General features: G+C 35.9%; 13 protein-coding genes, 1 long non-coding RNA gene and 1 other non-coding gene across 38 annotated transcripts in view; 6 read left to right on the top strand and 9 right to left on the bottom strand.

Annotated features, from left to right (window-relative positions):
* Positions 1 to 19129: 19129 nt before the first annotated feature.
* LOC139810420 (uncharacterized) lies at positions 19130 to 22130 on the bottom strand. The gene is made up of 3 exons (XR_011731330.1): positions 21873 to 22130; positions 20180 to 20406; positions 19130 to 19827 (listed from the first exon to the last, which is right to left on the bottom strand). It is a non-coding gene; the product is annotated as an uncharacterized lncRNA (long non-coding RNA).
* Positions 22131 to 28976: 6846 nt separating this feature from the next.
* On the bottom strand, positions 28977 to 59400 carry LOC139810662 (phospholipid phosphatase 1). Of its 3 annotated transcripts, none has more exons than XM_071774414.1 (6): positions 59132 to 59400; positions 47332 to 47494; positions 34697 to 34851; positions 33920 to 34140; positions 33076 to 33196; positions 28977 to 32524 (listed from the first exon to the last, which is right to left on the bottom strand). In XM_071774414.1, exons 1-6 carry the CDS (start codon positions 59135 to 59137, stop codon positions 32144 to 32146), a joined length of 1047 nt encoding a protein of 348 aa, XP_071630515.1. In that variant the 5' UTR covers positions 59138 to 59400; the 3' UTR covers positions 28977 to 32143. The 3 variants fall into 3 exon arrangements, with proteins under 3 accessions (XP_071630515.1, XP_071630517.1, XP_071630516.1); XM_071774416.1 differs by lacking the exon at positions 59132 to 59400 and adding an exon at positions 52646 to 53003; XM_071774415.1 differs by lacking the exons at positions 47332 to 47494; positions 59132 to 59400 and adding an exon at positions 37850 to 38109.
* Positions 59401 to 61751: 2351 nt separating this feature from the next.
* Snx1 (sorting nexin 1) lies at positions 61752 to 64903 on the top strand. Its single transcript, XM_071774406.1, has 7 exons — positions 61752 to 62080; positions 62309 to 62560; positions 62636 to 62882; positions 62963 to 63127; positions 63223 to 63344; positions 63684 to 63983; positions 64065 to 64903. The coding sequence occupies exons 1-7, from the start codon at positions 61979 to 61981 to the stop codon at positions 64410 to 64412; spliced, it is 1536 nt and encodes a 511-aa protein (XP_071630507.1). The 5' UTR covers positions 61752 to 61978; the 3' UTR covers positions 64413 to 64903.
* A 281-nt stretch (positions 64904 to 65184) lies between these two features.
* On the bottom strand, positions 65185 to 69492 carry LOC139810657 (F-box/LRR-repeat protein 4-like). Of its 4 annotated transcripts, none has more exons than XM_071774403.1 (8): positions 69351 to 69492; positions 67994 to 68242; positions 67758 to 67881; positions 67208 to 67664; positions 66962 to 67118; positions 66498 to 66846; positions 66044 to 66419; positions 65185 to 65892 (listed from the first exon to the last, which is right to left on the bottom strand). In XM_071774403.1, the coding sequence occupies exons 2-8, from the start codon at positions 68231 to 68233 to the stop codon at positions 65574 to 65576; spliced, it is 2022 nt and encodes a 673-aa protein (XP_071630504.1). In that variant the 5' UTR covers positions 68234 to 68242; positions 69351 to 69492; the 3' UTR covers positions 65185 to 65573. The 4 variants fall into 4 exon arrangements, with proteins under 4 accessions (XP_071630504.1, XP_071630503.1, XP_071630505.1 ...); XM_071774402.1 differs by having other exon boundaries at positions 69341 to 69474; XM_071774404.1 differs by having other exon boundaries at positions 69257 to 69411.
* Positions 69493 to 69602: 110 nt separating this feature from the next.
* Positions 69603 to 73851, top strand: Hpf1 (Histone PARylation factor 1). Of its 2 annotated transcripts, none has more exons than XM_071774407.1 (5): positions 69603 to 69904; positions 70291 to 70833; positions 70922 to 71070; positions 71177 to 71415; positions 72430 to 73851. In XM_071774407.1, exons 1-5 carry the CDS (start codon positions 69758 to 69760, stop codon positions 72729 to 72731), a joined length of 1380 nt encoding a protein of 459 aa, XP_071630508.1. In that variant the 5' UTR covers positions 69603 to 69757; the 3' UTR covers positions 72732 to 73851. The 2 variants fall into 2 exon arrangements, with proteins under 2 accessions (XP_071630508.1, XP_071630509.1); XM_071774408.1 differs by having other exon boundaries at positions 69608 to 69939.
* Positions 73715 to 80354, top strand: LOC139810661 (uncharacterized). 3 transcript variants are annotated; one of them, XM_071774412.1, is made up of 9 exons: positions 73715 to 73851; positions 75853 to 76299; positions 76368 to 76517; positions 76788 to 77102; positions 77450 to 78534; positions 78797 to 78900; positions 79099 to 79125; positions 79290 to 79466; positions 79955 to 80354. In XM_071774412.1, the coding sequence occupies exons 2-5, from the start codon at positions 75871 to 75873 to the stop codon at positions 77672 to 77674; spliced, it is 1119 nt and encodes a 372-aa protein (XP_071630513.1). In that variant the 5' UTR covers positions 73715 to 73851; positions 75853 to 75870; the 3' UTR covers positions 77675 to 78534; positions 78797 to 78900; positions 79099 to 79125; positions 79290 to 79466; positions 79955 to 80354. The 3 variants fall into 3 exon arrangements, with proteins under 3 accessions (XP_071630513.1, XP_071630512.1, XP_071630514.1); XM_071774411.1 differs by lacking the exon at positions 73715 to 73851 and adding an exon at positions 75297 to 75453; XM_071774413.1 differs by lacking the exon at positions 73715 to 73851 and adding an exon at positions 75298 to 75453 and having other exon boundaries at positions 76368 to 76439.
* Positions 80355 to 80420: 66 nt separating this feature from the next.
* On the top strand, positions 80421 to 80493 carry Trnav-aac (transfer RNA valine (anticodon AAC)). Its single transcript has one exon. It is a non-coding gene; the product is annotated as a tRNA-Val (tRNA).
* Positions 80494 to 80862: 369 nt separating this feature from the next.
* Positions 80863 to 82750, bottom strand: LOC139810660 (protein AAR2 homolog). Its single transcript, XM_071774410.1, has 5 exons — positions 82230 to 82750; positions 81990 to 82105; positions 81764 to 81917; positions 81415 to 81690; positions 80863 to 81302 (listed from the first exon to the last, which is right to left on the bottom strand). Exons 1-5 carry the CDS (start codon positions 82400 to 82402, stop codon positions 80894 to 80896), a joined length of 1128 nt encoding a protein of 375 aa, XP_071630511.1. The 5' UTR covers positions 82403 to 82750; the 3' UTR covers positions 80863 to 80893.
* Positions 82751 to 83067: 317 nt separating this feature from the next.
* On the bottom strand, positions 83068 to 85236 carry LOC139809483 (putative malate dehydrogenase 1B). The gene is made up of 7 exons (XM_071772393.1): positions 85093 to 85236; positions 84812 to 85015; positions 84430 to 84743; positions 84018 to 84307; positions 83743 to 83933; positions 83496 to 83628; positions 83068 to 83258 (listed from the first exon to the last, which is right to left on the bottom strand). The coding sequence occupies exons 1-7, from the start codon at positions 85234 to 85236 to the stop codon at positions 83068 to 83070; spliced, it is 1467 nt and encodes a 488-aa protein (XP_071628494.1).
* Positions 85237 to 85330: 94 nt separating this feature from the next.
* LOC139809499 (uncharacterized) lies at positions 85331 to 87220 on the bottom strand. The gene is made up of 5 exons (XM_071772441.1): positions 86943 to 87220; positions 86466 to 86710; positions 86109 to 86289; positions 85914 to 86012; positions 85331 to 85844 (listed from the first exon to the last, which is right to left on the bottom strand). The coding sequence occupies exons 1-5, from the start codon at positions 86989 to 86991 to the stop codon at positions 85723 to 85725; spliced, it is 696 nt and encodes a 231-aa protein (XP_071628542.1). The 5' UTR covers positions 86992 to 87220; the 3' UTR covers positions 85331 to 85722.
* A 621-nt stretch (positions 87221 to 87841) lies between these two features.
* LOC139809500 (stress-associated endoplasmic reticulum protein 2) lies at positions 87842 to 90492 on the bottom strand. The gene is made up of 3 exons (XM_071772442.1): positions 90175 to 90492; positions 89381 to 89453; positions 87842 to 88692 (listed from the first exon to the last, which is right to left on the bottom strand). The coding sequence occupies exons 1-3, from the start codon at positions 90256 to 90258 to the stop codon at positions 88655 to 88657; spliced, it is 195 nt and encodes a 64-aa protein (XP_071628543.1). The 5' UTR covers positions 90259 to 90492; the 3' UTR covers positions 87842 to 88654.
* An 835-nt stretch (positions 90493 to 91327) lies between these two features.
* On the bottom strand, positions 91328 to 96339 carry Tm9sf3 (transmembrane 9 superfamily protein member 3). Its single transcript, XM_071772440.1, has 10 exons — positions 95965 to 96339; positions 95390 to 95585; positions 95138 to 95260; positions 94809 to 95062; positions 94210 to 94449; positions 93846 to 94130; positions 93540 to 93748; positions 93320 to 93466; positions 93173 to 93256; positions 91328 to 93081 (listed from the first exon to the last, which is right to left on the bottom strand). Exons 1-10 carry the CDS (start codon positions 96049 to 96051, stop codon positions 92937 to 92939), a joined length of 1770 nt encoding a protein of 589 aa, XP_071628541.1. The 5' UTR covers positions 96052 to 96339; the 3' UTR covers positions 91328 to 92936.
* Positions 96340 to 105284: 8945 nt separating this feature from the next.
* LOC139809604 (uncharacterized) lies at positions 105285 to 128094 on the top strand. 11 transcript variants are annotated; one of them, XM_071772598.1, is made up of 26 exons: positions 105287 to 105569; positions 107285 to 107877; positions 110482 to 110826; positions 111192 to 111698; positions 112067 to 112411; positions 112880 to 113386; positions 113756 to 114262; positions 114632 to 114976; positions 115346 to 115687; positions 116056 to 116397; positions 116771 to 117115; positions 117588 to 117929; positions 118296 to 118640; positions 119893 to 120021; positions 120165 to 120287; positions 120426 to 120551; positions 120966 to 121094; positions 121241 to 121366; positions 121632 to 121973; positions 122340 to 122472; positions 122563 to 122681; positions 123051 to 123392; positions 124768 to 124896; positions 125028 to 125174; positions 127606 to 127752; positions 127874 to 128094. In XM_071772598.1, exons 2-26 carry the CDS (start codon positions 107441 to 107443, stop codon positions 127947 to 127949), a joined length of 6777 nt encoding a protein of 2258 aa, XP_071628699.1. In that variant the 5' UTR covers positions 105287 to 105569; positions 107285 to 107440; the 3' UTR covers positions 127950 to 128094. The 11 variants fall into 11 exon arrangements, with proteins under 11 accessions (XP_071628698.1, XP_071628699.1, XP_071628697.1 ...); XM_071772597.1 differs by having other exon boundaries at positions 105285 to 105569; positions 122340 to 122681; positions 127606 to 127797; XM_071772596.1 differs by having other exon boundaries at positions 105288 to 105569; positions 122340 to 122681.
* Positions 128095 to 133043: 4949 nt separating this feature from the next.
* LOC139810565 (S-formylglutathione hydrolase) lies at positions 133044 to 141854 on the top strand. 6 transcript variants are annotated; one of them, XM_071774218.1, is made up of 12 exons: positions 133044 to 133311; positions 134581 to 135006; positions 135563 to 135784; positions 135844 to 136035; positions 136220 to 136435; positions 136609 to 136992; positions 137131 to 137385; positions 137575 to 138057; positions 138405 to 138617; positions 138693 to 138984; positions 139173 to 139348; positions 140320 to 140396. In XM_071774218.1, exons 1-11 carry the CDS (start codon positions 133210 to 133212, stop codon positions 139286 to 139288), a joined length of 2901 nt encoding a protein of 966 aa, XP_071630319.1. In that variant the 5' UTR covers positions 133044 to 133209; the 3' UTR covers positions 139289 to 139348; positions 140320 to 140396. The 6 variants fall into 6 exon arrangements, with proteins under 6 accessions (XP_071630319.1, XP_071630318.1, XP_071630321.1 ...); XM_071774217.1 differs by having other exon boundaries at positions 133045 to 133311; positions 139170 to 139348; XM_071774220.1 differs by having other exon boundaries at positions 133046 to 133311; positions 134558 to 135006; positions 139170 to 139348.
* Positions 141754 to 142733, bottom strand: part of Rho-7 (rhomboid family intramembrane serine protease rho-7) — a 2960-nt gene continuing 1980 nt past the window's right edge. The window contains exons 5-8 of the mRNA XM_071774227.1: positions 142676 to 142733; positions 142387 to 142488; positions 142192 to 142289; positions 141754 to 141951 (exon numbers count right to left, since the gene is read on the bottom strand). The exon at positions 142676 to 142733 is cut by the window's right edge and continues 163 nt beyond it. Coding sequence (XP_071630328.1) covers positions 141855 to 141951; positions 142192 to 142289; positions 142387 to 142488; positions 142676 to 142733 — 355 coding nt within the window. The 3' untranslated portion in view covers positions 141754 to 141854. The remainder of the gene's footprint in view (positions 141952 to 142191; positions 142290 to 142386; positions 142489 to 142675) is intronic.

Below are 142733 nucleotides of genomic sequence, written 5' to 3'. Positions count from 1 at the left end.
TCTTGATCCGACGCGAGGTAAGGCGCCAGTGACACGAAGTACTGCGGCTCGCGAGAAGGGACGAGACAAGGGCGTATCGATAAGGCTAAAGAGAGATAGGGACGAAGGGAAATAGGAAGAGATAAATAAAGGCAGAAGAGGAGATATGGAGCGAGACGACTAGAACGGAAATAGGGAAGAGATAAGAAAAGATAGAATGATAGAGAAGCGGGGAGAAGGAGGAGATAAAAAGTGAGACAAAGAGGAGTAGGGCGAGACAGGAGGCGATAGAGAGAGCAGGAGGAGGAGGAGGAGGAAGAGAGGAAGGGAGAAAGACGGAGAGAACAAATAGAAAGAGAAGAAAAGAAGGGAGAAAGAAACAGGAAACGAGACTCTCTCTATTCCTCTTTTTCGGTTCTTACCTTCTTATTTCTCTGGACATGCGAAGCGGTTTTATAGAAACAAATGTATATAGCTGTACGATTATAAAAAGATGATTACTGTTTCGGGCTGCGAAGAGCCGAGACATTAATCTTCGGCGGCTCTCGGCGCCGAGTCGATAGTACCGCTCGCAATTATCGATCACGCTAAGGGCACCCGTAAAATCGGTCATTTTATATATGGAACGGTAGCGGCATCAGGAATTCGCGATATCGAAAGATTCGCGCTTACATTTCGCTCGCACAAGCGCGCGAGCGCTTGCGCGAGCGTTCCGCCCCGTTTTATTAAAGTAACGTAATCCACCGCTACGCGGCGAGTAAAAATTATAGCCATTACCTGCATTATCGCGTATCGGGTTCCACGGGCCACGCCCGACCGCTTATTAACTTCATTAACTAATCAGGATTTCGAAAGGTGCGTGTGCGTGCGCGAAAGCGCAACCGCGACGACATTAACGTAACGTTACATATCTGGTAAATGCAATCGATTTTACGCATCTGCATACATAGAGATGGCGGAGGTATTATCGATCTTTCTGATTTCCATAGCCGAAAGCAAGAATTGAGTATCGTCGTCCGCTCTTTTTCTCCAAAACTTGAACGCGGTGAGGTACACGTTATCGAAAAATCGATACTTCAGGCTGATATCTACGAGACAGTTTGAGGAGCTCTAAAAAGATACTAGAGATACAGATAAAGATATTAATAATCGTAGACAATATTTTTGAAACGTGTATTTTTACATTGTGAAAATTAATATCATTAAATGTTATATTTATGTACGAAGGGAGTCAATATAATAAATAACATTATACGCACGAAAATATAATTAATATAGAATATCACGGGATGGAATCTCTCAATGCTAGATTCTCGAACGAGAGTTTCGAGTTGATCTTTCATTAAAATTTGGTACATCATCACTCGTCGCGACTTCTCGACTTCCAATATTCAATATCCCGACGATTAAGCGTCAAATGAAATTTTCTGTTAAGGTAAAGTCGAAGTTAAGTCTACTTAAAATTAATCGAGTGCCAAGGTAGGTATTCTTATTTATCTTGTTACACCCGCGAGGACTTAATTTGCGAGAGCAATTTCGACGTCGAATATATTCGTAATTAGTCTGGAAATTTTCCGCCGAGAAGAAAATCGGGTCCAGGTATAAAGCTCACGCTTTATAAAATTTGGTGACGTAGTCACAGAATATATGTATATAAGTAATATATATAACTAATTGTACTCAAACTAATTGAACTTGCGTCAATTGAACATTACCAAAGTAGATACGGAAAATTCGTTGATTAAAAGCTAGGTCTGACAAAATCGATTGAGCGTGGGCAACGTATAGTACGGAATTTCTGAACATAGACAGGCGACTATCTTCTATCCCCAGTATCTTGAGAATTATCAGGCGATATTTTATGAAACAGTGACACTAGGGGAACTCTGCATGCGAATATACGCGAAAGAGTCAACAGCTGACCGGCAATAAAAAGGAAGTGGTCCGTACTGCCCTTGGACCCCAATAATTTAACAAGGGGGAACCGGGACCCTTCTAACGATGATTTCCTCTGGAAAGAGATCGAAGCTTTTTCGTGACGTAACGAAATCATCTCGGAACGACGCACAGTGGATCAAAATGACAATCTAGCTGGACAAAGGTGTTTTTTTTCGAAGGTTAATATTTCTTGTGATAAATAATTGCGTTTTTAAGAGAAATAGCAGATAGTTTATTTTCTAAGAAACACTTACATTCGTATTTGAAGATGTGTTACAATTGCTTAAATATTAATAAATAAAAAAATATTAAGTTGTTATTCTCTAGTAGCGCATGAATAACAAGAAATATTCCATCAATATTGAGGTACAGTTTGACTTAAAATAGATAAATATTGTTTAAGTTAGATAAATATAGAGAGAGGCATATATATATATACTTTTTAACTTTATTAACAAATTTCACAATAGCCTTTTGATAACATTGTCGATTTTTAATTATTAAATTTCTAAAGTCTGAAACTTAATAATATTTAGAAAAAATATGCTGCGAGATCGTGCTATGCTGCCGTAATCTTACACAACATACTATTCGCTGATCATTTTTTATCATTCTTATTATTTAAAATTAGCTGTTGCTTCGTAAATATAATATTTTTTATAAACATTTAATTTTCTGCCATTTTTCACAAATATGTAAAAAACGATTTCAAAGAAAATATCACGTGTTTACATCATTGTAAAAGACCAATATTTTTGTTGTAAACATGCGTAGAAAGGAAGTAATAAATATGTTTCACTCGTACTCACAACAGGTACAATTTTTATATTTAAATTTTATATTTAAGATGACATGATTTGATTTGACTCGTATAATGGACGACAACTGACTTTCATTGGCAACCAGCAAGACGAGCAGCGAATTCAATTAAATGTCGAAAATGAAAAAAAACAAACAAAATGAAGAAAAGTGATCTAACTAGAAGTTTAAGTTCGTCTTACAGTTTATTCCATTTCAAAATGGAAAAAGTTAAATTTAAATATATAATGAATAAACGGGAATAATTTAAATTATATGTTTTACTCAATAAATAAAATTGTGTAAATTAAGTATTAAATGTACGCAATTTTATTTTCCTTAGGCATAGTATTACGATTGCAAGACGTTGTTTTTTCGAAGTTTGGCATGAACGTGCAGATAAATCACGTTCTGAGTTCTTCGTTGTATCTTGGATATATGTTTTTTTAATGATAACAAACGATATATGATGACGGAGTTTATGATATGATAATGGAAAGTCACAAAAGAGCAAGATATCACATAATGATATCTTGCTCTTTTGTGCAGACTTTCCCATTTATTTCCTTCATTCTGTATAATTATTTTATGAAAACATTTTGATACGATTTTAGTCCACTCTGTATAGATAGAAATATACAAATATGTTATTTGCCGTACGTATTTCACATTAAGCTGAAATATGTATATTATACGCGTTTATTTCCTATTTTGGAATATATACTTGCGAATATTTATTTTGTGCGACGAAGTCTCGACGGATATGTTTCGACGGAATCGACACGAAAATGGCGATTTATCGCATCGCCAGATTATAATGCGCGATTAATTAATATGTCGCTATTTCATAAAAAATAAACACGTTTAAATTCTTCTCGAAAGTTAATACAGCATGGTTTACGATTTAACTCACGACTCGCGTAACTCGATATGAGGGAGTCGCGTTCGTGAGATTCGAAATATACACATGATAAAACGAATGATAAAGTTATCATGAAATTATCATGAGTAACGCGTTTATCGGCACGGGTAAAGTTACTTCGAAGCTGAAAATGTATCTAAAATGTCGCGTCGTCTCGATCGTCGCAACAACAGATATCGAGATGTGTGAATAACATGGACAGAAAACGTTGCATAAAATAAAAGACTTTCGTTAGCACAGAACGACTACAAATTGTCGTGGATAAAGAACGCACAAATATATAATAACAATAAGATTTTAACTTCAATAATAACGAGGACGATTTAATCGGACATGTCAATTTTTAAGCGAGAAATCGTATACTAAAAATAAGTGTACAGACAAATACGCGAACAATACGTTGCATCGATTTAATCATAAAATTTGTTTATTTAAAGGTACATGTATAAATAAAATGATCGACGATTCTTTTACCCTGTAGTAAACTAATATAGGAAATGCACGATACATATATTGCGTCAGTCTAACACGATCTGTTTACTATACATAGTAAACTGATAATTTCGGATATAATGGAAGTTAACGGATTCTGCAATTTTTGCCCGATTTTTCTCGAATAACCAAATAAAGCTGCAAAAATGATTTCCACGCAAATGTAATGGAGAACAATATTGCGCATACGCCGTAAAAAAAAATGTGCGTGTAAAAATACACAAGAATATCCCTTTAGGGAACAAGCGATTTAGATTGAATGTAAATAAAATCTATGCCGTTTTTTGCACGACATTTGCTTTATTGATAAACAATACTAGCTGTGTATGTGAAAAATATCCGTACGCGTAGTGTTCTGAAACTTATTTTTTTTACTGTTCAATTGGTATTTCCTTTTTCTTAAAAAAAAAGTTTCTTTTTATTTCTAATTGTTTCTAGGAGGTAAAATTTTATCCAGGTATATCATATTTGTGGCGAATGTTATAATAAATCCATCTTATGGAACACGATCTAGTAAATAAATTTGGCATTTTAGAAAATACAATTCTCTAAAATCCTTGCGTTTTAATTTAAAAATAGAAGCAAATTAGTATAATTATGTAATAGAATTCTAATTTTTTTTTAAAACGTTTATCACTTTTATTAAAATATCTCTCTTCTTCTGTCTCGAATTCTCTATTTCTTATAGAACAAGCTTCCTCTCAAAATTCGAGATGCGGTAAATAATTTTAAAGTCAGTAATTTATAATTCCTTATTGGCATTAAATGATTAATGCAATATCTTTCTTAAAATTCTTCCTCCTTTGTCTCCCTACACTTTCCTGTACACCTTTTGTACGTTAACGTTACCTTTTAATTCTGCGCGTTCTTCGTCTATGTGTAATTAATTTTATATTTCAAACACTCAACGCTTGTGAAGTTACTGTTTCAGAGTGCGAGCGAATTAATCTATTTATCTTTCCTATACCATATCTATCTCCTACATCAACAAGCTGGAGCCATGTACAGCGAAAACTCATTTTCGACATTTTCGGAATAGTCCTTTGTGGAATGAGCGATTCGATTTCAAGCGTAGTAGAAAAAGGCGCTCCTGCCGCCGCGCGCCGCGCCGCTTCGGAGCATGCACGCCGGGCTCGTCCGTTATGGATCTTACGTCACTCGGACGCTCACACGCGCGGCTCCCGCACATCGGCGGATATATTTCGTGGAATTCTCGTTTCTCGGCTCTCTCCCTCTCCCTCTCTCGGTCTCTCGGTCTCTCGGTCTCTATCCGCGTCTCTCTGTCCCTTCCTCTCTCTAGTTATCCGTCCCGCTCCATCTCTTTGTGCGTCTGTCTCTCATTTCCATTAACTCTGCACAGCGTTAATATATACGTACTTATTGCCCGGCGAGGAGGACGCCAAAGCGCGCGAGAATAGCGTTCCGCCCTGCGTTTCGACAGTTCCGCCGTACGTATATGTCGTATATGCACATACGCGTGCACACGCGCTATACGTGAAAACTCGAAACGCGCTATCTCGAAAACCGTACGACGACAGGGACAGAGACGGGGGGAGGGATATACGCTAACCGTACGTAATAACGCCACGAAAGAGAGGATACACTGAAATACACTTGGCGAGACCGAAGACCGAAACGCTGAGACACGCCGGAAGCAACGAGATGTGCTTACCCCCGGTGTCCGCGAACCGTATACAGGGTTCCTCCGAGACGGGTGCGGGATAATGCCATCCTGCAGATACCTTAAAAACAGAAGAGACGCGAGACAAACATGGTCGTGGGAGCGATATACGAAGTATACGTATATTAGCTCGGGATTAAAAGTGTGCTTCTCGCGGGCGCGGCTTGTATTTAATGTATTTTAAGTTTCTAACATAGCGGGTTTAACAAACGCGGGTTTAAGCCTGGCGAAATCTCCCCTCCTGCCTATGACCTATATGGCAATCGCATTACTCGTTTTGACGCAACAAGATCCGTTTTGTCAACGCCGTTACGCGTTCGAGTAATGGGGACTTCCAACGAAATATTCGCTGTGGAACGTATCACCCTCTCCCCTTTCTCTATTCGCAAATTATGCAGGGATCCATCATCGAGATCTCGTTTGCGGCGGTGGTGAGAGACACCCCCGCCGTAGGAAACCGCTTCTTTCGACGGCGCCGTCGTCCGATCGAAGTGGCAGGCTCGCGCGAATTTCCGGAGTCGCGCTCGATACGCGCAATACTAACGTCTAGGTGACGTATACCTTTCCAAAATTGCAAAAAGCGCGCGGCGTCGCGTTGTCCACGGTCGAAATACGTCCGTTCTTACGTCATCGTTGCGGGAACGCGAGCGAGCGTCAGTTCGTCCGCGCGCGCGCGCGCTCCTCTCCGCCCGCGATTGGCAGCTACATTTTGAAGAATTCTACGGACTAACCCGTCTATGGATGGACGGGTTCCTTCGCCCTCCGCGCGCCGGCTACCACCCCGTTCTATACTTTCTCTCTCTCTCTCTCTCTCTTTTTTTTCTCTCTTTTTCTCTCTTTTCATCTCCAACTACTCTTTTCTGGGCCTACGAGACTTCAACTCCGCGCCGGTAGGTTAGGTGCCCCTTTTTGCTTCATTGTACGTTCGTCGGTACGTTTTTGTGCACATCTTCCCCATTCCCTGCCCCCGGCCCTCTGCCCTCATCCCCCTCTGCCCCTATATCGCCGGTCCGCCGCCTCCACCTACCTCCGGACCGCCCTCTCACCGGCCCACCCTATGCCCGAGCGCTCGCTTTTTCCTATTTTTTAACATTTTCTTTTCTTCAATGCCTTAAAATGCAAAAATAAACGAGACCCGGCCGGCCGGGAAAGGAATTGACCGTCGCACGGCGGGCCGGGATTTTTGCAGAATTCACGCGGGCGACGCGAAAAAAGAAACTTCTCTCTGAGAATGTCGGCCGCGGCCGGCCACGTCGAACCAGAGAGAAATTTTCTTTTTGCGCGCACTCCCGAAATTCCGGCCGGCGCGCGCCCGCGGCGGTGCGCGGACAATATGAACGCCGCCGTGGCCCGGAGCCATCGTCTCTGCCCGTTCGCCTCGTGCTCTCTCGCTCGCACTTGCGCTCGCGCGCCCCCCGCCCTGCGCCCTCTCACCCTGCCACGGCGACGGCTGTCCCGCCCGCACCGACCGCGCCCGCCGCCACTCCTCGGCGGATCTCCTTGTCGCTCGGCATCGCCGGCCAGATAATTATTGACCGGGCCTGCAGCGGACGACCGCGTCGTCTCGGCGACGCCGGGCCCCGCGGCGTCGCGGCCGCGTCGCCGATCTTCGCGTCGCCAACGACCCTCGAGGACGATCCCGTCGTCGCGACCGCCGATCGCGCGGAAACGACGTGGCCGTCGCGTCGCCCGATCGCCGGCGCGGACGAAATCTTTCCGGCCGCGCGGCATCTCGCTCGCGCGGCCGATGCAGCCGGCATCTCCCTCGCGCGCCGCGGCCGCCGGCCCACCCTCGCTCGCTCTCGCTCCCACTCGCCGCCGCCGCCGCCGCTGCCGCCACCGCCGCCACTGCGACTCACACTCCGCGCCCGCTTCCCACTTCCCACTCCGCCGCCGCGCTCGCGCTTCCCCATACCCTCCCGCGCTTGCTCGTTCCCACTCCCCCGGTCGCTTTATTCGTCGTGAAACTTTTTATGTTGTATATATTAAAGGGAACGTATCAACCTCCTTTCCGTTAAAGCGGATAACGCCAAATTAACCCGCGCGGCGCCGGCCACGTCCGCGACGTTTCCGGCGCGTTCCATGGAACTCTCCGCGCCGATCGCGCGAGGAGGTGAGTCATCGAGCGGGGCGATGGAGGTCGTCGATGATTTTTGTTCCGAGTAATTGTGCGGCTCCGGACCGCGACCGGTCGGCGAGCCGATTCATCTCCGCTTCGTTCTCCAACGGCGAAACAAGTCAAGGTGTTACGTGCAACGGGGAGGGGAACGCGCGCGTCCATCCGACAATTGCGATTTTGGGCGCGGACTCGCCAGCCGGGTGTCTCGCCGTCTCGGCGTCGCGCGCGCGGCGTGTTCACTGACGCGGACACACGGTCCGACACCGACTGTCGCACGTCGGGGTAAGATCGACGTGCGCTCTCTCTCTAGCTCTCTTTCTTCCTGCACGGTTACGTGGCATAAGTAATTACGCCGGAAGGGCGACGCAACCCTCTCGCGCGCGTCACGTTCGCCATTTCCAGCTGGAATGTGATCGCGAAGCGTTGGACGCCTCGTTTTCAATATTTCTTGCTTTTTCTTTAAAATCGCAAGGAGGGTAAAAACATTGCTCCTGATAAGCGCTGAAAAAAACGGTACAGGATACATTTAAATTGTCCAGACCCCAACGTTCTCCGTGCCGCCTGTCGTTGTCGACAGCGGCACGGCACCCTTGAGCGAAAGGGTTTCACGAATTTCGCCGAGTCACCACGATATTCTCGTATCTCGCCGCCGCCGTCGCATGGCCGGGACCTTAAGGGCCGGCAGGTGAAAGTACCCCCATCGGGCGCGCAAGACTGTCTTTTTTCCTCGCTCATGTTCCCCGGTCCCTCTATTCCGCCTGATGTCTCCCCTCTACAGCCGCGCCCCGCCGCACCGGACCGGACGTCGCTCTTTCGCTCTTTCTCGCGCGCTCGCGCGCGCGCGCACCTCCTTTTTTTTCGGGGCGAACGATCGGGAACATGTGGCGCGAAGGTTAGCGAGTCGCGTAGCGTTGCGTCGCTTGTTTCTCTCCGTTACGTTTACTTTTGTGCAACGTGCTCGCCACTGGCTGCCACTGGCGTAAATACGTTGGAATTTACGACACCCCGCGCGCCGCGCCGCGCCGAGCGTAAAAATTGTTTGCCCAATCGATATGATGACGTAATAATATGTTACGCGTAGCTGACCGGCTTTTTCGAAATTTTATCCGCCTGTGGACTCTGTGGAGAGCCGCGAGGAAAAATCGGAGGTGCGTCCGATCTTAATATTCAAGATGCGATCCTCTGCGCGCCGCGCCGCGCGCGCGAGAAGCGGAGTTCGACCCCGCCGCTGTTACGCTGGTAACTGCCGGTGCAACCGTTTGCCGATTGGCAACTTGACGCGAGCGTGCCGTAATAACGGCCGATATATAAAAAGTAATAATCGCGGACGACGGGCACGCGCGCGATTGGCTGCGCGCTCGCAATTCGAGGCACATTCCCGCTCGCGCGCGCGCGCTTCGATTCTCAACGCACCTCGTCATAACAGCGATTTCGGGGCGATAATTTCGCATGGGCCGATCGATCTTGGAGCAATAATTCTACCGGGCAACGCGCGAATGGCTTTTAAGTATACGTTTCTCGATTCAAATATACATACGAGATAAATTATAATCGAGAGGCAAGAGCGAGCAGAGTGGCTCGACGGAAGGTACAGGACTGATGAGCTAGTTTTGCGGCCTTTTTTTGATCGTATCATAGTAAAAATTGAAGAGAGGAACAGATATATACGTTATAAAGATTTCTATATTAATTAATAATAATATTTAATTCTCTTCCTTGCCACAATTCCATCCCTCACTTATTTCTATTCCACCATTTTATGTATATAAAATGGCGGAATAGGAATAAGAGAGGGATGAATAATAATTATATATATCAATAAATAAATTGAAAAGGGCACAGAGCCGCAACAAGATCACACAAGATGTTAGTGTCGTAATCTTTAATTAAATCAAAAATTGACAAACGTTTCGGTCTGACATTAGGCCATCTTCAGTGTAATAAATTAAGCGTTACATATATGTAAAAAAATTAAAGTTAGAGCAGCAGTGTACGCAAGAAACAAACAAAATGACCGAAATTAAATCTAATAAAATTGAAGAACCGCATATTTACGCATTTCATAATTATAAAAATAATTATATATATGCTCTATTCTTTTATTTCGTCGTATTTTAGCCCCTAGCTAGACGCGACAAATGGCGTGATTTTTCGGTGATGCGTACGGCACGCGCGACGCGACGAATCGTTGCCACGAAATTCGGCAACGCGCGCGCTTTAATCTTCGTCGCGAACTTTCGATACGTGGCCAGCATTCCTAATTCCGATCGGTCGCCGATGCGATGCCGCCGCTGGCTGGGGCACAAAAATTTCTGCGCGTCGTGCGTTTTTATTTCCTCTTTCTTCTCCGCTCGCTCTGTTTTTGCTCTCCCTCTCCGCGGGGCGAATGGCGAGAGTTCGCATTATAAATGGTGGGAAGGAGGGTTGGGGGTGAGGAGGGGAAGAGAAGGGCGATATTTTAACAGCGGCGCAATTCCATTTTCCTCCGCTTCGGGATACGAAACTTTAAAGACACAAGAAAATAGAAAAAATTCGAGAGCCAGTATCTTTAGAGAAGTATATGTCCAACAAAAAGCTTTGTCGAATCTGCCTAATTTCAAGGCTTTATCTTTTCCGGAGCGGGAGAAAAAAATAGGAATTGCGATATAAAGCAACGTTTTTATCCCGTAAAATACAAGGATATTAAAATAATACGAAATATCTTCATAATGCGAAATGCTGTTGCAGCTTTGTGTAAATTCTAGAATTTCTCTTAGGCAAATAGAATGGTATGACTGAAAAAATATCCACTCTGACTCTGCTCGGGAATTACGTTATCGCGAATACGTTAATTGTTATCGGAAGATATTCTCGTAGGGCGTCCCACCATTGCTGCTGCGTATTATCGTTCATCCGTTGTTACGATGTTTGTCTTCCTCCTTTTAATATCTCATTTTATACTCGGCTTTGTGCTCATCACTGATAACGTAAGATATAATTTAAAAATATAAATATAATTTGTTATTGTTAATTTATATATATCACTTATTCACACGCACGCATATTCTTGATGATTTTCAGCATAAACTTTTTTTAACATTAAAACTATTGCATAAATTTCATACCTTATGAAGTAATTACGTGAATTAGAAATTCGATTATTTCGCATTAACAGATTTCGCAATTTTAGATTTCAATAGTTTTGTTCATTTTTCCGGATTCTAATTTTCTACGTAATAATATTTGTGTCACACGCGAGAAATTACGAATTTCATAGAGTTAAATTCGTGGAAATCCAAAAATTTTGAAAACTGTAATTATTCCGGACGCATTAATAGATTTCGCGATTTATGTTTTTTCCTCTTGTTTTCTTACTTTTATTCATATTCTCCTTCTCTTTCTCTCTCTTTAATTATAACTATTTTTTAAACAAACTTAAATTTTATGTCGGAAATACATTGTGTATGAAATAAAATTATATAAAATATAAAAAATGATACTACACATATAAAAATTTCCTTAATCAAATTCGCAAATTTTGTTTTACCGATACATTTTTGTTAATGATTAAATATATAATTGTTAAATTATTAAATTCGTTAAATTTGTCGCAAGTCGGTGAATTTCTCGTCGTGAGTGTATTATGTCATGACGTGAGGAGTGCAATCGACGTGGGACGACACACAGGAAAGCTCCTGAATCGCTTCCGACTACTGTTCCAGATGTGATTGCAGCGGAAGATGCATTGGTGAACGTCGAGGGATATCGCGAAATGATGAGTGATAAATTTCAATTAATTTTACCGTCGGCGTGTTTCTTTTAGTCACGCTCTTCTGCATTTCGCTCTGAATTTCACGTTAATCACGTTATATTTCATACAATCAAATATTGAATTATTAGAAAATCAATATTAATTATTTAGGCTCAAAGTAAAATTCTCTTTTGAAAAGGTTGCATAATCAAATCTATAGCCTGACATTTCACACCCCGTGCCTCATACTTCCTCATATCTCCATATCCACGCGTCTCACGTCCCCGCGCTCCACACTTCACAGCCCACATCTTCATACCTCACATTCCGCATCTCATATTTTCATATCCCACACAACTACATCTCGCCCTTCGTATCCCCATACCACACATAACTTATACACACATATGGAGAGAAAGTTTTTTTTTTATTCGGCAGGAAAGCTCTTATTAATTTTAATTAAGTCCGTATACCTTAATATATTGACTATTAATTGAGTTAATAAGTAGAAGCTAATATACGAATTCTTATAAAAGAATCAAAGATTTTTATTTGAATCGTAAAATGGATTGATCTTTTAAATACAGGTTTTTAAAACGGAGATCCGTGAAAATAATTTATCCAAATGATTGAATAAGCTATAAATATGCGATTTTATTTATGCTTTTAAGTAATCATCGAAAATGATTTATAATTGTTTTTATAATGGATTTTGTTGACATTATGTCACTGTAAAAATAATCTTTCGATTTGCATTGAACCTGAAAATTAACTTGTAACGTCAGAACAATCTTTTCTTTCAAAAAAGGACTAAATTTGGAAACTTTTAATGATATTCCTACGATATCCTAGTTGTAGTGAACGTATACTTTCTAAAATAGAATGTACAGAGGATTAGTGATTTAAGTAGATGATACAAGGTTTATCATCGGCGTTAAATAAATAAATATTACGATCGAAATTAAAATTATATCGAGTGGCCGGCCGCCGAGTGAACGTGTAATAAGGTCACCCGGAATTCATTTCATTGCGTTGCATATTATGCAAGTTGACGTGCAGTTTGATAAAGAGAGCAAGAAAGCAACGGCTATATTTATCATCGGCGCGCTACCGTTGTGCAACCGTTCAGGAATACACGAGACCTAGAAACACGCACGTAGGGCAAGATACGCATTTTTTTCCAGCCGCACACCGGGCAATTTTATTAATTCGCGAAAATACCGCTTAAGAATGTCAAAAGCATCGCGTTAATTCTTTCATTAGCGAAATATTTTTTGAAAGAGAAATATTATACAAAAAATTTATTATACTCTGCTTCAAATATTTCCAAAACACGTTTTCCAACAATTCCAACAGATTTTACAAGTCTCCCCGTGTTAGTCCAAGAAAGTTAAGGACCTCGCTACAAAATAAATAATGCATTAATTCTGCATCGCCTGTATACTATTTCTCTGTTATACACGTATATACTTTTCTACGTGTAACATAATGTCGGAGATCGAAAAAAGCTTTCAGCTTTTACAAACAACGTGTAATGATATTACAGATCAGTCCTGTGAAAGTTTGATAAACGTCACCTTAAACCACGCCGCTGACATCGACATTTTCTAGGGCACCATTAACACATTCTTCAATATTATAATTGTTTTACACGAAGTTGTAGAACGTATTATCATTATATAAATTATCAGCGAAAAGTAAGCGAGATTCCGCTCGTTGCGTGTACATCCCAAAATAATCTGTGCGTACGCTGCGACAGAAAGAGGGAAAGAGCGAGAGAGAGAGAGAGAGAGAGAGAGAGAGAGAGAGAGAGAGAGAGAGACGGAACCACACACCGGATCTAAATTCCGTGAATAAATGATATTTCATTAGGGCGGACGAACGAAACCGGGGCTTTGTTGCGAAAACGTCACTGCGCACTGGCTGGGTGGCTGTCTGTCTGTCTGTCTATCTGTCTGTCGGTCACGCAACGAAAAAAAAAGAGAAAAAGGAAAAAAAAGGAGTGTGCGTTTAACACCGAAACCGATTTTCGCGTTCTCCGCCCGCTCCGAAACGGAAGGCCGGCGACCCACGCGCACTGGATTAACTTTAAAAAGTACACAAAACCTCGTTGCGCGGTTCTTTTTTTTCTTTGATCTTCAGGGAAGAGAGAGAAGGAGAGAGAGAGAGAGAGATAGAGAGAGAAGTGAGCGTGCGCTCGCGCGCGACTCCATCCCCTTTAAAGCGAGTTTTTATTTTCTCCGCGCTACGCGCGCCTCCACCCTCTCTCTCTCTTTCTCTCTCTCTCTCTGTCTTTGTCTCTCCTCCACACTTTTCCTCTCCCTGTGATTTGCATTCGCTTCGGAAAAAAAGGGAAAACGATTATCTCCACCGTCACGACAAATGATCTCGCCTGATTTCGAAAGAGGGCGGAGTTAGAGGGAGGAGAAGGTAAGACGGGTTCATGTTTTGACTTTAATCCATGCAACTTTAATCCTTGGAGTGCAAATTCTAAAGTGCGACTTATTTCGAAAAGCTCATTTTTTCAAATTTTCGCTTTTTATACAAATCGCTTTACCCCCTTCTTCCCCTCTAAAAAAAATCACGAAGCAAAATATTTATTACCAAACATTTTTTCTCATCGCATCTAATTTCTTTTCTAATAATAAGTTTGTCCTTTTAATAATGACGATTCGCGAGAAAGCGCATCGTTGTGGAAGAAAATATTAGTTAAGAGTTGAACAAAGCGCTTGTTTCGTTCCCTCCTCCCTCGCTAATTCCGTAACGCAAAAATTGAAATCTGAAAGCCGCGAAATTACTTCGCGTTACATCGCATTATCCCGGTGGGATACGCGCGAACGAAACACGAACGGAGTCGTGAATTTCGCGTAACTCAAATTATTCGCCTCGCATCCATATACATTAACGCGTTTTCGCGTTAGTCTTCTTTAAAGTTAACGTATGAGTCGTTATTGTTATCAAAGTGGCATAAATCAAATTTCGAAGTATGCGACGAATTTAAGATCGATCCTACGTAAAAGAAGATACGATACAATTATTTTTACAAAATTGCTACAAATGGTATTTGGAGCCTCTTACAAAACGTTTAGTCTCCGAGCATTTTCGAATCCTTTTTAAAAAAAAACGGGACTCGCGAAAGGAAGTATGGTATGCAATCGCAGCATTTTCATATCTATCTTTTAGCTCCTAACGAGTTGATATTAAATATACTGCTCTTCTATCAACTCGCTTAACATCATGAATTTTTATCACGCGTAATGTTTTGAAACAGTAATAGATTATAATACATAAAGATGATATAATTTTCATATTATAATTCGCTGTTCCGATTATAACATAAAGCTTGCAATGAGAAATAATTTTTTTTAACATATAATGCTTCTAATCGTACTTACAGCCGTGTTTTTGCTAGATATATGAAATCAATTGTGTGTGTATGCGCGCGCGTGCGTGCGTGCGTGTGACATCATACTATTTAATAAATGAATCTTGAGAATTAACTTGATATTCGTTACGTCGCGTATTTGCAATATAATAGCAATTAAATTGAACTCAAATAAAATTTGTCTTGAAGTAAAACTTAAGCTTTGTTTTTCGCAGGTTAATATTGATTCTTGAGAAAAGCTCACATTATGCATGTACATTAATTTTAAATTTCACATTTCTTCGGAGACGTGGGAAGAAAACAATTATTTACATTATATATATATATCTGATTTAAAACCCAATAGATTTTTAAAGCATTAAATTATTTTCTGAAAAAGATAAGCTTTGATTCTCCAAAAACAGATTTACTAATTTTTTTAATAGACTTATTAATCAAACAATCAAGCAAATCGTCACTTAAAAAAAAAAATAATTTTTTTGTAATAGATTAAACGATTATTTTTACTAATATACACATATTAACTAAATTGAAGCAAATTCTTTGAATCAAATCAGGATTCGAGTTCCAGATTTCTATTCTAAAACGTTCTCTCACTTCGAATGAAATTGTTATCTTAGGCGATCAGTTCAAGAAACGAATCGTAAATAATGTGCTATAACAGCTCATTTATCGGAATCAGTTTGAAACACGCGGAAATTCAAAGTATTCAGGAAATTTTTTTCACAGTAATTTAAAAATTCCAAGTAGCGAGAGCGATTGAGGTGTCGTTCTTCGTGTTTGTTTGGCAACGCACGCAAGGTCGTCGCGCGTGTTGTCATTCACGCGGCGAAGTTCGAGCGAGTGGGTAGATAGCGGCACAAGCCGCTCCGCGTGCCATCACTGTCATCATATTACCTCCCGAAACACGATCATGTGTGCACGAGAGAATATTAGAAAATATCAAACACCGTCGTACCTCGTGTGATTATTACAGTAAGCAATAATAATTACGTGCGATTGAGAATTCGTGAACATATCGAGACGGCTGCTCATCCGAAAGCAGATACATTTCGCGCGATTTATCATTTCTCGGAACGATATGGAACGGAAATTGTAAACCGCGTTTCCCGTTACTTAAGGTTGACGATTTTCCTCCTAACGATGCCTGAATCCGAATGTATCTCGCGTTGCACTTTGAACTTTTGATATCTAAATGTAATTTACCCACTGTTTCGTGATTGATAACGCGGAATAATAATGTACGAATCGGGGTCGTTCGTTTGCCTGTATTGATTCTGCATTGATAATTGATTTGAAACGGAAGAAACGGAATATTTGGTGTACATTGTACATTTATTTCGTAACGCGTTATAAATATCTCGTAGAAGACTAGTCTGGCTGATGGCATTCGGCCTTGGTGTTTGTCGCGGCTCGTCGAAAGATCACCGCGTGTTGTTATTTGCGCAGCAAGACTCGAGTCAGCGGCACAGGTCGTGTCGCTATATTACCCCTCGAAACGCGATCGCGACGAATATTAGAAGATACTAAACGCGATTATTTCCTACAACTAATCAGCTGTTATACTGTGAAATTCGTTGTGTCAAATCATACTCAATTTGAGTCACTTTTAACCATTTTTAACTATTCCTAGGTTGCCACCGTTCTTATTCAAAATATATCGTTAATTTAACTAAAACAATGTTAATTTAATTAAACCAATGAAATTATAATAGTATTGTTATAAATACCTATTGTTTTGTGTTAAAATAATGAATTTTGACATGATAGTTAAAAATAACAAAATGCTATCTAATTCAAGTTATTGGTTTAAATTTCATTCTTTAATATTTAACAGTGTATCGCCTGGTGCGATTAAAATGTTAATTGTCGTGATGGGCATTCGTAAATGGCGCCTTTTAGCCCTGATAGTCATTGATCGGCACTATCATAATTTTTTAAAACGCTTATAAATCATAAATGTCATATAAAATTTTATTATTGAATATTTACCATTAACATCAAACGTTACGACGCTTACAGAATTTTGAATAGCATAAATAACTGTCGAGAATAATAATCATTTTCTCCATAAATAGCTAGTTAACAATGTGAAGTGCGTTACTCCGCGCGTATAAGAAAATATAGTCTTATTTAATCATATTACACGATATTTCATCATTATATGCTTATGACAACGGGAATTCTACCGTAGCGTGCACGGTAAGGGATATACCGAACGCGCTCGGTAGACAACGTGTTAATTAACTCCCACGATTAACGACTGTAAATTCATCATTTCTTTTATCGAAGCAAGTATTTCGTGCAATTTGTTTCACTTCACCAAATCGAAGAGACAAGGGATGCGAGTCACGGATCACTGTTTATTGCATCATATCTGTAAATGCGGGTGATATAATAATTTTTTTAACAATTCGAATGTATCTCGTAAAACGCGCTTTGAATTTGGGTCATTTTCGGATTGATTGTGAGAGCGCAGAGTAATACGCAAATCGTCAAACGTTCGACGTTTCGCTGGGCGGGATTCACGGGTGTCGAGCGGATCGGGCATAGAGCTTTGTATTTTTTTTTTCGCGTTATTTCTCCGTCGCGGTGTTCAATAATAAAGTGTGCGTCGTTCGCGATTAACATCACGAGAATGCCGTGTGCAAAGTGCCGTGCGATTATCCTATTCCGATGATTAGTACGCGCGGTCGTAATTAATCATGCTCTCGCGTGTGTTGCGTCGTCAAGTGCAGCAAACGAATCTAAGAGGACAAGAAGGCCTGGGAGGCATCGAGCGACCTTGAGGTGAGTAAACTAGTTTATTTCTAACAAGTGACAAGTAAAAAGAGGACTCTTTTCGCTCAAGTTATGACTGTCATTTTGATTTTGATTATGTAATAAAACTATGATCATTAGCCAAGTTTTACTTGGATTTCCTCGCAGAAAATCAAGCTATTTTTAGACCACCAAAATTTGAAGGTACCCGCCGTTACTTATTTCTCGCCGGAGAACGTAAAATTATTTCGATTTTGTTGTTATACTGCTGAAGATGGCTCAAAACGGAGTTAAAACGTTCGATTTATAATTATGTATCTTATTAAAGATCGATATAACGTCAACTTACGCACCGTCAACTGCGTTGAACTCTCAAAGCCCCTTTTTACTTGTCACTTATTAATTTCATTATCGAGACTCTCTCTTGTTAATTTGTTATTTATTTAGTCTTTTTTCGTTATTTTATTTGTTACTTGCAGAGTTATTATTTATAATTATTTTATGTGCAGGCAACAATTATTATTCTTTTAGATATTAATTATTCCGGGCATTGTTACAATTTACATATATTTTTCTGTTTTATAGTTTCAATCTAGTCACAACTCCGCCGCTGCGTGTCGCATTGGTGAGTGACATATTTTTTTTAATTTTATTAAAGTAATAGATCTGTATGAGAATTATATCGTGTACCTATGTACAATATGCGTGTTTATAAAAGTGTATATATCAAGTTAAAAATATAAAAATATAGATGAATATTATATCTTGCAGAGATTTATTACTTTAGACTAGACCGGCTAGAACAGATTAACAAATATCAACAAATATTGATAAATCTTGGAAATATTTAATTTTAGAAATCGTGTAACCATCAATTTATTGAACACGTACGTGAATTGTCAAGCGCGAGTAAAATTTTTCAAGAAACTTTGATTGAGAACACTATAAAGATATAATATATATATATATATTAATAATTTTAATTATATTTTTTTAATATAAATTTTTATACTATATGGATTATAATGGATATAATTTTCAATTTGGTTTATTGCTGAAATAATTAGAGAAAAACAAGGGAAAAAAAGAGAAAGAAGTAAAATAAAATTACGCTAGATAGAAGCGGATGTTGTGATGCATTTTTAGAATATAACAATTTTACTTCAATTTCTTTATGGCATTTATATTTCATGGATAATGAAGATTGGAACAAGAGATATTTATTTACACCGTATGATTTATGGCGGATTTATGCGAAATAAAAATAAATTATCCCTCACAGTAAAATTGTTAATTTAGTTGTGTATTACTTTTATTTTCCCCTTTCTAAACATGTTTTTAATAGAATTTGAGATGTATATATATATTTAGAGAATCTTTTTTATATTTTATAAACACAAATAAAAGACGCACAGGAAATATATTATTGTCAGATAGCATATTTAATTAATGAAAAACGCGCTAATAATTATTGATCATTTTTATAATAAATAAATCCTAGTTTTTCATAGCCTATCTACCTTCATGTATTATATTTACTGTGCTTTTTACATTACTTGAAACAAATTATTTAATATTTAATATCGCAAGATCTTGTAGATGTCTCATCACTTTTTGCGATATTCGAGCAATATTTTAATTCTACAATCAGTTGAGGACATATTCTCAATTGATTTCTAATCGAAATATTTATTAAGCCGTCTGTATCTCAAGATACGAAACTTCCGAGTGTCTCCCCTGATACAGTTGAGATTCATGTAACGACTATAAACTACAAGCCTTATGTGTTTTTTTTTTTCATCGAATCTTAAGAGTATAAGAGACTATAGATAAATATATAAAATATAAATTGTTATCCGTAACGTTTTGCTGATTCCGCAGCCACGCGGAACGAAGGGGTTGGCAAGCCGGTCTTTCCCTCCCTCGACTCGGGAAGGGAATATTCAAACGCGACGTCGCTTCGCCGTCCTCCCCCATTGAATTCTCCTGTTTATAATTTAGTCCCGCGTCGGTTCCTAGGTACCTGCGGATTGAAAGAGGAAGGGAAATAGAGATGGAATTCATAAAAGTCACTATTTCATTTTTTACAATATTAACATGTACGAAAAAATATATTTGTATACGCACTGCTTTGCGTTAATTTATTTTCGCCGAAATTGTTTCCCCTAATTACCGTATTGCCGGGGCAATAGCATTTAACAAAATTAAATGAATTCATAATATTATGCCGCGATGGTAGCTTCAACGTCGATTTTTTTTTTATTTTAAATTTTACAACTTCTATTGTATTTTGAGAAAAAAATATCCAAATTTCGTGTAATTATTTTATTCTCGCTAACAGAAGCGGATCAGAAGCAAAATTTCGCAAGCCTCACCTCTTTCGTCAATCCTCGGACGCTGCTCGCGTAAAATCAGTTTCAATCGATAAAACGGTGTATTTGTATAAACGGGCATTTCGAAAAATCACCGGCTGTATTTCGATTACGATCCGCGGTTTGCTGAGAGCGCGAGATAAACATCGGGAATAATTTGTCTCTTTCGGACCAAGTAAACTTCTCTCGCGACAAACACAATCGTCACTCGGGTAACGTCGTGCGCATACCTGATCGATCATAGGAAAACATAATTTCATTACGAGCCGGAATATTATTTCCATTAGAGCGTACGCGCGCTCCTATTTACACGGCCGCGCTCGCTCGCTTGCTCGCTCACTCGCTCTCCCGCTCGCTATAGCATAACAATAACAATGGAGCGCGTATACGTGTGTATCTCACAATGAGCGTGTGTGCGTTTATATATACGAGAGCTCGCGCGTCGCGGATAATCCAAAATTCAAAGGAAAGAGAGAAATTTATTAGAGTAGGATACAGCATGCGCCATTCGTGCGCGTTAAATTTTTCAATTTCCAGAAAGTTGCACTGTTGATAAAATATCATGTATTTTACGCTACGCAGTCGCGAGGCAAAACCCTAACGTGTCAAAATACGCGATCTTTACAGTGACACACACGGTCGTTTACGAAGTCACGCACAGCGGAAATCAATCGAGAGAAAGAGAGAGAGAGAGAGAGAGAGAGAGAGAGAGAGAGAGAGAGAGAAACGAGCGACAAAGAAATCCGTCGAAATTTCTGTGATTTCGAGTTTTTAACTTTAACCCGCGCGTTTCCTTAGTCGGGGATGTAAAATCGGAGTTTACAATGTTCGCTTCTCGCGATTTTTCCGTAAGGGGTGAAAGTAAGATCGATAAAACTTGTCACGCGGGTGCAGGATTTAGGGTAGAGTGCCCGAATGTTCTTCCATTTCGAAATTATATTAAAAACGCCTGAGCTAATTTTGTTATGTACTTTTACCCGGAAACGAGATGCGACAGTAAGATATAAAATAAGATTCTGCCTCTCCTCTTCTAACTCAATATCGTACAGAATTGAAGAACGTCAGTTGCGCATCCGTATCACTCGGATGCATTAGACTGTAAAAGCGACAGGCAAAGGGTCTGGCGTTGGCGCGACTGTAGGATGAATAGTTTCTACAAGCTTAATTAGGTTTTTACAAATCTACGTGTTCCTTGAAAATAGACCGTAAAAACGCGCAACATTGTAGCCTATTTTCTCACGGAGAGCTCGCCGGACGAGCTAAAATTTTTGCGACTAGCCCGTATCAAAAATTCGCAAAAGCAAAATCTCGCGAGCGAACGACGCAAATTAACGTCCAGCGAACCACGGCGGTCTCATTAAGGGAGAGGGTGAGAGAGAGAGAGAGAGAGAGAGAGAGAGAGAGAGAGAGAGAGAGAGAGAGAGAGAAACAGAGAGAGCGAGACAGAGATAGATAGATAGATAGAGACCGAGAATTCCGTGTCTCTCGTCGGCCGAAATAACCGATCGATTTTGCACGTAATGTAACCCTATATATTATCCTACGACGGTGCACGAGGGTGCCTTGAGATTTTCAATTGAATGCGTCACAGGACGTCCTTCTGGGCTTGGCGCGCTCGGGCTCTCCCCCGGTCGCGCCGCTCTCGGCCGGAATAGTATTGTCGCGGCGCGCGACCTGCGATATTTTCCATAATTACCATGACGTCGCGTTCGCGCCCGATCTTCCCGACAACGTCGCGCCCGCGACCGGAGCTACCTTCTCAGAGATAAATTTTTAATTTTCGGCCCATCCCGGGGCCGCCAGGCGAGCTGCGGTTGCGACGCTCGCGGCGCGACTTCGGCCGCCGGCTCGGACAAACATCGTCGCCGGCGAATGTTTCGTCCGGCCGCGGACGACGTTCGCGCGCGTTTCGCGTGCGACGCGATCGCGACTGGACCGCTGCGTCGTCAACGCGTCCGCTCGGCGTCGCGGAGGACGCGACGAGCTGCGAGACGTCCGCGGCGACCTGCCGCGCGTCGCCGAGCGTCGCCCGCGGCTCGCGCGCCGCGATAATACTTTCCCGGCCGGCGCTACGTATGGTATATTAGGATTAAAGTGGATCTCGCGTTGCGCTCCGTTCCCGGAATAAAGGGAATGCCACGATATTAAAGCCCGCGAGACAGGGCGAGCTACGGCGCGGCGGTGTCCCGCCGGGTGCACGGCACCCCGAAATACCCGACGGTCCTTCGTTCCCTTACCTATCTACCTGCCTACCTATGCGACGACGCCCTCGCTCTCGCCCTCGTCGTCCGCCCGCAAAAATCCCACCCGCCGCTAAAGGGTTCAGAAACGGGCAAAGACGCTCGAGATGGACGTCTGGCGGTGCTCGGACAGTAAGTACGCGAGCGATCCGCTTCAGAAATATATTTAAATTCTAGGCGTTTATTTTTCCAGAGAGAAAGAGAGATGAAGAAATACTATATATGTTCGCGTTGTACTTCAATTAGCGTTAACATCTTCGAGCGTCGTTAACTTCACTTGAAAGATGAGCGAACTAATAATGAAGACGAAATGACTGAAATACGAAACGTAATTGAAAGTTACTAATGCTGCATTAGGAAGATATTTATATCAAGTATAATGAAGTAGTTTTATATGAAGGGAGAAGCTTCTCTCTCTTTTTAGGCGTAGATTCCCAGCAGCCATTTCTATCACAGACTCCGGATAGATGGTTTTAGACGGTTCCACGTCGACGTACCCGCATGGCTTTGGAGAAAAGATAATGAACGTGGCGTTAGTCGGCTATGTAGGGCCTGCATGTCGGAAAGTTAAGCTTCATTCGGGGGGAAGTAGTCTAACTCCCAGACGACCATAAGCGCGCCGGTAAGCTCCCGGCGAAACAGCGGCCATCAGTGTATCATAAATACATCGGTGCCGCGTCACGTGTGGGTCGTAGGTTACTAATGGGCGAATTAATTAATTATTAATTTATTCCCGCGTATTAATGGATACTGACGCGATTACGCGGATGTATATTTGCGTTGTACGATTAAAATCCGTCGTCGAATGAAAATTTCGCGCGGATTTACAAATCGATAAATACTCGCCGATTGATTTTACGGGCGGTTAATTTTTTTTTACGCGCCGCCACGCGCAATTCGAATTTTCTTACGCGCGCGCGACGATCGCAAACCGGCTGTCTAGCCGAGCCGCGTTTTTAAAAGTCCAAGGGAACGGGCTTGGAAAAATTAGCGGGGAAAGAAGACCCTGTTGAGCTTGACTCTAGTCTGGCACTGTCTGGTCCCTTCGACTCTTACGAAGCGACGGCGAGGTCGCCTCGTATAAGTAAATTTCGGAGCTTATTGGTATCGCTGATGTAACGTTACGCGAAATTGTAACATAATTTCGTTAGTATTACGCTGCATAATTATACGCTAATGTAACGCTGTTTCCTCCTAATATAATGTTACAGCGTAATAAAATTCTTAAGAAACTTGTACGTACATCATATTACGCGTAGCCGCGCAAGCCGGGAGAGAACTGGTTTATTCTACCGTAAATAATTACGGTACTAGCTAACATTCTCGCCCTGAACGTTATTATTATAATATACGGGGAGAAAAAAAAAGAGAGGCGGTCCCGTTGAGTCGGGCGCGATGAATTTGAATAAAATACGATTATAAATTGTCGCGATGTGTCCACGTCGAAATTCTGACAAATGCTACTTTCCGAAAAACATGCGTTTCGCACGGTACGCCCTCCTAAATTTTCATTTACGATCGTTGCGTTTTGATATCGCGCTATCAGATGAATTGATATCAACTGAATTCTTAAGAAGCTCGCATGAACCAAGTTTTATGGTGCAAATGAGTAAAATGGTCGGTCGACATTTTCCTTATCTTCGACAAAAAAAAAGCACAATATGTTTCTCCCTTCGACAACTTTCGAAACGCGCAAGAATCGTGAAGACGATCCCAAGATTTGTTGACACTTTCTCTGACAAGAAAGTTAAATTAAGTTAAAATACTCTTTCTGTCGGCGACTTTCGAAACGCGAAGATAATCTTGCGATTTTTGTACAATTCGAAACTCATCGAAGAAGGAAAAGTTTTGTAACCTTTTCCTCAACGACGAAATGTACCTAACTACAATGTGTGAGCGAAGTGGTCGTTCCTTATGCTAATTACTTATGCCAGAGTTCGCGTCAATATTCGATCGTATTATCGAGCAGAGACGCGATCGATAATGGCTGGCAAGTTGTTTAACGTCGATACTCGCCGTCCGCCGACGCAATATCGCGAAATGTAATTTTTAACGGGGGACTCAATCATTTTTCGAAACGAATATCGGGTTACTGCCCTCCCTCCGCCTTCCACCCCTGGTGTTTTCCCGGCGATTGTTAGAATATTTCGTTTACAGGCAAAAAGTCGTGCTCTCTAGAGGCGAATGGGGTGTGTATCGTGAGTACTTCACTTTACGATACCACCACAACATTGAGAAAACTTTGTCTCTTCCTTTCTCTCTTTCTCTCTCCTCTCTCGAACTCGAAATATATAATTTAATTCTCACAATTTTTTTTACTTTTACATTACTTACATAATCTTACGTATAACATTACCTTTACCGATCTATTTTTCATATTTGCACTCTTCCATTTTTTTTTCTTTCGAAAAATGGCTTTCTCGGAGAACTGGCGTTACTCAACGTTCAATATTCCCTCTCTGCAACCTTCTATAAATTCTCTCCATAAATTATGTAACTTAAATTTTACTTATTCCTGCCACATTTTTCTCTGTACTTCTGTTTACATATCTCTCCCTTATAGGACTCTCTCTCTCACTCTCTCCGAAATTTTTCTTTCCCGATCGGCTTTTCTCAGGACTCGCGTTGGTCATGTAAAATACACATTCTTTGAGATATATATAATTTAGATTTATTTATTTGCGCATTATTATAATTTTGCATATCTTCATTGATCTACTTTTCAGTCGTATATTTTTACGCGTTTCTCGTTTTTTTAAGGGGACCAACCCTCGCGGCTTGTCCCGACCGGCGGCGTGGCATCGGTCGCAAATGTCAATTCCGAGACTAAGGATACGCGCGCATGCTGCGCGAGAGCGCTATCGCGCGCGGAAAGTAATTTCGGCAATACATCTCCGCGGAAGTTTCTCCGGTTTTTGTTGCTCTCTGAAAAATGGCCCCGACTGATAACGCGGATACGGCGCACGCATACACATGCCCGCACCATACACACACAGGGATGAAGATATTATTTCATTATATTCCGCGTCACGCTCCTTCTGAAATTACGCCCGGGGCTACGCGCCATTCGTCTGTTTCTCTTTCCCTTTACTCTCTTTCTCGCTCTCGCGCGCGTTCCGCATCATTTGTACACGGCAAACGCGGAACAAATACGCCGCATTAGGTATACATGAGCAAGGCGTTTGAGAGTTTCGGAGTCGAATCGGACGTAAAACATTATAACGTTCTCGGTATTTTCGACCGTTTCGTTTTTCCGCGGTTCCTGTGACAGATTTTTTCCGATCCGATCCGATTTTTCTCAGTGAGGAAAATTATCGGCATAGAGCCGAAGTTCGTATTTATTGCGATTTCTTAATTCTCGACATTAGATATCTTGGCGCAGCTTTAAGTTAATTTTATTGCATTAAAGTTAACCGAGAAATAATTTTTCGGCAGCTATTTAAATTCTTGCGGATTAATTCGAGGTGAAATCTTGCAATATTCTCGAAAGAAGATCTATTAATTTTGAATAATTCTTCGATAAGATTATACAATTCGCGATATAAGATATACGCTTGATACATATATGTATGTATGTACATACAACACTTGAATTTTGCGCGGATAGGATTATTTGAATCTACAGTACGTATACGGTGAAAGAGAGCCGCGCGTAGAAGGCAAAAATGATTAAAACGCGGTAGGCGCTATTTATCGACGAACACGCAGTAACAATGTTCGATGTCGCCGATAATGCGTTGTTACGGGGTTACGAGGTTTACGCCAAAATACGATAACAATAAAATCACCCGTGGTTACCGTATCGAACTCGATTACACTCTACATCGGACATTGTGCTACCGCCCAATAGAGCCCCGGCACAAATACTGATTTCGTGGTGCATGTTAATTGATCTTCTTGTATGGAGTAAAAAAAAAGAACACACAAACCAAAAAATATGTTTTTAATTGGAAACGTGGTAGAGCTTAAACGATCAGAGTTCTGTTAAAATATTTCATATACTTACACGCCAACATTATCGTCGAAGAGAGATTCGCATTAATGTCTGAGAAAAAGAAAGCCCAAAAATCACGTTTTTTTTCAGAAGCAACCAGTAAAGGTGTAGAATCATGAATATATGCATTTTCAAATTAAATAAACGATACGAGTGATAAATTCGATCAAGTTTTGAAGCTCGTATACGTATAAGCAATTTCAAAATAAGCTTTTTAACGCAATTTTATGCGAAACTATAAGTGTCTTATTCAGTTATCGCGTTCTTTGACTGATTGAATCTGCCTTCCTCATTACAACAGCGTAGATGCGTGAAAACTGATAATGAACCTATTTCCGTCCGCTTCTCAGACACTCAGGTGTAAGAAGCAATAAGAAGCGTTCCCGAGGGAGCTCAGTGGAAGCTCTTCCGCGCGGGCGAGCTATCGCGAGTTTTCGCGCGAGCCGCGCGCGGCACGCGCCGCCGTATTTCGCGCGACGATTTTAATTTCGGCGAATTTCAAAGGCATTTTTGCGAAGGATGGGAAGCATCAGTTAAAGAGCGGCAGGGGGTAGGGGGGTACCGCGAGGGGGGAAGAGGAGGAGGAGGAGGAGGAGGAGGAGGGTGGTGGGATGAGGCGGGAGGAGGAGAAAGAGGAGGGAATCGTCGATTGGCTTACATGCCACCTGTAGCACCGCGGGAATGCGGTCGACTCGCGCTCGTTGTGATATCGCTTAGAGGTCGGGAAGGGATTCATCAATAAAGTTTACTATTTTTCCGATATCGTTTTTCCAATTCTATAAATCGTCGTGTGCTCGGCCCCACGGCTCGTACACGGCAACCGTGCGCGCGCGCGCGCTCACATATAGATATACACACGTGCGTGCGTACGTGCAACGTATCCGCGTACCTACTCGCGCGCCTCGTTCGCGCGCTGCCATACACACGGCCGCGGCCGTGGAGCCCAGTTATGAATGGCCTACGTCGGTTGACGTTAATCTGCCACTTCATCTCTCTCATCCAACCTCCGCGCGCGCTCTCTGTACCGCGCCAATCTCACTCCATCCCACCATACCCCCGGTCCTCCTCCTCCTCCTCCTCCTCTACCTCCTCGTTCTCCTCATCCGCCACCCTCACACGCGCCCGCCTCGAGCACCCCACACCGGCGCGCCCTTCCGCGTGCACTCCATCCCCCAACCAATTGTTTCGTCGGGGGAGCAAAAAAAAAGAAGCACGAGAGAGAGAGAGGGAGAAGGGAAACGACGGGACGGAATGAAAAAAAGGAGAGAGAGAGAGAGGAACTCTGTCCCGACGAAAAAATGCTTCGGCCCGTCCGTCCGTCCGTCGCGTTACATACGCGTGGTCACCAAATTAAATCGCTCGTTGTTTCGGTCGCACATCCGTCCGTTCATCCGTCGGCGTGCGAGAAAAAAAAAGGTGCGGGCGGGCGAGCGGGGAGGGGATGGCATTCATGGGGTATCTTGAAACGCGTGCGGACCGTTTTGCAGAAAACGCCACAGGTTTTCCGCGATCTACTCGTTGCCGACGAGTTTCGCGGTCGCGTTTCAGTTGCGGATTTAAACTTACCTTAGATGAGTGTAATACGGATTAGTCGCTCTTTCTCTCCTCTATCTGCGAAATAAACAAATGATGAAAAGATATTTTTCTACTATGTCAGGTCTATTTTACGGTTACATTCAGTTCGTGTGCGAAATCAGTCTTGGATTTTGCGTGAGAAGCGTCAGATCCGAAGTAAAACACTATGAAGATTCTCCAGACAGCTCATTATAATAAAAAAGAGACGTTCATGATTTAAAGATAAAATTGTTTAAAATGACAAATTTATTTGCAAATCATATGTGATAATGTCGATTTCGTTTACAGAATCTACCTTGCCTAGAGCACAATATTACTTTCCTAGAGAGCATGGCTATATAGAGAGCCATGCTCTCTAGGAAAGGTAATATTTGCCATGCAGAATATTATAGCGTATCTATCATATTACTTATAATTTTAATTTTCCACCATTGCAATTCTCTCTATATATAACTGTAAAATTATTTAACATTTAAAGTTCCAAAGTTCTGACGAATTAAGATTTCTGTAACACAATACCGATAATGAAATCTTATCCTTTTCGTACCGTACATTTCCAGCCGGCTCTAATAATTCTTCGCGAAACTTATATTTGTGGCTCGCTTACTAAAATTAATGTCGAACATCCTAAAGTCATCCGCGCGACAAACTCTCGTCTGAGGGAAAATCACTGGGGCCCGTCGTTAAAATTAAGATCGAAGCTTTCGTGATATTCTGTTTGGTGCATTCGTTGGGCGATTAAAAATTTAAGGGCGATGTCGCTGCAAGCTGCCGAATAAGAGCGCTTTCGCACGGCCCGGTTTTAGCATCGGGCTGCGGTGGTGGTCCAGTAGTCGCTCTCCCGACGATGCCTAAGGATACCGATCGCTGTCCTGTAAGATTTATTTGACGACACGAGGGTGGAAAACGAGGGCGAGGGAGGAAACGTGGGAGATTTCAAAGGGAGCGCGATCATTCATTCGGTGTAAGGTTGAACAAGGGGAGAATTCGATCGAGAGGGAAAGAAACATTTTATTTCTAACTCTTGTATTTTATTCTCTTGTGACAGACGATAGTTATATTATACTATTTTGTACATATGGAAAGTATCAAGATAACAGAACGAATTCTCCGGATCATATACATTTCACGAGCCGCATAGCGCGATAAAAAAAGCGTTTTTTTTCATTCCATATACAATTTATATATTATCTATTTAACACTGCGCGGACACCGTGCTTTCGGAGCACTCACCCGGACACCCTGGGACTTTTAAGTCCAAAGGGTTTTTGAAAGCGTAATCTTACGAGCATTCTCGGATTTAGTTACGGAGAAATATATATATATAAATTCCGATGTTTCATGATCGCGGAGGCCATAAAAAAGGGCGCTGCCTTCGGACTGACAGCTTTAAAAAATAATCTTGAGTAAAAAGTAAGTATAGAGCATACATATACAGCGACACGCGCACGTGCGTACACGATCGCGAGACGTATCACAATCGCGCGGAAGGTCGGCGCATATAGGCTAATTAAATTACACATAGTAATTACAATCCCGGAGTCTCTTACGACTGGCGCCGCGTTCGCTCTCTTTAAAAATACGATATTCTCTACGATATATGTACAGCACCCGCGATTACAGACAGTGGCGGAAATCAGCAGGTGCATTAAATAACACGCTTCTTACGGCGGTATAAGACGTACGTTGTAAGAATAACAATCGGCAGCGTTAAAGCGCACTCGCGCGCACGACGTAATCACTTCAATTTCGCGTAACTTACCATCATCCGTCCGCGTGGCTGCATCGTGGTATATAAACACTACTTGTATTTATGGTCCATAACTTCGACAGACGAACACTTCGTGTTCCCTGCGTGCACATACGTTTGTTCAATACCATTGCGGAAGGTATTGGAGCACGAGGCTCGTCGAAAAGGATGCGTTCTTATCTAATAACTTTTCACCGATTAAAAAGGCCGATGTGAAAATTTATTCCGTACGCGATAAAAAAAAAGAACGTTCCATTAGCGACGTATTAACGTCCACCTCTAAGGTCTGAAGGTGATAAAACGAGACAATAAAATTATACTACGTAACTGTAAATAATACTACTGTTTATAAAACATGCTCCTTTCCGAGCATCCGTATAAAGGCACTTCTTTTGTAATAATGTATAAATCTCACTGTTACTCCTCCATCCCTCGCTCGCGCGTAAATAAATTAAAAAAAAAAAGAAGAATATTTTCGCAAACACACATTAAAAGTATGTACACTTGAAAGCTGCGCATGGAATGTGAATACAAAAATTCTTATCCTACGAAAATATTAAATATTACGCGAATACCTAAATTATAATTTCCGCCCAACGAGACTTATTTTCCAATTATTCTCTCGGCTCCAATTATTCTCTGACTCAATCTTCCTGACTTTATTCAATTCGGAGATTTTTCATTTCGCTTAAAAATCGTGCGTTACGTGACATAAAAATTAAAACAACTGAATTTTCACCACGTTACAAAATTGTACATATACGTTTGATACAAAATTACGCGCGACTTTGCCCTCGTTTTGGGCTCCGTTCGCGTTTAAAGTGCATCAGAAGGTTAAAGCTACAGTGTTCTTAAATAATGTAATCAACCGCGGGAGCGGAAGTGTAAATTACTGATAAGAACGAGCGGAGCATTTGAGACGCCGAGAGAGAGAGAGAGAAGTCGGCATGAGAAGGGGGCGAGATTAAATATCTCGGGTGGACGATTACTAAGTTATCTCCCCCATTGGATTATCATCCCGTGCGATTAATTGGCTCGATACTTGTAAGCCCCGCGAGTTTCTTACATTATATATCGGATCGGTGCAAGTCGGTGATAGGCAGTTCCGCGCGGATCGCCTGGCGAGCGTTCTTCCGACCCTATAGCTCGTCACACTTCGCACCTGCATCGATGTGCGAAGAACCTCTCGCGATCGATGCATCCGTGACTCTGATATGTGCATTTCTTGTTTTTTCCCCTCTTTTTTCCAGTGGAATGTAAAACGCTCGTACTCACTATTTCGTACTGAGCAATTTGTACGTTAATACGAAAATAAATCTCGTGCGTTCCGGCATTCGATCGCGGCTTCGAGGAAAACCACCACTAAGAGCTCGCATGTTACACATTCCTCCCTCCCCTCCTGATCGAATCAATCGCCTCGGAAAGGACGTTACTCCGAAATCCTTATTTCTTGGGAAACGCGAGGGCCATTTGCCAGCATCGATACAATCGTACGGAGCTATTCTGTCGCTGTCTCATTCCGTTATCGCTCATTTATCAATGGCCGCGATGCAGCCGGGTTTGTTGCATAAATGCGCGCCTATACTTATACCGCGGTGAAATATTGTAATTCGTTACTTCCTGATACTCGTTTGTCCTCATCTCTCTCCCATTCTTTAAATCAGCTGTTTCTCTATATACCTAATACCTATCATTTTTCATTTACAGTTCTGATGTATTTACTTTATTTATTATCATTTCGTGTTATTTCTTACTTTATATCTACATTTATCTTTATTATATTCTATTATTATTTGTTTTCGTTACCCCTCTCTCTATCTATGTATAATTCTTCTGTACAGAATGTATTTAGAAATACGTGTGCGTATCTACGCCCGTATATATGTGTTTGCATACTTTGTATATATGTACATCATTTAAGCTAAGAGAGTGTTAAAGGTTAAAAAGCATTAAGCCAAAACAAGTTAATACTTATTTTTATATTGACGTCACTGGTTTAAACATTTTTTTATTATTATACTATTATTAGAGTATCTTTTTTTTAGTATTTCTGCTTTGTCTTTTAAGTCTTACCTTCATATGCACGAAGGTAAAACTTCAAGTTCAGATGTTCATATTTGGAACTTTAGTATCATAGAGGTGTAAAAGCGGTATCATTGCCCTCGCTCGTTAGTATGCAACTTTTTATTATACTTCTGCTCCTTTACGTACGACACGTTACGACTATATACTGTACTCGGTAAAATTGTTATTATTATTATTATTACTTAAAAAAAAATCAGGTACAGCGAAAATATACCTATATTTTTGGAACGGACGAGTGATTCGATCTTTTCCGAGACGAATGACGCGATTCCATATATGCCCCTTGAAATCGCTCTCTTATCGTCTAGGTGAATGTGTCGCGCTCATTCCCTCCAGGTCGTGATGTCCTTCATCTCCCGGCCCTCCGAGACGTCGACGACGGCGGGATTGAGCAGCTTCTTGGCGCTCTGCTTGCGCCGCACGTCGTAGCCGCCGATCTGGCCGTTCTCCAGGGGCTCGTTAAGGGCGTGCGTCGCCGCGACGGCGGCGGCGGTGCGCTCGAGGCAGAAGTGCCCGCACGGCACCGTCACGACGAACAGGCCGAACAGAAGCCCGAGGACGTCGCCGGCGAGAACGTCCCACCAGTGGTGCCGGTTGTCGCCCACTCGGGTCATCGAGCACGTAACGGCCCACATGCCCATCAGGCACTGCAGCCACGGCTTCAGAAACAACGTCCGGTTCGGCAGACGGTTCTGCAGGTACCACTGTACGCGGATGCGACAAAAAAGTGAAGACGTTTTTACAAGACGAAAAAAAAAACGGAACTCTCGTATTAATATTATTCATCTGCACGACTGGTTCTATTCTCGTATCATTATATAATTATATATTTTTATTCGGCGGTGAGAAAAGAAAAGCGAGAAGAAACCGATCCGTAATATATCTTCTATCCGAGCGCTTTGTTTTTTTGTTCTCTTCCTTCTTTCTTATTTAGAAGCGGAGTTACGTTCGTTTTCGAGAAATTTCGCGGCTCTCTCGCATTCGTCCATCCGTCGCGCGCATCCGTTCCATGAAAATCGATATGCCGCCGGTGGATTTTTTTGCGGATTCTTTTCCGTCGTTTAGATACTGACTATCGATACCGGACGGAAGTACTCGATGCCGACACCGCAGTTCTCTGTATTGCCAACCGGCAGCCGAGCTTTATACGGATAAATTAATTGGACGTTCTGCTTTCCCGATTTTTTTAACGGTATAAAAGAATGATTATCGTTAAGTTTTTACGTTGTAAAAGAAAATTTTCTCAAATTCTTACCACCAAGAAGATGCTCGTGTAGACGGAAAGAGCTGAGTGACCGGAGGGGAAGGATTTGCTGGAGTCATTGACGAACCAGTTGGAGAACTCGGTATTCGTGCACGTGTAAGAACTAACGTATCTACAAACAAAAATCGGAAACGTCATTGTTTTTGTTGTCTCGGATTAGGCACGGATTAGGATAATATTTAAAGTAAAACGTTTTTAGAAAATTCGGAGTGATATTTTTCGAACAAAATTCTGATACAGCTTCCATCTCAATTTTACTAATAATATATGGACAAATGGATACTTTATTTTACTGTGAGGATATTTTTGAATATTATATAAACAGATGGGATAATCCGGTAAGTACGTTGATTGAACGTGTTATAGAACTCTATGTAACCGACCGCATGTAGCAGCGAGTAAGTTTACCTTCCTCGCGATTGATAAATATATATTATCTTCTAGCTATGATTAACATATACAATGTACAATACATACACTCTATTGTTTTACATTTTTTAAAATCTTTCTGGTAAAAAAAGATAATAAGCTGTCGATTCATTTTGCGATAGAGCGTGAATAATAAGTCCGCTCCTCGTGTTATATTTCTCAGCAATCTCGGCATTGCTGAAGACTTACGCAATTATCGCGTCTTATACGTAGGTGCCTGGCATGCGTATTTTTCCGTATTTCTTTGCCGGAGCCCGTGTCGCGGGTACAATGCCCACGAACACCACCATTCGCGTCCACCAGGCTACCTACGCGCCGACGACATAAAGGACGACCCGATTCGGCCTAGATGGCAAGCCAGCCGGGACAAAGAAAGAAGCGGGTAGAAGAGGGTCGGTGTGCTTACTCATCGGTGCAGTTGTCCGCCTCGCGCGGTTTGCACGTGTCGAGAAAGTGCGGCCGCGGCTCGCCGATCAGGAGTTTCATGATCTCGCAGACGAGCGTGAGCGTCGTAATCCCCGCGCCATAGTGGCCGTACCAACGCCAGATCTGTCTACCCCGGGTGCCGTAACACGACGCGCTCTCGTAACTGTCGGCGGGATAACAGACGTATTCCACGATCCATATCTGAAATCGACCAAAAAGAATCCTAATATTACTCTCGAGCTGACTCGTTTTAACCGAGCTGAATCGAGAAAGAAAGATGCGGATCTCCTTTTCTCTGTCAGAGTAAATTGTTGTTTTTTTTTGCATACTGCCACTCGTTTCGGAGTGGAGATTATTGAAATATATAGGAGATACATCTATCTTCTTTTAGTTTTCTTATTAATAAATAATTCAATGGTCTTATACTGGATTCTTGCATGGAACTTTTCAGTTCCAAGACAAGAAATAAATTCAAAATTTATGAGCGTTTACAGAGCGCAACATTTTAGAAAAGAATAAGAATTATATTATACGACATACAGTCGTCGATTTTATCGAGACTAATTTACATTTCCAACATGACTTACATGACTTACATATGATAAAGAAAATGTAAATGTATCGTAATATCTGGTTGAAGTAGCATTGCATAAAACGTAGTCAGCTTCAAGTATAATAGATGACTTATACAGAGCTTCAATAATAGTTTTTTCAGTTTAGCATAGAGAGCAAAAATACGAGAAACAAGAATACTTACCACTACTAAAGGCAGGCCTATACTGAAGCCTATCAATAGGGCCATGGAGATTGTGTCGCCTGTGAATTTGAACGAGATCTTCGGGTCATTGCAGAAGAAGCCTATTTGCTGGTATGGTACCACGTTGAATTCCAGAATCGCCAGGAGTACGGTTACTAAAATGTAATAAACAATCACGAATCAGAACAGACAGGTAACAATTTATTCCGTTTAGGAGAGATTACAACTCTCTGAGATACAATATTTGGAAAATAACTTACAACCTAATCGCAAGTCAGAATATTGACCTTATACATGAAAGAATGGTTTTGCAAAAAGTATCTAAAAATGTAGCTAGATACAGATTTGAAAATAATTTTGTTGGACCATCAAAATAATTATGTAAGACGCTCGAGCGTTGATGATGATGCAGCAAAAAGTTTTGACAAACGTCCTACATAATTATATTTTGACAGTCCAAAAATATTATTTCAGGTCTGTATTATCCAGCTAAATTTTCAGATATTCAGCAAAATCGTTTTTCCGTTAGAGATGACGCTATTTGGCGCCTGCAATACTTAAATCAGCACTCTGTGCATGTGAAGAAAATGATTAATATATTCTGAATAATTTAATGGTGATATCTGCTTTTGTTATATTACATTGGGTACTTATTGTTATTCTATGAAAGATACCAATTCAAATCGTTTGATTGAAAGAGTATTTAAATTGGCAGAATCTTTCAGTCATTTTTTAAAAGTTTACGAAATTTCCTCAGCCCATCTTATTATTAATTACAAAAAATAGTGATCTAGTGAAAGTGACTTAATTAGGGGAAGGGTGGAGATTTTAATGTTCCAACAATAACTGTGTTATAAGTCCGACAAAGAATTGACGCGCAGTTTAATAAGTTATAAAATATGTGTACATACCTATATATGTTAGGCTCGAAACATGAGCACTCCTAGGATTGATTAATCAATTCTGCTGAACGACCAAGCGTCTTGTTCAAAGTCTTCATAGTCATTTGCTGATATGTGTGTATAGACAGTACAATACCGCGCCGGAGTCCATCCTCTGTATAAAAAAAAAAAAACTAATCCAACTCCAAGCCTATTCCTAAAAATTGCTTTAACCAAGACGCTTGGTCGTTCCGCAAGATTGACTAGTCAATCCTAAGAATGCCGCGTTTCGGACTTGACTGTAACATACAGATACACACACGGGAAAAAAAATAAAGGTGCTTTAATTAAACGTCGACGTCACGGGCTGCTACAAACATATGTAGTTAATTCAATTGGATATTATTGGACCAAATATTTAATGTATTAAAACAATTATCTGATGTTTTTTGTTCATTAATATTGATGTTGCATCAATAAATTTTATCTCAATAACACTGATATTGTTGATACAAAAAATGATGCTGTTGATACATCTTTTTTTTCCGTGCATAGAAATAATATTAGGTTACTAAGATCCAAGCTGGGATCGTATAAATGGCATTTTATTCTAATTTGATTGTATATCGTAACTGTCTTATGTCTACATTTAATTCTTTCATTGTTATGCTTGTTAAAATAATAGATATTTCGCCCAAAAAACTTGGCGTTGCTAAATAAATATGCAAGCAAATGTTTCATGCGCATGTGTGAAGTTTAAATGAAGAACGAATTTGATTTAAAATGTGAATACATATATGTGCAAAGTAGATTTAAGATAATCTACCAGTATATATATGTATATATAGAGAGAGACGGCTTCTCCTTTCTCCACATGAAACATTCGCATGGATATTTTGTTGGCAAATTTTTTGGACAAAATATTCTGTTATTTTGATAAGCATAATAATGAAAGAATTAAATGTCCTGATAAACACAATTTTTTATGCTCAATGCCAATTCTTTTGCATTAAATATTTTATTATTCTTTCTTAAACTTGGTGCCAATCATACTTTTTGTAGATAGAATATACAACAGCTTCTTTCCAAAAATTTAAAATGAATAAAATATAGGTACAATAGCTTTTTCCTTAAGATTTGAAATATACAATAGTTTTTTTCTAAAGATTTTTATGCATGATAGAATATAGCAGAGATTAAAACAACACGGTTTCACACACATAATGATATTTCGGCGCGGACACTTGTGACACTCCTATTTATCATTTTTAAAAAAGTATGCGTGTTATGCCACCCCTGCTTTCCTTGTACATGTCATATGACTAATACAAAGTCTAATATGTGAATCAAAAGCTCACGTATTTACAGGAATCATCATCGCATACGTGACCGAATATGTCGCGTAATCGAGAGATTGCGACTTCCTTATTAATTTTTAGCGCCAATCGAGAAAAATAATAACGGAGGAAATATTTGCCAAGCTTTTTCTACTATATTTGTCGCATTTTAATACCCTTCAAGTTTAATGCTTCCGACAGATGAAACGTTTCAGCGTATGTTGGTAAAGCGTTGTTTGACGACCTCTCTGATAAGAATCATCGGTCCTTCTGATAAATCAATCTGTGTCTAGAGATGAGTAATCACTATATAAATGAGTCGTCTAAATTCCGACGAGTTGCATAAGGATAAATAAGATTTCCGGAGCCGCAGGTTGGAGCTCGCGCAAATGAGCCGGAACGCCTCGCGGAACGCGAAGCCGATATGCCGCCGATGCTTTCCGCAGACCGGCGAAAACATTGGCCCGTATTCTCAGTTAACTTTTATCGATAAAAACGCGCTTTTATTTCTGGAGATGCTATAGTTACGTATACGTTCACATACCTCATACGTTCATATACTTCATACATTACATATACTATAGCATTTCATAGATAAAAGCGCGCTTTTATCGATAAAAGTGAACTGAGAAGACGGACCATTCTCTGCGTTTCGTCCACGTCAGTCGCGAACATGAAGCTCATCTTCCGGAATTAGCGCGCAAGATTGAATGACGCGTTCCGAAGCGTACAGCGATATGCGCTGAAAATCTAACATATAGCTCACGTTATGTGTACTGTCGAATACATTTTGGAACGCGTCCCAAGCCAAGTCGCGATTGCAGCACGATCGAATAAATTTGTAATCAGATAACGCGCGCGCGGTATGACGAGCGTTTTATCTCTCACGTACGTATATTGAAAATTCTACGTTTTTTTCCCCGCCTCGTACGCACCAACGGCAAAGTGATTGCGACGAGACCACTTGATCAGCAGACGCGGCGTCATCCTTCGTCTCTCGACGGCTCTCTCTCTTATCTGTCCTTTTTCTTCCTTCGCGACAGAAGGATTTTCCTCGTGACGGTGCATCGTTCTCCGACGAGCGGACGATCGCGCATCCCGCGGCAGGAAGGAAACGTCCTTTCGACGACACCGCGACGTTACTTACTGCTCGTTCGCTCGTCCGTCACGCGAACGGTTCTGACCACCGAGGCGCTCGCATCCTCGCATGTCGTGATGTCGCACGTCACGTTGTCGTCAATGTGATTTAGCGCGCGTGCGCAATCGAGATACGCGCGAGATCACATTCCAATCGCTGCACACGAGAAAACAATTTCCTCCTTTCGGAGCAGTGGGGAAAAGTAGCGGGAAGAGACAAAAGATTGATTCGGATCTATAATTCGTATTATGTATGTAGACTCGTCCGTTGTGCATCATATATATACATATATATATACTGTTAAATGTTAAAAAATGAAATTTAAACCAATAACCTTAATTTAAGTAACATTTTGTTATTAAACCTTAAATTAATAACAAAATATTATTTAATTTAAACCTTTTATTGATCTTGAACCTTAAGTTAAATAACATTTTGTTATTTTTAACCATCATGTGTGTCGAAATCAATTATTTTGACACAAAACAGTAAGATACTATTTTAAATTTTAACTCTACTGCAGTTTACTTAAATTAACGAAATATTTTGAACAGGAATGGCGACTTATAAGAATGGTTAAAAATGACACAAATGGAACATAATTTAACACTACGAATTTAACAGTGTATATCACTTATCGATATGTATGCGAATTCGATTTACGAACAAAACAGAGCAGAGAACTCGCAACCTTAATTTTAGCGAGAAATTTTCTGAAGAATACATTTCAAATCGAATTCTTTCTCGGGTAAGATATTTTCTCGGGTAGTATATTTTATTACAAAATATAAATAAATATAAACCATTTAGTGTAAAATACGGTAAAATGTTTAAAAATTTTATAATGTGATTCTCCTCGAGGAAATTCAATTTCTATATTAGGACTTGTACATATACGCAATGTATTTTTATTTAGGATACTATAGGTCTAATCTCGCGTATAATATACATCCTAGTATAAGAAATATATCTCATATTTGCATATTTCCGGGAAAAAATTTTTTATATATAATTATATATATATAAAATATGTTCGCATATGTTTTCTCTCTCTTGTATAATCTCTGTTCGCTCGTCATATATATTATAAGAAAAATAATCTTTTGCATTGTTTTTTACAACAAATAAAATTGCGATTAAATTATATATTCTTATATTTTATATATATAATTATTACATATATATGTATATGATTATATATAGGCAATTTTTTTATTTCTTTAAACTTTGTTTTTTTGTAAAGAAACAACGCAAAAATTATTCTTTTAATTGTTTTCTATAATTTTTCTTCTTATTACTTTTCTTATCTGTACAAACGAGGAGATTATACGAGAGAAAGAAAACATATACGGACATATTTTATATATAATTATATGTTTATATATAGGCAATTTTTTTATTTCCTTAAACTTTGTTTTTTTGTAAAGAAACAACGCAAAAATTATTCTTTTAATTGTTTTCTATAATTTTTCTTCTTATTACTTTTTTTATCTGTACGAACGAGGAGATTATACGAGAGAAAGAAAACATATACGGACATATTTTATATATAATTATATGTAAAAAAATTTTTCCCGAATTAGGATATGTACAGCCAAAATTATTAAGCACTTTATTAAAACAAAGTTTTTTCAAAATAGCATTTATCTATTTTTAAAAGAAATAAAAAAATTAACACATTTATAATAATAATTAATAAACGCTCCAGTAAACAACTTTTAAACAACAGAAATCTTCCCTGATATTAAATTCAGTACAGCATATATTGATTATAAGGGTGCCTAATAATTTAACCAAGGTTGTATATTATGCATCTCGTATTTCTATATTAGGCTGTGTATATTACACGCTAGAGAAACCAAATTTAGTCAAATTTCAATGTAACCGGTCATAAATATTAGATACTCAGGAATATTGGCTCGGTGGGTAGGGTTACGCGAATAATATTAATAACGTAGTCGTTCGGTGAAGCGAACAACATGGTTTAGTCAATTATCTGAATGATAATTCTATATTAGGTAAATTATGCAATATACGCGTCAACGCATATACGCATCTGTAATTTTATTAAAACGTTGACGGTGTATAATGCGTCTATCGATTCGCTGCTCGCATTTGTTGCAATTGTAAAATTTATAAATTCGAAAAAGACAGTACCTGATATAAAGTGTATGGAATGCTCTATGCAGACATCGTAAAAATACAAAAGGTAGATTTTCCATTAAAATTAGTACGAACGACATACGGAAGCCTCGTATCACAACTATGATGCATTCGAATAGGAAATGTCAATAAAAAAAAAACACAAGGAAGTATATGTCAGATTATTCATTCTAATGCTGTTGTTTCCGTACCGCATGTCCTACCGCAAAGGGATTTCCATTGTGGTTACTTTAGATTGCGTACAGGATTTTCTAATGATATATGATTAGCAAAGTGACAACTCAATGACATTGTGCAATAGATAAGTTATCGTAGGTAAAATACATAAACTTTCGCTTTCTCTTTTTCGTACAAAAATTTATATACATAATACATAGCATATAAGAGAACAAAGATCACAGTAAGGACTTGAGTGAACTGAAATAAAGAATGCAAAGCAGATGTAAAATTCGCTTTTTTTGCGAAGATACCACTAAACAGAGATAATATTGGAACACACAAAATGTTTTTAGCCAATGTTATATGTGTGTGTATTTTTGTATATAAATCGAATAAATTTAAATAATTTAATTATTAATCTGAAGTCTTCAGAATTCCACTAGAACTTTGAAAGGTCTTAAGATTACTGATCAAATTATTTAGATTTCTTAGGCAGTCTCATACAACACATATGTATTTACACATGCAATGTAATTTGATAAGTCACATCGATACAACGAGTAGATACGCTGTTCACTATTATAGTAATTTAAGTTTATTCAAACTTTGCTTTGAAAAATGATGTAATGATTATATGTTGTACAAATAAAAATTCTTAATAGTCTGTGGTTTTTTTTAAATATTTGTAAATTTAAACTTTAGTCGTAAACACGTAAAACAGATAAACGATGAGACCGATAATATAATCCTCCAAAAAATTTTAAAGTCTCTCTTTAACCAAATTACTCAGAAATCTTCATAATGCTTAAAAAAAAAACGACGATTTATCTGTAGGTTTGGAGTACGTTTTCCACGTGGAAAGCTTCATAAGTTTTGGCTCCGTCAAGCGTGAGTGCGCCCGCCACGTGTCGCTCGTAACCTTTTTTGTCGTTAGATAAAACGCGCACGTTCGGCGTATAATCCAATTAGTCGCGCAAGGCACAAAAAAAATAATGCGCTACCACACACGCTGAGTACCACGTGATAATTACGATTTTCGCTTACGTAAAAAAAAAGAAAAAAAAAACGAGTGACACGAACGATCGTGACGCTCCAAAGCGCGACTTATAAAAACATTTTACGGCTTGTATATTATCATTATAAATAATATAAAATATGCCGTTTCTACATAGTGTGACATTAAATACAACATGATATCGTTGCATCGTTTATTACCTTGAAAATGACTAATTTTTTTACGCATCTATAAAATCGGTTTATTTATCGGTTTCCATTTTTTTTAAGGCGATTATTAAGTTAATATTCTCATATTCCATTAAATTGTAAATTCTCATTATATATATAGAGATTATATATTTTGAATTTATATATTAAAAAAAAAATAGCAATTTTATTCGCTTTATGCAGAATTTCTTATCAATTTGCCGTCAAAGAATGAAAGAAATCGCAACATGCCGCGAATTTGTACCGATGTGTATTACTTCGTGTGGTAATCACATGTCAACACATGTATTTAATTACGTATAAATAATCGTGAGTGTTTCATACTTTGACAAGTGCTAACAAAGTGATTGATGATTACGTGAATAATTTCATTTAGGGTCGGTTGTTCCAACATATTGGTAAACTAACCAATAGAATCATATGTCTATCCTTGTTTAATTTAAAGGAAAAACAAAGACACATATGATTTAACTATTAGTTTGTTTACCAACAGGTTAGAACAACCGGCCCTTTTTCGTGTTTCGCAGAATCTTTCTCGGCGATTTTAATTACTTAAGGATGAATTTGATATATATCATTTTATTTATTTCTTGGATAAACATTTCCTTTTTACGCATTTTATCTTTGATTCTAGAATAATCAAGTACAACCTCACAAGTATAATCAGACTTCAAAGCCATAAATTTTTTATAAATAATTTTATAAATTAATTAAGATGTAATTAACCCTTACTCGCATGGAGTATAAAATACACTCCAGCCTTAGGAATCTACTAAATTCACGGAGTAAAACTTTTTTTTCGATTAAATGCACAAATTGTTTTTCAATTAAAGAATAATTTTTGAGCTTATCTTTATCTAGAAGATATATAGAACATTATCAACCTTTATAGATTGTAAATCATCAAAGAGAACAATGAAAATTGAGATATAATATTAGGATGTAATGCACCCCACGCGAGTAATTATGTTTAAAGAACTCGCGAGAATAATGTAGAGTTAAACGTCTGAATCTCATTTTAGTTTAGAATATTTTACAATTTACGCTGCATGTACATTATGAAATAAAGTTATGCATAAGATAAGTTGCGCAGTAAAAGTCAGTATCAGCTGAGCAACAAAAAATTAATAATAGAATACTAATTGGTATGCCTAAATCATCTGTAAACACATTCGTTGTAAACATAAAATCGAATGGAAATAAAATGTAAATGAAAAAGCAGTGCCAAGTCTTGTAATTCTCGCGTAAATCAATAGCAAATTTTTATCGATTATTCTATTAATACATATAATTTAATATACATGTTTAATATAACTTTTTGTTATAATATTATCGTATAACATAAAGCAATATCACAGCGTCAATTATATAAAATTTTGTTTAGATATTGGTAAAATCTAAAGAATCGAGAATAAACGCGCTTAAATTCCACGTGACGTTGATGACGTGATGATATGGACTCAAAATTGTCAGAGTTAATTTAACAATTTAACGAAGCACTACGCAAACTGAAATTGACGACTTTCCTATTTATCTTATATGTAAATTTGGCCTGACTCATCTTATCAAGTCACGGAAAATATTCTGCGTCACTATGAATAATTAAATTTCGTCGAAATAAATTCTGCGAAATTGGAATAAATCACATTATGTTTCACGCGCGTATTTCTCTTTGCGTTGAAAAAGGACCTTATCGATTACTAAATCGACGAAACAGTCACACTTGAACAATCGGAATATATTCTGTTGAATATACGTGTAAATGTGCGTGTCATCTTTTTTCTCATTTTTATATGACAGATAAAACTCATTAAATTTGCTCACAGCGAATGAATCATCTTCGAAGTAGGAGCAAACAAACTCGATCGGGAATCAAATATCCAACCTGATTAAATGTCACCCTTGTTTTTTCTTTGTGATGCATCTCCGGATTCGTGGCAGCCTTGATCTTTCGTGCTGAGTGACTATTGCTATCACATATACATATATAGAGATGAACGAGACGAGCAAATTACGGAAATTAAGTGCCCTTTGTCACACTTTCGCGACGAGAGATATCTCATCGCGGCGGAGGGAAAAATGAGTAGACGAGTAGAGAATTGCAACATGTATCGTGATTCATTCCTAATGCATTTCAGCGTGTAGCTATGTAAGCCGGGAAACAGTGAAATGCCTTAACACGATACACCGTTGAAAATGTTCTTCTAAAAATTTAATCATAATATAAAAAAATATTATGTATATGTATTAATATAATTATATGTAATATGTATTAATATATTTATATATGCTCAGCTGCGGCTTTGAAATCATCGAAGTACCAACATTTCTTATTGATTTTATTATCTAGCAATACCAATATTATCATATTTCGCTATTCTAATAATTATTTCAACGATTATAAGTATGCATCTTATATTCCATGAATATTATTTGATTATATTTGTAATCATATTTTTGTAACACATTTTATCGGAGAGGTCACTCTTTTCTCAGTTAATATTCAAAAAATTATAATTCAGTAGCTCGTTATATAATTTTCCATTTCGCGGATCTCGCGTGCTTACGGACGACCGTTAAATCGCACGATCCAGCATCGGTCTCGTGATCAAAAAGATGGACCGGACAACGTTTTAACTTCCACGTGGTCCGGCGTCGTACGTGTGCGCGGGCACATTTACGGCATTTACGCCCCTAGGACGATCCCTAAACTCAAATTAGCCTTGAGTTCTCCTTAATCCGTGCCTGACTAACCGTGCGTGTCACGCTCGCTGCATATGTGCGAGCCGGAGAGGAACGGGCGATGAGAGTGGCACACATCTGTAAGCCACAAACGTTGCGGGGGAGAACACAACAGCCACCAGTGTGACATACATGGCTGCGTCGTAATCGTTTAAGAGGTTAAAGCCCTGTTTCATACTTCGGGATACATATTTTTCTCCTTCTTCCTCTTTTCCGTTCTTTCTCTTGCGAAAATCTGCGCAGAGTTCATCCACGAGACATGCATGTGATTAAGTCGGCACGGGGATAGAAGAAGAGGATAAAGAAGTTCAGTCATCCCTCCCTTCCTCCCATCACCGGGAATAACATTAATCTAAAATTAACTTATTTAATTTTTACTTAATTATATGGACATGACTCTTGTCAAATTAGAATCATTAAGATCGAATAAATCTAATTTAAAATAATTCACTATAGATATGCATGCGTGAAAAGGAAATTTATCTAATTGTAAATTTTATTGTTTTTTTTTTACTTTTCGCCGTCTTTTTGCAACATCTCATCAGTCATGGTGACATCTTATCAAGATAAGTATATTTTAGTTTCTTACGTAAAGATAAATCTCAGTAAATGCATACGCAAGATAGTCAACTTTGATTATAACTCGTTCGAAATGAATATTAGTCTTATCATGTTCGTTATCTTGGATATTCTTTCTACATATAAGAGAGACTTGGCTCATTAAATAACATTCGTATACGCTTGTATTGTCGCACGTATACGGTGCTTAGAACGCGAGATCGTGCAGCTCATTGCCATCATTACGCGACAGATGCACAGGGGTATTTAAAGCGACACGCTCGTAAAAATTCTAATTAAACACCCGCCCGTAATATATTGCATTACACAAAGCGGCACACCCGTAAAAATTCTAGTCAAACACTCGTCCGTAATATTGCATTACACAGTTCGTGGTTTCCCTGTCAGGCTTCATTACACGCGTGGTTTCACCCTCGGCGAATGCGCTCCCATGCAAAAGACTGCACTCGTACCGCATAAGCGACAGGAGAAAAAAAAAACAAAGAGGAAAAAAGAGAGACAAGCCACCTCGGTCAGAATTCGATTCTCGCGTTTCTATTCTGCGTCTGTGATTCGTCTGACGTATCGAATAACGATTGATTAGAAGTGACCGAGAATCTAAAGTTAAATCTCGATAGATGCAAAAGCTTTACCTCTCTTTTTATCGATACATAAAATTATTAAAGTATTAAAAGTATTAATTAAATTCAATTTAGTTATCCTATAACAAAAAAGATCGTCAAGTGTAATAAATAATAAAAGAAAAATAGATCTAAGAATTCTTCATTTTTTATAAAAGCATTATAAAATATAAAGCAACGAGTATAGTCCAAAAAATAAATTTTTGGAAAATATAAAACAATAATAAGATTATATTATTTACATTTCATTCGACTTTCCTATTTTATGACTTCTCCTCGTTTATAAATATAAATATATCTCTTGATGTTTTTTCAATCGAGAAGAAAGTTAGCTCACAATTTTATAAACGAGATAGTTGCCAGCCAGAATGCAATGCTCGCGATTAAATTAACCATAACAGCGCGCCAGTTTCCGCGAAGTTTCGCGCTTTTAGCTGTTCAGGAAGAATGCGCGGCATGTACTTCCGACTATTCACGGTTTGCTTGCTAATGCAATAACGCCAGACGCGCCAGTTAACAAGCTAACACTTCCTCCCGTGTCGGGCGTAAAGACATGCACATTCGCCGGTCACGAATATTTATGGGGCTAATAAAAGCCATGCCGCGCTCAATTAGCGAAATGGGCTTTAAATACTAGATTCGGCAAATTGGCTATCAGAGACGGAGTAGGCAGTATGACTTGCATCGAGGAAGTAACCGCAAAATTCAATTTGAAATTTCCTATTCGTGAGAAGGATATATGTCTGATAAAAGGGCAACGATAGCGCGAGTCTTTTCTGAGAGAAATCAACCATGCTATGGATTCATAGCGAAACCGAGAGTATCAAAATCTGAAAATTGTCAAATACATATAGGTATGCGGATAATCCTCGAGCTCACTTTATGGAATTTCGGTGCAAACGTGAAATTACATTCACGGCAGGAACGCACAATAAATGAAACTTCAAAATTCAATTTACGGGAATTACGTGACAAAATGATTAATTCCGCAATCTTTAATCGCGAATTTCGTAAAGCGCGCGCCTACTCGCGTTTGATGAAATTTCTTAATTAATGAAATACTGAGGAGGAACGATTAAAAGCTTTTGCCGAAAAAATAATAAATTAGTCTCTTCCACGCGGAAGAGAGCAAATAAACTCGACTTGAATATTTGTGGAATTGCTGCATAAATAATACACAAATTCTCTTGAGATGACTTTTTTCCTCTTTCATCGTAATTTTTGTTAGATAACGAATTTTATGGATATCGAGACGAACAAGGATAAGCAAAGAACAAAATAATATATATAGATCGACATAAATGCGAGAAAAGTAATTATTATCTTCCGTTATATCGAGTTTGTATCTCTGTAAAATTAATATTCCATTTTTTAAATTTTATTATTGTATTGTAATATAATTATTAATTAGTTAGTTCTGATTCTTTTCCAAAGAGAGTTCTAAAGTAGCCCAACACAATTCAAAAAGAACTGTCGAAGTTAAAAGCAAAAAACAATTTAAAGAAACGAGACGCCAACTTTACGTTTTCATTATTTGGAAATTGATCTCACGACATTTTTTTATTTTAATCAGAATATCGATTTAAATTATAAGATTTTTAGTCATCTATATCTTTTCGGATCCCTATCTTTTGCGCTTAAGAACTCTTTTCGAAATTCTTATCAAGAATTCTCGAACGCTTTAAAAACGAGTAAACTGGGGAATCGACTATATCGAAATTCTGAAAACGGAGTACTGCTTAAATCGCAGAGATCAGAGATAGTTCAAGTACGGTAAGAATCCGGGACTTACTTCCCAACGCCAGGGCCAGATCCACCATGTATATCCAGCGTAACGTTTTTCTGCAAACACTCATGATCTTTTCGGTGCGGGACGCCGTTATGTTGTTGATGTCCTCCACGGTTTCCTCCGCCAACGTTACAGTGCTGCACCTCGTCAACTGCTCTGTGGATCTCTAAAAAAAAAAAAAGAATTTGTTGAAAGATTGACACACGTTACTTGTGTTGAGATTGACACAGGCTAAACACACACTGCCAGAAATATATGAAAAATACGAAACGTAAGACGCAGTAATACATAGATTAGTTAACAGCGCGCGCATTCTCTTCCGAAATATCATGCTTTATATTATATTTTATTATATAATAGATAATAGCATTATGTAATCCTATATCTCGAATTTCCCTACTCTCGGTGCACTATCTAGATTTAGGCCGGCTTGATTACGATTTATAATACATCGAGTAAACTATTACCGCTGAAGTCACGCTTATGTGACTTTATATCGAAGTCCAAAAGATGGGGTAAGTTTTGTTAACGACGCCGATGACGCGTAGGTACGTGTGTCGACGGATTGAATAACATGATACATGAGTGTTGCTACATGCCGATCCGCGATATACCGGTCGCATCGGTTTTCCACCGCAAACTGCAGTCGCGCGAGATGCGAGCGAGTTATTTTTTTTTCTTTTAACGTGGCGGTGCGTTTTTCGTAAAGTGATCCCTTGTACCCTTGTCAACGGATCGTTTCGACAACACGACAACTTAATCGAATTACGCTTCGTCGGAAAACATAAAGCAACTCGTTTCGTTGACCGTATTATCGCTAAATCGGTGTTATCGCTAACGAGAGCAGCGCAATAATTTTCTTTATCATGGCTTGCGTATTAAAAATCGTTAAACGATATTGGGAAATATATTAATAATGTTTTTGTCGCTAATAACAGCGGTTAACAGATCGCAGATGTTGGAAATTCTATCACGCTACTTGAACGTCCAACAGGAACCAACCTCTTAACAGCTTCTAGCCGCCCTTGGCATACTTGTCGCCCCCAAACATTAAGCTTTGTTATATCTAAATGTTCTAATGCGATATCACGAAACGATGGCTTTACTTACATTAACATGAATATCAATTTTCGCACAATTATACCAGCGTGAGAAAACTTCGGAGTTTTTGAAAAAATCTAAAATTTTAAACGTAAAATTTTAGTAGTATTTTAAACAGCATAATATATTTTATTCACACATATACTATTTTAATATAGTATAATATACCTTAAATTATACTATAAAACTTGAAAGAATGTTGTTCGTTCTCAAAATGAGGAAAACAAGATTTATATTCACAATTGTTCATTTTATATGAAACGGCCAGAGCAATAAATAGATATACCAAGTTTTATTTTGAATACTGATCAAAATTATTGAAGTAGATACTTTAGCATGCTTGTGAAAATAAATACGTGTAGGTTGAACGGTATTTGATTGTAGGTACCTTCTAAATCTTGAGAAACAGTCGCGTATATAAATAAGGTACCTTGTAGCGGCACAAAGACGAAAATGCAGTCGTTACGCACGTGAATCACTATCGTTCTCAAAGAACAGAAACATTGCCTTTAAATTTCCTGCCACCAACGTCGTAAAGAAATTATTTCGACCACCTGTTGGATCTACGGCTTTCTTTCACGGCCTACTCCGGTCATAGTATATACGTGCAACTGTAAATCACTTCAACCCGTGTTTTCTACTTCTTGGCAAAACATCGTTCATGAATTCGAATGGATTTGTCGTGTACTTCCGATGAAAAAAAAAACAATAGGTTGTGAATATGCTTTGACTAACAATAGCGGATGGGGCTAAGTCAAACCCTAATGTCACCTGGATTTAAAGAAATCCCTCTGTGACTCCCCGCTGGTTTATGAATTTAAGTCATTTTCGGCCCAATGGTATGCACCGGACTTACGAGACTGCTCACCTTTTTTTGGACCCTTAGTTTCATGCAAGCAACATATACAGTCCCAGGATCCGTATCTTTTATGGGCTAATGCAGGACAGTGGACATAAAAAATATAGGACATAAAATGTGTAGGTTGTCCTCACTTTCTGTCCTGCATAATCGGCAATTCTTTTGCTCAGTAAGTTCGAGTTTGAGCCTTGAAGGTCTTGTGAGGTCAATTCCAATTCTCAGTTTGTCTCTATTCATTGCCAAAAATTCCTTCGTACTATTTGACAAAGGATTCTTAGCGGTTTGGATTGTTTGCAGCCACCCACGGCCTCTGATGAGATCAGGTGCTTCTACCCCAAGTGACTTTTCATGGTTTTTTTTTTACCAACAAAAGAAGACATCGACAATCTGTTCAGCCGGGTCAATCTGAGTTCCTAACTGTGCCAGCATATCGCCGGGTATGATTTGATTAATTTTACTCGGAAATTGTTTGCTTATACATCCTTAATATACAAGACATCTCAAAAAATTTGCACGAAATCTTGAAATTCTCCGTTTTTAATGAAAAATCCAGAGCGTAATAGCTTTCTTGAATTTTGAACCTCAATTATCGTATAATGTATTGTAATGCTTAAATACAATTTCTAACATTAAGGTCAATTTGAAATTAATTTAAAAATCGAATTTTGTAATATATTACGACTATTCAATTTTTCAAATCATAAAAAAAAAGTTTTTTTTTCCTTTTTTTTTAATTTAAATGCATGCTTCTTTCTATTCTGTTCAATGTTGCTGAAATACAATGCACATAGCGAAAACGTATAACTTTTAGCTGGCTTTTCCATCGCATTCGAATTTTACTGTAAATTCATCCGCGATATATTCCTTACAACTCGAACTTTTGCTGTAAATCCAGGATGCAATCTTTCGTCCATCGTAAATAGAGGTAATAATAATCGAGCGTGTTCCGAGCGGAAAATCCGGCGATTAATCGGACGTCGTCGTATAGATTGCGGTGCATCGATTAACGACACTTGTGCTCTAAAACGCGATAATACATCCGCGTTTCGCGGAGGGGGACTAGGTGCGCGCAGCGCGTCCAACTCGGTCATCCACTATGAAATAATTAAGGGGAAAACGACCGCGGGGCCCCGTTGGACAACATCGAGGGGTTTTGCGTATAACGCGAGGGGGCCAAACGTTGCGTACGCGTTCCTGCGACTTTCTGCGCATCATTTTTCATTACTCGCGTCAATTCGAGACTCGCGGGTGTCGTTATTCCCCCTTTCCCATGATAAATTTTAATCTTTTTACCGTCCGCCGTATATATTTGCACAATTCCAATCTCGCGCGTGTTATTTCTACATATTGTTAATCATCACATGCGCATGTTGCTCACCGATAAAATACGACCTATGCACGAAATCTTCTCCGTTTTCTGAATAAAAAATCCAGAGCGTGATATCTTTCTTTTTAACCTCAATTATAATTTTAAACCTTAAAAATTAAATTAAATTAATTAATTAAAAATTAAATTAAATTCAAGTAAAATTAAAAAATAAAAACGCAAAATGCAGTTGCAATACGATCTTCAGATCAATCTTCGATCGGTTTTCTTTCTGAATTTATCTTCCGTCCAAATTTTAATAAATATAGCAAGATAATTATTATAGAGTAACCTGTACACAAGAAAAAAAAGAAGTATCAAATCAACACTGATATACTTGTATATATGCAAGAATATATAATCTTTTTATAAGAATTTCAACTTTTAATTTTAACTTCTTTTTTATTGAACCATATAAAACTTCGTTTAACTATATAAATAACTTCATTCAAGCAAGTTTTCTTCGTTTAACGCAATATAATCTCATTTCAAGATTATATATTGCATATATACAAGCATATCAGTGTTGATTTGACACTCCTTTTTTTCTGTGTACGATTACATACTACAAAAAAATAAATTATTTTATTTATCGTCAAGAAGCTGATTATTAAAGTAGCAAATAAACGAATGAGCTTCGATTGCAATTAATTGGGTGCGAAGTATTTGTAAGATACATTTCGTAGATTCTTTCACGTGCGCCGATGGCAGTAAAGGATTCAACAGATAGTTAAATCTGTCTTGAAAGCGATATTGCTGCACAATAGCGCAATCAATTTCGGCAGATCAGCGAACGACAGTTCCCACAATCTGATTCAAAAGTTTATAAATTGGCAAAGTTTTCATTAGCCTTTTAACGCGTCATGTGTATACGTATTAATATTAATAAACTGCGGTATAGTTTGATAAATTATGTAATAACTACTGCGTCGGATATTACGAGGTAAAAATTATCCGAGATACGACAGATAATGCGTTTTCTATCTATTGATAAATGGAATTATCTACAACTTAATGTGCAAACATACAGGTGCTATCGGCACCATTATTCGATGCATCGAATAGTGCATGCACATTCCGACTACAGTCGTTGCTAGGAAAAAAAATGAATATTTACGTTCGGCCGCATTCGTAATTTTTCGACGCAGCAAGCGTAATAATCATTACGCGGTTAGCTATCTTTTCCAAAAGCTGTAATTTTTAGATATATGCCGATATACTTTTTCGTTATCGAGAATATCCGTTTTCACGTACCGTTAGATAAAACACGTTTACGGTCGATTTGTCGGTTCAATGTTCGGCGAAATACCGGCAACAAAACTGCCGTTGCATGTTGCAACAACGCGAAATAAAAAAGGAAAGAAGAAAGATATATGACAATCGCGCCAGACAGAGATATTTTAATTATAGCTGGCAAATAAAAAATTCGAGCCGTATTATGTTAATTAGTTACGCATGAAGCTGAATTATGTATATAAACGTGGTACATGGGCGTGCTAGAAGGCGAGATAAACAATACTAAATTTGCATATTTACCATTGTATGTACATTACGTTCATCTCTTACATTTTTTTACGGGCACGTCGCGTCCCCTTCTCTTCTAATTTTTTGACATGTAACTCTAAATTCCGTCAAAAAAGTAGACTGAAAATATATTATAAAAAATATAAGAGAATTACGACGCGACTATGAGAAATGCTCGTTATTTTTTGTTAATCTGATCTTTTTGAAATATATCGCTTTCGAAATTAGATTTTACGACAATAAGTCGGTAGAGGTACGTATTTTGCACTATCCCTCCCCCCTCCAAACCTGCCAAAGTTTTCATTGAGCTATTGAAACAGGTAGACCGTACACAAGAGATGTGTACACACGTCCCACATAGAATCCAACCAGAGCTAAGTTTAGAACGAAATGTTACAGGTCACGAGGCGCACTAAGCACACGACAAATTATCATCGACTATTCTCAGTGATAACGCGAAGGAGTACCTGCGTGAGCTGCGCTCAATCCCCAGATCTAGAACTTATCATCGCGCATCGTTGTCGACTGGACTGACCGCAGCTCGCTCGTCGGAGAGAACTTGATTGTCGCTTCTCACCTGGCTGCTCGATAAACGTGGAACTTGCAAATTTGCGCGCGACAGCGAGGCCGATCGGAGTCGGTCAAGCTCATCGCCGGAATTCGTAAAAGGGCTTTAAAAAAAGAAAAACAATTTCGCACACCAAAAAAAAAAAGTGCACACGTGCGTCCGCGCAATCGATCGCGAAATCGGGATCGCGGCGGGTCGCGATCTCAGCGAGGGGATCTTCCGGAAGGTCTAACGAGACCGACGGTCAAGCTGCAACTGCTCGCCCGCCAATGAGCCGTACCTCGCATCTCCAATCAACTACTTCCTCGCAAGCTCAAATTAAATGTTCTCTCTACCCACCCTGATGCTTCCCCACTACCATCACCAACCACCACCATCGCCGTCATCACCACCAACGTGGTTTGTCGTTGTCGCGGCTGCCGAACGGACTCTCCCGCGTGTTCTCGCTCTGCTCACGGTTTACGGTTGCGTCGCGCATTGTGCGAGTAAGACCCTCTCTCTATCGGGGGGCCCTTCGTATCCTCCGGCCCCCTCTCGGATCGTCGGACCCCAGGGTGAACGAAGTTCGAGTCGGTCGGCTCCGAAAATGCGCCGCGTCGCATCGTGCAGATGTGCTCTCTGCCCTCATTCGACCTTTTCGGGGTCTTTATGTTGCGGAGACGAAAGGAAGAATTAATTCTTGCTTGTTTGATGGATTTATAAATGTATCGAGTTCGCGCGATGTGACGTTAATTTAGCTCGCGTATACATATAGTTTATCAGATTCAATATTTAGTAATAGGAAATATATTGTAATAAATTATATAAATAAAATTTAATATAAAATATGAGAGACCTCGTTTTATGTATAAAAAATATACTTATAGAATTTCTAATTTTTTATTATACATTAATTCCCTTTGAGGCCTTTTATATTGTGAATAAAAACAGAAATTGTAATTATTATTCATTACTAGACTTTACTATATACAATTACTATATACAATAATTAATTCGCGTTTATTTGTTTTTTAAATCTAGTACTACAAACAAAATAAATAGATTTAACAATAATTAGTTTAAATAAAGCAGACATAAAATGTAATATTAAGCAATATTTGTAAATATATTTTTACTTGTTTTTATTAATGCAATATGCGTGTTTTTAATATAATATGCAAGTCTATTTTCAACATACGGCATAATATAAAAACAGACGGATGTAGAAGAAAATATTGTTTTGATATTTAAAGTAATCAAATACCGAAAATTCTTATACATATAGTATAATTCTTATATATAACAATTTAATTATTATAAGTCAGTTGTAATGTAGTTAGTAATTTCATATTTAGTATCATATTTAGCGTCATATGCTGATCTTTTACATCGAAATAAGTATATCATCACATAATCTGGTATATTAAGCACACAGTTGCGCAATCACAATCGATTTAATGATTGAATCTGATTTACTCTCTACAAAGGCAAAGTAAGCTGTTCGATTTCATTTGCTCTCCCATCAATCGGATAATTCATTTCTATTAACAAAATAAATTATAGGTGCATTCAAGTGTCAAATAGGTATATGAAATTGAAAAAGTCAGCAAAATCCAGTTTCTTCTAATTTACTATTTCTGGCAAGCAGAGCGATAACAAGACCCAACAAGCTACCTTTCTTCGTAGCTTTTGTTGCAAATGTCACATATTATACATTATACTTTATCAAACCTGAGACTGATGATATAGTTGAATCAAATAAAATTTCAAGCACATTATCAATAGATATTTCTCGATGTCGTTTGTATAAGATATAAGATTATTATTTTATATTGATTAATGTGCAAACAGAAAATTGGGAAAGTATCTTGTAATTCTACAGGAGTGCTTCTACCTCATTTGTTAGGAATCTCAAACAAACTATTTTATGTTTTAAATTGTTTACCAACTCAGAATTGATCTTTCCTTCAAAATGAAAATATTAACCAAGTTGCAACTTTACAATTTTCAAGTTTAAGCTAAACAAGCATATGAAAGTACTCGAATAACAGTATATTGTACATATGCATTGCATAATAATGTTTGTACATGATAGCATGAGTTATATACATGATAGCACGTCTAGATTAGCCGTATTGTCCTCTGAAAAGAGGCAGGAGCCAAAAAAAATAAAAGAAAAATACAGCACGTCTAGATAAAATTTGTATATTTTTTAAGTCAACATTAATAGTGCGCACGTGCACGCAGATACACACACACACACACACACACACACACACAATATTGTATAGAAATTGTTTATTGAAGTGAGAGATATATTACACATTACGAAAGTATACAACAGTCATGTTCCGAAATTAAAATGTAAATTTTGCTCAGTTAATTTCGCCCAATCACTGCATGTGTCATACAAGTTATTTTCCTAATTACATCAAGATGAATCGCAAGAAATCAAAGACGTGTAAAGAAAAAGTAAAATGGAAGTTATAGTAAAATGGCAAAAATCATATGCAATTGCACAACCTATATAGAAACAAATCTACTATGTATTTATTATATAAAATGCAAAAAAGATAATACATAATGTAGCGTATAGTTAATAAGAAAAATTAACTGGGAGAAAAGGGGAGAAAATATATTTGCTACACAGCAGCATTAATTATATTGAATTTTTAATATTCAGATTATTTCATATTTAACTATTTAATTTTTAATATACTTACAAAAAAGTTTATCCAGAACAGTGCCGCGGAATATTAACTCTTTTATTCTCAAATTATTTAATAGCTACAAACAAAGTATTTGTTTATATTCTTTCGTTTAAGAACTTTTCTACGTATTTTATTTTTATTTTATTATACTATGTATAATAGTTTGCATTGTGAAATTATTGTATATAATGAAAACCTTTATTTTTAACTTTGATAAGTCATAAAATATTTCAAGAAAGTTATTTTGCAAGACTTTATTGCATTGATGATAACTCTTATCACCAAACCGTAACGACAATAACTAAAACATTCTATTTTACCTTATTTTACAGAGTTGTAAAATACGTATCAAGATATGTACATACGTGTTATCTACACAAACGTAAAGTCGTGAAAGTCGTAGAGAAGACTAAGGAACTAATATACATATATTCACCGATATGAAAATATAGACAGCAACAATATTTTATAATATTTCATAATTCTAAATACGCAGCCATATGGCTACAATGGAAACGAAAGGGTTAAGAAATAATAATTTTAAAATTTATTGCAAGAAAGAAAAGGTGTTGTATGATAAAATGGGCTAATTTCGTATCAATTCGATTGTTAGTAAAATCTAATTAGAAACTAATAAACAAAGTAACTCAGGCAGTAGCTGTATAATTTTGTCAAATTTATTTAATTTAAATATACTCTGCGCGCATGCATGTGCACACAGCGCTGTTTTTGTATAAATATTCACTATATATGTGTTGCATAATTTATATGTTTTCAAACCATGAATATCCCAGGTAGCACATACACGTACGTTTCAGAAATGTTTTATAAGCGTTTTTCCGAAACGTTTTATAACCGATTTCTATAGAAACGTTTCTCATGAGTAAAAACGTCCATTCAAAAAATGTTCGATGAAACGTTTCTTTTCCGATAAAATAACGTTTAAAAAACTATTATAGAAACACGTTTTGTTTTAATGATAAGGACTTTTAGATAAAGACATTTAAAATTCCTACTTTGCACGTCTTTTGAACGTGTTTGTGACGTCTTTGAGACATGCGTGAGAATGTTCTACAATTCTTTATGCATATACCATCTATGACGTCTATTCTTTTTCGAAGAAATTCCTGAACTGGCGCACATTCGTGCAATAAGTTAAAGTGAAACAAAATTATACTTGTCTCACTCTGACTTAATTGCATTACTGATGTGCATCAGTTCAGGAAGTTCTTCAAAACGGAACACACGTTATATAAATGTTCTTTCAATGGCCACGTTCAGCAGAACGTTTATTTTGCAACTGTTGGAAGTTTTCTAAGCTCAGATTTGTCCGATGACAAATAGATTAAGACCGGTAGGACAAAATTAATTTTAGTAAATAAGTGGATATATGTGCATTGTGCATGGATAAAATGATTTATTTTGTGCAATAATAATTAGTGCAATATAAATTTAAATGTCTCAAAAAAGGCTATTAAAGCTATTATATATATAGATAAAACAAATTATAATTTTGAAAGGAAAAATTTAACAAATAGGTATTTTTGTTAACTGTAGAAACGTAAAAAATACGTTTCTTAAATCATGGTTTCAAAAACATTTTTGTTCAAACGTTTCTTAATGGTTCTTTATTACGGTTATGAAACTATGTATATACGTTCAAAAAACGTATATGAAACTAATATGTGCTATCTGGGATTATACGAACGTTCGCGAATGCTTTTACGTGTCCGTATATATATTTTCGTGAAAAATCCACAAATTACGCATTGTTAAAATCCACATCGAAATTAAAGAATATAAGATTTTAATAAGAGAAATAGGATCGTAACGATATACAATCAATTAGAATCAAAAGCCATGCGATCCAAGCTTAGGTCTTTGACAGCCTTATATTAGTTTCTGTATACATATATGTCTATATAAAGAAACTAATATAAGGCTGTCAAAGACCTAAGCTTGGATCGCATGGCTTTTGATTCTAATTGATTGTATAAGATTTTAGTTTCGTGTGAAAAAATAAGTTTCCGTGAAAACTTGTTTGTTTGCGATAATTTACGTGTAAAACTTAAAAACTACTGAGATATAGATGAGATATCAATTTCAAAAAAGGAGGCTGATTAAAAAATCTATATTGTTTACGTAGATTACGTTCGTCCTTAATTCTAGAGTAGATTGCTAATCAACAGTCTTTTCTAACTAATCAGCAGTTTGAGGTATAATATGTATAATTATTAGAGTTCATATGAGACTAAACATTAGTCTAATTAACTACTAACCGTTACTTCCGTAGACCAACCTCTTAATTAACCGTTAGGAGATCAGTGATTAGTAACCTACGGCGAACAGCGTATCTGAAGAAATATTATATATTCAAGATGCTCATTCGAGAGCTTAAAAATCGCCAAAGACGAAAAAAAAATTGAATCAACATAAATAAAAAATGAATAAAATTGATTTTCTCTAAAAAGTAGATTGAGATAATCGATAAAAATTGGTTTTGCGAAATCATGACAGTTCGAATCCCAAAAATTGGAAATTCTTGAGATTATCAAATTTCTTTTTCCATTTCCTCTATGGAAGATAAAAAGTATCAAGTATCTCACGGAAAACAAGTATCTATATTTCTTTCTGTTGGCGTCTCCGTCTACCTACATCGTTAAATCGACGACAGAAAAATATAAAATCAGAAATTTCGAAACTAATCTCAAAACATTGAAGAAAACAGGTATATTACGTTATCTAATCCAAATTATCAGAACACAAAAAATTTTATATGGAATTTGCTATTTTTTGCTTTTAAAAGTAATTTTTTTGCTCCAGCTATTAAAAAGTTACGAAGGGCTGGATAGCAATTAATTAGCAAATTAATTCAATATAAAATGTTTTGTGTTCTGAGAATTTGGCTTAGATAGCTTAATATACCCGAAGGAAACGTGAGAGCATAAGCATTATTCTTTCTCGCTTATATTTGTTAGATTAACGACATAACTCAAAAATTGTCATTTTTTAGTTGTTTGCAAAATTTTAATAATTAAAAACATTGAAACTTATCTTCTGGAAAATTTCGTTTTCTGAGTTGTGTCATTGTTGCAACATATGAGCGATTTATTGTACATAACTATGATTTTTTTTCCATTTAATTACGTATCTTTCAAGACTTTTGTTCAACATCTTTCAGATTTCTCTCTTATGTCTCTCCTGTCCGGTCGAGCCATTTCATAAATCCGATTCCTTTTGCTTTTTATCAGCCGGGAACCGGGAACTCGTTCGCGCAATCGTTAACCGCGCAAAGCGAGATGCGAAACGGGAATTGCGGGAAATTCCAAAAGCACGTCGCGTTCGCGTCGCAGCGTCCGCTGCATATTCATGAGATGCAGCTAAATAAGAATTCTCAATCGCGCGCGTTCAAGGAGAATCGAGAGAAACAAAAAGAGAGAGAGAAAGAAAGAGAAAGAGAAAGAGAAAGAGAAAGAGAAAGAGAAAGAGAAAGAGAGAGAAAAAGAGAAAGAGAGAGAGAGAGAGAAAGAGAAAGAGAGAAAGAGAGAGAGAGAAAAAGAAAAAGAGAAAAGAAAAAGAGACGTTTCCTCGACGCGTTTTCGATCGTTTCTCTTTTCGATCGACGCTCTTTTCTCTCGACTCCCTCGAGCGCGCGTAAAAATATGTGCGGAATCAAAAATTGAAAATATTCTCACCTCCATTCTCGTAAGCTTCCTAGCGATCCTCGAGTATCCCGAATAGCAGCTAGCGCGGTCAGCAAATATATCTCGAGTCGACGATATCCAGTCTGCGGGACACCTGTCCTGATCGCAGAGGTATCCTTCCTCGCGAATCGTTTACACTTTATTGGAGTAAAGTGGATGCGAAGTCCGGACGGTCCGGACGTAGCATGGGACCGGATCTGTCACATACGTGACAGCACGCTGACACACACTGACTCAATACTGACACTACTCGTAGCACTCCGGCACACGCAGCGTCCGCGTCACCGCCGCCGTGATTCAACCATCGAGAGGTGAAAGCGGGGGGTCTCCACCCCCTCGCCCCGTCACGTCGCTGCTACCAGTCCTTTCGGTTCTTCGGTATTTGCGGCATTCCGCGAACGGTCGGTACGGAAGATATTCTACTCTCGCGTACCGACCATGTGCTTTCACTTTCTGCAATTAAAAAATAAGACAAACATAATTAATTTTGGAAAACTAGAAAGAAAAAGAGAAGAGTACAAAAAGGTTCAACGACAAAGCACAAATCTACGTTGAGCCTTCTTGAGACATAAAATGTCCACTTTCCTTTTTTTACTTCTCTCTCATTTCTTTTTACTTTTTTATTTACTCTTATATTTCCTAAATTTTTTATTGGCACAAAGAGCGAATTGCTTTCTCATTTGCGATATTTCTTTTCTCGTTTCTATACTTAAAGATTATAAAGCATATCGAATTAATCTTAATTTTCGTTAATCACAGTAGGTACGTCCTCTTATAAGGCTGTGGATAAATCCCATAAATTCTTATGCATTTTTATCTTTATTAGCTAATACAGTACCACTTTCTTGTCTTTCTAGCATTCCAGAAGAATATGCTGCTTTTAAATAAATGTCTAGTTCATAGTTGCGAGTTTTTACATATCTTATTTCTATATACTCTCTTTCTTTTTACTTTATACTTTCCCCGAAATTTTATGACAGAAAGATATCTTTTATCGTCGTTATAGATTTCGTCATTATAGTTGCTTTCCATTTACACTCAAGTGATCTGATGAGTCATTCAGTTATGTGAGTATTTTATATTCAGGTAAGATAAGTTATTTATTTGTACTTATCCTGCTTATTTTGGTGACAAAGCTATCGCATAACAATACAGATTCGTAGCCTCACTTTTAATGTGAGTCTATTAGATTCATTAAAGCACACGGTCTCGATTATGGATAAAAATTCAGTTGAATCTCACTTGCCAGCTAGCATGCAAAAAGAACGTGCATTCAACTGAGTTATGATGATGTCACAAGTGAGAATTATCTGAGTTTTGATGTAAATGAAAAGCAACTATTAACTTGAAATTACGAATATTATTTTTATCGAAGATAAATACTTATTCTAGCATTCAAATAATCTGCAACAATTAATAATGTGAAGCGCTTTTAAAAAATTACAAGCAGAGAAAATATAAATAAAGAAATATATACATATTTTTCAAGTAAACTTCAATTGTATATCTTACAATTAATTCAAATCTTATTTGCGATGTATGATGTTATAAGAATTTCAATTATGAAGGAATAAGATATTATTTGATATTACAAAGTTTATTCAAAAAGAACAAATGCTTTTTAAGCCGCTCTCTTTGTGCTTTCTTTTATTTAAATAGCGAAAGAGAAAAACTTTTTCTCCTCTGTATGTCTTCTCAAATGTTAATTTATATCAATTTAATTTTCATATTTTAATTTATTTAAATTGTATCTTAATTTAATTCGTTTTTACGGAAGGTGGGTGATATCGAACCTGTGCAATTATTTGCGTTTTACTTGCATTTTGAATCTTTTTCTTTCCTCCCTTGCAAAATCTGAACAAGTACCCATCTAATTATACAAAATAAATACAGAGAAGAGAGAGAGAGAGAGAGAGAGAGAGAGAATATTATCACACACATTTAATGCAGCTAAAAGGGACAGATTTTTCACCTATATTTTGCGCATTTAAAAATAAAATAAATGTTGGAGCATCGCGGAGAGTGGAGAGAGAGAGAGAGAGATATGATGACGAATGAAAGCGTTAATAAAACCATTGCAGTTAAAACGCAGAGATTATAAAAAACAGTGCAGAGTATAACATATATAAAAAATATAGGAGTTCCCAACTTTTCATATTAAAATTTTTATAGTGACCGCGGGGAGCCGGAAATTTTATTTCTGAAAATCATATAAGAACAAAATTATCTTCGTTAAAAAAATTTCTTTATATTTATAACGTTGACATTTCTTGGCAAGTCGGATAAAAAAACTTGACGAGGTCGGATCTCGCTCGCGAGGAGCCGATAGATCGGGAACCCCTGTCGTGCAGAAGATTATACTAACTGGAATTGCAGGAAATGCCTTTAAAAAACGAACCTGCAGCTATTCGCCGCGTTGACACGCGGACAAGTGGGATGTGACAACAGGATTTTAATGAAACACCGACGTCACCGACGGCCCTGTTCTTCGTTAGCTGCGCTATTTTACACTTTCTGTACTTGGGATGAAATAGGCGCGCAATTAGACGTGGGAGAGAAAAGGAGAAAAGGTAAAAAGTGCACATACATCTATACAAAGGACGGGCCTCGAGTCGCGCGAGCGGTACTGAGCGGTACGGTCTCGCTCTCTCGCGCGGAAGCGAGTTGCACGCTTGCGAGCCTGCACTTTACAGCCGCCGGGCGCCGATCGTCGATACCGACAGCGATAATCGACACACTGCGTAATCGTCATCAGGGGGGCCGATCCCTGGCGGCCACGACGAGCGTAACCGTCGCTGCTCGCCCGCTCACCGCCGTCGCTTGACAGAACCGAGGAAGATGGCCGATATGACGGAGTCGCCGCCTCTGTTCGACACCAACGAGACGAAATTGGACGACCTGGAGGACGACGACGAGGATATCTTCGCGTCCGCGCTGCAGGTATCATCAGCGACCAGCGATTAATCTTTTACGAGCAGGAGCAAAAAAAAATTTATATATATTGTAATCCCGACGAGCTCCTGTTCCGCGATGCTGCGAGAATGATCTGCATTCGTTCGTAGTTGCGCGTAGTTGCGCGAGATTCGATATTAACGCTTCACAAAAAAATATATAATAAAAATTGACGGGTTTGCGAGCAAATTGAGCATATTCGCGTTCGTTTTGCAGGAACAGAATCAACTGGAGGATGCGTCGCCTTACAACGGAGTGTCCAAGGTCCAGGCGGAATTGCCAAAGCTGTCCCTGCGAGACATGCCGGAGGAGAATTCGTTCTCCTCGATGTCCAGCCCGGCTCCGGGTCCCCTGAGTCCTCCGCTAGGACCGATGAACACGGATATCGGGGATCTTCACGATGTTCCTATCAACGACAACGCGGACCGTCTGTCTACAAACATTATTCATTCTCGATCTTTAGAAGAGGTACGTATTAGATTGCGTAAAATGTACAATTGTAGCTTTACATTGTGCTATTTATTATGTGCTGTATTTGCGCAGGTCCCAGCAGATACATCTGAAGTTTTCCTGAAGATTACTGTTACCTCGCCTCAGAAGATAGGTGACGGAATGGGTGCCTATGTCGCGTACAAAGTCGAGACGAGAACGAATATGCTTATTTTTAAGAAAAGGAACTTTAGCGTGATTCGGCGTTTCAGCGATTTTCTAGGTCTTCACGATAAATTGACGGAGAAGTATCTCAGGAACGGCAGGATAATCCCACCGGCCCCAGAAAAAAGTGTAATTGGTAGGAATGTGAAATTTATTTTTGCTCAGTTTATTCGCGGTTGTAGAAAAGTCATCGAGAAACGTGAATTATGTTAACAGGAACTACGAAGATTAAAATGTCCGGGGACAAGAGTCAGGAACAAAATTCGAGTTCCACTGAATTTCTCGAGCGACGTAGAGCAGCCCTCGAGAGGTATTTGAACAGAACAGCTGCACATCCAGTTCTGAGTATTGATCCTGATTTCAGAGAATTTTTAGAAGCTGGTAAATGATAATTATTAACATGCCAAGTTACATGCCACTTTTAATAAATGATTAAATCCTTTTTCGACTAATATCAATGATTCTTTTTTTTCCAGATGTAGAATTGCCCAAGGCCACTAATACGTCTGCATTGAGTGGTAAAGGAGTAATGCGACTTTTCAACAAAGTCGGGGAAACGGTTAATAAAATAACATACAAAATGGACGAGAGCGATATGGTGAGATTCCTTCAATGTAAACATATTTCTTCTTGCATGTATTTCCTATGAAGTATCGTGAAACAATTTTTTGTTGCTTGCAATAGGAGGGTAAGGTACGTCCATTTGAAATCATCGTGTGGAGATTCGTTATTTATCACGTATTTTTTAAATTTAAGTCCACAAGGCTATCAATCAAATTATCATTAATTCTTATCGCACAATATAATATCGTAAAATATATATTACAATAATTTATGTCAGTACAGTTAAAAAACAATGATATATACCAATTGTCATGCATGATTATTTGTTACTTGAAGAGAAATGAAGTGAATAAGAATCTGTATTCTTTTGCAGTGGTTTGAAGAGAAAACATCGCAGATAGATTCCCTTGATATTCAGTTACGCGCTTTGCATTCCGCGGTCGATTCCTTAACGAATCAAAGAAGGGAATTGGCAAACTGCACTGGTGCTACGGCGAAGTCGATTGCCGTTCTTGGTCACGGCGAGCCGGGAGCGTCTCTTGGCAGAGCTTTGGCACAACTGGCCGAAACTCTGGAGAAGGTGGAAGTGATCAGGAAGACGCAAAGCAACAGCGATCTCTATCAATTTGCAGAAATGTTGAGGGATTACGTCGCGCTTATTGGTGCAATTAAAGTTGGTGTTTACCATTTACGATTGCATTTGTGTTTTTGATGTTTTTACATTTTTTTTTCTACATACAACGTTGCTTTACAGGATGTTTTTCACGAGAGAGTGAAAGTCTTTCAAAATTGGCAACACGCCCAGTTGATGTTGAATAAGAAACGAGAACAGAAGGCGCGACTCGAGCAGTCAGGCCGAACGGACAAGACGAGTCAAGCAGCTACCGAGGTCATAGAATGGGAGGCGAAGGTGGATAGAGGCCAGGAAGAATTTGACAATATCTCGAAGATGATAAAGGAGGAGGTCGAACGCTTCGAATTAGTTAGGGTGCAGGATTTCAAGAAGCAGCTGATTGAATACCTGGAGTCGATGCTGCAACATCAGAATCAACTCGTTAAGTACTGGGAGAGTTTCTTACCGGAGGCACGAGCGGTGGCGTAAAACATTCCGTTGAAAGCGAAAGGAAGCGATTATTACGATAATAAGGCCGATACCTACCGTATAACACGAAAGAAGAAACTTCTGTGATGTTCGTCGGGACAAGTTACTCGTTCAGTATCAACGATTGCGGCGTATCTTATCAAGAGAATTCTTGGGCTTCGTCAAGAGAGAAGCTCTTCCTCTGTTCCTGCTTTGTTTCAGTTTACATATGAAATGAAATAAAGCAGGAACAGAGGAAGAGCAAACGTGCGATTCGGGGGTATGCCAGTTCACTGGAAGTGCAAGAAGAGAATTACATCCTAATTAGACGAATGTAACTAGAAGTCTCAAATTTTTATTACATTTCAATTATTGTCAATCAATATATAATATATTCATTCTTTATGATTACTTTATATCCATATTATATATACATTATACGTAATATGAAATATTATACAATTTGTTAAAGAATGTTACTAAATAATAAAGATCAAGCATGGTTATATAAATGTTTGCATTCCACACGTTTAGTAGGATAAGATACAAATGTATTTACAAACCTGAAAAATTAGAAACTCTTACGTTTGATAAAACAACTTTGCGACGAGTGGGACGAGTACGTTTAAATTTTGGAAGAGGAAGGGGAAACATTTAAGCGTAAAGTTTAAAAATTGCAGCTAAGAGGCTAATTCATCATTTTATTGGGACGCAATTGAAAAAAAAAAGGAGAAGGTAACGCAGGTGCGCATTTTCGGAGAGGGAAAGAGGAAGAAATAAAAGAATGCGTAACTAAAATGAACAGACTTTATCTTTGTAGTTGCATTATATTTTCTGCAATTACAATTAAATAATTGAAGAAGAAAGATAAACGATTCAAAAGGTAGATCTTTTCTTTGTAATTGGACTGTTACATTTTTAACACTCAAAATAAAATAGATATATTCGATTAGGCAAAAAAATAATTAGATTTTAAATTAAAAAGAAAAAAAATAAAAAGCACGAAAAGTCCAGCTGAAAAGAACAGATCACTTGGCAGATGTTGTAACATATGTTTCAAACAGTATTTTTTCGGTCAAATTTTTCAACATGGTTCTTTTAAGTCGACGTTAGGTTCAAAACTTTTCAGACTACCCTCGTATGTAAACAAAAGTAAACAAAAATTTCAAATTATCAGTCTCTTTATGCGTTGTATTTATAGACGGACACATGCGGATATCTTTCCTTCCATCGATCAACTAATTGATCACTTATATTGCAGTACTTGAGATAAAACTCCTGCAGTTCAGAACATTGTTTCAAAATAAGGGAACACGTATCAGGTGTATCAAAGTCCACATTTTCAAGATATAACTTTTTCAAGTGCCTGCACTGCGCTAATAATTCCAACTGATGATCAGTGAGGACAATAAAGGTATTAGACAGTAAACAAATTTCTTGCAGGTGTTGATAAGAAGAAAGTAATCTAAATAAGCTGCCATCAATAACTGGGTATTCGTATCTGTAAAAAAAATCGTATAATTAGTACAGTATTTTAATTGCGAAGAAAAAATTCATGTAACTTTTCAAGATGCTCGCAAGAAAAGCAAACAACGTTCAATAAAGAATACAATAATGTGTATTTTAAAAGAAAACGTAGCATACACACTTACAGATCAAGTTTCACTCTTCGTAAATTCTTACAGTCAGCGAGGGCATTAATACCCTGAGATGTAAGATCACGTGTGAGCAGTAAATGTATTACTTCCAGGTCACGACACGAATTTGCCAACTCTATTAGACATGCGTCATTTGAGAGGTGTCCCAATTGTACCTCACGCATCCGTTGATTATTTTGCAGTATTTTGCAAAAATGTTCAGTTGTTATACTTGTACCAAGAAAGTTTATATTTTCCAAATTATTTAGCCCCTCGAAATACCAAAAATCTTCGTCGTGTATGAGATCCCAATTATTTAGCACCTCGAGATACGAAAATTCTTCATCGTCTATGTCGTCTGCTCTGAGATAACAATAACTTAGATCCAATTCTAAGAAAAATTTGCATTAGTTGTTATGCAATTTAGCCATAATCTCGACAATTATATACATATACTGTATACATATACCTTTCAAATTTTTGCATGTCTTTGAAATTTCAAGTAAGCTTAACTGTGTCACGTAGCATTCACTCAATCTTAAATGCGTTAAACGCCTGCCGCAATTATCAAGAAAGTTTACGAAATCATTAACATCAAAGTTGCTTCCTGCAAGATCTAATTGTTGCAAATATTTACATCTAGGTGTAAAATAACAAAATATATCGCACATATATTTGTCAGATTCAATCCATTGCATGTTCAAACGTGTATAGAGTCGAGGATCTCGTGTTAAATCATTGAATCGCCAATTTACTTTACTTAAGCGGCATAATGTTACCAAATCTAAGTATTTAAATATTATTAGTAGTATTTCATCCTGTAAAGATGGAATATAATTAATATAATACAAAATAAATACTTTAATACTCAAAGTACGAAATGTCATTGCAATAAATATTGTGATGAGAAATAGACTTTTTAGAATACTTTACAGGAAGCGCAGATAAACTGCAACGTAATGGCTCCTTGTAACTTTTCGATAGAATACGACGCGAATATCTCTGTCCAAGAGGTTGCACATATCCAGGGATTACCTTTTGAGATGCCTTTTTGCGTTTCAAATTACTTTTATAATTAGTTCTTATTTCGCTGCAAATATCATCGGAACAAATTAATTTTCATTATTAACGGGAAAACAAGGATTTAAATATTACCTAATATATGTACAATAGTAATACCTTTTATAAATAACACAATATTCAGGAAAATTTCGTTGCAAATGAACTATATCCAAGTGCGCACTTTGTGAATCTGCTGTTAAATTATGAACATCGTCGTGGTGTGGAGAGTACATGCTGTTAATTCTTTTTAACAGATTACTTAAACTCTCGTTAGGATTTCTAGGAAGGATCAAATCTGATGTACCGATAAGCATCACAGCATCCATTTTTGTATAAGATTTACGTGAGCTGTTCTTAAACACTAGTCTCAGCATTTTGGTTTTGAAGTTGCACGGATGCGATAACGGTGGAGAAAATAATCTTGATTTCGGGGGTACAATCTGAGACGATTCATTCCACAACTGAATCCAGTGATTATTGGAATCTTGAGCCGAAATTTGACGTACGCTTCCAGGATTATATCTTTCGTAAATAGAAACTCTGACTGGATATACAGCTTCATGAAACTCGATATCTTAAAAATAGAAAATATAATTATACTCTCTTCTCTCAACAAAAGCGTATCTTCTTTAATAATATCTTATTTATCGATTCGAATATTACATACCAATATAATTATTTTCGCTCGTCATATGGCCCCCTGTATACCATGTAATACCATCAATGGACATGAAGACTTCGTTTTGCCACGGAGCATTCGATATTGAAATATCGAAACCATTCTTTCTCGACTATATATTAGAAAATCGAAATGTGTCAAATAGAAAATCTTGTAACATAAATTTGTAGATAGCGATTACTTTGTACAGGACAATAACAGATAATACCAGGAAATACACATACATCTTTTTCTCCAAAAGGACATGGTAAATGAAATTGTTCGCCATAATTTAAAGATTTGGGTGGTCCAATTATGTCAGGGGGAATATAGAATATGCTATGATTTCTTCTCGTGGTAACAAATCTTTTCTTCACAAATTGATAGACAAAGTCAACACTACCCTCTTCTCCTACGGATACTCTGCCGATGTAGGGATATCGATTACAATTCTCGCACGTTAAAGATTTATTGTGGGTTGTCATATTGTCTCTCTAAAAAAAGATAAAAAATATGGAGAATAATAATCCTTTCTTTTTTATCATATGCTAAAATGCATTATAATATTATATATATTTATAATTATAGCGTTAAGATGCATGTGTGTGTTGAATATCATTATTAAATAATTTATTATTTTAAAGAAAATGAGTTATTTTTTAATTTTGTTAATGTAGAAAAATGTTCTTTTATAAATCTGAAATATCAGAAACTCTGTGTTCTTCTACTACCACGTGGCACACACGTGCACGAACACAAAAAAAAAAGTACAAAAAAAGTACACAATTTAGATTGCTCACATTCGCCAGACTTACGCTTAATTTCTAAATGACTATAAAAGTTCCATTTTACAATAGTCATAAGAGTAGATGTAAGACGCGTAAGCAGTAAACTATTGACTAATGAGATTTTTACAATCCAAGAATAATCGATTGTAGTTGGTCAACTTTTACTGCTTACGGCTGCGGTCCACTTATGAAAGAGTATGCGGTTAGACGTAGGCTGCGGTCCATTTGACGCTACAAATGCTTCGAAGCATTCCTCTTCTCTTTTCTTTCAATGAAGAAAGAAGGAGAAAAAGAACGCTCCAAAACATTTCTAGCGTCAATTGACGCCTACGTCTAAACGCATACTCTTTCATGAAAGAGTACATTGCAATGTATCTTTTATCTCATTTTCCGATACACGTTATAACATGTACCACCACGTGGTTAGTGTGTTTCACACGGTAGAAGAATATATGGCATATATACACACGTTCACGTGCACCAAAGAAAAAAATTGCAAAATTTATGACTAAAATTCAAAATATATTTTTTTTATTTATTTAATGTATCTTTTATCTCATTTTTTTTATATAGATTGTAGCGATCTAACAATAAAGTCGCACAAAAGATCACACAGTACGTGTATATAACAATTAATTATCTACCGGAAATTTAACTCGGAACTGAATCAAAAAATTAATCAGAAAAACTAATTTCTATCGATTTTCATACACTACTTACTGTTTATCAGCAAGGCAATTTTGATTTTTTCCGTATAAAATAAAAAAATCATGAAAGAGAAGAAAAATGTTGGTGAGCACATACTATTGCATACAATTCCTGTGTAGGTCCACCTGGTCCACCGGCACCAAGTGCTGTTATTTCGTGGATGCTGGGGTTGGTTGCACTCCGGTTACACTCGTAATACCTTTTATAAATAACACAATATGCGTCCGCTGGAACGGAATGATCCGGATGGCCGCTCTCAGGTTTTTCTCTGGCCTATGTATATATTTACCTCGTAAAGTGCAGAAAGTACAACAGTGTAGCCACAAAGAACAGTGGAACGTGGAACAGACATCTAAAAAGCAGATAACCTCAACGGTGTGTTTTTGCGTCTTATGGCACTATAAAATCCCTCATCCGAGGGATATAACCCTAAAAAAAAAAAATTTTGCGTCTTACGGACCGCATACAAAGATCCTAATTTATCGATAATGACGAAAAATCGAGCAGTGTAATATGTTTTTTACGATGTCGTCCAACAAGGACTCCCAAATGCAGGCGTACAAAGACGATCCGCGAGTTCCCTGCCAGTACGGTGTTAAGTGCTATCAAAAAAATTCGCAGCATCAGAGCAAATATAAGCACCCGCCAAAAAAGGAAACGGTAACGTGTAATGTAATCTTCAACTGATGAAAAACGTAACAAACTTGCGGTTGATATGCTAAGATTAATTAATATATTAACGTATGATTTAACTTGCTCGGTGAATAATTTACAATAAACCCGTTTATAGTTGATTAATATGTTAACATTTGATTCACTTTTGTTTGGTAATTAACTTATAATAATACCTGTACTGTGTGTTTTATTAACTTGGATAGAATTGTTAGTTTTGATTGTACATATGGAAGAAATGATTAGGGAAACAACGAATTATATAGTTCAAAATTTTGCTTTAAACAATTTTGTCAGTTAAATTCAATCGCCGATTAAGTTGAGCGGAATCGCTCGAATGTACAGTCGTTACTTATCTCTTTTCGATTTTACAGGTAGAAAAAAAAACTGAGAAGGCGACTGGAGAGAAGAGAAAAAATCCTTTTAAAGATAATGGAAAAGCGCATTCAAAAAGTCCAGAAAGAAAATTGCAGAAGACACAGGAGCCTTCTGAAAGAAATTTACATAATCTTTCCCCAAGTCCAGAGAGAACTGATGTCGTTAGAGATAACAACGAAAATGATAAGGACATTTCTAGTGATAAAGTAGAAGCGTCGACTGAGAGAGAGAAAATATCGCTGAATAGATATAATTCACATAATTCAACCGAACATAACGTATCTGAGAATAAATCTGAGGCTGAAAGAATTATTATGGATCTATTTCTGGTCGAGATGCCGGATGATTTTTTTAAATTCTACGAGTTTTGTAAAAGTATATCAAAAGATAATCCTCTTTCGGCTTGTAAGTCTGTTCGCTTGAAACTTGTGGGTCCGTACGACGTGCTGGATGGTAAGATAAAAATATCCTCAAGTGAGAACGATAAGGAAAAATACTTGACACACTGGAGATATTATTATGACCCTCCGGAATTTCAGGTACACAAAATAAACCAATATCTACAAATGACATTGCATTAATAAGTATTCTAGAAATGTAGATTCAGCATAAGAATTATATCCACAGACTATTGTGAAATGCGATGATAAGGAAGGATTACATTTTGGTTACTGGCGAGATGATGCCGCTGAAAAACCAATGTTTGTAGCGACGAATCGAGCAAACGTGAATGGCGTGTTTGAACCTGTCGCAGAAAATATATTCGGTGCTATCGAGTAAGTAGAATATGAAAATTTTAGAAATTTAATATAGATCTGCGTCTACAGGTTTATATCAGTCTTTTATATTATTCCTTTATTATCTATATTATTTAAATTACAGCGGTTATTTGCAAAACAAAGTGAAGTCAGCCAATCCCTTCGAGAAGACCAGCATAACGCGTTTGCATTCGCAATTGAAGAATTTTGCCAAACAGCACGATATAACTCTGGAGAAAAATACCGCAGACATGCGAGCGAGAGAGAGACGGGTTGTAGCACGAACCTTTCACAGAGCAGGCATCGTAGTTCCTTATGATAAAAAGACTCAATTGGGTTACAGAGATTTGGCAGCGACAGACAGTAAGTACGATTAAGGGGGTCGTCTGGTCAAGAGGCTGTTTTTTGGGGGGAATTTTTTGTAAGGAATCCTAAGAATACACTTTTTTGAAACTTTTACATCATATTTATTGATATTTGAAGATTATTTAGAAATTTTTCCAAGTTGATATATGGCCAAGAATCCGCTGTAGAGCGCCCCGACGACAACTGTGTAAAAAAAACGGTACCCACGATTCCCCGGAGCTCCAGTTCATCCTAAAAAAAAAAAAAAAATTCCTCTTAATCTGTGGATGTGTGGCTATCGTGTGAACTAGAACCAAATAAAAATATTGAAATTTCAGTTTTTGCCAACGTTTTGAAAAAAGTTCATAATGAAACTTTTTCAAAACGTTGGCAAAAATTGAAATTTTAATATTTTTATTTGGTTCTAGTTCACACGATAGCCACACATCCACAGATTAAGAGGAATTTTTTTTTTTTAGGATGAACTGGAGATCCGGAATCGTGGGTACCGTTTTTTTTACACAGCTGTCGTCGGGGCGCTCTACAGCGGATTCTTGGCCATATATCAACTTGGAAAAATTTCTAAATACTCTTCAAATATCAATAAATATGATGTAAAAGTTTCAAAAAAGTGTATTCTTATGATTCCTTACAAAAAATTCTTCCCCAAAAAACAGCCTCTTGACCAGACGACCCCCTTAAATGCATTAATGTAGTGTTCCATGTGCTTAAATTTAATGTTTAAATAAGTGTTTTTCTATAATATTTAGGAAGGATATTTTTATATGATAAATTGTACTGTTCGATTGCTTTGTGTTTTTAAAAACGAAAAGAATTATAGAGTCATGTATTGTGAGGTTGCACCACATACCAGATAACTAATGTATTCAATTATACATACGGCAAAAAGTATTTCAAATCATTATTTTCTAATTTAACTTCAATTTCAAATCATTCACGATTATTATTACATAAATTTCGTGCCGTTATAGACATATGCAAAGTAAATAAGTATCTCCTTGGTTTATATAGGTGATCTGCAAAAGATATTGAAGCAGATAGAGGAAGCTGGTACTCCGAAAGAGAGAAAAACGCCGATCGCGAAGCTGGACGAGATCGTAAGGTTGGCGACGATAGCCGCGGACGAATGCGACTTCGGTACTTGCTTAGAGCTGGGACACGATCTCTTCTCGAACGGCAGCATTCACGTACAAACTAGAGCTCTGCAAATGCTGTCTATCGCTTACACTCATTTAAAAAGGCCACATCTGTTGAAAATATTCGAAGCACATTTGAAAAACAGGAAGAAGGGTTGTGACTTGGGTGTGATTTAAAAAAATATATTTAAAGACGACTTTCATATATATTTTTTTATTAAATCTTGATTGCATAACGGTCTTTTTATGGAATCTGTCTGATACCTTATTGCGAACAAATTACTGCATTTTGTATGTATATGTTATATGTGTGTGTGTGAATTATTATTTAATATTATTCAATACTTTGATTCAATGTCAAATTTTTTGAAATGGTATTTATAAAGTGATAATTAGTGATAATATGAACAGTAGGATCAGTACAGGTATTGTAATATTTTCCAGTGACAAAATAAAGATAAAGAATAAAGGAAAATGATAAATACGATGAAAGATATATCTCAATGCAGATAAACATGAATTTTTCATATTAAAATAAAAAATATCTCTGGATATAATTCACCTAATTCAATCGAGCATAATACAATTGAGGACCCAGACAGCTAAATCTGTCGAATACAAATTTTATCAAGTCTACGACAAATTTTGTTGTGAAAGATTACAGATTTGATGCTGGATTTGTTATGTCTAGTGGCATCAGCAAAATATCAACAGAGACGGACACAGATTTCGTTATCTGGATACTTCTGGTCGAAATGTCTTCTTATACTTGTAAAAGTATATATTTTGAATTCTCTTTTATTCGAATTTATGTTGCGCTTACATACACTCACGGATAGAAAAATTGTAGTAAAACTCCTTTTCGGAGTATGCTGAAAAGATCATTTTATTAGGAGTAAATAGCCGCAGTCTCTGTGTTTACAAGTGCACACTATAAAAATCAGTTCCCAGATAAAATTGTAATTAAATCTATCCCGAATCAATAGCCTCTGTTTAACTTATATTTCGAAGAAAAAATATCCGATATAAGTCATGCGTGCATATAGATAAGAGGTAAGAGTATGAGAGGCCATCGAATTCTCACAGGCTTTCCCCTTCTTTCGAAGGAAAGAAGAAGCGAATATACCGACATGAATCGTGCGCGTGTGCACCAGATAAGAGGTGAGGTGCCGGTGCCATCAAAACAATCCGCAGGCTACATTTAGCTTGTTTCAAGAATTCAAGCAGAGTGTGCCGACGAATAGTCTTCGATTCCACCTGATATTAGGTATTTTCGATACAGGTAACAAAGCAATAGGTAAGGAAGTTTTTCATAAACTTTATATACCCGAATGGCTAAATCTGTCAAAAACAGATCTATAACAAAGTGCTATAAATTTTGTCAATAAAAATACACCAAAATCTGCAGAATTATTATTATGCATTATAGTACTGGATGGCAGAAACCGAGTAAATCTGTCATTTCGTAATCATTTAAACGAACATAATCATTTACGTTCCACTTAAATAAAATTTAATGAAATGACGAATTTCGCTTAGTTTCTGCCGAGGTCAATTTCAACGTGTTTATCGATAATAAAATGTTTACTGATGAAGCGTGGGATTAATACCCAAAAACTGACTATCATCGTGAAAATATCCTCTATGTCGGATAAACAACAAAATACGATGAATCGATTAACTTGATAGATATTACCAGGTATCCAAGGATAACATTTCACTCGACATCGCCAGTCGTAGTGGATCAAATAATAATTGTTTGTTACAACAATTTGTACAAGGCCTTGTGCCAGTTATTATTAGATGTTAAAGGAAAAAGATGTTGTTTTTCATTTTTTTACCGTTGACTTATTTTATATCATTTTATTTTATCTTATTAAATTATTTCAATTTATTGATTTATTAGTATTTATTATCGAGTAATATAATGTTTTGTTTCAACACACACACACACATACACGTTTTTTTACCATTTGAATACTGAAGCGAAAATGGAAGAATGTATGTATGAAATAAAATTTAGGTGATAACTTTATGTTAAACTGAAAATAAAGAATATACTAATATAGAGAGAGTTTTATCAGTATTGAAATGAAACAATGAGTTACCTTGTTATTTCCCTCCCATGTTGATGTGAAAAATTATTTTTTATAATTCATAAATAATTTAAAGATTATTGAATTTGTACTTCAATTCAGCAACATAAGAGAATTATAAATATTTATTATTATATCAATTTGACTTTTTATAGATTGGTAAGTGAATAAATTCATATTAATTTTCTTTAAATAAGGAACCTTATAGAATAATATTTTTAAAATACTTTCGGAAAATTTTCAGACAAATCATTAATGCTGTATGTTCTGAAACAATCGTATATAAAATTAGTAGCTATTTACTTGAATTTCTTTAATACAATTTTGGTTTACTTAACTTAATTAAATTTGAATTTAAACTAATTTTAATATCTAATTTAGGTATTTATCGAGAAAAATATTTCTTGAGATTATTACAAATTTTTCACATTAATTGTCCTTTATAATGTTGAATCTCATTTTATAATATCAAATCAAATGATTTAATTAATTTAATTTATAATGCTTAATAAAAGAAATGTAAAAATAATTCAGTAAAATACAAAAATACAAGTAAAAATAATTCAATCTCTGTAAACAAACTGTTTATGTCATATACCTTTATATACGAATATTATTAAAGTGCAACTGAGACGATGCTCAAAATAGAACGAATAGCGAACGAACAGCGAACAGCCAAAAATACTTTACGCTTCTGCTTAGTCGTCGATGTCCAGTCGTTCCGGTTAACAGCGGTGTTTCGATGAAAGTGTTTTATTTTATTTGAAAAATATCAGATATATACCCGTGCACTGTCCTTTCTGGTAAATTATCTTTGACATATCGCAAACCGTTCATGATCAGCAATGAATTGTTCTATTTAGAATTGTGGACTTCAAATGTTAATATTAGAAACATTTCATTAACACAGTCATTAGCTCTGATAATTCATGACATACATGTTGAAAGTTATTATTTAATATTATTATATTAGAGGGAGAGAATATAATATTATTATATTAAGAATCTAGCGCGTGACATTCTATTCAATCTATTCGCTTGAATAGAGAACGTAATGTGAACAAAAGAAAAGTATCAATCGTCTGTTTTTTTTTAAGTCAACCGTCTTTCCTTGCTGTCTTTTTCCATTCTCTTCGTGATTCGGAATTACCACGTTGAATTGACCGTTACAATAAAAATTACAATTTTCATCACTCTTGTAGAAAAAAGGAGAAAGAGCGATGTCGAAAGTAGAGGAATCAGATCTCACAGCCGGCGGAGACGCGCCCCCAGTTGAAGCGATAAAGCCGGATTGCGCTGACAATACAGTCGCAATTATCGCGATGAAAAACACCGATGTAACGCCGGAAGATGCAGCCGCATCCGCGGGAGAAGTTGCAAAAGAGGTATTAAACGCGCAGGCTGAAACCGAGCGTTCGACAGAAGCAACAAACGACGCGAACATACCTGTCGGAGAAGAAGTCGCCAATCCAGATCTACCCACTGCAGAGACTATTAATATAGTCACAGAGATCATTCGTGCGCCTGCGGAGGACGTGGATGTGATGCCAGCCGAGGCGCAAGAGACTTCCACTGAAGAATCTAACAGTTCTGCGATCGTTCTTCAAAGCGAAGAGACGTCACCGTCAAAATCTGCTAATGAAGAAAAGGTGAAAGCAAAAGCAATAAATAACTGACAAATTTCACTATTTATTATTATTATTATTATTATCTTTAGGCCGATACGTCAAAGCAGAATGCAAAGGGTAACAATGCGGCGTGCATATCCAAATTGGAGGCGGAAGTGCGGGTGAGAAAATCCTCCGAGAACGCGGACTGTCCTGAAAGAACCGAATCACCTCAGCTTGATAATGAAGTTGAATCTCCAGTAAAAAATCAGTTTTTCTTGCGGGGTCGTTTTTGTCATATCTCTTTCCACAGAATTAACGCTGAAACATATATAATGTATATTGATGATATCTTGGATTTAATTCTAATTATTATATTTCACAAGTGTTATTGATTTTTAAAAAATCCTACAACTCTTTCTACAATAAATTAAATAGTTGACTTTGCGAGCGGAATCTTGCCATCCCTCATACACCTTATATGTTATTAACATTCGTGCAAAGTCTAACAATCCTTATATGACCGACAGAAAAGAACAAAGGAGTGCGACAGTTACCGGAAGAAGTTGGAAGACACGGAGACGAAGCTGGCCGCCTTGCAAACATCCTACGACGCGATAATGAATCACGGCGGCGACGAGGATATTCCTCTGCAACAATCGGTGGAACAATTACGCGGACAGCTGGTACAGACGGCATTGATGTACGAGGAACGTAATCGCGTGGTCGCGAATCAGGAGAACCAGATCAACGCCCTGAACAATCAGGTGACCTCGTTGAAGGAGGTGGTATCGATCACGCGGGATCTATTGCAGATCCGTAACATGGAGGTGAAACAGCTGCAAGTGAGCTGATGATTTTATTCCCTTTCTACATGTGCGAGTTACGATTAATGAAAAAGATACCCCAAACAGGCTCTTGCTTGAAGAAAAGATTTCGCATTCATCATTTCTTTCATTTATTTCTCTTCTCGAGCTCTCTTCTGGCTTTTAGAAGGAATTCGTGAAGGAACTTCGGGATTAATTTCGAGAATTAGAACCATCCATATATAGATTGAATTCCGATCGAATTGATTCCTGTCAATTCACCTGCTTTCTTCAGCATTCTAAAGTCTTTAATTATAAATTATCATTGATAGTGTGCATCATTAGTGTTAGGATTACTGTACGTTTAAACTAACATGTGATTGCAGGCTGAAGTTGATAATATGGAAAAGAAGATTTCCGAGGAACGCGATCGACATAACACGATGATTAGCAAAATGGACGCGGCGATGCGGCTCAACGCCGATCTTAAGAAAGAATATGAAACCCAGTTATCTCTATTTCAAAGTCTTCGTGAGAAATACGGCGAGAAAATCACTCTATTGACCAAGGAGAAGCAAGCCCTCGAAACGGCCGCCTCTGCACCTGAATGAAGATAACTTTCGCATGCCCTTAATATCATTAATAGATGTATTTGGCGAATTCTTTTTTATTTGTCTATTATTCAATGTGCATTAATAAAAACTATATTTTCTTCGTTGTCATATTTGGGTTTTATTCCAGTAATGTAATCATAATCAATTTCGCCAGTATTCCAAGAACCAATACTTAAAAAAAAAAAACGCTAGATTTGCCATTCTGGCAATTTGTGCGATGGATGCACGATATTGGAAATGCTACATCAACACGCAAAAAGTAGACCGCACACAAAGTCGTACACTGCTGAATATTTACAATCGTCCTAACTAAATAACGGTCTATGGACAAATTGAAATAAAAATTAAAGTTGACGAAATTAACTCGTGAAATTAATTTTTAAGAATTAAAATTTCAAAGCTAAACTATTAGAGCAACAATTTTCTGTTTTTCGATATTATACTTAATTCCCAGTCTTAATTACACTTCTGTGGAGGACAAATTCGAAATTAAAAGTATAAATAAGATCAAGCAAAAAAAAAAGGTAGTCTATCTACTTCGACCATTTCATTCATTTTCTGTTAAATAAATAAATATTTACAATTACCGTATATATCGTATGTTTTACGTCACTGTCGAGTCAAAAGGGTAAATGGCACTACGCAATAATATATGTTGCGGATGATACGAAGAAATGATTTAGCAACGAAATAAATGTAATAAAACGGCGTTATCGATTAATAGCAGTGAAAAAAAATCTTATCGCCGACGTTATAAAAAGCAGCTCGAAGAACTTACTCCTCATAATTTGTGTCTAAAGTGACCATCGACGAGTGAAGTCACGAAATAAGAAAGTATTATCGCTGGAAGAAAACAGGTGAATTAATTATCATTCACTTTATAAAGTTATAAATTTTTTTTCATGATAACAGATATTGTTCAGAAAGAACAATTTTTTTGAAAATTCATAGAACTCTTGTGTCAGGATCACTTCATTCTTGTTATATTAACACAATTTTATCTTTAAGCTCGTGGAAAACTGATTTGTAACTATAATATTCGATTTTTTTTAAGTACATATTTAATATTACAACGGTAAAACGTCACTTTTTATAATTATATGTGATACGATTTTGCAGAAATAGAAAGAAAGATGAAGACGTTGACAATATGCTTACTTATGTTTTGCATTGTGGCAGTATCCTCGAAACCGTGGATATGTGGATATCATCCGCTATCAAGGGTCAGTTTATACATAAATTAATTCCAAAACTATTAATTAATAATTGCTGCAATTGAAATAAAAATGTGTTGGTTTCAACATGAAGAAATAAAAGTAATAAATTTGTTAAGTATTTAAGTAAAGAAAAGATATATATTTTTTTTAATGTAACAAAATGTACATGTGACAGACATACTGAGTAGGAAATATCTGTTTTAGGGGTATATAAGGTGTATTCATTCAAACGTAAGTATCCAACGATAGATCGATCAGTTCAATATACATAGGGCGCACTAAAAGAAATTGGCAATAATTTAATCGTATATTATTGTTATTATTCGATTCGCAAACTCCTCTATGTATAAAGTTAATTATAAATTAAATTGAACTCTCATGTGTACTTATTAAAGCAACCGCGCTGGGACCGGATTGACATAACGAATGATAGCCAAGGCGAAGTAAAAAAAGAAGCAGAAGAAGAAGTCAAAGATTATATCATGCCACCGGAAATTGAACTTACACCAATACACAAATTAACGGATAACCGTGATAGAATCCCGATAGTAATCCCGATACAAAGACGCGTGGTGAGTTTTAAGACGTATAGACTTATTATTTATAATTTTCTAATTCGTGTCATGTGTCAACCAGATAATAAGCTATTAATGTATTTAACCTTTTGATGATTTATAAAACAATAATTGCCATCTTCAGTTTCTCGGTAGAGTTTCGAAATACTTTGTTTATTTTCACATTCAGCTGCGGGTTATGGGAATGGAACTATTTGATCTTTCTCTCCCGAGATTTCTAACGAAATTAGAAACTCTACATACATAAGATTTAACAAACAGCCTACATCTTGTATAATTATATTAGAAACTAAATATTAGTTTTATTAGAATATAATGCACCGAAGAAATAGGATAATATATATACATAAGATACTAATTCAATGTCGAAAAAAATATTGTAGAATATTTCTCTCCAATAATCTTACATCGTATTGTAAATAGTGGAAAAAAGCAAGCAATACGGTTTTGTATTACACACTGTGTGAAAATTTGTTGTTTTCTAGTTGTATTCTAGTCGTACTGCTAACGAGGGGAACGAAGAGATTAAAGAAACCAAGGACAGTATGGTAGTTTTGTGATAGTTACTGGAAAACAAATTGTCATCTACAGGTTGAGAGGTATCAGCACGTTGTACTTTAGCATACTTTAGTTAGAAAAATATAATATATGTACTTTATTGACATAAAGCTAAATCAACCAGTTTGTGAGAAAAAATAAATATTTTAACTTGGATGACTAAAAGTAAGAAAATTTTTATAACTGATTAGGCGTATATATTGTTAAGAAATTGTATATCGAATTTAGTGAACAATTAGTAAGATTTTTTTAGAAGCCTGTAACCAATTTTCTGTATCTCTAATGTTAATTAATAATAAATAATAAATAAATCTTAAAATAAAATAACACATTCAATTATTTTATTATACTATGTGAAGTATAAGTACGTAGCGAAAAGGTCTCCCGGTATATGTTTCCGTGGTGTAGTGGTTATCACATCCGCCTAACACGCGGAAGGTCCCCGGTTCGATCCCGGGCGGAAACATTTTTTTTTTAATCTCGAAAAACTGTTGTTTATTATCTAATAATGTAATTACTATAATAATACAATTAGAGTACAATTATTATATAATATAAATTAAAGATTTATCAAAGTATAACTTTTAATTGTTAATATTTTCAACTGTACTGTAACTTTGTGATTTGAAATAGCTATCAAAGAAGTAATTACAATTAAAATAGTAAAATTAGTGAAAGAGAAAGAAAGGATGATTTTGGTGTGGAAAAAAATCAAATAAAATTCAAAAATTAAATATAATATTGATCAATAAGAACTATAGATAGTTATATAAAATATTGGAAGATATGATTCATTTATAATTATTTATAAGTCATGTAAAGACAACGCTGTTGATTCGTACCTCATGATCATTATTTATTTGCGTTTATGCCAGAGTTACAACAACAGGCGCTTCATCGTCCGCCTCTTCGAGCAAATTCGAAAAGTCCCACAGAAACTTCGCGGTTAGTCGGCCCTGCAAACGCTTCGCGTACGACTTCAATCGACCGTCCACCTCGGAATTCGACTCTATGTTCCCGAATAACTTGCATAGACTGTGATACACGAAATTATTGCTCGCCACGATGTCGCACAGCACTTCTTCCGGCACATACGACAATTCCACTTCCAGGGCTTGCAGAAATTCCATATAGATAGAACGATACTGTGGAATCGCGTTGTCCGCGCCACAAATCAATGATACAAGTTTCTTCCATTGCTCAAAAGCGTCCAAGCTCTGACCAGCTAGGAAACAGACGAACGTCAGCTGCATCTCCCCGATGATCTCAACGGGTCTAAAAATTTGCAAACAATTACTTTTAGATATTCACACGAAACCCGCTTTTTTCACGAATCACAACTTTCCGCCTTTAGGCCTTTAAAGCTAAGTTTCAATTCCGGACTTACTCTCGTAATTTTTTCAGAGTGGTGTCCAAGACGTAACTGGTGTCGAGAGAATGCCGCGTTATCTCGCTCGGAGTCGCGTCGTCGGGATAATGCTTATCCGGCATTTCCGTGAGCCTGAGTTCTGTACCAGGCCTCGGTTTCAGATCCGGCAGCAATTCCTCCTCCTTGTCTTCCTCCGTGAGCCTACTGGATCTCTTTCGTTTGCTCTTAGATTCTCTGCCACGTGGTCTCGAAGCGTCGCTGCAGTGCTCCAATTCCAAAGCAGATCGCACGTAACTGAAATACAATGTTCCAACAGCTACACATTCAGTTTCAATTTTAGGTAGACAAGATTTCGCATCTTACTTACCCGCATAGTGGCGAGCATCTCGTCACGAGAGACGCTGTGATCCCGTTTGTTAATTTCGCCCATGGTTTTGATATCTCGTACGGATACGGTCCTAAATACCTGTCCAACTCTTTTATGTTATCTCTCAACCTCTGAACTGTCTCCTCAGGTACAGCTGTTTGAAGATTTCATGTAATACGTTAATATGGGATCTCGCGCTATATTACCAGTAATCCTGATAGCTTACGTTCCGAGCTGAAATCTTCCTCTTTGTTATCCCATTTCTTTACTAAGAATTCACCTTTCTGGAAATCATGGAAGAAGCCAACTCTAGGCGCCAACTCGCCAAATTCATTCACCGCACTATAAAAAAATAAATACTGGATCATATTCGGCGAATTTAAACAGTCTCTGTATACGCAAGTATTTGTATAGTTTGACAATTGTGGCGTAAGGATTTGGAATTGCGCTAGCACGTGTGTATTACCTGTAATGTACAAAGTGAATCCCAGGTGGAATCATCTTGATCCCTTTAAAATTCTGTCCTACATTCCAGGACTTTATATCAATACCGATGTCGGTGCCCCGCGGTACGTCTAGCAAAACCAGCGTGGCACCTTGTGTCAATAGAGCTTGTGCAACATTTTGATCCACTTCCATTTTGCGTCACTACGTTTGTTACAAACGTACTTGTACGCTCAATATAAATTATCCGAGCAAACACTGCGTCGTTGACATAACAATAGGATTTATAAATGATAGACTCGCGTTATCGCAAAGGACCTAACCTTTAAAATCACTGTACGAGCATAATTTTGCATCTCGAGATAAAAATATCAATCTGTATTACAGACAAACGTTTAATATATTGTGCTGGGTCTTACAATAAAACGTAGCAACCGTTTGTCACGTCTATATTATAAATTAATTCGCGTATGACATTCGAGAAACAGGATTTATTGACAGAAATTTATTTCTCCCGAGGAGCGATGTCTGCGCCGTCTGCGGTGACTGCGGTCACGCTTCGAACTTCTTCGGCGCGATTTTCTGGTACATTAATTTAAACGTTGTAGAACACCGACGCGTTTTCTCGAATCTTTTATGTTTATTTGTATTAATGCAGATGAACTTTAATATCGGCTTAAGTTACTTTTTATCTTATCTTTCAACTTATTTTTATTAATTTCTTTCAGTTCTAAGAATTAGAAAAAAAAAGTAAGAGATATTAAAGTTAATCCACATCGGTAGAAATAATGGACATTAACGAATTATTTATCGCGAAGGTATTATAATCTCTTAGTAAAATGTTTTCTGAGATTTTTAGCTTATATTTTATCTGCGCTCATTAGCCGTCGTGTAATTTCCACGGCTGTGGCGATCAAATTGCGAAATACTGATACAGGCATATCCGGCAAGGGAAAATCGTCGCAGGGCACCCAAACTCGCGTACCGTCGTCCGAAATCTTCAAACATGCCGGCTGTGAAAACACTATTCCACTCGGAATACCGAAACTGCCTGTAATGAAGACATCATGGTTGAAGATTTTACCTTCTAATCGTCCCAAATGAATATTTCTAAAGAATGGAGAGCGTGCGTTAAAGAGCTCTTCATTGCTTCATAATGCATGATCTTGATTTTTCTAAAAATGTGCATTCAAGTTTAAAAATAAAATTTAAAAATAAATTCTTCAACTCTACGCAAATCTTATTTCCATCCCAACTTTTTTAAAAGTTTAAAATACACATTGTTTACCATCGGACGAGATTCCTAGAGCTATGATTTCATCGTCGACGCTTTCCTTGTACCATATTTTTACTAGATCACATATGGCCCTGCATTTTCGCAAATTTTCTTTTTGTGGATTAGCTTGGTGTTGAGTAGTGACCTAAGATATATCTGATTGTAAGGTTCAAATCTTTTTTTAAATATTTTAATTTTAAAAAACGAGAATATATAACGCAAAATATGCATGGGCACAATGTCAAGAACTTTTAGTTACCCTACGCCGTAGATAATCCTCGTATAGATTTTTATTATCCTTGAAAGAACAAAACCATTTTAATTCAGCTTGCTCGACCCCTAGCAACTTCGAAGTCACGCTCTCCTTCGCTTCTAAAGTATCGCCGTTCCGCAGACTATATGCATTACACTTCTGAACCATATGGCACACATCTACAAACTGACTGATGCCTATAATTCACAGTATTGTTCAATGTATATCGCATGTTTCCATATATTGTCTCAATAGATCAAAGGTATAGTCGGATACTGCACCCAGAAATCCCCATACAGGGGGACAGCCGAAATCCCGCCGGTCAGTGCCCAGAGACTCCGTGATATCACCTATCACCTCTAATCCATATTGAGCGCTAACAACAACGATACTCGTTTCGGGTAGCTTTGCTACGAGATTCCGCAGGATGGTAGCGCAGAGGCACATCGCACCCGTAGAGCAGAATACGATCTTAATGTGACATGAGGCGTACTCATTAATTTGCTTTGACAATGTTTTCATACGGTCGTAATTCCTCTGATACCAAGTATCGTGTTCCTCACACTCTTCCCTTAAAATATTTTATCTCATAACGTTATCAAAGAATGAAGCGTTTATCTTATTTCTAAATCTCGAAATAATGCTTATTTTTAGAATAAGCACTAGTTTATTATAAGCTTTTTTTATTCAAACCTTGTTATATCCTCGAGAAATATTAATATATCACAGTCGCGTAATCCATTTGATATATCTTGTATGATCGTTATTGCATTTAAACTTTCATCGACATTCTTTATATCATTCGTTATCCTTTCAAGCTTAGACAAATTTTCTGGCTCATCGTATAAACTAAAAACAATTCCGCGTGACAAATGTAACTCCTTTACTGTCATTAATTGAGGAATTAGGTCTAGGCATAGCGATCTATCGGCGCCTACAATAGTCACTCGACGATATTCGTTCTCTGATGTCTCTAAACGGCCAATTTTCCGTTCTACTTCGTGTGCCTGCATAACGAGAGTACAAGAATATAAGATGGAATTGTTAACCGTGCCTTTTTCTCCAATTTGCTTACGCGCAGCAGATCCGTTTTTAATAATTCCAATTCCTCTCTCGTAAGGTCAAAACGTATATTGTAATATTCAAGCAAGAGTCCGCGAAACTTGTCGACATCACCTATGTAAGTGACTTTGGTACCGCTTATTCCGCATTGTTTCCATATCAAAGGAGGTTTCACGTGTTCCCAGCCGTGCAATTTGCAAATTGCACGAATCCAAGCCTAAAAATGATTAGAGTTTAAAGACAGTATAATAATGTCAATAAGAGATCCAATTATAAAGATGTTTCTGTGTGTACCTCCCATTCTGTGGCATCTTTACAAATTTTTTTGAAGTGAAAATTCGGCAATGACTTGGAAAGATTCATAGCGATGAAGCAGGCGTAGTGAAATGATAAATTATCCATAGTTCCTGCTATCACGATAAAACATTTGTCTGACATTTTTACAGTCAAAAACTAACATATACATTATTTCGTGTAAATGTCGTATTCATATGAATATTGTTTTATACGTAAAAACAAAAACAAAAAATCATTTAAAAATAAAATGATTTATTCATTATATAAATTTACAATGTAATTTATTTTAAGATATATTAATAAGGATAAAAGAACACTTAGTAATTAAAATGACTGCGAGCTCATTACATAAAGACTCAAAAAGCACCCAAATTATATGTTATCTTTGTTATACATATAAATATCGTGATGTAAACTACACATTCGTCAAATCTTTTTTTTATTGATTTAATGTAACTTAATGAGTACTTAATTATATTATAGTGTGTTCTAACGATATAAATACAAAAATACATATCAATTGCAGAAAATAAATTATTATAATACTAGTTGGGTCTTGAATATCCACTCTTACAAAAGCAATTATGAAATTATAAAATTAAAATAATTCTTATTACAGTTATATCACTACAGATTTTCGTTGTCAGATATATCAGACACTTCGGCTAAGTCGGGAGAGAGAAGCTCTTCAATGGGAGATTTATCGACACCAAGTTTCGGAATATCTAGCAAGAGCACGTTTTCTGAATCTAGAAAAAATCAAATTGATAAGCAAACATATAATATTATAAATATTACATAACATTAAGCTTTCATACCTGACGCAAGCACATTTTTTTCGCAAGGCTTTATGTTTTCTTTCTCCTTAGAGAGCAAATCTTTAAATTCTTTTTCTACAGCCTCAATGTATCCGTAATCTGTACAAAAAATTAAATTGTAAGTGTTTCAAATCTTAATAGCGCAATTAAATTATGAATTGTCTATTTCTCTATCAAATAAGGATAATTGTTTACCAAAATCATGTTGGGGGTCACACCAATGCGCCAGTGTTTCCGATTTGGGGGTTCTTCTAATATTCTTCTTAAGGAGCAATGGTTTCTTAAAAACACCATCGTTTAATTGCTTTTTTGTAGATTTATTAGTAGCTTCTTTCAGCACGAACTCTTTAAGCTTGGGTGACTGTGCAAATAGTTTCTATAAAGAAAGATAAATATTACTAATAATTTGCAGCAGATAGACTAAATATCTTTAGCTTCCTTCTAAAAATCTTTTTTTAAGACTTAAAAAAAAATTCTATTTTAATTGCTTAATGTATATTATGTTTATATATACTGAAAATACATTTATACGACAAAATTAAGTTTTACTACCTTTACTGGTGTTTGCTTTCCAGGAGATATTGGAAGTCCGTGATAATCTACTTGCGTTACTTTCAACTTTGAACAATCCTGTTCTTTACCATGCATACTTTTCTTGGCCGAAGATATGCTCGATATATTCATATCAGAGGTAGATCTTATTGAAAGCCCCTTTGGTTTTGTACCTCCCATCGTCTTTAAGGAATTCAATCTAATCTCGTGAGACGTTTTGGATCGTGCCATGGGCTTTATCTGACCTATAAACAAGTTGATACATTACACACATTTTCCAACTCTGTTCTCTATCCAATATAACGTTTCTTACATATTACAGTAAAACATCATTCTTATTCAAAATAATATAATTGCTCAGTTTAGAACGTTCCTCAAAATCTTGTAAAATTATTCACAATTATTCCCCTTCACGTACAAATCATCTTACGATATATATTTTATGAAAAACTAACCGTAAAAACACATTTTGCTTACCTTCGTCAGGCTCGGCCAGTCCGCCTAACAAATTAAATATGCTGGACATTTTGCGACTGTATTAATATTTAGAATCAGTGATCGAAGTCTTCACTTTCAGTTATTTCCCCGCAATTTTCCTTTCAATCTCTAATTAAGGCACGTAGACCTAGACACGGAGTAACCTCGCCGATTAGCTCGACATTTGAAAACAAAAGCAACCGTTTACGTTTACCTCCGCACGCGCAATAGCAACAGCAACCGTATGATTTGTTTGCGCTGCGTTCACCGGAAGAACAGATGGTCATGAGCCTAAAAAAAAGAAGATAAACAGCCATCTTGAACACCATCTATATCGAAGGGATCAACTACGAGTGGCGCCATTTTAGAATCATCTATTCTACAATAGCGTGATAATTTAGTTGTAAAATCGGTTTATTTTGCAATTTACAAAAGAGAAATTTGAAATATACGTATATTAAATGTTATCAAAATCGAAGATTATATTTTGAAGATGACAAGAATAATTTTTAAGTGAAGAAAAAAATGAATAAAGCGCAATGTATCTGCTAAATTTGAAATATTAAGGAATTATTCACTAGCGATACCGAATAGTTGTAAAATTAATTTATTTTGCAATTTATAAAAAAGAAAGATTTAAAACACACACAATATATATACACAATACAAAAAAATCGAAGATATTTTGAAGATGCTTGAGTAAAATAATTTTTGAATGAGGAGCAAAATGAATAAAACGCAACGTTTACACAACTGAATTTGGGATATTCGACAGTAATCCAATAGTGATAACGAATACAAAATAAACGCATCTTTTTTTTGGATTGAAAAACATATCACAATTGGATGGACAATCAGGTGGAAAGACTGCTTTAGAGATACAATCACTTTAACATGTCTCATGTAAAACAATATATATCTTTATTGATAATATACTTTATTAAAAGAGACAATGTGTGCACTGTCAGTAGCAAATATCTCATATAGACAAATCATTCTTTGAGAGTATAATATATATTTGTATAAGTTTATGTTTATAATGACCTGTCGCGAATATTGCCTAACGCATAAGCATCATACAAAGGCCATTATAACAACAGAAAGCTACCAACTGCTTACAGTGGAATGCTTTGAAACAGATCTGTCCAATCATCGGAGTTGAGCTTACGCGCTGCCAATTGGGCAGATCTGCTTGTGGAGAGAAATCTGCATGATAAATCATTCGTGGGTGTATATATACAATTATTTACTACATACACATAGACGAAAGAATACATTTGAAAGTAAATATTATAAACAACCGCGCTAACAGAAACGTTAAACGTTCGGAATATAATAAAGAATTGAATACAAGCAAATTCATTTTCTCTCTCTCCCGATTCGATTGAGTTTGGCAGAGGGTTCCTCGGGACAGCATTTTTCTTTTCTCTTTTTTTTTTGTTCGAGTACTCTCCCTTCGTCTATGCGTAGCGCAATTAAATTAAACGCTTATAAATGCTAGGTGTTATAAATAAATTCTTTGAGCTTCTTCTGCAAAATGAAAATAATTTCTCAGCTACTGTCTAAACTTTTGCCATGTTTCCCGTAATCTCCGATCTTCTTTACAATCTATATTAAAACGGTTTGTCAGTCTCTTTCGCATATCGACGAATTGTAAACGAGTTGGTTTGTCGGTCTAAAGATCAACAGTAGCACCTTCATCTCCCTCATCTTCAAGCCATTCTGATACTCTGGATGATTTGAAACACGGCTGTAACAAACAATGTCAATTGAAGGGTGCTTCATAGAATAATACAAACGTATAAACCTTTAAACGGAGGGGTAAAAGCCATAGTGGTGTAAGTCAAATTTTTTAAAATATTGATTCGTGTGTATAGATGCAATCTATACAATATATAAATTGCATCTATGCACATAAGTCAATATTTTAAAAATTTTGACTTACACCACTATGGCTTTTAAGGCGCGGTCCATTTGACGCTACAAATGCTTCGAAGCGTTCTTCTTCTCCTTCTTTCTTCATTGAAAGAAAGGAGAAAAGGAATGCTTCGAAGCATTTGTAATGTCAAGTGGACCGCAGCCTTACCCCTCCAAATACAAATGACTTCTGACTGATAAGTGCTTGAAGGACAAATTTACAAATTTACATAATATCACAAACAAGTTGCGTATAAAGTTACTGCCAAACTTCCCTATCCCCAGCATACTTAGGATCTGTACTTAGCTTCTTCTCCACTCCCATTATGTTACTTGGCCATGCATGCATAGAATAAAAATATTTTAGCCTACTTTTGATTCATGGACGTTTCATTGTAATAGAATGAAGACTGGAAAGAAAATACGAAGAATAGAGTGTTTGATTGCTTCTAGGTAATTAAGGATAGAGAAGTTTGATTGCAAACTGACATATCTAGATCATCACACGCGATCATACTCACCAGATCCACAAACGACAAAGAGGAACAGAGCCAAGAGCCAGGGCCCAACCGGAGATCCCTCCTCTTGCGCTTTCTAGTGTAACAAAAGTTTCTGTTTTAGCTACAGACATGAGTATCAGGTGACAGATGGAACACATATACATATAAACGAAAGTGAATCGGATACGCCAGGCACGTCCATTTGAGTAAACAAACGGAGCATATGGATAAACATCGCGACAGAGACATTATCAATAAATTAATTCAATCAATAAATAAATTAATTAATTCAACGTTTGTTTTGACACGTATGTCTAAAAGATGACTTAAAGATGTCTTTACGTCTTTTAGACATGCGTGCTGTCTGGGTGCTTTACATATGGATGATTTCTGCCTGTTGACACACGCAAGATTCTTTCGCCACGAGGTAACGGTCCTCCGACCGAACGTCCAATCTCATTTGACAGCCATCTGTCAGGAACAAACGTCCGTCTATAACCTCAATATTTCAGACTGACAGTTACGCGCGTGACCCGGTGGGCGAGGAAAATCATCGCGATCTGCCGATCGCGCATACAAATTGAATCTTTCCATCTCGACCCATTTCGACCCTCGTCCATATGTTATTTGCGCCAGGCGCGACGGACCTCCGTGAAGATCCTCCTCTCGAAATTTCCGCCGGATTTCGGCGGGGACGATATCCAGCGCGATTTTACAACCGAATTGAAAGCTGCGAGGTAGCTTCCGGAGCGGTCCGTCCGCTCCGGAGTACCGCACGACCGGCCGCCGGCGATTCGGGCACGGCGAGGACTCACCGTCGACTTGGGAACGTTTCCCCGTAGCGTGATGTTCTTCGTCGCCTTCTCGTTCGCGATGCGCATCCGCTGCTTCGGCGCCATCGTCCACGTCCGTACGATTCCCTCGGCAAGAGCCCGCGGCAGGAGAGATGAGAGATGAGCGCGGACGAGCGTGCTCCCCCTGACAAATCACCGTTAACGATGGATGTACCGTCCGACTTCCGAGCACCGTGTCCGGGCGTCCGCGAGACGTGTGACGCGAGCGTCGTTACGTGCCCCCGCCGCCCGCGACGCGTTCGCCGACGTGTGTGCGCCGTGTGACACGTGAAGTTGCGCGACAGCCCGCTCCGGCTCCCTCGTGCCACACTGTCACCACCGTGGTCGATTGAGCGAGTTTCTCGCGCTCGTCCGCGGCGATCGACGTTGCTCTCCCTCGACAGCAGCTGCGATATTTATTCCCGAGCGTGACTGTGTAAATGTAAGAAAAAGCGAACAGCGAACGCAAAAGCGAAAAAAGAGAGCAAGCGTTCATCTGAATCGGAAGAGGATGGACGTCCGCCATGTTTGCGGCGGGAAAATTTTGATTTTTTAATATAGAACAAGATGTTCCATTAAAATTATTTTACTTTACTTTAGGATTAATTGAAACATTGATTGGTTTTGATTTTGTAATATACGAGAGCGAGACGTATCACTGCCGTTAAAATTATTCATTTTACTTTGAAATTAATAGAAATATTGATTAAACTTTTGAATTTTTAATACACGAGATATTATTGTTATTAAAATAAGTTACTTTACGATCAATTAAAATACTGATTAAACTTTTTATTTTCTAATATACAAGAACAAGACGTATCACTACTGTTAAAATGATTTGTTATTTCAGAATTAAAATAGTCATTAATTTTTAGTGCTTTAAATGAAGTGAAAAGCGCACATTGTGTGTCTTATATCGTTTGTTAAAGTGATGATATGAACAAGTAAGATTATCTTTTATCCAGTCTAAATAACTCGAGAGATGGATGCACATGAAAATTTTGTTACACTGTCCAATATAAAAAACATAAACTTGTCAAATTCTGTCATTTCACATCAAGAAACATGTAGGACAAAATTCCAGCAACAAATTCGCCGGAGCGTAGGGAAAGAAACGAAGCCTATGCGATCGTTGTTGTATACGTAGAAATTTTATATATTTTTTTTCCAGAATCACTACATCTAACAACAAATTGTTTATTTTCGAAGACTCCCACCAACATTAGTCTCTCGGTAAAATCACTGAAACGTAATACTCTCATCGTTATATCTCTTACTCGGGTACCTAATTCTAATCGCGCGTTTGCGGAATTGAACTTCTCTCGTCTCTCGACGGCGATCGATTTGCGGAGTGATTGCCCGCCCGCGGAAGAGAAACGTGAGCGTGGACTCATTCGCGAATCCTACAGGCAGGAAATTCAAATGGTAAAGAAAGGACCGGAAAGGACAATGCGGACGAGATCATAATCCATGCGACCGTCGTACCGCAAGCAAGATCTCGCATCTCGGCACTTTGCGTCACGATTCTTGTTTCCCCCTCCTGCTCCGAACCATTTAGCTTAACGATAAGAGCTTTCCGTTGATAATGAAACGTGTATAATTGGTGAACCGACTTGACAATCGCGAAATTAGAAAATGACTTTAAGTCACAGTCACTCCAATACACTGTTTGTGTATCAACGAAAGAGTCTTGTAAAACTATGAATTTAATAAATTATAATGCATAAATTTTCGCACGTCTAATTTAACGCGGCTTATTACAATTTTCAGTATTGCAACATTCTACTTGGCGTTTTCAAGAGTCAAGAAAAATTATTTTGCATAATTTTTTTTTTTATATTTTATTGTCCGAGCTGAAATCCCTGAATAAAAAACAAATCTAGACTTCTTGATTTTTGTACGATGGCGATCAATTTTTTGTGCCGTTCGCAAGCGAGAGATAAACGTATGTGATGAAGAATAGTCGCGACCGTGCAATTATATTTTATTATATATATGTAATAATTAATATATTATAATATTAAATATATATATTATATTATTAAATATATACATATATGTATATATATATATATATGGAGGAGTAAGAACCACAGTAATGTAAGTAAAATTTTTAAAAATATTTTACTTACACCACTGTGGTTCTTACCCCTCCATATATATACGTTGATTATCTTTTTACGGGCATATTTGGATCAATAAAAAATGTATGACAATATTAAATTTGCACGATTGCGGAAGTTTTGTTCGTACAATAGCTCGGACTCGCACATGGGATTCGACTAACACTTACAATTATTATTTTATTATTGACAAGTGACTGTATTTGCGACACGCGCAATACAGTACGCGTACCAATACAGTAGGATCCATTTACAGCGCATCTTTTATTTGCATCGAATAGCGAGAAACGACTGGAAAGAAAAGGGACAAACGAACGAATACGAGATGAAGACGTTCGAATATCTAACGATAGACATGCGACGGCGTGAGTTCCCGTTGGAAGAGTAATAATACATCGAGGGACACACGTCGTGCCGCTTCTAGAGTGGATATTAATTAAGTCGATGATGAGTAAAGCTGAAAAAAACCAAGAATCGCACTCTCGACGTGACGGACAGCTACTTCGGACAAATGAAGTATATACTTCATTTCGTTGAGAGCAGCGAGTGTCGCGCGCGCAGTTTTAGGAATTACATCGTACAATCCACGATGCGAATACTTTAATCAGTGATGTACTTTTAGTCTATCTTGACTGTGGAATATATCTTTCGCACGAATGCGTTGGTACCGATATATCCGACCGTTCCGCACATGATACCTAGGGCCAAGCTGAACAATGCCATGTAGCCGAAATAAAACGCCGTTTGGAAGAGACCATACATTCTGCGAAAGCAAAACATCAAACGAATGTTAATTGAACTTTAAATATTTGCTCGATCAAATTGCTTGCTATCAGAAGCGTATATTTACTCACTTAGTTTTGAAGAAGAAGTAGTAAAAGGAATAAATGTAGACGTAACCGGCCGTCGAAGCCGCTGCAAGAAAGCTCGTCCACTGCCTGCGGATATTTACACATTGTACAAAAAAAGAAAAAAACAAGATGTACACGATGCGGACTTACCATCGATAGTCTTCGGCATTCAGTAAGAAATATGTACATACGATAGTGACGCATACCGTCACTATCATGAGAATAACGAACACTAGTAACATAAAACCATAGACGTAGTAGATCTTGTACGCCCAGAATGAGGTAAAGACGAAGTACCTGAAAGCGTCGACGGATGTAACGAATGACTATTAAATGAATAACTTAAGATATCAATAAAGTGACTCCATACATCTCAATGAAGATCGAACCGAAGGGTAGGATGCCGCCGAGCATTATGATCACTAGCGGTTCCATGAACCATTTCTTCTCGGGTATTGGTCGTGGCACTGCGTTCACGCGGCACGGAGCGTCCGGTGTCCCAGCGAGATTACGGCCTAGAATGGTACCTACCAGCGTCAGCGGTAATATCACAAATATGCAGATACACGTCACCGCAACCTGTGCACGTACAATTGACGTGATCATATTAAGGTGATTTGAATGCAAGGTGGACACGCAACGGGAACGATCAAGTTCGAATATACGGGTTACAAACCATGGATCCGAAGGGTATCGCTCTGCTAGCGTGGTAATACATGGCGATGAAATTGATGAAGAAAGCGGTGCCGCAGACCATGAGCGGCAGCATAAAAGCGCTGATGATCATCTGTTTGATCCACACGCGTCCACCCATCCGCGCGTACAGTCCGCCACCCGTGTAACCATTGATAGGCGATGTGACGGCATAGACAAATATCGCCGTTGACAACATTGAACCGCGTTCCGTATAGAGTTCGCCCAGGATAGCGAAGATAATTACGCTCAACACCACCACGGTGACCTTTATATACAAAAATAGAGCTACTCACAACTTTTATTCTTTTACTTTAAAGAATTAAATTATCGAAATAAATACGTACCTGATAGCCTGCGCCTATGAGAGCTGAAAAGAGCATAGCGTGACTCGCAGGCCTGAACACGTCTCCGTGTACCTGTTTCCAACCGTACTCGTCGCCCAAATCCCTCTCCATATCGTCCATTTCCTCGTCTCTGCTATATCTAGCATAATCCTTTCTCAAAGTGCGCATCAAAATCATTGAGACAAGCCCGACGAGGAAAATTACCATCATGAAGCTGTTAAAAATGCTAAACCAGTGTATCTGGAAAAAAAATAAGATTTGTACATTTATACAATGTATACTCTTTGTTTTATATTCGTTATTTTAACCCTTCGCATAGAACACGTGTAATTTTGCTGCTTCCGTCGAACGTGTGAGTCTTTTAGGCCAGTTAAGATTTTCAAGCTGTAATAGTGCCATAAAAAAATCTGAAAAAATTCAAGCATACTTTCGAAGATTTTAAGAATATATTGTCATATATGCTTGATTCTTGTTTGGGTTTTTTTTATGAGTCCGTAAAATCTCCGAAACATTCAAAACTGAAATATCGATCGGGTCTTTAAAGCCCTACATGTTCTGCGAAGGGTTAAATAAAGATATCTCAAGCCATACAAACTTACCCTATGCTGAAAGAAATTAGGATCCAGATACTTGTCGAATCTATCCTCATATTTGATATTACTCTTTTTCCAATTGACTTCGTAGCTAAAAGGTATACGTGCGCCCTGCACCAGTTTCACTCTGTTGTCGCTAGTCAGATTAACATCCACTATTTGTTTACCGTTGTATCCGATATCAAACTTTTTATGCGCCCAGATGTAATAGGAATCTGATACCGCAACTCCGTCATTGTTTTCCATCTCTCCTACAACCCCTGTAACACAATGATGTTTAGATGTCAGGTTCTGCCAGCTCAATACGCGCAATAAAAAGTACTTATGTTAATTACCCCATATTGGTAAATCGTCAATGTACATTTGATACCAATACTGATTCTTTATCGCATATGCAAACGCCTTCTGGCTCTCTTCATTTAAACTTATCTGGCAGTATTCTGTCTTCGAGATATCCTCTGAAACATCCCATTAAAATTTCATAATTTTGTACCTTGTACATTTTTTCATCGAACAATACTGACCAAACCAATTGTACGTTTGTATCATTGCCAGTTATAAATATATATCGATATATAAATGCACACCTTTAAATTCGATATCTAAGCCACTGAACTTTAGCTCGATGCCCTGTAGAGCCTCTGCCAGAGTCTCATGGTAATGATTAATGACATTCTTGGTGCCTGTACAAAAGGGTAGGGAGTAATAGGAGTACGTCTCCTGACGATTGTGATACGGCCCTACGGTGCTCATCCATAGCACAACCTCGTCGCCATCCTCGTACTGAAAACAAAGTCCAGCTGATCCATGTCACATTCTGAACTGTGCCCTTTTTTTTTAAGAGTTGAAATAAAGCTACATTGTGGAATCGACACCGGAATTTATTGGTGCTAATTAGGCATACTGATAAACGATTTTTCCAGATACATATCAAGTAGAGACGATATCGCGTCGATGCAGCAGTGCAAATAAAAGGAGTGCAAATAAACGGAGAGCGAGAGAGACGTGGTGGAGAGGAGAGAGAGAAAGAGATAGCGTAAAGAGACGTGTCCGCAGCGGCGTGGCGTTTGGCCTTTAAATGCCAACAGCAGGTCGCTATCGCGACCTGATACTCGGTGCCGGAGCGACGCCGCCAGCGTAGCAGGTGTATGTATATACTTACGACGTGATTGTGCTCGTCGGCGCGGGCCGCGGGCGCGAGGAGGCCGAGCGCCAGAAGGCAGAGCAACTGCCGTCCCCGACGCAGCATGTTTGTCCGTTCCTGAACGAGCGAAGGCGCGCCGACGACCGGGCCGGGCGCCCTTTACGCGCGTATGAGAGATGATCTCACCAGCGAGACGCGGCGACGGCGGACAATCCCCATATATAATTCGTGATGTGTGCCGTGAGCGCTAAGCGGCTGAGCTCTGGTGACTGACAACACACAGGCGGGGGAACACACACGGCACACGGGGACGCACGGTGACGGACGGACACGTATCCAGAGAATGCCGGAACGAGGATGTATTATGTACGCCGCGGCCGTAGATACGCGGCCGTGTCGATTGAGAGGCTGCCTCACCCGTCGCGCCGTCAGATGGCGCTCTCGCCGCCTCAAGCCGCGTTCCGAACTCTCTCCCATCTCTCCTTCCTTTCGCAGCCATGTGGCTGCGCATTTAATAATTTTACTGTTATATAACATGTTATCTAAATTTTCATATCTGTAAATACTGAACATATGTCGGATACTTTGAGGCTTTATAGATAGCTGAGAAAATTTTATTAGACTTGTATAGAAGCATGTATCTCGCGATAGGTATTTTTAAAAACTTGGTATTTATATAATTATTATTCAAATAAAAGATACTATGGCTGCGTTCGGGGAGCGCGCTATTAGCGCTATTGCATCGTTCTATCTTTATCGCTTATCAGGTGTAAAACAAAAATAGAAATAGCAATAGAAATAGAATAAGCAAATAGCGCTGATAGCGCGCTCCCCGAACGCAGCCTATATTGTCATTCTTTTTACTTGTTGCGGTTTTGATAATAAAAAAGTTATCATAAATAAGAATTGTTATAAAATTAGATAAGAATTATTATAAAATCGAAATTATTATAAATACAAAATAGCTCTACAGCTTGCAAAATTGTAACTTCTTTAAAATATTTCAGGTGGATTTACTGATCAATTAAGATAAGAAGAAAGTTTTTATCATCGGTGTTTCCAAGTAGCAGGATACTTTTATATAATTAAACGCGGCTTCGACTTAATTCTGATTATAATTTAATTAAGCGGCGATTAACTTTTTTATAATACAATATATTACTATTTTGTTGACATTTTAATAAAATAATTCATTTTTTATTTAATAAATGCAAATAAAATTATGGAACAAATTATGTAATTTAGAAATTTTGCACCAAACAGTTTTAGCCGTTAAATTAATCATTAATTGAATTAATCGAAGTTTAGTCGGTCACTTTTATGTGTGACCATTTCTATATCAATTTAATACAGATTAACTTTAATCTCGGTTAACTCGGTTATTGGCTATCTTATAGTTAACTTTTATCTTTTTCTAGTTCTAAGAATTAAAAAAAGATAGAAATAAATAAGTTAAACCAAGATTAAAGTTAATTTACATTAATAGTAAAATGGACATTAGATTATAATTAGGTATATTCCATGCAAGACTTGTGAGAGTCATTTTCAAGAAATCGTAAATTCTAAAAAAAATTTTATGGTCTCTTGACTGTAGGAAAAAACGTAAAAATAATAAGTATATAATAAAAATAAGGAAAGTTTTCGATCAACCATATATAATAAAAAATGGTGAAAGAAATTTTTGACTTTCCCAGTAAAAGGATAAATATTCACAAAAAGCTAAAAAAAATTTATTTAATTAACATACAGAAATAAATCATATAAGCAACAAATTTTCTGGTGTAAGATAACTATTCTTATTTTTTATTTTATTTCTTATTTTCTTATTCGATTCGAAGTCGGCAGCTCTTTCTTGCGTATGTGTCGTCGGTCACTATAGCTACCAATACAAACTTCGAGGATCTCGCCGGGCACCGGCCACCAGCTATCATACACTGTCAAACGATTCACGGTATTTCGACACATGGCGACGAGTAACATAGACGTGATTCTGAGCCAGCTGGGATGGCAGGCTGGCTTCCGAATTCCCGTAGCTAACGAGGAGACAAACGTCTGGAAGAAGAAGTAAAGCGAGTCGGAGATTTACGTAGTCGGATCCACGTGGATGAGATCATCGATTCGACGTGGAATTTACGTGAAAGTTTCCCGTCTTAATATTTTGGCGAGTACTGGGCAGTACTGGATTACTGGTAGTAATTTATTACACAGAGAACTACTGGTGCATAGTATTGAATTATACTCACCCAAAAAAAACCTCTTAATACTAGAGGACACTGATTTCCGATATTCACCCAGCATAAAAAAATTATTTTTATCGAAATTTTATTATTATTTTATAACTAAATTTGTTTTTTAAGATGCAGTATATGATTATAAATATTTTCTCGAATTTAAAAACACATATAAAAACACACTTACCTTGGTGGGATTCGAACTCGGGACCTCTGGATCGTGAGCCAACTGCCTTACGTGGTAGACTACTTCTTAATTTGATGTAAGTGTTATATAATAGTGAAAATATCTACGCAAAATCTACATTGATACTACGCGGATGAGATACTTTGATTTTATCGATGGAAAAGAAACGTTGAATCCACGCGGATAAGGTACTTCGATTTTGGCGATGGTAAAAGAAACGTTGAATCCACGCGGATAAGGTACTTCGATTTGGTGATAGAAAAGAAACGTGAATCCACGCGGATAAGGTACTTCGATTTGGCGATGGATAAGAAACGTTGAATCTACGTGGATAAGGTACATCGATTTTAGCGATAGAAAAGAAACGTTGAATCCACGCGAATAAGGTTTCTTCGATTTTGACGATGAAAAAGAAACGTTGAATCTACGTGGATAATCGTGGATGAATCTCCATCCACGTATTACGTAGATTCGACGCAGATGCGACGTACCTGTTTTACTGAGGATAGACGTGATTCTGAGCCAGCTAGGATGGCAGGCTGGCTTCCGAATTCCCGTAGCTAACGAGGAGACAAACGTCTGGAAGAAGAAGTAAAGCGAGTCGGAGATTTACTTCGACTAAATCTTCAACTTCTCGATTCAAGCTGCAATTGGCTCAATCGGCGATTAATTCAATCGGCAGGATTGCTCACAGCAAAATTTCTATAATACGATTTGTTATTCCTAATCTAATCTTTCTTTCCAAATGTTAAAAAAATAATTCTATTTGTGCTAACAAAATACTATTATTCTTTAATGAGTTAATCGCCGTTTAAGTTAGTCGGAACTTGGCCAAAATCACCCTTATGCGAGTAGTTCTTTTCTTGACTCATTAGAAGAGTTGACAGCTATTGAAACAGTTCTACAGCGAAAATATGATAGTACAAGAAGTGCTTTAAATGATTTTGGCAATAACAAACAAATGGGCAAAATAAATTTGATATAGTCGTTCTTCTATTTGTTGAAATAGAAAATCGCAATTGTGATCTAATAGGTATTAAATATGTTCGCGAAATAATGAGACAACATCAATGAGTAAAGATTTCATTAATATGAGTAAAGATTTCGTTCTAAGGCAACTTTGACTTGCGTAATTACTAAATGTAAACAGGAATAGTTTTCAGAACGTTTTAGAGAAATAAAAATTTTCATGGTTTTTCGAACATATACGTATATATGTATGATGTATCACGCTTGGGTATCTTTATACTTATTTATTATGACAGAATAATTATCATAAGTAAATAAAGATATACAATCTTTGGTCAAACTTTGTAGCTTAAGTGGAAAAAGTATATAAATTTACACAAAAACAATATTAATCTACAAAGCTCCAGCTTGACCGAAAATGGCATATTCCTATTTACTTGCGAGAATCACTTATCGGTCAAAGTTTCACTTATTATTAGTAATTATCATATCTAATAATTAATATATCCGAATATTAATTTTAATTAAATACTCGATCATACAAATAAAATATATGGGAAAAATAATTACATCACAAGATAATGAATCAAAGTTAATTTAATTGAAGTAATTAATTTAAAAGTATAATCATGAACATCTTAAGCTGGGTATACACTTAACGAACGAACAGCGAACGCAACACGTTCGTTGTCATTATTTAACGGATATAATCAAAAGTCTCAAATTGCTGCCTGTAGCAAACATCGAATCTGGTCGAATTATGGTGTTTGGTGAAAAAAGACAAACAAAAAAAACCTAAGAATACAAACACGAATGTTCGCGTCCACTGTTCGTTCGCTAAGTGCTAAGTGTATACCCAGCTTTAGACACATTTGCATTGTCCGAACAGGTTGCTAGAAAGACGAAGCACAAGATTTCGTTACATGCAAAATTGGAGAGTCTCGAAGAACGGTTGAAGATGGTCAAAAAGCATGCTGGCGATTTGGCGGTGCGACATGACTTCAATCAGAAGTTGCTCTCTGAGCATTCGGTCCAGCTGGAGACGGAGGATCACCTCTACCGATTAAGCGGCAACATCGAATCGTCGCTTCGCCAAGAGGAGCGTGAATTCGAGAAGGAATGGACACATGTGAATCGCAGAGTATCGAACGTGGAGAAGGAGTTACTTAAGATGACGAGGAAACTGGCCCAGGCGAAACAGATGGTTCAGTTCGACGAGGATAGTTTACGCAAGTGGGAAGAGGTGCTTGTGCAAAAGGAGGAAGATAATTAGTTGATAGAGAATTACATGAAGCAGAATACACAGAAATATAAGGTGTATACATAGCATCTATCTATAACAATTACGGCATGTAGTCAAGATGTTGTACGATGACGATCAAAGATGCCAGGAATGCGTATAAATATTTCTAGAGAAGCATTGCAAGAAATTATTCTGGTTAACTCGAAATAGTATAGATATTACAAATACTATTGATTTCTCGTCGTTTTATTTCTTGTAGAGGAAAATAGAGTTCAAAATAAATTAAAAATATTAGAGAATTTATTCAATTAGGAACTTCCTTAAATATTTAGTTAAGATCACTAATTTGCCTATATTAATTCATATATTTGTTTTAACAAGTTCTAAAGTTGTTTACAATTTTCTAAAATGTTTGTACAATACAATACAATATTAGGCGATATTGTACTGTGCTGAAGCACAGAAAAATTATAAAATTGGGGTTTAATGATAATAATAATAAAAAAAATAAATATATATATATATATAACCCAACTCTAGTTAAATATTGATTTTTCTACACAAACATATAACGTACAAGTATGAAAATTTTTATCGTACTTTTTTACTTTTAATCACATCACATTTCTATGCAGACCAAGCACTTCAACTTTAGCGGATTATAGTATGGATCCTTCTGTCAAAGTCAAGAATACCGTGTTTGCCTGTTCACTCATTTAAACAAATAACAGTAAAAGAAACAGTCGCACTTGATGAGTAATTATACGTTTTGCTTATATCATACAATAAAATGATATCCCCCATCAAATATTCAAATATTTACTTTTTTCAAACATAATTTTTAACTGCAATATTTTAAACAATTTAATTTGCCTAATTAAAATACGTTTAATAATGCATGTTTTATTTTTAATCATGCCGTATTCGAATTTACAGAAATGTTTCGAGTTGTTGAAAATCAATGGTCTCTTTTTTACGGATTTCGATTCCATTGTGTCATGTAGCATTAGAGTAGGAAATTATCCTGTATTCAAGAAAAACCGTACGTTAGGCATCGCTTAAACAACCAAGAGAATAAAGAAGCGTTTTTAATGAGTAATTATTCCCTTTGCTTTTAACATTATGCAATTTATTCTATATATAACATTATGTTTTTCTTTCCAATAGTAACAATAAATTTAAAAATTATTTTGATATACAGGGTGTCGCAGGTCAGGTCAATAAAACTACAGGGTCTTATAAGAAATTGAATGTGGAGAAAAAAGTTCCTATAAACATAGGTCCGGAAACGTTTTGCGCAGAGTTCGTCGAAAGACGTACGAACGAAGCGCAAAGAGTAAAAAAGAAATAACGAAAAGGCTGCTCGTCAAAAGAAGAAGTATTCTATAGCCCAGGCATCGACGATGCTGCGTAAGTTAAAACATAATTTCATTTAACAATTTATCCACAGCATGCAGCTATTATTATAGCGTTTTTCTTACGCAGCTAGGAACTGCGCTTAGCACTAGGAACTGGTGCGCACTCAGTGCACATTAAACCCGTCGTACACAAATCAACGTAAAGTGTATATTTAATATAAACGGGTTAAGTCACAAAAGCCTCAATATTCTTTATTGTACTGTTTGGTAAAATATGTATTGGCTATTTTGTCAATCAAAAAATTTGCATTTTATTTTAAATATTGAAGATTAAATCAGTGTACAACGGCTTTAATGTGCACTAAGTGCGCACTAGTTCTGCCAATGAAAAACGCTATTACAGTGTCACTGTCACGTAAAACTTTAAACGCAATTTTCACGAAACAGTTTTAAAAATCGGTACCAGAAATATCTCGGAAACTATAGTAAACCGATTTGCATGAAATTTTTTACAGTTACTCTCAATACACAATAGTACTAAAAAATTCGAACTTGTAAAATAAATAAATAACTAATCGTTATAAAATTTGCGAAAAACCTCTGTGAACTGATTTGTAGACAATTATGGTAAACATTTGTGTCAAATATGAAATTAACCGAATAATGTTCTCAAGTTATCGTTACGGTACAGTTTAAAAAAATGTTATTCTAAAAATCGGACACAATGATGTTAATACTCACTATAAAATACAATTTTCTATACCAAGATATTGTGTATATTAAATGTACTTGATAAACATATATAACAACAATTTCATACTTCTATTAATTTATAACTTTTTAGAATTCGCGACCCAAATTTTTCCTAATTTTTATTTCTGTCAGAGTCCTATAATCCCTTAATAGTGGGAAACATTGGTTGCATCGCATTGGTTCTATAAATGTTAATTGAAATAAGCAATAACTGACATTTTGGATAATCGCGCGCTCAATCTTTCGTGAAACATTTATACAATAATATAATTTAAAAATTAAATATACTCTCTAAATTTTTTCGAGTGAAATATCACTTCTACTCGAGTGGAAATTCACTCGAGCAAAGAGTGAAAAATGGAACATATCTTATCGAGTGAATATGACTCGATTTATCGAGTGATTAGATCACTCGCGCGCTCGAGCGAAATTTGACTCGTGTATTTGAGTGAGAACTTGCACTCGATTAGTGCCTTCTTCAGGTGTCTGATTTTGCTGTTCGCTCGTTCTTAGAGTAAAGTTTTACTTAAAAGGCGAACAGGTTTCCTAAGTCTCACCACATAGTATTTCCATCTGTTATTTTAAAACGTTGGTTAGGTTAATTTGCTAAGGCCCGGTTGTTCCAACCTATTGGTAAACTAACTAATAGTTAGTTTAAGGAAAAACGAATCGGGAAGCCGCGAGTTGCGGTCGCGCGCGAGGAAGAGGCTCTTCGTCAGTATCAGGACACGATACACGACGATCCCATCCACGGGAAGGCGTCGCGAAGCCGTCGCGGCTACGATCTGTGCCCGCGGAATCACCACCGTGCGAGCATGACCGCGACGTCGATGACGAGCCTGACGGTGAGCACCCGGGTGTACGAGGGTCAGAAGCCGGGCATCTCGGGTCTGTGGAAGGCCGTCAAGGTCTTTCAGCAACACTACACGGACAACTTCGTGCAGGCGATACTGGATGCCCTGGGCGATCAGCTGACCGGCTGCACCCTCGTCGTCGGCGGCGACGGACGGTTTTACGGGAGGCCTTAGCAAATTAACCTAATCAACGTTCTAAAATAATCACGAAAATAATAGATAGAAATGTCGTGTGGTGAGGTTATATCAACCTTAGGAAACATGTTCGTCTTTTAACACGATATTCACAAAATCCACGCACTAATATCCACAATTCTTCGAAATCTTTAGGTATAAACACAAATATACATCACGTAAGCCCGACATTAAAACACGTCACGTCTCTTGCGCGGGCTACGCAACTGACAATGAGCCATTCGGTTCAAGTAAATTTTCACTCGACCCGAGTTGCTCGGAACCAGCGTACCACAATTCACTCCGACACTTCGAGAGAATAATTAAGATTATTTTCACTTTATAGTTCGAGTCACAGATTTCACTCGAATCGAGTGAAAATAAGTGTAAAGTCACTCTGTGAAGAGTTGATAGTGCATTCACTCAAGCCAAGAGTCAAATTTTCACTCGAAAATATTTAGAGAGTATGATAAACTGAACTTTTAATAAAAAAATTTTTTTTATTTTTTATATTAATAGTAGCTCACATATTTAAGAATAAACATGGCTACCAAATGTTAAAATTTTTTTGAAATGGTATAGCACTGATATATTTTACACGCAAAGAACTATATATACTAAACTAAAATCTGGGGATCGATCATGTATCTTTTCCTCTAAGACGGAAACGAGAAAAGTGAAAAGTTTATCACTTTTTATTCAACGCCAATAGAAAAAGATAGTTACATAAAACTTTTCACGTTTCCGCTCTAAGGAAAAAGTTACATGATCGCTACCCAGAACTCGACTCACTCTATTCGAGAAGAAAAGGGGTTGAGCGAGAAAGAGAATTGCGGCCAGCTGTCCTTTTTTGTTGGGCTGTGATCAGTAATTCAACCTATAGCATTAGGGGCTGCACACAATGAAAGGAATAGAGAACAGGGAACGGGAAATAGGGAACAGGAAACAGGGAACAGGGAATAGGGAATAAAAGGACAGTTTAATATTAACATATGCATTATTCACATATCGGGCATGCAAAATATAAAATAAAATTTTATTACTGTTTTTTAACGCTATTTATTTGTTCGTCTATTCTATGTTAATAAATTACATAAGTTAATGAATTTCATATATTAATATTGAACTGTTCTCTACTATTCCTTTTATTGTGCGCAGCCCCTTAGAGTTGCAGTATAAGTATACACAGTAGAGAGACTGAACTTTTTTGGTGCAGGTAATAAATTCTATCCTACCAGGAATATGGCGGCCTGTATGTATGACAAAGAGAAAGATACTTCTCTCTCTTTCTCTCTTAAGCGCTCGTACAGCTCAGAAAATGGCGACGAGTCCGTGACCTGGTACCCATTACATCAAAGGTGCCGACGCTCAGTGTCACTACAATATGTACTTATACTAGGGTGCGTTCAGGAATTACGTTTAGGCGCACATAGGTAACTCTAATGCTATAGTGTACGTAACTATAGCTTAGAATTACCCAGGTTAAATTTTTGAATGCAGCTCTGTGTTAGAGTTACCTAGGTGTACCTAGGCGTAATTTGAATGCACCCCTGCTGTACTTTACGACAACAATTGAATACCATTGACCAATCAAAAGTCTGCTAAATAGAGGGAGGACGGTCGCAAAGCAACCCGTCTTTATCTTCTCGTGACCCAGGCGCTAGCTAGGATGGGAATTCACATTCCAGTGTTGTATATAGTTCTATGGCTTAATTTACACCGTAGAAACTCTTGATACGGGTATCAAGCTAATGCGGACTAAGCGTTAGATACGTTTCTGTTTATATCGACCGTGTTAAATCATATTAGTGATTTTTTCAAGACGTTTTTCAATTTCGATTACGTATACAATGGGTATGTATCAAGCCAATCAGACAACACATTAAGAATGCATTTGATACGCGTATCAACTTAGTCTGATACAGGCTGTTCTCGAGTATCGTACCATTCTGATACTCCGTTGTTTACATCGATCGTACCAATGGATTTAGTCCTAATATAATACTTGGTATGCGTATCAAATGCTTGGTGTAAACAAGATTTACACGCTTAAACTTAAGACGCCCTGGTAAAAATTACCGTTAGAAACGGAAAGAAACGCATAGTAAAACAGTCAGAAACGGATAGAATGCATGTTCTACTATGACGTTTTACTATGCGTTTCTTTCCGTTTCTAACGGTAATTTTTACCAGGGCGGTATATAATCATATGTGTATGCTGGATATTCACTTGTCTGCCTATGCATATTGAGTTTTTATTTGTATATTCGATTTCATGTACAATTAAAATTTTAAAGCAAAAAAATCATTAACAAGAATTCATGGCAAAATCAAAAGGCTGATAATTGCGATCATATCCAAAATTAAACTATACACGGGTCCAGAAGTTTTAATTTTAACACACATCTAGTACGACACTTTATTTCAAAGTATTTAACCTTTTTGCTATGGTGGCGTTGGCCGAATAGCGATTATGAGGTACGGCAGCATAAGCCGCCAGCACTGTTTTAACTCGTTGCATTAAAGATATATAATTTTTCAAGCACAAAAGTAAAACGGGATTTACATAAGTACAAAATTATATTTTAAAATTATATTTCATTATTATTTTAAACTTCGTATTTAATATACGCTACAAGCAAAGTTAGTACCAATACAGCTATGCCGGCTATAGAGCCGGCGCTAGTATCTACGAATGTCACATGGATGCCGGCTACAGACAACATTATAGGAGCAAAAAGGTTAATGCTTATGGGAAATAAGGATGACATTTAGTAAAAAATGCCGAGCAGGTTGGTTGTGCTAAGAACAATATTTATACAAAATGCAAATACGTATTGTAAAGTACTCAATGTACGTTGTTCCATAGAATAGATTTTTAAATTAAAGTGATAAATAAATACGACTTGGAGATTCTTCACGAATTTACAATTTAGATGAAACGAAAACCATGACAGTTCAAAATAGTGGAAAGATAATTGCTGAAAAAAGTTTCAAAGCTGTGTGTAAAATCAAAAGTGTGGAAAAGGGAGTTCTTGTTACAACATGTTGCATTGTCCGTGCTGATGGAAACTATATATTTACCACCTGTTTTGATATTTCCTCGGGTGAATTACCGCGATCACATGCTGACTGGTGCTCCGCCTAACTCGTTGGGTCTGGCCAATCCATCAGGCTGGATGACCAATAAACTTTTTGTTAAAACAATACAGCATTTTATACAATTTTCATATAGCACGAAGGATAACTTATCACTTTTGATCTATGACAACCATAAGAGTCAAATAAGTTTAGAAGTCCTTGAGTTAGCAAAAGCAAATGGTGTCTACTCTGTCTACATTTTAACGCTACCTCCGCATTTATCACACCGGATACAGCGTCTTGATGTTGGTCTATACGGTCCATTCCAGAAGTTTTACAATTCTGCTATTGATTCATGGATGCTGAGTCACCCGGGCAAAACAGTATCAATTTATGAAGTAGCTAATTTTGTCGGCATAGCCTTACCACGCGCTATGGCACCAAATAACATTATCAATGCTTTTAAAAAGACAAGAATTTTTCCTTAGGACCCACATGCATTCAGCGATGAAGATTTTAGTTTTGGAACGGCCTTTCCATCAAGTGTGACAACAGAGGAAACTGACAACGTAGCAGGTCCATCACAATCTTCTTTACAATAAGTAAATGCTGTAGCAAACGACTCATCAGGCACGCCATCGAGAATGTCTGTAGCAAACGATTCATCAGGCACGCCATCGAAGATATTAATAGATAAAGATTTACAGTCAACGGCACAAGAAAAAGAAGCAGCTGACGAGGTCCCAAGCCAGTTTAAAAGTCCCGCAGAAATTAGAGGCTATCCAAAGGCAACACAAACGAGAATGTCGCGGAAATTGAACGGCACGTCGTCGTCGTCGTCGGGCAGGTTAATTCAAATGGATCCTAATGTCGTGCCACCTCGCAAACGCATCCTGCGAGAGCTGGAGAGAGTCTCGTTGGAGGATCAGGCGTCCAAGAGGCATCAGTATGGAACTATAAAACGTAGACAGCAGGGAAGCAGCAAAATTTTTACTGATTCTTTGGAGAAAAAAAACTTAGTAGAAAAAAAGAAAAAACAAGAAGAAATGGAAAATAAGACACGAAAGAGAAAACCAAAAAAGTAAATAGACGTTCTTACAGTTATTAATAAAAGAGTTATTAATAAATTAGATAAAGGAAAGAGTATAAACGTTTATGTTTTTTGTTTGTAAAAGAGTTTGAACATTTGTTTTGTTTGTAAAAGAATGAGCATTTATGTCTTTTGTTTCTAAAATGTTATTTTTGATCAAAGAAAACATGTCAGAAAAAAGTTTTTCTTCCAGATAATAATATTTCAATAGTGGGTAGTTCGGATATCTTGTCTGTCCTGTAAAATCTTGAACAGTGTGATAAAAAATATATAAAATAAAATATATTTTCAACTTTTGTAACATTTTGTTACATCTTGGTCAATTATTAAACAGAAAATGACGATCAAATCTAACGAGATAAAATCATTATCGTCATAAATAAAAACAACCGTTCATAAATTTCATAAGTAATCTTGCGTGTTTTTCTAGACTGCTTTTATTTTTCTCTAATAAAATCTTCTTATTAATAAAATAAAACAAGGAGGCAAAAATAAAAATAAAATAAAATAATAAAATAATATCAACATTTAATTCTCTAATAAATTATTTAAGCATCTTTTAACAAACAATAAAATACATTATATATTTTTGTTGCTTCTCTCACAATCAGTGAGATACTTTCGACGTTTCAGTTTCTAAGACTGCATTTACAACAGATATCAGAGCTCCAACATCCGGCCTTGACCTTTTTATTCCACGTTTATTACTCTAGCTGTCAGTAAAAATGGAAAAATTGTAGTTACACAAATAACTAACAGTTATATAAAGATAACAATCAGCTAATATAAACTTTTAAAAGCGTTCCAAGGTACATCAACCGTCATGTTCCATAGATACATAGAAATCAATTTCTAATAAAAAATTAGTTAACAGCTTATGGGTTATAAATAAAATTATAAATAATTTACTATATTATTCTACATATTTGACACATTCTTACTAACCTTGGTTGATAACTATAATATATCTTTATTATAAAAAATTACAAAAATTACAATACAAATCTCAATAAATTTATTTTACGCGTTATAAAATACAAAAGTCGATATAACTTACGTGTAAATAATCGCAACGACTCAAAACTACATATTTAAAGAGATTATCAAATAACTCAACAATTAGTACTATAAACTATCGCCAGATGCAAACACTATTCGATTATGACAGTGTTCCAACGTATGTACAGCTGCACCCAAGGTACAGCACCTTCCCCTACTTGTAAAAAAGGAGTGATATCCGTACAAAATATTTCTTTTTCAAAAAAAATTAATAAAATGCGCAACAATAAAGTGTACGTTCTACAAAGAAAATTTTTATTGAAAAAAATTTTGACCTATAAATTTGGTCATATAATTTCATTTGTGCTTCTTGCTACAAAAACAATTATACCCGAAGGTTTGCATCAAGTGAATAAGATAAATTAGTAACATCTGATTTTTTAAATAATGTTTCTTTATTATACTTGTTGTGTACGTGTTCTAAAAAAGAACAACTTTCGGGTATCATTGTAAATATTTTAAAGAAATCAGATATTACTGATTTATCATATCTGCTTGACGCAAAAATTCTGATATTATTGCTTTTATAGTTAAAAATACAATAAAATTATAACATCAAATATTATTTAAAAAATTTAGTCTATAATGAGTTTGCATAGAGCACGTACATTCGGTTATTGGCGTTATTTTCCTTTTTTAGAAAAATGTAACTTTTGTAGATCTGTATGTGATCTGGTAGTAATTAGGAAAATTTAAAATATATATCCTTATAAACATTTAGTATAATAAAAAGAAACTATACCTCTTGTTGACCTTTGTGAAAAATTCTATAAGCGCTTTTTAAGGCGCTCATTGTAACACAATTTAGTATCAGAGATCTGTATTACAGAACGGTTATAATGGCACCGAGAAGAAAACACAGGAAGTTGTGGAATTATTTCGAGGATTTAAAACCCCTGCTGGTAAAGTGCACAACCTGTAAAAAAAAAATTAAGGTATCTCACCCAGAAAACTGCATAACAACAATGAGAGTACACTTAAGTAAACATGGAATATTTCTCAATAATGACACTTGCACACTACCTGACGACTTAAAACAATATTACTCGGAGTTATCGGGATATAAGGCAAAATGTAATGATTGCGGCAAAACATTATCCTTCTTAACAAATATTGGAAATTTACGAAGACATTTAAGAAGATATTGCACAAGAATCCTGAGTCGAGATGAGTAAATACACAATCAAAAAATTATTAAAATACTAAAAATTATTAAATAAATGTAATGATAAAACAATCAGTAGCTAAAAAAATGGAGTAAATAAAGGTTTTTATCGGGGCATCCATATAATATTTATATGCAATTTTGATCATAAATGTGCATGTACATATACCTGCGTTTTTTACTTTTTTCTTTAAATATATTTTTGAAGATCTGTACGCGATCTGATACTTATGCAAATTTTAACTATATATCCATATAAACATACATTCTACTAAATTAAATGTGTCTTTATGACCTTTGTAAGAAATTCTACAAACGCTCGTTGATGCAATTGCTGTACCACATTTAGTATCAGACAATCTATATTACAGGACGGTTATAATGGCATCGAAAAGAAAACGCAGCAAGTTTTGGAATTATTTTGAAAATCTGGAACCTTCGCTGGTAAAGTGTACGACCTGTAAAAAAAAAATTAAGGTAGGACACCCAACAAACTGCATAACAATAATGAGAGCACACTTATTAAAAAAACATGGAATGTCTTTCGATGATGACACTCTCACACTACCTGACGACTTAAAACAATATTACTCGGAGTTACCAGGATATAAGGCAAAATGCAATAATTGCGGCAAAACACTATCTTTCTTAACAAATACTGGACATTTACGAAGTCATTTAAGAAGACATTCCACAAGAATCCTGAGTCGAGATGAGTAAGTACACAATAAAAAAATTATTAAAATACTAAAAATTATAAAATAAATGTAATGATAAAACAATCAGTAGCTAAAAAAATGGAGTAAATAAAGGCTTTTATCGGGGCATCCATATAATATTTATATGCAATTTTGATCATAAATGTGCATGTACATACACCTGCGTTTTTTACCTTTTTTTTAAAATATATTTTTGAAGATCTGTACGCGATCTGATACTTATGCAAATTTTAACTATATATCCATATAAACATACATTCTACTAAATTAAATGTGTCTTTATGACCTTTGTAAGAAATTCTACAAACGCTCGTTGATGCAATTGCTGTACCACATTTAGTATCAGACAATCTATATTACAGGACGGTTATAATGGCATCGAAAAGAAAACGCAGCAAGTTTTGGAATTATTTTGAAGATCTGGAACCTTCGCTGGTAAAGTGTACGACCTGTAAAAAAAAAATTAAGGTACCCCCAACAAACTGCATAACAATAATGAGAGCACACTTATTAAAAAAACATGGAATGTCTTTCGATGATGACACTCTCACACTACCTGACGACTTAAAACAATATTACTCGGAGTTACCAGGATATAAGGCAAAATGCAATAATTGCGGCAAAACACTATCTTTCTTAACAAATACTGCACATTTACGAAGACATTTAAAAAGACATTCCACAAGTATCCAGGGTCTCGACAATGACACTCTCTCACTACCTGACGACTTAAAACAAAATTACTCGGAGTTACCGGGATATAAGGCGAAATGCAATAATTGCGGCAAAACACTATCTTTCTTAACAAATACTGCACATTTACGAAGACATTTAAAAAGACATTCCACAATAATCCAGAGTCGAGATGAGTAAGTACACATTCAAAAAATTATTAAAATACTAAAAATTATAAAATAAATGTAATGATAAAACAATCAGTAGCTAAAAAAATGGAGTAAATAAAGGTTTTTATCGGGGCATCCATATAATATTTATATGCAATTTTGATCATAAATGTGCATGTACATACACCTGGTGCGTTTTTACCTTTTTTTTAAATATATTTTTGAAGATCTGTACGCGATCTGATACTTATGCAAATTTTAACTATATATACATATAAACATACATTCTCTACTAAATTAAATGTGTCTTTATGATCTTTGTAAGAAATTCTACAAACGCTCGTTGATGCAATTGCTGTACCACATTTAGTATCAGACAATCTATATTACAGGACGGTTATAATGGCATCGAAAAGAAAACGCAGCAACTTTTGGAATTATTTCGAGGAATTGAAACCTACGCTGATAAAGTGCACGACCTGTAAAAAGGAAATTAAAGTATCTCACCCATCAAGATACACAAAAATAATGAGAATGCACTTAAGTAGACATGGAATATTTCTCAATAATGACACTCTCTCACTACCTGACGACTTAAAACAAAATTACTCGGAGTTACCGGGATATAAAGCAAAATGTAATAATTGCGGCCAAACAGTATCCTTCTTAACAAATACTGGACATTTACGAAGACATTTAAGAAGACATTCTACAATAAGAATCCAGAGTCGAGATGAGTAAGTACACATTTAAAAAATTATTAAAACACTAAAAATTATAAAATAAATGTAATGATAAAAGAATCAGTAGCTAAAGAAAATTGAGTGAATAAAAGTTTTTATCGGGGCATACATATAATATTTATATGCAATTTTGATCATAAATGTGCATGTACAGAAGGCGTCATTGATGCCTTCCACCTGAAGCATAGTACATGTAACGTGCACTATAGAAATCCCCAGAACACAGCTAGGAAGGCATTAATGACGCCTTTTGTTCACCTGGTTCGTTTTTTACCTTTTTTTTAAATATATGTTTGAAGATCTGTACGCGATCTGATACTTATGCAAATTTTAACTATATATCCGTATAAACATACATTCTACTAAATTAAATGTGTCTTTATGACCTTTGTAAGAAATTCTACAAACGCTCGTTGATGCAATTGCTGTACCACATTTAGTATCAGACAATCTATATTACAGGACGGTTATAATGGCACCGAAAAGAAAACGCAGCAACTTTTGGAATTATTTCGAGGAATTGAAACCTACGCTGATAAAGTGCACGACCTGTAAAAAGGAAATTAAAGTACCTCACCCATCAAGATGCACAAAAGTAATGAGAATGCACTTAAGTAGACATGGAATATTTCTCAATAATGACACTCTCTCACTACCTGACGACTTAAAACAATATTACTCGGAGTTACCAGGATATAAGGCAAAATGCAATAATTGCGGCAAAACACTATCTTTCTTAACAAATACTGCACATTTACGAAGTCATTTAAGAAGACATTCCACAAGTATCCAGGGTCTCGACAATGACACTCTCTCACTACCTGACGACTTAAAACAAAATTACTCGGAGTTACCGGGATATAAGGCAAAATGTAATAATTGTGGTAAAGCAATATCTTTCTTAACAAATATTGCACATTTACGAAGACATTTAAAAAGACATTCCACAATAATCCAGAGTCGAGATGAGTAAGTACACATTCAAAAAATTATTAAAATACTAAAAATTATAAAATAAATGTAATGATAAAACAATCAGTAGCTAAAAAAATGGAGTAAATAAAGGTTTTTATCGGGGCATCCATATAATGTTTATATGCAATTTTGATCATAAATGTGCATGTACATACACCTGGTGCGTTTTTACCTTTTTTTTTAAATATATTTTTGAAGATCTGTACGCGATCTGATACTTATGCAAATTTTAACTATATATCCATATAAACATACATTCTCTACTAAATTAAATGTGTCTTTATGACCATTGTAAGAAATTCTACAAACGCTCGTTGATGCAATTGCTGTACCACATTTAGTATCAAACAATCTATATTACAGGACGGTTATAATGGCACCGAAAAGAAAACGCAGCAACTTTTGGAATTATTTCGAGGAATTGAAACCTACGCTGATAAAGTGCACGACCTGTAAAAAGGAAATTAAAGTATCTCACCCATCAAGATACACAAAAGTAATGAGAATGCACTTAAGTAGACATGGAATATTTCTCAATAATGACACTCTCTCACTACCTGACGACTTAAAAGAAAATTACTCGGAGTTACCGGGATATAAAGCAAAATGTAATAATTGCGGCAAAACAGTATCCTTCTTAACAAATACTGGACATTTACGAAGACATTTAAGAAGACATTCCACAAGTATCCAGGGTCTCGACAATGACACTCTCTCACTACCTGACGACTTAAAACAAAATTACTCGAAGTTACCGGGATATAAGGCAAAATGTAATAATTGTGGTAAAGCAATATCTTTCTTATCAAATATTGCACATTTACGAAAACATTTAAAAAGACATTCCACAATAATCCAGAGTCGAGATGAGTAAGTACACATTCAAAAAATTATTAAAATACTAAAAATTATAAAATAAATGTAATGATAAAACAATCAGTAGCTAAAAAAATGGAGTAAATAAAGGTTTTTATCGGGGCATCCATATAATATTTATATGCAATTTTGATCATAAATGTGCATGTACATACACCTGGTGCGTTTTTACCTTTTTTTTTTAATATATTTTTGAAGATCTGTACGCGATCTGATACTTATGCAAATTTTAACTATATATCCATATAAACATACATTCTCTACTAAATTAAATGTGTCTTTATGACCTTTGTAAGAAATTCTACAAACGCTCGTTGATGCAATTGCTGTACCACATTTAGTATCAGACAATCTATATTACAGGACGGTTATAATGGCACCGAAAAGAAAACGCAGCAACTTTTGGAATTATTTCGAGGAATTGAAACCTACGCTGATAAAGTGCACGACCTGTAAAAAGGAAATTAAAGTATCTCACCCATCAAGATACACAAAAGTAATGAGAATGCACTTAAGTAGACATGGAATATTTCTCAATAATGACACTCTCTCACTACCTGACGACTTAAAACAAAATTACTCGGAGTTACCGGGATATAAAGCAAAATGTAATAATTGCGGCGAAACAGTATCCTTCTTAACAAATACTGGACATTTACGAAGACATTTAAGAAGACATTCTACAATAAGAATCCAGAGTCGAGATGAGTAAGTACACATTCAAAAAATTATTAAAATACTAAAAATTATAAAATAAATGTAATGATAAAACAATCAGTAGCTAAAAAAATGGAGTAAATAAAGGTTTTTATCGGGGCATCCATATAATATTTATATGCAATTTTGATCATAAATGTGCATGTACATACACCTGGTGCGTTTTTACCTTTTTTTAAAAATATATTTTTGAAGATCTGTACGCGATCTGATACTTATGCAAATTTTAACTATATATCCATATAAACATACATTCTCTACTAAATTAAATGTGTCTTTATGACCTTTGTAAGAAATTCTACAAACGCTCGTTGATGCAATTGCTGTACCACATTTAGTATCAGACAATCTATATTACAGGACGGTTATAATGGCATCGAAAAGAAAACGCAGCAAGTTTTGGAATTATTTTGAGGATCTGGAACCTTCGCTGGTAAAGTGTACGACCTGTAAAAAAAAAATTAAGGTATACCCAACAAAATGCATAACAATAATGAGAGCACATTTATTTAAAAAACATGGAATGTCTTTCGATGATGACACTCTCACACTACCTGACGACTTAAAACAATATTACTCGGAGTTACCGGGATATAAGGCAAAATGCAATAATTGCGGCGAAACACTATCCTTCTTATCAGATTTTAGAACATTACGAATACATTTACGAAGACATTCCACAAGAATCCTGAGTCGAGATGAGTAAGTACACATTCAAAAAATTATTAAAATACCAAAAATTATAAAATAAATGTAATGATAAAACAATCAGTAGCCAAAAAAATGGAGTAAATAAAGGTTTTTATCGGGGCATCCATATAATATTTATATGCAATTTTGATCATAAATGTTCATGTACATACACCTGGTGCGTTTTTTACCTTTTTTTTAAAATATATGTTTGAAGATCTGTACGCGATCTGATACTTATGCAAATTTTAACTACATATCCGTATAAACATACATTCTACTAAATTAAATGTGTCTTTATGACCTTTGTAAAAAATTCTACAAACGCTCGTTGATGCAATTGCTGTACCACATTTAGTATCAGACAATCTATATTACAGGACGGTTATAATGGCACCGAAAAGAAAACGCAGCAAGTTTTGGAATTATTTCGAGAAATTGAAACCTATGCTGATAAAGTGCACGACCTGTAAAAAGGAAATTAAAGTATCTCACCCATCAATATACACAAAAGTAATGAGAATGCACTTAAGTAGACATGGAATATTTCTCGACGATGACACTCTCTCACTACCTGACGACTTAAAACAATATTACTCGCAGTTACCGGGATATAAGGCAAAATGCAATAATTGCGGCGAAACACTATCCTTCTTATCAGATTTTAGAACATTACGAATACATTTACGAAGACATTCCACAAGAATCCTGAGTCGAGATGAGTAAGTACACAATCAAAAAATTATTAAAATACTAAAAATTATAAAATAAATGTAATGATAAAACAATCAGTAGCTAAAAAAAATGGAGTAAATAAAGGTTTTTATCGGGGCATCCATATAATATTTATATGCAATTTTGATCATAAATGTGCATGTACATACATACACCTGGTGCGTTTTTTACCTTTTTTTTTAAATATATGTTTGAAGATCTGTACGCGATCTGATACTTATGCAAATTTTAACTACATATCCGTATAAACATACATTCTACTAAATTAAATGTGTCTTTATGACCTTTGTAAGAAATTCTACAAACGCTCGTTGATGCAATTGCTGTACCACATTTAGTATCAGACAATCTATATTACAGGACGGTTATAATGGCACGGAAAAGAAAACGCAGCAACTTTTGGAATTATTTCGAGGAATTGAAACCTACGCTGATAAAGTGCACGACCTGTAAAAAGGAAATTAAAGTATCTCACCCATCAAGATGCATAAAAGTAATGAGAATGCACTTAAGTAGACATGGAATATTTCTCAATAATGACACTCTCTCACTACCTGACGACTTAAAACAAAATTACTCGGAGTTACCGGGATATAAAGCAAAATGTAATAATTGCGGCGAAACAGTATCCTTCTTAACAAATACTGGACATTTACGAAAACATTTAAGAAGACATTCTACAATAAGAATCCAGAGTCGAGATGAGTAAGTACACATTTAAAAAATTATTAAAACACTAAAAATTATAAAATAAATGTAATGATAAAAGAATCAGTAGCTAAAGAAAATTGAGTGAATAAAAGTTTTTATCGGGGCATACATATAATATTTATATGCAATTTTGATCATAAATGTGCATGTACAGAAGGCGTCATTGATGCCTTCCACCTGAAGCATAGTACATACATGTAACGTGCACTATAGAAATCCCCAGAACACAGCTAGGAAAGCATTAATGACGCCTTCTGTACACCTGGTTCGTTTTTTACCTTTTTTTTAAATATATGTTTGAAGATCTGTACGCGATCTGATACTTATGCAAATTTTAACTATGTATCCGTATAAACATACATTCTACTAAATTAAATGTGTCTTTATGACCTTGGTAAGAAATTCTACAAACGCTCGTTGATGCAATTGCTGTACCACATTTAGTATCAGACAATCTATATTACAGGACGGTTATAATGGCATCAAAAAGAAAACGCAGCAAGTTTTGGAATTATTTTGAGGATCTGGAACCTTCGCTGGTAAAGTGTACGACCTGTAAAAAAAAAATTAAGGTACACCCAACAAAATGCATAACAATAATGAGAGCACACTTATTAAAAAAACATGGAATGTCTTTCGATGATGACACTCTCACACTACCTGACGACTTAAAACAATATTACTCGGAGTTACCGGGATATAAGGCAAAATGCAATAATTGCGGCAAAACATATTCCTTCTTATCAGATTTTAGAACATTACAAATACATTTACGAAGACATTCCACAAAAATCCTGAGTCGAGATGAGTAAGTACACAATCAAAAAATTATTAAAATACTAAAAATTATAAAATAAATGTAATGATAAAAGAATCAGTAGTTATAAAGAAAATTGAGTGAATAAAAGTTTTTATCGGGGCATCCATATAATATTTAAATGCAATTTTGATTATAAATGTGCATATACACCTGGTGCGTTTATTACCTTTTTTTTTTAAATATGTTTGAAGATCTGTACGGGATCCGATAATTATGCAAATTTTAACTATATATCCATATAAACATACATTCTACTAAATTAAATGTGTCTTTATGACCTTTGTAAGAAATTCTACAAACGCTCGTTGATGCAATTGCTGTACCACATTTAGTATCAGACAATCTATATTACAGGACGGTTATAATGGCACCGAAAAGAAAACGCAGCAAGTTGTGGAATTATTTCGAAGAATTGAAACCTACTCTGGTAAAGTGCACGATATGTAAAAAAGAAATTAAAATATCTAGTTTATCAACAAGACGCATAAAAATAATAAGAGCACACTTATTAAAAAAACATGGAATATCTCCTGATGATGACACTTTACTACATGACGACTTAAAACAATATTACTCGCAGTTACCGGGATATAAGGCAAAATGTAATAATTGTGGCAAAGCAGTGTCGTTCTTAACACGTATTTCATATTTACGAGTACATTTAAGAAGACATTCCACAATAACCCAGAGTCGAGATGAGTAAGTACACATTCAAAAAATTATTAAAATACTAAAGATTATATAAAATAAATGTAATGATAAAAGAATCAGTAGCTAAAGAAAATTAAGTGAATAAAAGTTTTTATCGGGGCATCCATATAATATTTATATGCAATTCTGATCATAAATCTCTCTCGTATCTCTCAAATCGTAATAATGATTATTTTTTAATTATTTCGCAAATATAATTTAAATAGATATGAATCGCTTATTTTCACGTTTTTTCATATATTATAGATATAAACAATTCAGAAATTTAGATTAAATATTTATTTGTTTGACATTAGTATTGCAGAAATTCGAGGTAGATGTATAAAATGTACAATTTATACATAGTTCTTATAGATATTTAAATTGAATACCTCTATTTAATAAAATCTATATAGGACAACTCCCAAATCTGCCATCCACTGATTACGTAGATGAATAATAGTTAATAAATTAATAATAATTAATAAAAGTTTCTGTTAGACAACAATCAACCGTTCTTTGTAGTATTTGAATACACGTTGTAGGCCTACAAATGTCAGCATAGTGATATTGTTTATTTGTTATCTTTGAGTTATTATTGTATATGTATATAGCACCAATCTAATTTCTGACATATTGTACAATTCTTCATAAGAACATCCTATCATTTTAGACCGTTTTAATTGGTGACCGTATCCGTTTTATGTTTAAACACGTACTCATTAAGACAGCCTCTATTATAAATTATATATTAGGAAAACGTCTATTTCAGGCGACGTATATAAACAATAAATAAGTAAAACGCGACGGATATAATATACAATCAAATTAACGTACAAAATATTATAAGTTTAATTAGTCCACTTTACGGTCAGGACAAAATTTTGATAGCCTAATGAAATTGTTCGTGTGAATATATGTATATTTCTTTATCTCAACTAAAGCTGGAATAGAACAATTACGTTAAAATAGCGATTTATCCTAACTTAATTTTAAATCATATATTGTGTTTTACTTATCTATTAATTATTATATATTCAGTCTAGACATTAATTGCTTGAAATTAGCATTACAGAAGTTCGATGTATAAAACATTTTCTCTCTCTTTTTTTGTTTTTCTTCCTCCTACTCACTTTCACTTATAAAATTTCACTCCATTACCAATAAGAACATAATAATAGCATTAAGTAATACATACAGTTGTAATATTTTAATAATTATTACTTTTTTCTATTTTTAATCACACCACTTTTCGATACAGACCAAGCATTTCAAGTTTAGCGGATGATAATGTGGGTCCTTCTGCACGCCGTCAAGGTCAAGATACATCTGGTTTGCTCGTTCAGTCATTTATTAAAGAAACGACAGAAAAAACAGGCGCACTTAATGAGTAATTATTCGATTTTCTTATATCACAATATAATATAATGTCTTGATATTTAAATTAATTCTTACTCTTTTGCAAGAAGGTTAAAGTTACAACGTTAATATTTTAAATAATGCCATTTCTAATTGCACCGTATTTCAATGCAGATCAAGCACTTCAAGTTTAGTGGATTATATGGATCCTAGTGCGAAACGTCAATGTGGAGAACTATCTAGTTTGCCCGTTCAATCATTTAGAGAAACGATAGAAAAAACAGGCGCTCTTAATGAGTAATTATTCGTTTTGCTTTATATCATACAATATAATAATATCCTAATATTTAAATATTTACTCTTTTGCAAAAGAATAACTTACAACGTTAATGTTTTAAATAATTCCATTTTTAATTACTCCATATTTCTATGCAGACCAGGCACTTCAATTTCAACGGATTATAACACGAATTCTACCGCAGAATGTCAAAGTCAGGAAACAGTTGATTTGGATCCTCAAACATGTAAACAATCGAAAAAGGATACAAGGGCATGTGATGGGTAATAATTTGACATTGTCATGACAAATCGACCATTGGCTTTTTTCGTCAGATTAGTCATCAAAACTTTTCGACCATGGCTTTTGGTCTTTTTAAATTGATGTACTTTTGATACTTATATATAATACATTAAAATAGAGTTGCTCCCTAATTTGATTGATATCATATCGATGTTTCACTTATCTATTATAATCATAAATTCAGTCTAGACATTAATTGATTGACATTAGCATTACAGAAATTCGAGGTGTAAAACATTCTCTCCCTATCTCTTTCTTTTCCCTCCTCCTACTCACTCTCACTTACAAAACTTCACTCCATTACGGTTCACCGTCAATAAGTACATAGTACAGTTGTAGAATTTTAATGATTATTATTTTTTTTTTAATTTTAATCACACCACTTTTTTATGCAGACCAAGCAGTTCAAATTTAGCGGATAATATTATAGATCCTTCTGCAGACCGTCAAAGTCAAGAGACATCTGGTTCGCTCGTTCAATCATTTATGAAAGAAACGACAGAAAAAACAGACGCACTTAATGAGTCACTATTTTCTTATATCACGCAATATAATAATGTCTTGTTATTTAAATTTTTACTCTTTTGCAAAAGTTATTTTGCAAGAGAGTAATTTATAACGTTAATATTTTAAATAATGCTATTTCTAATTGCACCGTTTTTCAATGCAGACCAAGCACCTCAATTACAACGGGTTTTGATACGAATCCTACTGCAGAATGTCAAAGCCAAGAATCATCTGGTTCGTCCGTTCAATCATTTGAACAAACGAGAAAAGAAACAAGCACACTTGATAAGTAATTATTCAATTTTTGAATATTATACAATGTAATGATATCCAAATATTTAAATATTAAGCTCTCTGCACAAGTATATAACTTACATATGTGAAATTTTAAATAATTATATGGTCCACTTTTATTTTATTTACAAATTTATACATCGAAAGTTTTGCATTTTCATGATTCCCATGTACTTGTAAAAAGGGGTGATAATCGTACAAAACAGGCTTATTTAGGCGATCACTGTACTACATTTAATATCAAATTATATGTATTACAGAACAGTTATGGTACCGAGAAAAAATCGAAGCAAGTTGTGGAATTATTTCGAGGAATTGAAACCTACGCTGGTAAAGTGCACGACCTGTAAAAATGAAATTAAGATATCTCATCCAAAAAATTACATAACAAGAATGAGAATACACTTAACTAGACATGGAATATTTCTCGATAATGATATTCATACACTACCTGACGACTTAAGGCAATATTACTCGGAGTTACCGGGGTATAAGGCAAAATGTAAAGATTGTGGCAAAACATTGTCTTTCTTAACATGTATGAAAAATTTAATAAAACATTTAAGAAGACATTCCACAATAAGAATCCAGAGTCGAGATAAGTAAGTACAAATTCAAAAAATTATTAAAATACCAAAGATTATAAAATAAATGTAATGACAAAACAATCAATAGATAAAAAAATTGAACGAGTAAAAGTTTTTATCGGAGCATCCATATAATATTTATTTGCAATTTTGATCATAAATGTGCATATACACCTGGTGCGTTTTTTATTTATATATTTTTTTAAATATGCTTAAAAATTTGTACGCAATCTGATAATTAGGCAAATTTTAACTATATATCCGTATAAACATACATTCTACTAAATTAAATGTGTCTTTATGACCTTTGTAAGAAATTCTACAAACGCTCGTTGATGCAATTGCTGTACCACATTTAGTATCAGACAATCTATATTACAGGACAATTATAATGGCACCGAAAAGAAAAGGCAGCAACTTTTGGAATTATTTCGAGAAATTGAAACCTACGCTGATAAAGTGCACGACCTGTAAAAAGGAAATTAAGCTATCTCACCCATCAATATACACAAAAGTAATGAGAATGCACTTAAGTAGACATGGAATATTTCTCGACGATGACACTCTCTCACTACCTGACGACTTAAAACAATATTACTCGCAGTTACCGGGATATAAGGCAAAATGCAATAATTGCGGCGAAACATATTCCTTCTTATCAGATTTTAGAACATTACGAATACATTTACGAAGACATTCTACAAGAATCCTGAGTCGAGATGAGTAAGTACACATTCAAAAAATTATTAAAATACTAAAAATTATAAAATAAATGTAATGATAAAACAATCAGTAGCTAAAAAAATGGAGTAAATAAAGGTTTTTATCGGGGCATCCATATAATATTTATATGCAATTTTGATCATAAATGTGCATGTACATACACCTGGTGCGTTTTTTACCTTTTTTTTAAATATATGTTTGAAGATCTGTACGCGATCTGATACTTATGCAAATTTTAACTACATATCCGTATAAACATACATTCTCTACTAAATTAAATGTGTCTTTATGACCTTTGTAAGAAATTCTACAAACGCTCGTTGATGCAATTGCTGTACCACATTTAGTATCAGACAATCTATATTACAGGACGGTTATAATGGCACCGAAAAGAAAACGCAGCAAGTTTTGGAATTATTTCGAAAATCTGAAACCTTCGCTGGTAAAGTGCACGACCTGTAAAAAAGAAATTAAGGTACACCCAACAAACTGCATAACAATAATGAGAGCACACTTATTAAAAAAACATGGAATGTCTTTCGATGATGACACTCTCACACTACCTGACGACTTAAAACAAAATTACTCGGAGTTACCGGGATATAAGGCAAAATGTAATAATTGTGGTAAAGCAATATCTTTCTTAACAAATACTGTACATTTACGAAGACATTTAAGAAGACATTCCACAAGTATCCAGGGTCGAAATGAGTAAGTACAAATTCAAAAAATTATTAAAATACCAAAGATTATAAAATAAATGTAATGATAAAGGAATCAGTAGAATCATCTAAAGAAAATTGAGTGAATAAAAGTTTTTATCAGGGCATCCATATAATATTTATATGCAATTTTGATCATAAATCTCTCTCGTATCTCTCAAATCGTAATAATGATTATTTTTTAATTATTTTGCAAATATAATTTAAATAGATATGAATCGCTTATTTTTACGTTTTTTCATGCATCATAGATATAAACAATTCAGAAATTTAGATTAATATGCTTATTTGTTTGACATTAATACTGCAGAAATTGGAGGTAGAGTGTTTCCTAAGTAATTACACAAACTTGAAGGGGATATTCTTTGGCTAATTTTAAGAAGAAAAGGTCCTCTAAACATGTGTCCTAAACTACTTTATTTTCAAAATACAGAATGTCAAAGTTGTAAAGAAGAAAATGAAAATTTCGAATATCTGGAAAACGTTTAAAGACATTTTATTGAAATTTGGTATGCGTATATGTGGTATTAAGAATTATATTCCAGTACCAATGAAAAATTATTAAATCTACCTGGGGCGTGTGTCTTTGACACCATGTGTTTTAAAAACTAAGTAGTTTAGAACACATGTTTATAAAACCTTTTCTTCTTAAAATAAACCAAGGAATATCTTCTTCAAACTTGTGTACTTACTTCGAAAATATGCTGTATAAAATGTATGATTTATACATATATAGTTTTTATTTAAATTCAGTATTCAAATTAAATAGCTCTATTTAATAAAATCTATATAGCACAACTCAAATATGTCATCCACATATTACTTAAATGATTAATTAATAAAAATTTCTATTAGCTAACAATCAACGGTTTTTTATAACATTTGAATATACGTTATAGATCTACAAATGTCAGCATAGTGATATTAATTATTCGTTACCTTTGAGATTATTATTATATATATATAGCACCCCAACCTAATTTATTCTGGCATTACTTACAATTTTTCGTGAAGACATTCTATCATTTCTTCATCTCATCTAAAGCTAGAATAGATCAATTACGTTAAAATAACGTTTCACCCTAACTCAATTTTATATAATATCGTGTTTCACTTATCTATTAATCACAAATTCAGTCTAGACATTAATTATTTGACATTAGCATTAAAGAAATTCGAGGTATAAAACTTTCTCTTCCTATCTCTTTCTTTTTCTTTCTCATTCTCATTCTCACTTACAAAACTTCACTCCATTAGCGGTTTACCGCCAACAAGTACATAATAGCATTAAACAATATGTACACTTGTAGTATTTTAATAATTATTACTTTTTCTATTTTTAATCACACCACTATTCTATACAGACCAAGCACTTCAAGTTTAGCGGATGATATTATGGATCCCTCTGCACACCGTCAAAATCAAGAGACATCTGGTTTGCTCGTTCAATCATTTATGAAAGAAACGACAGAAAAAACAGACGCACTTAATGAGTAATTATTTTCTTATATCACGCAATATAATAATGTCTTGTTATTTAAATTTTTACTCTTTTGCAAAAGAGTGATTTATAATATTACTTTAAATAATTCCATATCTAATTGCACCGTATATTTTAATGCAGACCAAGCACCTTAAGTTCAACGGCTTATATTATGGATCCTTCTACAGGAAAATATATTCCTCTGCGTCAAAGTCAAGAACAAGTACCATCTGGTTTACACGTTCAATCATTCAAAGAAACGGCAGAAAATACAGGAGTACTTGATGAGTAATTATTCGTTTAGTTTATATAGTACTAGCTTTTTCGCTTTTCCTTCAATAGCTCTTCCTTCTTTCCCCGAATAGTAATATTTATTCCCAAAAATTTCTTTTTGGAAAAAGGGACTTTTTTTTAGACAATTTTGTATGGAGGCTCTTTGTCCTCAGGTTCAGACCCTTTCCCAAAACCCTCTACGGTCTAACTTAGAGTATCATGAGATAGTATACCAAATTTAGTTGTTCTAATTTGAAAACTGTGAAAGTAGAATAATAATATCACAAATTAAATTGATCATCAAATTCTAAACGCAACTGATGCTAATAAACATTCTTTCTCAGCAGACCATTTCCCCTCGCTTTGACCTCTTTCCAAAACCCTCTATGGGCTGATTTATTAGATGATGTTTTTTTCTGAATAGTAATATTTACCCCAAAAAAATGTTTTTTTGAAAAAAAGAGACCTTTTTTAGACAATTTTGTATGAGGGCCCTTTTTTATTTTATTTTCTTTTTATTTTTATTTTCTTATATTAATTTATTCTTTGTCGACACCATCTTCGAAAATTTAGACAAATTTTGGTACTGGTATCCAGAAAATCAGTCCATTAATGAATTAGTAGTTCGCGGTCAGACAGACAGACATTAGAAAAATTGATTTGAAACCGGTTTCCCAAAAAAACATTTTCGTAAAAAATGAAACCATTCGTTGTCATGACGGAAAAATTAGATAAAATAAATAATTTTAACTCGTTTTCAAAAAAATCGATTTATTTCTGAAGGAGTATTTTGCAGTCTAAATATTTTTTAAAAAATTGGACACCGAAATCAGTCCACTAATGAAAAACCCATCAACACCATCTCCCAAAAATTAGACAAATTTTGGCACCGGTTTCCAGAAAATCAGTAATGTTGCGGTTCTCAAAATACGTCTACGGTTTAAGTTAGAGTATCATGAGATAGTATATCAAATTTAGTTGTTCTAATTTGAAAACTGTAGATTTGCATAGCGGACAAACATACATACATTTCCACGGACATTTCTCAAAAAATTCAAAATTTTATAAAGGAAGAACCCTTTCACCGATTCTCGCCCAATTCAATACCAACTTACCTTTAATCTTTAATAATACTCTATCCATAAAAAAAAATTAGCTTGAATCTCAAAATTTGCGGAAATCAGAACAATCACGTAGATTTTTTTAGACAGAAATTAGTAACTTTTTTATTATTAGTAATTTTTGGAATTCTATTATATTCCTCAGTTTTTTCTATCCCTATTTCATATATAATACTTTAAGGAGGTTCGATCATTACTTGTGAGTCAAAAATGCGATTGAAATAAATGTCATTACAGCTATCCCGAATTATTAGTATAATTGCAATATTAGTTTAATGAATTGTGGATGCTACTTACGTGTTATATTCTTCGTCAATTATTATTAGTGTATAGAATATTAACAAACATATACTGCGGTATGAGAGCGTCAACGACTCGGAAATCGCTTATTCTACGGTGGGACCTGAACTTTGTGACGATAAAGCCTTCAATCCACACGGTAAAGTCCGATTTTTAAAGTCTTTACACAATCCTTGATGTTTCATCTATCAAATGCTAGTTTTTCAAAGTCCTAGGAAAGCTAAGTGTGTACTAAACCACTGATAATCTACCTCGGTGCGACTTTCTCAGAAAAGTGGTCAACTTCTGAATAATATTACAAAAAAACTATACGGTCAATATTGCTCAAGTTTTGCGATTATTTGTGTAAAGTGTTTATGTAAATCATATAACAAAATTAAGGTTCTAAGTTAACTTTCGAGTATAGAAAGCTCACAAAGTGACCGGTTCTAACAATGTTGGCCAAATAAGCAATTCCCGAGTCGTTGACGCTCTCATACCCCAGTATATGTTTTGTTAATATTCTATACACTAATAATTGACAAAGAATATAGCACGTAAGTAGCATCAACAATTCATTATACTAATTGCATATAATTCGAGATCGCTGTAATGACGTTTATTTTAATCGCATTTTTGACTCACAAGTAACGATCGAACCTCCTTAAGATTTGGTTAATTAAGAAAATCTGAACAGAAAAAGTCATTATAAGTACGACTCTTTTAAAGAATTTAAAATTTTAGATATCCCGAATTTTTTTTCAAATTGGGTTGTAGCACAATGGTACATAGCCTATGTTACTCAGGAAGACATAAGCTATCCACCAGTGTAAAAATTTTTGAAATTGATTCAGTATTATATTTTCTAAGATTACCCCGAACAATGGTACAAACTTTTCCCTTTTATATAATAGTAGAGATAATATGTAATGGTAACCAAATAGTTAAATATTGATTTTTCTGCACAAGTATATTTTACAACTCTGATATTTTAAAAATAATTACTCTCTCCTTTTTATTTTTAATCACATCACGTTTCTACACAGACCGAGCACTTCAAGTTCAGCGGATTATGTTATGGATCCTTCTGCAGAACATCAAAGTGGAGAACCATGTGGTTTTCCCGTTCAATCATTTGAACAAATGACAGAAGGAACAAGCGCACTTCATTCGGATTGGTTCTATTATACAATGTAATGATATCGAACTAGTTGAAATATTGACTTTTCTACATAAATGTAACTTACAACTGTGACATTTTAAATAATTATATTGTTTCTTTTTAATTTTTAATTATACCACATTTCTATGCAGACCAAGCGATTCAAGTTCAACGTATTATGTTATGGCTCCTTCTGCAGAACATCAAAGTGGAGAACAACCTGGTTAGCCTGTTTAATCATTTGAACAAATGACAGAAGGAACAAGCGCACTTCATTCGTGTATTGGTTTTTATTATACAATGTAATAAGTACCCAACTAGTTAAATATTGATTTTTCTACACAAATATATAACGTACAAGTATGAAAATTTTTATCGTACTTTTTTACTTTTAATCACATCACATTTCTATGCAGACCAAGCAGCACTTTAACTTTAGCGGATTATAGTATGGATTTTTCCGTCAAAGTCAAGAATACCGTGTTTGCCTGTTCACTCATTTAAACAAATAACAGTAAGGAACAGTCGCACTTGATGAGTAATTTTACGTTTTGCTTATATCATACAATAAAATAATATCCCATCTAATATTCAAATATTTATTTTTTCAAAGATAATTTTTAAATTTTAATTTACGCGAGCAATCACGACCAAAAAGATCGTTGATAACTTTATTGCTTATATTATTTAATCAAGGAGAATGTCTATTGTTATACTATACTATATAATTTTACGAAACGCAAAAAAAATGACCAATACGCGAAAGAAATAGACAAAGCTTCGATAAGGCATGGCAATGATCAAGCTGAAAAATGAAACGAGGCCAAGCCACTTTCGATATATGTAATCTATATAATCGTATAAAATGTAAATAAAATGTAATAAAATTATCAATTGATTTGATATATATACAATATATAAATATATGTATAACATATACATAATAATTACAACATATAATGATATATTTACAAAAAATATGATGTAATACAATCATCTGTAAAAATTAGTATTATTTAAAATTTAAATTGGTATTTAATATAAAATACTTTTTAATATTTTAAATAATTTTTAATATAAAAATTATTTAATATAAAAATTAGTAGATATTATTAAATATACATTTAAGTTGTTATTATTAAAAATATAATAATAAAAAATAATTATATTTATTATTATTATATTAACAATAATATTTTTATTTTATCCACATCAATTTTGTCTATTGAATTATATCTCCTTGTCTCTGCCTACCCGAATCCCTACCTACCTACCCGTATTCCAATCTATAGTCCTATAGCTATCCATTTTCCTACCTACTCGTGTTATAATCTATTATACAAAGTTTTTTAATTAAGATCGCGACACGATTTATAAGAGGTCTAATTTACTGGTTAATCCAGCGGGATATCTGAACGGGATATGGTCTCAATTAAGTGATACGATCACTTGAGATGTTTGAAATGTGGAGTTGGGGGCTTTAACACGCGCGCGATTGAGATTTACTTGCAGTTTTTCCAATCTCGCACGTATGCGAGAAAATATAAGGAAAAAAGAAAGTAGCCCTTTGGGACAAATAAAGAGATATATTAAACTATTTTATATGTTACCTTATTCCATCATAGTGGTCAGTGTTGACCACTTACCTTTATCGTATCTTGGCCATATACAATCTGGTTGCATTTTAACCAGATTAAAGGGAAGGAGAAAAATTCTTTCCATTTTTGGATCATTATCATTGCCGAAAGATAATATTACGTTCGATTCGAATTACGCGCGAGCCTCGATTGTATCAAAATTGTACAACAAGAAGTTAATTTAAAAAATATGTATATATATTAATTTATAAAAACTAATTGCAACAACATTGAACATTGAAAAATGTTTCTATCACTAATTCCGTTATTTATTTAATAATATATTGAATAACCGTTTCTTTTTGTAACCCGTTCTTTTAATTTGGAATCGTAATCAAGTACAAAAAAAATTTTACTTCGCGTTATATGAATATCTCAATTATATCCTGCGAAAAATTGAAATTTTGTAATGTAGATGAAATTAAAAAATTAATATAATTGAAAATTTCTTGATGTAAAAACCGACCGCGAAAACCGACCGCAAAAATATGAAGATGCGTGATTGTGCATGTTGTTCATGCGGCACGCATCTTGAAAATGTATCAAGGCAAAATAAATGACGTGAGATCCGGAAAATAAACTTCCCGCACAATTGATATTAAATTGGATATTATTCATAATTAATCAATAATTGAGTTTTATAATTGAATAATATGCAAATCTCTGTATAAACTTACATATCGATATAAATATATTTCCTTATATTTTACATTTTCTACTAAAATTATTTTTGATATAACATATTCATATATTTTACTGTAAAATTGAGTATATAATTATACTATACGATTAATTCTAAAATACATTAAAAAGTTTCAGCGTTTCTCGGCAGAATAATAAAGATCTCACGTCATATATTAGTATATTACTTGACTGGCATAAAGTCAATTTTTCAATCAAAAATAGATAGATAAGCTAAAAAAATTAAGGTAAAATCGATGCTTTGTTAAAATAAATTTGAGTAATTAATCACGTTTTCTATAAAATAAATTGCATAATAAGACCAAAATATGTCTTACCCTTTTTATTCATGCTTGTATTTATAGATATGCATAAAATATTAAAATTCTAAATACATATACCTATATCTGCATACGATATTGTTTTCTTGCATCGATTTATGTAATATTTAATCTTGGATAAATATAATATGGGATGGAATAAAGGGGTATAAATAACACACATCCTAACTAATTTATAATTTTTCCCTATACAGATATATATATATATATATATATATATATATATAAAAACATCTAACAAAATAGCTTACTAATTCTTATCTCTATTATCAAAAAAAATATCATAAAAATATTTCTTTAATAAAATTTTATATTTCAAAAATCATTACTTTGTCATACTTTTTGTTTCTCTTGTGTTTCTAATATATTTATTACTCTGATTGTAAGTATAAGAATTGATCTACGTAACAAAATTTCGAAAATTTAACCTATTATGTATCTTATACTAATTCAAATTCGCGAAATAAAATTCTAATACATTTCGATAAAATATTTTTTCATATATTTATTTCAGATTTAAAATTTTTATTAAAAATTACTTATATAAAACGCGACAATTCGTCAACATAATTCGATAAAGCTCTTTGCGAGCTCCGTGAGTACGAAGTGTGCAAGTATTTCCTCAAGCACAATCGTACATAATATCAATAAACCAGTGACATCAAGATTAAATATTCTCCATAATTAGTTTTAGCCCGTCCATTTTAAGGCAACAAATCTACAAGATGTAATATTTTATACTATAGTTTTTATACTATAATTGTCATACATAATTCAATATGTACCGAAATACATTTACTCTATATTTGATTAATCGTATAGATTTGTTAACTCAATAAAAAAAATTCTGACTCACCGACTCGAAGCGCAACGGACGGAGTTATTCAGCAACGTAGCTACGGTGATACTGTAACATATACGAACATAATTGAAATTAAAGAAACATTTAAAATGATCAATATTTTAAAAGATAATTCTTATTTGCCTCTAATTTCTCTTTCAATGTAAAACTGATATTTAATAATTTACTAATATAATTATCTATTTTCCAAAAAAGATCTTTACAAAAGTAAAATTTTATATAATTTTTCTGTCTCTAATTATTTCTAACTAATCGAGATAAGACAATTCAAATAAATGGAAAAGAATTATTATGCAGATAAGAGATGATACTTACCCCAAGGTTGCTCCGCCGATGCCCGCGATGTCTTTCTCAGACCTCCTCTTCTTCTCAGGACGTCAGGCCTCCTCCTCTCGCCGCACAGGACACTCGCGAGAAACACTCGCGGATAATAAACTACAATCGCGCCCAGACTAATTTTAGTAAAAGTCTTTCTCGCGCGATACTGTACGGCACTCCCGTTTAAAAAAGTCTTTTAGTCCGATTACTCGAACGGCACTTCCGAAGCAAACGCGACAAACCGGCTGTGGTTCGTTCATTCAATTAAATCGGCGGACGAGGGTACGTTAGCTTCCCCGTCTTTAGATTTTTATCCAAGCAGAACAAGAGTTTTGCTTGGGTAAAATCCTCGTACTGGGTACTGGGCCTTCCCACCTCGCCAAGGTCGTACCCATGGGAAGGAAGTACTTTACTGTGCGATATAAAAGCTATAATATATAAAATCAAGTTATATCGATTTTCTAACATAGATTGATAGATTTTTCGTACAAATTTGAAAGAATCTGCGACGCCGATTGCCTCGATTCGTGTTCCGCGTTCATTGCACTGCGTTGCAGTCGCGTTAATGGCGATGAAATGTTGGAAGATCTTGACGCGAATCAAGTGGACGGTTAGTAAAGACACGCTGATTAAACAAAACCACAATTATAAGATTACGTATCGTACGCACATTATGGTATCGAGCACGTAAATCTCGCGAATTAAGTACTATTATAATGTTTTGCACAACGAGGAGTTGCGACGTGGACCGTTAACTTAGGCTGGATTCGGGGAGCGCGCTATTAGCGCTATTTGCTTGTTCTATCCTTGTTTTACACCTGATGAGCGATAAAGACAGAATAATGCAATAGCGCTAATAGCGCGCTCCTCGAATGCAGCCCTACGCGGCACGAAATACACGAAAATAAGAAAAATATTCATGAACGAGCGTTGTATCACATTTCACGATTTCACGATTGTCACTCGGCCCTCTTTCCGCTCTTCGGAAAGAATAATCGACGATAATCGCACGACAATTCGGGCACAGCGCGTTCAATAGCACGACACGAGATATGCCGCGTAAATATATAATAAGAATTAAAAAAAGATAGAAATTAATAAGTTAAACCAAGATTAAAGTTAAGTATATTCCATGCAAGACTTGTGAGAGTCATTTCCAAGAGATCGTAAATTCTATAATAAAAAAATGTTTACGGTCTCTTGATTGTAGGAAAAAACGTAAAAATTATAAGTATATAATAGGAATAAGGAAAGTTTTCAATCAACCATATATAATAAAAAATAATGAAAGGAATTTTTGACTTTCCCAGTGAAAGGATAAATATTCACAAAAAGGTAAAAGAATTTTATTTAATTAATAAAATATTATAATTATAATTATAATTATTATTATTATTATTAATATTATTATTAATATTATTATTATTATTATTTTATTTAATTTTATTTAATTAAGACCGTGATTTTACTACATATTTTCTTATTCGATTCGAAGTCGGAAGCTCTTTCTTGCGCATGTGTCGTCGGTCATCGTCGGTCACTATAGCTACCAAATACAAACTTCGAGCCTTCGAGGATCTCGCTGGGCAGCCGAGCACCGGCCACCGGCTGTCATAAACTGTCACAAACGATTCACGGTATTTCGACACATGGCGACGAGTAACATAGACGTGATTCTGAGCCAGCTGGGATGGCAGGATGGCTTCCGAATTCCCATAGCTAACGAGGAGAACAAACGTCTGGAGGAAGAAGTAAAGCGACTCGGAGATTTACTTCGACTAAATCTTCAACTTCTCGATCAAGCTGCGATTGACTCAATCGGCGATTAATTCAATCGGCAGGACAGCAAAATTTCTATACGATTCGTTATTCCTAATCTAATCTTTCTTTCCAAATGTAAAAAAAAAATAATTCTATTTGTGCTAACAAAATACTATTATTGTTTAATGAGTTAATCGCCGTTTAAGTTAGTCGGAACTTGGTTAAAATCACCCTTATATGCGAGCAGTTCTTTTCTGGACTTATTAGAAGAGTTGACCACTATTGAAACAGTTCTCCAGCGAAAATATGATAGTACAAGAAGTAATTTAAATGATTTTGGCAATAACAAACAAATGGGCAAAATAAATTTGATATAGTCGTTCTTCTATTTGTTGGAATAGAAAATCGCAATTGTGATCTAATAGGCATTAAATATGTTCGCGAAATAGTGAGACAACATCAATGAGTAAAGATTTCATTAATATGAGTAAAGATTTCGTTCTAAGGCAACTTTGACTTGCGTAATTACTAAATGTAAACAGGAATCGTTTTCAGAACGTTTTAAAGAAATGAAAATTTTCATGGTTTTTCGAACATGTACGTATAGGTATAATGTATCACACTTGGGTATCTTTATACTTATTTATTATGACAGAATAATTATCATAAGTAAATAGGGATATACAATCTTTGGTCAAACTTTGTAGCTTGAGTGGCCGTTTGAGTGGAAAAAGTATATAAATTCACACAAAAACACACAATATTAATCTACAAAGCTCCAGCTTGACTGAAAATGGCATATATCCCTATTTACTTGCGAGAATCACTTATCGGTCAAAGTTTCACTTATTATTAGTAATTATCATATCTAATAATTAATATATCCGAATATTAATTTTAATTAAATACTCGATTATACAAATAAAATATATAGGAAAAGTAATTACATCACACGATAATGAATCAAAGTTAATTTAATTGAAGTAATTAATTTAAAAGTATAATCATGAACAACTTAAGCTGGGTATACACTTAACGAACGAACAGCGAACGCAAACTTTCGTTGTCATTATTTAACGGATATAATCAAAAGTCTCAAATTGCTGCCTGTAGCAAACACCGAATCTGGTCGAATTATGGTGTTTGGTGAAAAAAGACAAACAACTTAGGAATACAAACACGAACGTTCGCGTTCACTATTCGTTTGCTAAGTGCTAAGTGTATACCCAGCTTTAGACACATTTGCATGGTCCGAACAGGTTGCTAGAAAGACGAAGCACAAGATTTCGTTAAATGCAAAATTGGAGAGTCTCGAAGAACGGTTGAAGATGGTCAGAAAGCATGCTGGCGATTTGGCTGTGCGACATGACTTCAATCAGAAGCTGCTCTCTGAGCATTCGGTCCAGCTGGAGACGGAGGATCACCTCTACCGATTAAGCGGCAACACCGAGTCGTCGCTTCGCCAAGAGGCGCGTGAATTCGAGAAGGAATGGACAGATGTGAATCGCAGAGTATCGAACGTGGAGAAGGAGTTACTTAAGATGATGAGGAAACTGGCCGAGGCGAAACAGATGGTCCAGTTTGACGAGGATAGTTTACGCAAGTGGGAAGAGATGCTTGCGCAAAAGGAGGAGGATAATCAGTTGATAGAGAATTACATGAAGCAGGATACACAGAAATACAAGGTGTATATACATAGCATCTATCTATAGCAATTATGACATGTAGTAAAGATGTTGTACGATGATGATCAAAGATGGCAGGAATGCGTATAAATATTCCTAGAGCAGCATTGCAAGAAATTATTCTGGTTAACTCGAAATAGTTTAGATATTACAAATACTACTGATTTCTCGTCGTTTTATTTTATTTCTTGTAGAGAAAAATAGAGTTCAAAATAAATTAAAAATATTAGAGAATTTATTCAATTAGGAACTTCCATAAATATTTAGTTTAGATCACTAATTTGCCTATATTAATTCATATATTTGTTTTAACAAGTTCTAGGATCTAAAGTTGTTTACAATTTTCTAAAATGTATTGTACAATACAATATTAGGTGACACTGTACTGTGCTAAAACACAGAAAAATTATAAAATTGGGGTTTAATAATAATAATAATAAAAAAAATATATATATATAAGCGAAAGATTCCAGGAGCCAGATTTCTCTGTATGAGAGTTGATAGATTTTAACTGTCGTGTGCGATGTATAATTATAGAATACAATTTGATCCTTAGGAATTGGAGCAGAAACGGCAGAAACTCAGCATGGAACTTGAGACTTATCGTCAAGCTATTGTCAAAAACGTCGGTGAGGTACAGGAAATGGAGATCGTTCTGGACCGTACAGCAAAATTGTACATGGAAGCGTTAAAAGAACGCAGACAGATGATAAATCAATGGACGCAAAGCGTCAACGTTCTGCGCCAGAGGGACAACGATATACAGAATAGTCTAAAAGTATGAACGATGAATCCTTCTCCAATTTTGCGTCGAGTATAAATTACAAATCGTTGCAGGAAATTGAAACGTTGCGAGAGATCGGTAGGGAAAAAAAGAATAATCTCGAAGAAGTAGAACAATTTTTAAAGGATCAAGTTGTCAACAACAAGCAGCTGGAGGAGTTGATTAAACGATCGGAGAAGGAACTTGGTGTGGTCCAAGAAAAAAAGCGCAAAGTCACGGAGACGATTGATATCTACGGCATCGAGGTGAAGGCAACAGAAGAAAGTTTTAGATTATATTTTTCATAAAATTATAAATCTATTTTTGCATATTATTACATGCTAATTTAAATGTAACTGCTACTTTATGTTTTATGTTTTATGTTATTAACTACTTTATGTTTTAAATTTTATTGAATAATCATACGTTTATCGATAATTATCGAGATAGCTGCATACTCAGAAGAAATTAGTGGGGGATTTGGCACGTCGTACACAACAAATCCGGGCCAATGCGAAGCGCAAAAGAATTGAGATCGAGAACAAACATATAAAGGTGGACAATTGCAAGAAGCGAATCAGTGATTTAACGTTGACTTTAGAAGAGATTGAGAGTCAAAAATTAAACGTCGAGGAGAGAACGAAGCGTTTGGAGAAAATGATTGAGGTATATTTCTACTATATATTCAACTATTACAGTGTATATTTTTATTATATTATTATTACGAGAAGAGAAAGTAATTCTCGAGCTGCTAACAAATCATAAAAAGAGAATTGATTTCATTGCAATATCTATCATTATCATTTGAAAGAGTTGTAACTCATTATAATCTGTTTCAGCACGATGAAAAGCGAAAATCCGCGATCGTCAAGGAATTGAATCGGCTGCAAGGTGCGATTTTACGCGCAACGAAAAGGATTGTAGAATTGGAGAATGAAAGGAAGATCCTGCAGATGGAAATGCAGAGCGAACACAAGAAAGTTGATCTGCTCAATACCTTGCTTACGAAGGAGAACAAACTTCTGGGGGAGAAGAAAGAGGCTCTTTATCAAGTGGATTTCAATCTGCAGAAATGCGAAATGAAACTCGAACAGATCAGAGGACACGAGCGCGACAAGAATGAAGCCGAAAAGAAACAAGCGAGAATCGAGGAGTTGCAAGCTGTACTGAAAGAGAAAACAGCTACATCTAAATTGCTGCAAAATCAGATTGTCAGTTTGGAGGTAAGGTCTATTTTGTATTTTTTGAAAAAAAATTCCATTAATCTAAGAAAAGGAAAATTTAAAAAAATTAGAAAATTAAATTTAGTCAAATAGAACTTGATCAAAGAAAATATTCTTTTCTGGTTTTTTTATCTGCAGCACGATATGAGAAAAGTATCTAGTTGCTTATCGAGCGAAAACGAGGAGCTCGAACGGTTACGGAGCAAAAAGCAGGATCTATTGTTGCTGTTAGACGGGGGTGAAAAGCGGCTGAAAATCGCGCAATCCCGAAACGAGGAGAGGCAAGTTGAAGAAAATATAATGCGCCTTCGGGTGTCGCAGCTCGAGAGAATGACATCGAATGTAAGCGATAAAGTCTATGATTTGGAGAAGTACCGTCTTCATCTCGAAGCTGTGAGTATAATTTCCTGATTTAGTTATTTCGTTAAAATTAATGAGATTGACAAGAACATTAGTCTAACAGAAGATTCTGTAACATGAAATCGATTGAATTCGGTATAATAATAAATTACAGGGTCAGATTACTCAGATTATCTCTATTTGACTGATTTGACATATTCATTCATTCATCTTTGCTCACAGGCGCTTAGGGAGCGCGCAACGGAGATCGCGGCACAGAAAGAGGCGCTTGCCGTGCAGAAGAGGGTCGCTGGCAACGAGTGCTCGGAGCTGCGCACTGCTATTGCCGAGAGAAAAAGCAGGATACGGCAGTTGCAAGCGCGATACGACAGCGGCGTCGCGACGATGGGTGCCACCCCGGATGGAGCGCCGATGAGCACCGCGTACTTGAAGATACAGAGCGCTCAAGAGCGGTACATGCTGCGAGAGCAAGGCGACAAGCTGGACGAGGCTATAAAACGAACCGAGCAGGAAATACGTAGCATGGAGACCACGCTGCGGGTAGTAAATGTGTGTAACGACAAGTATAGGGATAGTATGAGCGCGGTTGACCAGGACGGACCTGAATGGACGGAACAGAAAAAGCTCGACGAACAGATGCATGACGCGCGGCAGAAGCTACTGCAAAAGCAGATGCAGCTGCAACAATTGTTCGAAGAACTGCAGGTACTTTCGCGTGCATAAGAGTTTTTTTGTACTTATCAAAAAGTCGATAAAAAAATATGATATAAAATTAGGACAAAATAAAATATTTATCAGAATAATGAAAAATCGAGGCTGTATGTATGTTTAAACAAAGGAATTACAGTGACAGAAAGATCTAAAAAGTGGAAACTATGACAAAATTTTATTTATTTATATTTCATGACACAAAAGATCTCTATAGTCTTCTGTTACAAATAATGCGCCTATTAAATATTTGTTAATTTGTGCAAAATATTAAATCAATATAAAGAATAAATTTAACTAATAGTAATAAGATATAGAGTCAATATTCCAATTTTATTGGGCAGAAAGCGCAGAATGATTATACTCAATTGCTCGATGATATCGAGAAAGCAAAGGAAGAAAAGGAAAACAAGGAACGTTACTTATCGGGTATTGAGAAACAGACGACAGAACAAGGAGAGAAGATATCCAGAGCTGACAAGAGTCTTCGTAAGGCACAGAAGGATATACAAAATTTATATATTTCTAAAAGGGACGACACCGTGCTTCTGCAACAGGTAGATAGACAAATAATAAAAATCTGCCATTAAAAATCATACCCTTTGACGATTTTACCTCGAGATACTTCCTAGAGAGAAGTGGAACTGCGAGAGCTTCAAGAACAAAATGCACTAGTTCTTCAAGACATCGCAGAGTTCACGATTCGTCATGTGGAAGCTGAAGCGTATGTTAAAAAGTTGCTGATGGCCAAGAACATCGAGTTACCATGCTTTCCTCCATCGATTAGATCGCCTATGAGTCCTTCCGGCAGTTCCATAGGCTCGATAGATCAGCCTTTAAAGAGCACGAGCCGCATGAGCGTGTTTACGTCGTCGAGGGAGAGCATCGGCAGTGTAGTTAAGATAGAACCACAATTTGGAGAACGTATGTGGATTAGGATATCACTTAAACGTCTTCATATTTTTTTTTAGATTTTAGACATTGTCCAAGTAGTTAGGAACAAAACATTTTTGTTAATCAATTTTTGATAATTGATTTTTTTAAGATAAACATGAAATTTTCATCAAATTTTAATAAAGAATACTAATTCGTATTCCATTCGATTTTAGCAGCAAGTAACGCATCGAGGAAAACTACAAAGGGTGATCCCGCATCCAAAGAATCTCTCAGTTTGCCGAAACGGTCCACTATTGTACATGAAAAGCAACAATCGCGGAAGAAATCGTGATAATAATTTCGATAGTATAATAATTAAAATTGAGCAGACTTTATCTACATGATTGTCAAGGTATAGCTTTTTTCTTATTCCATCTATTCCCTGGTGAACATTTTTCTTAGAATTACTTCATATAATTTTATAACTTTTTGGATAATTTCGCAGATTTTTTATACGAATTGGAACATTTCAGAAATGTCGAAAAAATCTACATCTTTTAACATCTCTGAATTTTGTGTGTGTGAAATATTCTAAGATTTCTCATTTTATTTCCGAAGAAAACTTATAAAACCTGGAGATGAGGTTTAAAGTATTTATTTAGAAACCTTTTTATATTTAAAATATAAAAAATTCTTAAAAATATGAGATGAGAATGTTTTTCTACCAGGGTTTAGATTTAGAACAAAAAAAAATTAACATGAGTGATAATAGCTATCATATCAAGCAAGTTGTACTTATTATCGCACCAAGACCAAGTTGTGGACACATGCATGTTGTTCTCGAAGGTCAATGTGAGTGTGTGACTGCCGTGACTTTTTATGTTAAGAATAACGTTACATCGCATAAGTCTGCAAGCAGCTTGTTCAAAACCACAAGTGTCACTTGTACATTTCGGAGATAAATATAAAGTGAGTGAAGTCTTTAGAGAAATCAGAAGATGCTTTGTACTTGTGAAAAACACCAGCCTTATATAATATTTTACATATTTATTTTTCTGCTCTCCAACATATACTTACGCAAATAGTGAATTTTTTAAGTATATATCTCTGTTAACTTTTAACAGTATTTGCTGCTGAATATCATCCAAACTTTTTTGTAAAAATATTATATATTGATAATGTTATATTTGCATTTGTAAAATAATATATCGGCGAAAGATATTGGCGTGTATCTGACTCTCTCGATCCTTTCTCTAACCTAATCCTCTATCTGATCCTAACCTAATTCCCTTCTAACCTTTACCACCTATCATCTATCTACCCAAAGTTTAACTATATTCAGGAGGAAGTAATTGCTCACTGAGGATTAAATATAATTTCCAGATGTCTAAGTCTAAATTAACAGAAGTTGAAAGTAGTAAAAGTTTCGGAGGATGGCAGAAGGTATATACACACAACAGGTAAATATATAAAATATATGATTTATACAAAAGATGGTTATATCAGTATTCCCTACAGAGGATTTGTTCCTGAATTTATTTCGAAGTATTTCGCATGTACTGAAAGAGTGATTGCAATTATTTGACAGTACAGAATTAGGATGCAAGATGAGATTCGCTGTTTACATACCACCTCAAGCTGAGAAGGAACCAGTACCCGTTATCTACTGGCTATCAGGTCTCACCTGTACCGAGGCTAATTTTACTCAGAAAGCCGGAGCGCAGAAACACGCTGCGAATTACGGCGTGCTTCTTGTCATACCCGACACTAGTCCAAGAGGATTGAATATTCTTGGAGAGGATGACAGTTACGACTTTGGTAGTGGTGCCGGATTCTATGTAGATGCGACGCACGAGCCATGGAAAAAGAATTACAGAATGTACAGCTACATTACCAAAGAATTGTCAACGTTGATCCATGAAGAATTTTCAACTTTGCCATCTAAACAGTCCATAATGGGCCATAGGTATAAAAAAATAATCCTTTGGTGGAGCATAATCTTGGAATATAATCTTTAAAATGCTTCTTCTTTCCTCTTGTTTAGTATGGGAGGACATGGCGCTTTAATTTGTGCTCTTAAAAACCCTGGGATGTTCAGGACTGTCTCAGCTTTTGCACCCATATGTAATCCAATCTTGTGTCCATGGGGAAAAAAAGCCTTCTCAGGGTACCTGGGAGAATCAGAGGATAATGCCGCATGGAAGGATTGGGATGCTACAGAATTGGCAAAAAAATATAAGGGCCCAGTTTTGGACATTTTAATCGATCAGGTCCTAATAATATTTAATTATATCTCTGACATATGTTTATATCTAATTTACTCTAGTAAATTTGATTTCTTTAATCTTTTGATTTAAACGATTCGTAATTCTTTAATAACGAAAATTTGGCCGTTTACAGGGCAAGGAGGACTCGTTCTTGAAACAAGACCAGTTATTACCAGATAATCTACTAAATGCTGCGAAGGTTAATGATATCGCGCTTACTCTCAGATTTCAGGATGGTTATGATCACAGTTATTACTTTATAGCTACATTTATTGAAGATCACTTCAAGCATCATATGAAATATCTTAAAAGCTAAGTCTGTGCCCGAAATTATCGTTAAAAACATTGGGACTTTGATATCGTAATTTACATTTTTACGAGATTTATTTTTCATGTTTTTGAAATAAATTTTAAAAAATACTAAAAATATTCGCAATTTTCAAAGTTTTGCTTATTGATATTGATGTACTTCTTTATTATGTTTTCAAGGGATAATGAATTGATATATTATCATACATATAAATGGAGTATAAATAATAGAAATATATAATTCATATCTGAATTTTTGCTTTTAGCAAATCTGTTCTTGCACTATGATCAAAACTTTACAATTTTTGTACAAAGTGATTTAATAAAAGATTTAATAAAATATCATTGTGATCTTCGAGGTTCTCGGAACCCATGCCAGAGAGTCAGCAGAGGCTCCCGTTTCTGCCAAATATTAGCATTGCCCCACGCTTGCCAGAATCTGCAATTTTCAGAAAAGAATTATGAAGAAGAATTAGAATTTATATCTATCTACTGATCTCTTGATTTATATCTCTTGACGAATAGCGCAATTATTTTACTAAAAAAATTAGCTGGCATTGCTTAAATCTATAAAATAATGAGTATTTATGTTGATATTTTTTACTTTTCAAATTCACTAACAATAAGATATAATTGCGTAAATTTTTCACAAGAATTATATATATGTAATACGACTCACATTCCAAATAACGCGCCACCCAAATGCGCAGCATGATCGAAATATTTCCATCCCAAGATGCAACCGACAACGTCCAAGGTCATTATTCCTTTGATTGCCTAAGTAAAAAATATAATAAATAAAATGAACATATATCACGGAAGAATTTTTACGTTTGCGTTCATTATTAAAATTTGGAGAAGAGATGATACGTACCATACCCGCGGTAAATGTGAGCATAGGAAGGAAAATGATACTGAGTCGTAAATCAGGATATTGTGTGCAAAGAAATCCGAGAACACCCATAATCGCTCCGGACTGAAATAAAACCAACTGTTAAAAGTTGAAACTTATATAATGATAGATCCATTTCCAAAAATATAATAAAAAAATGCATAGACATAAAAAAAAGTGAAACTATCGTGTATTTTCAGAGAAAATTTTCGAGATATCTAAAATATATGAAGTATTTGTTATTCTAACTTTTTAAAATAAATTTAGTTACCGCTCCTAGAGAAAGGCCTGGCACTCCAAACATAGTTTTATACACGTGACTAGCGAAG

The sequence above is a fragment of the Temnothorax longispinosus genome, chromosome 3 (genome assembly GCF_030848805.1).
Source record: "Temnothorax longispinosus isolate EJ_2023e chromosome 3, Tlon_JGU_v1, whole genome shotgun sequence".
Classification (NCBI taxonomy): domain Eukaryota; kingdom Metazoa; phylum Arthropoda; class Insecta; order Hymenoptera; family Formicidae; genus Temnothorax; species Temnothorax longispinosus.
This window is presented reverse-complemented; position numbering and strand designations above follow the sequence as displayed.

Bases quoted from the DNA above. Each gene is read 5' to 3' on its own strand.
- LOC139810662 (XM_071774414.1), bottom strand. The intron at 34,852-47,331 runs GTAAGTCCCGGA...ATTACATTTTAG, and splicing joins TCTGGCCCTGGCGTTGGGAA to TAACCGTACTCCTGGCGATT. The intron at 33,197-33,919 runs GTAAGCACACCG...TTTTGTTTGTAG, and splicing joins GCGGACAACTGCACCGATGA to ATACGTTAGTTCTTACACGT.
- Snx1 (XM_071774406.1), top strand. From the start codon at position 61,979: ATGGCCGATATGACGGAGTCGCCGCCTCTGTTCGACACCAACGAGACG. The intron at 63,128-63,222 runs GTAAATGATAAT...TTTTTTTTCCAG, and splicing joins CAGAGAATTTTTAGAAGCTG to ATGTAGAATTGCCCAAGGCC. The intron at 63,345-63,683 runs GTGAGATTCCTT...ATTCTTTTGCAG, and splicing joins AAATGGACGAGAGCGATATG to TGGTTTGAAGAGAAAACATC.
- LOC139810657 (XM_071774403.1), bottom strand. From the start codon at position 68,233: ATGACAACCCACAATAAATCTTTAACGTGCGAGAATTGTAATCGATAT. The intron at 67,119-67,207 runs GTATTACTATTG...TGATATTTGCAG, and splicing joins TATTGTGTTATTTATAAAAG to CGAAATAAGAACTAATTATA. The intron at 66,847-66,961 runs GTAAAGTATTCT...CCATCTTTACAG, and splicing joins GCAGTTTATCTGCGCTTCCT to GATGAAATACTACTAATAAT.
- Hpf1 (XM_071774407.1), top strand. From the start codon at position 69,758: ATGTTTTTTACGATGTCGTCCAACAAGGACTCCCAAATGCAGGCGTAC. The intron at 69,905-70,290 runs GTAACGTGTAAT...TCGATTTTACAG, and splicing joins ACCCGCCAAAAAAGGAAACG to GTAGAAAAAAAAACTGAGAA. The intron at 70,834-70,921 runs GTACACAAAATA...TTATATCCACAG, and splicing joins ATGACCCTCCGGAATTTCAG to ACTATTGTGAAATGCGATGA.
- LOC139810661 (XM_071774412.1), top strand. From the start codon at position 75,871: ATGTCGAAAGTAGAGGAATCAGATCTCACAGCCGGCGGAGACGCGCCC. The intron at 76,518-76,787 runs GTAAAAAATCAG...TATGACCGACAG, and splicing joins ATAATGAAGTTGAATCTCCA to AAAAGAACAAAGGAGTGCGA. The intron at 77,103-77,449 runs GTGAGCTGATGA...ATGTGATTGCAG, and splicing joins TGGAGGTGAAACAGCTGCAA to GCTGAAGTTGATAATATGGA.
- LOC139810660 (XM_071774410.1), bottom strand. From the start codon at position 82,402: ATGGAAGTGGATCAAAATGTTGCACAAGCTCTATTGACACAAGGTGCC. The intron at 82,106-82,229 runs GTAATACACACG...ATTTTTTTATAG, and splicing joins ATTCACTTTGTACATTACAG to TGCGGTGAATGAATTTGGCG. The intron at 81,691-81,763 runs GTAAGTAAGATG...ATTGTATTTCAG, and splicing joins AGATGCTCGCCACTATGCGG to TTACGTGCGATCTGCTTTGG.
- LOC139809483 (XM_071772393.1), bottom strand. From the start codon at position 85,236: ATGTCAGACAAATGTTTTATCGTGATAGCAGGAACTATGGATAATTTA. The intron at 84,308-84,429 runs GTTTGAATAAAA...AAATATTTTAAG, and splicing joins TTTCTCGAGGATATAACAAG to GGAAGAGTGTGAGGAACACG. The intron at 83,259-83,495 runs GTAAACAATGTG...TCTTCATTACAG, and splicing joins TCTAGGAATCTCGTCCGATG to GCAGTTTCGGTATTCCGAGT.
- LOC139809499 (XM_071772441.1), bottom strand. From the start codon at position 86,991: ATGTCCAGCATATTTAATTTGTTAGGCGGACTGGCCGAGCCTGACGAA. The intron at 86,711-86,942 runs GTAAGCAAAATG...ACTTGTTTATAG, and splicing joins ACTGGCCGAGCCTGACGAAG to GTCAGATAAAGCCCATGGCA. The intron at 85,845-85,913 runs GTATGAAAGCTT...GATTTTTTCTAG, and splicing joins AAAAAATGTGCTTGCGTCAG to ATTCAGAAAACGTGCTCTTG.
- LOC139809500 (XM_071772442.1), bottom strand. From the start codon at position 90,258: ATGGCGCCGAAGCAGCGGATGCGCATCGCGAACGAGAAGGCGACGAAG. The intron at 89,454-90,174 runs GTGAGTCCTCGC...TTGTTACACTAG, and splicing joins GAAACGTTCCCAAGTCGACG to AAAGCGCAAGAGGAGGGATC. The intron at 88,693-89,380 runs GTGAGTATGATC...TGTTTGTTACAG, and splicing joins CTTTGTCGTTTGTGGATCTG to CCGTGTTTCAAATCATCCAG.
- Tm9sf3 (XM_071772440.1), bottom strand. From the start codon at position 96,051: ATGCTGCGTCGGGGACGGCAGTTGCTCTGCCTTCTGGCGCTCGGCCTC. The intron at 94,131-94,209 runs GTACGTATTTAT...TTGTATATAAAG, and splicing joins TCATAGGCGCAGGCTATCAG to GTCACCGTGGTGGTGTTGAG. The intron at 93,082-93,172 runs GTGAGTAAATAT...TTGCTTTCGCAG, and splicing joins TACTTCTTCTTCAAAACTAA to AATGTATGGTCTCTTCCAAA.
- LOC139809604 (XM_071772596.1), top strand. From the start codon at position 107,441: ATGTCTGTAGCAAACGATTCATCAGGCACGCCATCGAAGATATTAATA. The intron at 114,263-114,631 runs GTAAGTACACAT...TCTATATTACAG, and splicing joins ATAATCCAGAGTCGAGATGA to GACGGTTATAATGGCACCGA. The intron at 117,930-118,295 runs GTAAGTACACAA...TCTATATTACAG, and splicing joins AAAATCCTGAGTCGAGATGA to GACGGTTATAATGGCACCGA.
- LOC139810565 (XM_071774217.1), top strand. From the start codon at position 133,210: ATGGCGACGAGTAACATAGACGTGATTCTGAGCCAGCTGGGATGGCAG. The intron at 135,007-135,562 runs GTGTATATACAT...TTTGATCCTTAG, and splicing joins AGGATACACAGAAATACAAG to GAATTGGAGCAGAAACGGCA. The intron at 138,618-138,692 runs GTAGATAGACAA...GATACTTCCTAG, and splicing joins ACACCGTGCTTCTGCAACAG to AGAGAAGTGGAACTGCGAGA.